Raw genomic sequence first — 143,960 nt, 5'->3', positions numbered from 1 at the left:
CCCCCCCCCCCCCCCCCCCCCCCCCCCCCCCCCCCCCCCCCCCCGTCATGAAAAGAAATCGCCCGCCCCTGGTCCATTGGGAAATTAGTTTTCACTATAATTATATACGTTACAAGTCAATGTACAACAACAAAAAAACTATCATATTAAAACCATAGATATTGCAGTAATTGGTTGAAGGTTATTTATAATGCAAAATCTTTAGGGAGTAGGTTATAAACACGAAATCAGTTGTTTCTTTTAAATTGAGGCAAGAGGCCGACAGGGCGAGAGATTAGAAGAGGTCCTACGGTAGGCAAAGGAGAAGGGTAGAGCAGTTGAAGAAAATACATAGAGAGTGATCAGAGCCATTGCATTGTATACACGTCATAATGAGGATAAATTAATCTTTCACTTCCAATTCAACATTAGATGAGGATGATAATAAAGATGGAATGATGTCAAAATAACTTCTTACCCTTTTTTTCCTTTTTTTAAATTCCGACCGTCCTTGAGTCGAGATGAATTTTTACTATAATCAGGGGCGTCGCTAAGGGGGGGGGGGGGCATATTGCTCCGGTTGTCTCATTTTTGCTCGCTGGAACATTGCCAGCTTAAACCACTGACCTCTCCACCCAGGTGTAAATGGGTACCTGATATGCTTGAGCGCTAGTTACTTTGGCAGCTCTGCTACGACCAGGGTAATATGTGTAAAGCACCATGAGCGTCAGAACCTGACGGATACCGGCGCTATATAAATAACCATATTATTTATTTATTTATTTACCTCCTGGACGGATCATCGCCCATTCCCATTCACTATACGTACTAAAAGACTGTATTGTCTGACCGTTCATGAATATTCATGTTTTTTGCTTACTCGGCAAAATGTTTGCTTTTCCTAAATGGAAAAATGACGGTGGGGGGTTGGATGAAATGGACACCAAAAAGAAGTGTTCTATGATAATTAATGCTTCTTATCCTTCGTGTGCTTGACCCTAATCTTAAAATCGCTGGCAAACTGAGTCCAAAGTTTGACTTGTTTCACATGTGTATTATAGGCAATGACGAGCTTGCAACCTATTTTGATCAAATTACGGTGGGTGAACTTTCAAAAGTCAATGGGACATGAGGGTTCCAATGAAAGAGCTAGTGCCTAACGTACGTCGGGTGGATGTGCTTTTTGTTTAAACAAAAAAAATGAATTTTGAACGACTTTGGGGGTAAAATTCCATAGGCTATTATAACATGTAAGGCTGCTGACTTTGACGATAGGGGGCGTTGTGAAATGAGACTAAACGGAGCTATATGGGTGCGACACCCCCCCCCCCCCCCTGTCATGATATTGTCGGTAAAATTGCACTGCTGTCGGGAAAAATGAAAAAAGGGGAGGGGGAATGAGAGGGAAAGGAAAAAAAGAAAAGGAAAAGAAAGGAAAGAGGAGAGAAGAAAGAAAGAGTTAAAAAGAGAAAGGAGAGGAAAGAAAGAAAAAGAAAGAAGAGGAAAAAAAGGAAAAAAGGAAGAAGAAAAAAGAGAAATATGAAAACAAAAGAAAAGGGGTGTCAATTAGAGGAGAAAGAGAGAGGGGTAAGGGCCTTAGAGAAGAGGAGGGATGTTGGATGGAGTCGCCACGTCGAGGGAGAAAACAAGATACAGATAATTATGTTGATGTATCGGGTCCGCTGTACGTATTCTTGGTCGATCCTCATCAGTGCAGAAGTTCAAAGTCGGTGAGATGTATTATGTCGGTCGGCCGGCAATTTTTCCCCCTTCCCTCCGAACTGTGACTTTTTATCGGACAAAGAAACAGTTTTGCAAGTTCAAACATGATTAAGTGTCGGTATCCAAGGGATCGTCTTCTTTCTCTAATGATTTAATGAAACGGCAAAGCTTTCGCGGTTCGCGCGGGAGGGGGAAAATGAATTTAAACAAGGATTAAGAGTCTGGAACGGAATACCAATCGTCTTCTCTCTCTAATAATCTAATGAAATGTAACATCGGGAGGGGGACTGAAAAATAATTGAGCACCTGGCCCGGGTTATATAGGGTTAAATTTGTAGACATTTGGACATTGGCATTAATATATTTGTCGGTAATTGGTGGCTAGTTTTGTCGGTAATCTGTGGCCTCTACACCCCCCCCCCCCACTGAAAAAGGTCTAGCGACGCCCCTGACTATTATTATGTCTATATAGACAATAATTATCAAATTTTCAAAATTAGGCAAATAATACCCCCAAAAATATGGACGAGATATGACGGTCCTTGTGCACAAACAAAATACAGAGGTCGTAAAGTGTCATAAAATATAGGCTTACCATAAGAAATGTGATAAAGAGGAGCATCAATCAATGATATTGTAGATAGAGATAGATAGAGATCTTGATCACAAGCCTATTTTTATTCCGTTTAATTTTCTTTATTTCGAATGCAAAGTAGGGCAAACGAGCGTATAGGCTTATTAATGTATGTGGTTTAAGAAAAAGCCTAGCAACGAAAAAGAAGACTCTTGTCAAGTAAACGCGGAGATATTTTCAAAACATGAACACCCCCCCCCCCCCGGCCCCCAAACCCTCCGCGGCCCCAATAAATTTGTCTATAGACGTAATATATTCAACAATCAACAAAAATGCAATTTTTCATGCAGTCTATATGGCCAGAGATCGAATGAAATAATGTCATGCAATCGCCCCACCCCCTCCTCCAAAATCTCTCTCTCTCTCTCTCTCTCTCTATCTATCTCTTCCTCTTGCAGTATGCTATCTTTCTCGTCGCTCACAAAGTTCACAGAAAAGGATGTTCCTATCCTATAGGCATCAAGGTACAAGCAAAATAATAACTTATTCTTATATTTTGTACTTTGGTGACGATGGTAAATTTAAACTTAGCCTACATAGCCAATTAAGCAAGCAGCATGCTGAAATGAGAAAAATCATAATATCAGTAAATTGCTCATCTGATGATAGGATATCCCGAAGTAAATCACCCGAGTAAAATTTATTATGATAGCAGTTGCAGTGTCATCAAGCAGGCCTAATTGGGAAAAAAAATCACAGGGTATATTATAACAACATATTGATAACTGAGATTATATTATCTAAAAAAAAAAGAGAAGAGTATGAATTTAAGTACCAAAAATTAGAAGAAAAAAAGAAATAAAGTGAAAGGCGTAAATATTCTAAAAAAGAATGAAACGCCGACAAACAACAATGTTTTTTTGTTGTTGTTGAAGATACCTTAGTGTCCGAAAATAGTAAATTACTTCAGTCTCAACGCGCGATTTTTGATTTCTTGTTTTCATTCTCGAGTCGGAGCCGTAGGAAGTAAAATAAGAAAAGCCGTTGTTTCATGAAAAAGGTATGCAAATATTATTAATTTATTTAGAATTGTTATCAATATTTCTTCTAAGAGTAAGAATCATATCACACATAATTTATGTCACATTTTATTTAATATATGAATAAATGAATGTCGGGAACGGACGTTTCTAAAGTAGATTGTTAACCGCCGCTCCGCGCAGTGTAAGCCAGCCAAACAGCCGTTGACAGCGCCGCTGGTCCGGGTAAATTAAGTGTCCTCTACCGTTGTCTGACGGTACTGAGCTGCCTGTGATACACAGTGACAGTGCAGTGGACTGTAGCTGTACTGGTAACTTCGGCGCTAGTGTAGCAAGGTATCCAAAATATAGCCTACTAAAACAGACCTCAAATTTTAGACCCCAAATTTCGTGTTTATCATTATCTCTAGGCCAGGGTTAGGGTTAGGGTTAGGGTTAGGGTAATGATGACCACAAAATTTGGGGTCTGTTTTAGTAGGCTATATTTTGGATACCTTGCTACACTAGCGCCGTAACTCTACTTCTACTACTACGACGATACTCGGCAGGATCCATAAGTCCATCTAGATCCATCTAGATCTAGTTCTTGGTCTAGAAATAGATGCTGGGTGGAAGCGCTCCCTTGAAGCCCTCTAGCAAGGGTGATCTTTGAGTTTGAAAGTGCATTTCACGCAGTTACTGTCCGAGGGAAAAATGAGTTCTGGTAGAGTTGGGTGCGGGATGGGATAGCCAGCAACTTTTTTGAGTGATACTGTCGTGTGTTGCTGGCAATCATGGGTGCTGTGTAATGGTGTGCATTGTTTGGATCTTGTACATGAGGTGGAGGCTTGCAGCATTTCTTCTCCTCTCCAGGCTCTCCCATTTCAGATGTTGAATCATGGCCGAGACAATGGCCATACGATGATATCTCTGGAGGGTGAATCTTGCTGCTCGCCTTTGTAATGCCACTGTAGATCTACGTGGAGCTGATCAAGGGCAAAGCTGCCCGACTGGCCCAGCCAGCTTGATTCTAAGGTCCGATTCTAAGCAAGGCCTACTTTTTAAATTCAGTTTGTTTCTTTGTCTTTGAATGAACATTGCTGATTGCTCAATATTACATCAACTACTAGATCTCGATAATTTGCTTCATTGACTTTGTAGATCTAAATTTATCTAGTCTTTGTCATACTCATAGACTATGTGTCTGTGAATGATTCTTTTCTGTCTCTCTGATTTTCAGTTTTAGACTGCGGTTATAATATAGATCTACAACAACATGGAAGGTGCTATGTTTGATCAAGTTCTTAGCGTTGTCTTCAAATCACAAGGCCAAGACGATAGGTGAGTAGGCTGTCTGCGTTTCAGGGCTCTACAAAGTACAGACTAGACCTGTCACCTAGACCTACTCTCTTTTTTTTTCTTTTTATAAACTGGGGGTCCAAAATATAATTTGTTGAGTTGTTTAAATGAACTGTGAAACAAGTCCTTGTTTATGATTTGAAAATTGAGTCCAGTCATAAGTGTGATTTTGTTGTTTTTAAGTTGTCACCAGAGCCTTGTAAGTGTCATGCAGTGTTTTGTGAGGTCTATTTGCCAGTCATCTTCACTAGCATTCTACTAGACCGAATTTTCTGTCTCTTTTGTTCGTTAAGCCTCTTATTTGGGTAGGGTCGGCTCTCTCTTTAGAGCCTCTTATTTGGGTAGGGTCGTCTCTCTTTTTAGAGCCTCTTATTTGGGTAGGGTCGGCTCTCTCTTTAGATCCGACTCTACCCAAATAAGAGGCTTAACGAACGAAAGAGACAGAAATTCGGTCTAGCATTCTACCAGCATGAATTTGCCATTCATTTTTGTAAATTTTGTAAATTTGACTAGAATTTACTTAAATGGAATATCTGAGACTGCCTGAAGAGTTGTTTACGTTGGAATGCTCCAGCCAGGCAGAGGGAAAGTTACGAGATTTCCCCCTCTTATGTTGTGATTCAAGTGTTTGTGGCAATTCATGCATATCAGATAGCATTGATAAATCCCTAAGTAAATGTGTATACTACTAATTTTAAGGTTGTTCAATTCATATTTTCCTACAGCTTAAATTGCTCGTATTTTTTAATCTAATAAACCAATTTTTGTACAAATTGATGGTTTAAATCAGCATGGATTTTGATCACCAACTAGGACTGATTTTTTATAATTTGTAATGTTTCATGACATTGACTTTGTTTCCTTATTTTTCAGGACTGTTGGAATCAGGATATTTCTTGAACTGGTTTCTGTTACATCACCTATTCACAGAAAGGTATGCTTATTTGGCATCTCGCCAAAAGCAACACAAGAAAGTGCTATTGCTATGGAATTGTTGATTTTATACATAAAGCATAACTTGTAGATATATAACACTGACTTATGATATTAGGTTAATATCTACTATTTGCATATTTTCTGAATTGAATACCGGTAAGATTTGAAAATATCAAAGGACAAACTGTAAGGTGCCTTGTTTGATCAAGTCCTTAGCATTTACAGTAGGCTTGCAGTTGCACCATGTGAGAGAGGGGGAGGATTGGGGAGTCCTGAAAAGGACTCTTGGTAATCTTAGCATTGGGTGGTATTCTCATAAGTTAAGCCGGGACTAAGTCCAGACTAAACAAGAATTTTAGTTCACACTTCTATGGAATGCTAGGTTTCATCTTCCTCCTTCAATATTCATGACAAAGATAATCTACCAAAGACTTTGTTGAAATTCATTTCATACTCATATTATCTTTTTCTTCCTATTTCATTGCAAAATTAATTTTTTGGACACTTTTCATTGAAGGATTAAAATAATCTGTACAGGGTAAATTAGTTTGCAACAGGCACTCCGTAAAAGTGTGAACTAACTAAGTACGCGCTAACTTAGTACGCGCTACCGGAATACCACCCATTGTCCTTAGCATTGTCCAGGAAAGTAGGTACAGTATCCCATATAGAGTATTAGTGGGGAGCCCTGAGGCTGCAACTATTGTAAGATATTCTGTTCCTTTTCCCTCACCAGGAGCTCCATGTTAGATTGACAGATGACGCAGATCCTTTCTTTCTCTACGATCTTCACCTCGGAGAGGAGGATTTCCAAGTGTAAGAGACAACATTTAAAGCCCCACTGCACCACTGACTCCTACTTGCGCCCTCTATATAGCAAACAATGCCTAATCGGTGACCATTGGTCCCCCCACGGTCCCTTTTTTCTTACGTTAATTGAGAGCTGATTTGATGAGATAACCACCTGTCAGTGACCATGCAGGGAGGTCTAATCCCTCCTGGCCAAACTAGTGTAGTGGGGCTTTAAGGCATTCCAACTTTCCAAGCCAGGGGCTTGTCTCACAGAATCAATGTACAGTTTCTGGACCTCCCCATTGAAATGTGTAGTTTCATAATATGCAATAAAACTTTATATCAAATATTTCAGTGGGGTGTCCATGAACATAGACTTAAGACATTTTTGTGAGATGGGGGCCTTGGTTGTAGAGAAATATTTAATTGGAGATTAACAATTGAGAATAGTAACAACCCTATTCATGTGACTTCATACAGATGGTTTAAACCTCAATCATAGTTTGAAACATTGATTTGTTTCAAGGGTAAAAAAAGGATACAAATTGAGGGGTAGAGGTTACAAAAACATTCAAAATAAGGGCTAACTCAGAATATAACCTATTTGTTTCACCTGTATCTTTCGAAAAACTACTTTTAGTCTTATTGGATCATAAACCCTTGTTTAATCAAGAGTCATTGTTATGTTTTAGACACATATCAAGATAGCTCTTGCAATAAAATGCATCTGATTGTAATAGATAATAAAATATAAAATATGATTGTACTTAATGCTAAATATATTACTAATTGCAGATGTAGTATCGAAAATAATATCGCTAGTGATATTTGTTTGTCTCGCAATGTGGTCAATAAGGAATCTAAAAGATCACGACGTTTCGTGTGCTATCCCCGAATTTTGGATGTGGACGCTACGCCGCCATGACACTTGAGCAGCGTATGCGTCGGTCAATAGGCCTGGTGCATTAGCCGAACCAGCGGCCGAACCAGCGGCCTGGTGATTGGTCGATCACCGTGTGCGTCGACCAATAGGCATTGTGCGTTATTGTTCCAATTATCGATCGAATTATAGACCGCTCCGCCGGTCCTCCCGTAAAGTATAAAAGACCCTTACTTACATTAGTTTTTATCACCTGACGAAGTGTTGCAGATAGCGCACAAAACATAGTGATCTTTTAGATTCCTTATTGACCACATTGCGAGACAAACGAATATCACTAGCGATATTATTTTCGATGATTGTACTTGTTTCCTTTTAAATTCCATCACAGGTTGAAGAATCAGCAAGGGTTGCTGGTGGATTTTAGTGCATTCCCACAAAAGTTCATTGAACTCTTGCAGTTATGTGCACAGAACCAAGGCCAGGCGCATGGCAAGTAAGTGTCTAGAGATTGAAGTTGAAGATGTATTTTCATAGTTCTAGTACCGTATATATATTTAGTGATGATTTCATATCATGCTGCCACAAGTTTGATATGCACATGTCTTTATTTTCAGGAAACATGACCATGTATGCTGTAACTAGTAGGCTTGCAGGGGGTTATTTGTAAAGACTTTTTGACCATCTATACACTTCATTCTATTTACATTTTGACATCATTATGAAACTAGTTGAATTGTTCATTCATCAGCTTAGAATGGAGGAATTACATTTCCTGAAAGCCATAAGATTATTGATAATTCTTTACAAAATTACCATAAAATTATAGAGGCTGAACTAAAGAAATAATGTTGAAGATATTTCATAGCAATATTGTACTCGGATAATTGTGCTGTGCAACAGCTTTTGGGCTGATTTTTCATGATGTAATTTTAAAATTGATGTCTTTGGACCATAAAACTCCCAAAGGTTTATGCTTTAGTTGAACTAGTCAGGGGATTTAAATAGCTGAACTCATGGCCTGGCTCAGCTTAGTGTACAGTAGTTGAGACCAACCCTTTAAAACATCTCACTCATCTGATTTTTCATATCTTTGGACTTTTTAATACCCATAGGTTTGTGCTTCAGCTGAATCAGTCAGGGGATCTAGCCGGCTCGTCTCATGGCCTAGCTCAGCTTGGTGTAGTTGAGACCAACCCTTTCAAGCATCTCACTCATCTCTCACTCAGTCTCAAACCGGGCTCAGATCCAGAAGTCAAGAGATACTTAGCCAAGTGCCTCAAGTTGCTGCAGGTAATACCTCAGATAAGCCATGTTTTAATCTGGCATGGTATCCGTCATTTATTAAGTGGATCTCCTACTTCTGTTTCATCTTCAAACCACTTTGAATAGTCACTGATATATAATATGTACCTGATTTTCCTATGTTTGAAAACTAACATTATCTCTTTCTTGCTCAGAGCACCAAAATGTACTATGATGGGCAAACAAATTATCAATCAACTTGTTTTTGTCTCTAAAATTAAGTGATATCAGTCCAATTGCCTCAACTTGCTACATCTAAAGAGGGGAAATCATGAAGTAATATTGACTGCCTTCTGGGCAATACGACATATATCGCCCGAACCGTAGGTGAGGGTGATATATGACAAGTCGTATTGCCCTGAATTAGGCAGTCAATATTACTATTATTAACCACATCAGACATCTAGAGCAAACAAGAAACTCTGACTATCTTATACTCTTAAATTATGTAGGCTACACAGGGTTTCCTAGCATTAGAAGTTGCAAAAACATTGTCAAACCAGCACTGTTCATCCGGTGTTTGACAGATTTTCGATACACTGCAAACAGTTTGCCTAGGGTGTGATTGTTACGTCACAATGGAGTTCGCGCAAAGTGCGCATTTTCTTATACGCGATGCACGATGTAAATTACAGTAGCTGATGCGCGATTTAAATTACAACTGGCACTATATTATTGCTCACTAGTTTAACACGCCTTTTGCCATTGACTTTTCAGCGCGGACTAAAATATTTGTCCATTGACTTACTGTATAACCTATATTGCCCGCCAAATTATACACAAATCCCATTGACTGTTCTGAGCGGGCTAAAATATTTGCGCATTGGTTTACTGTATAACCTATATTGCCCTCCAAATTACACACAAAATCCGTTGACTTTCTGAGCGGACTAACTTATTGTAATTTTTTGACTTATCCATCAAACCTTGAGGGCAATAACATTTAAAAATTGCCCTGCTCAGATGTCTGATACGGTTAATAATTCCCATTACGTCCGTCAAAGAGTAGACCTAGATCTTTAATAACACTTACAGGTGTACCATGTTCCTGGTTGTTATCCACATATGTCTTCACTGAATATTTCTCTATCAGTCCAGTTATGATCACAATGGATTAAAAAATCTTTTCTGAATTCTTCCACTGTACAGAAGTAGAATGAGCAGTGTTAATATGTTGTTTGATTATTATTTAAATCTCAACAGGAGGATCACAAGCAGCTTAAAGCTCATCTGAGTAGCAAAGAATCTTCCTTGACACATCAGCTGCAACAAACGCAAGAGGTAAATAGTCAATTAAATCCATAATGATGATGAAGCTGTAGACCTATGGTAGTCATGGTGGTAATGATCATTGTGGTGATGCTGATGAAAGTAAAGTTGATAATAGTGACGATGATGATGATGATGATGATGATGGTGACGATGATGATGATGACAATGATGATGGTGACAATGATGATGATGATGATGATGATGATGATGATGATGCTGGAAAGTGGTGGTGCTGATTTTGACGATGATGATAATGAGGATGATGACGATACTGATAATGATGACGATACTTATGATAATGGTTACACTGATGACGATGATGAATCATGTAAAAGTTGCTGATCATAATGATTATCATTATGATAATGAAATAATGAGCTAAAACTTCGCCGGTCTTTGGTACTTTGAGACAAGCAGCCAATGATATCTTGGTTCTGCCTCTTTATTTGTTTAGATACTCCAAACCAGGAGCAGTGAGTTGGAGCGGTTGAGAGGCCAGTGGAGCAGTCAGTCTGACAGCCTGGAGGCCAAGCATCAGCAGGAGCTTGCTGAGGAGAGACAGAAGGCTCTAGAGGTATGTCTCCATCTGGATCCTTCAGGAGACCCTTCATTGGGTCTTACCTGGATCCTCATGTCTCCATCTGGATCCTTCAAGAGACCCTTCATTGGGTCTTACCTGGATCCTCATGTCTCCATCTGGATCCTTCAAGAGACCCTTCATTGGGTCTTACCTGGAGCCTTATGTCTCAATCTGGATCCTTCAGGATCGAGACCATTCATTGGGTCTTACCTGGATCCTCATAAATGATTTTTGTGTGTTGATTGATTGAATTGAATTTATTCAATTACAGTAAACTCACAGCCTGCTTTTTAGCAAGCCCGTGTTACCAACATTAAACTAATCATATATAGACATCAAATTGAATATAAAAATACAGCAAACAAACAAAAAATTAAAAGATAACAAAATGAAGAAACAAAGGATGTAATATTAAACAAAAAGAAGTGGATCTTTTTTTGATTATTATTGACTGTTCAGATGACAGGACTCAAATATTTTTCCTGTAAGAAACGTGAGACAAGGAAAAAAAAGGTTAATTGATTGATTTTCAAATCACATTGCCCAAGTTCAACAATTTACCCCCAAATCCCACACTGCCATTTAATTTACTCCAAAATGAAACAAAATTTATGTTTATAAGCTGGGTGATGTTGGTTTTCACAATTTTATATCCTTATTTAATATTTATTCCTCCTTCCTTTGGTCTTTATTCCAGATGCAAAGGGATATTGAAAAGCAAAGTTCAGCACAGTGTCAGGAACTAGAGGAGAAGCATAGGAAACAGAATGACAAGATGCAGTCTCGCATTGCAGAACTACAGGCAGTTAATAGGGTAATGCACTTTACTTTATATGATGTAGGCAGTAAAATAATTTCCAATATTTTCAACTGGTTTTATCTTAGGTGTAGCTGATCTGATTACAATTGCTTAAAGGGATAGTTGACTTCTGTTGCAGAAGGCACTACACAAATATATTTTTTGTGAGATAATAAAAAACTGGGTGTCCAATTTGAAATAATAATAATAATAATAATTAACCGTTCTTGTATAGCGCATAACACATAGTATTAAAACATGTCCCTAAGCGCTCTAAAGAAAAACACAACAGAATACAAAGACAAGCGTACTGGGTAACAGACAAAATGGATGAATTAAATGTTAAATAAGTGCGTCTTTAAAGCAATCTTAAACTTAACAATGGAGTCAATGTTTTTTAGATGTTCCGGGAGATTGTTCCATGAAGTTGAGGCAGTGTGAGCGAAGCTGCCTTCACCATATGACCTGGTCATCATTGGTGGAATAACAAACAATTTTTTCTTATTAGAACGAAGATTTCTAGAAGGTGTGTACAATGTTAAAAGCTCTATCAAATAAGGAGGCGCAAAATCATAAAAACATTCATAAGCTAACAACAATATTTTGAATAAAATGCGAGAGTGAATGGGTAGCCAGTGTAAGTCTCTTAAAATAAGAGACACAGATTCATGTTTCCTAATACGATAAATAAGACGAGCTGCTGAGTTCTGCACAACCTGCATCTTCTGCACTTGACGAGCCGAAATCCCAGAAAGGAGGCTATTACAAAAATCAAGATGACACGCCACAAAAGCATGAATCAAGCGTTCAGTAGTGTGTCTATCTATCAGATTGCGAATTTTCCCAATTTTGTGTAGTGCAAAAGATGCTGATCTGCATTTCTGTGAAACAAATTTATCCATGGTGAAATTATCATCAAATATCGCACCCAAATTACGACACTTCCTTACAGAGTTAACCTGTGTGCCATCTAAGTCAATGAATGATATATGATCTGTAGAACGAATACGTGAAGATATGTGAAGGAATTCAGTCTTGTTGCTGTTGAGCTTAAGACCGTTGATTTGTGACCATTCAATTGCTTGAACACAGTCAACCATTTGAGAAATAACATCTTGTACATCTGAATGTTTAAATGCAATATACAATTGAGTGTCATCAGTGTAGAACATTTTATGAACCTTATGACTGTCAATTAGTGAATCTAGTGGAGCAGTGTAAAGTGTGAACAACAGGGGACCTAACACTGAACCTTGAGGTACCCCTTGAGAAATACAATAACTAGACGATTGTTCATTTCCTATAACAACAGTGTGATTACGATTTGTCAAATAAGACTCAATCCAGTCGAGTGCCCCACTGCGAATACCAAACTTTTGCGACAATCGTTGCAGCAAGACATCATGCTTTATGGTGTCAAACGCAGACGAGAAATCTAAGAGGACTAGTATGACTTCCTCACCGTTATCAAGTGTCAACAATACATCATTTGTTATTCGCAGTAAGGCAGTTTCAACACTATGGAATGATCTATACCAGATTGAAATTTTGCGTGGAGTTCATGATCATTTAAAGTCACTGAGTAGTCGGCTCTCATGGGGAATTCGACACCGTTCGGGTGTTTACCCAATAACAGGTGTTGTCAATCACCAGGGTTAGTTTTATGACCATTGGACCTTATGTAATGCTTTGAATTGCCCGAAGACTCTCGAGCTCTCCGAGAGATTAGGGGGTAATTCTTGACTGGACTATGGGTTTGCTGTGTGCAAATTTGTACCCCCATTAATGGTATTTCCACCAAGTCTGGTGTCAGCGAATTATGGCCTTCTGCACATGGAAACTGGCGATCCACCCCTTTAAGTACCGTTGCAGCTGTAAAGCTGCCATTCTTTCTAATGTCTTAGCAAAGAACTTCAAGTTTGCAATAGGGCGGTAATTATTAAGTACATCAGAATCACATTTCAAGCCTTTGAGAATTGGTACAATATTTGCAGGTTTGAATTTTTCAGGAAAACAACCACTATTAAATGACTCATTAATAACAAAAGTTATGACAGGTGTAAGTTCGTGAAGACATTTCTTTAGCAGGTGAGTTGGGATTGGGTCCAGATTACACGTCTTTGAAGTAGAGTTAGTGATAACTTGCAACACTTCTTTTTCAGTGACATGCTTAAATTTGTCAAATGAAAAAGTTGTCTGGTGTTCAGGAAGTCGATCAGTGACAGTAGGTAATGATGATGACTGCAGTTCTTCAGTTATCTTGTTGACTTTCTCAGCAAAGAATTGAAGGAACCGCTCAGTAAGAGGAACTGCACTGTCATGATTACTTGGAAGGACCTGTGCAGATCGTGGGCGGGTAGGGTTGATCCACTTTTCTGAACAGTTCACGGTTACTGCAGTCTTTCAGCTGATCTATGTGGTGCCGCTTTTTGGCAGATGATAGTTTATTTTTGTATTGATGTGAGGCACTTCTAAAAATTTGACGGTCGATTTCCAGGCCCCTTGGAGAAAAGGCCTTCCTTTCCAGTGCCCGAAGTTGTTGTTTTGCAGTACGGAGCTCGTCATTGAACCAAGGGGAGTTAGGATGACATCCAACTATACATGAGATCATCGGAGCATGCTTATCGAGAAGAGCAGAAAGGACACGCTCATATTGATGGATAAGGGTGTTCGTGTCATTTGATGGAGAGACACACAACTCAGATTGCAGAATGTCATTGCGAAAATGTTCAATGTTAATATCACGAATTTTCCGCATGTTGATGGCGATTTTCACAGATCCAGGCTTACGTATGTGCAGGGAGCATTTAACAGCTACATGATCAGATGGAAGGTAGCTGGTGAAGCCGAAATTGCTGACGAAACTTTCAGTGTCACGAGAAAGAATGAGGTCAAGTGTGTGACCACCTTGATGTGTAGGAAAGGACACATGTTGCTTCAAGTTAAGGGATGTGATGAGGTCCATAAACTGGCAAAAATTGACAAAATCAAAATCAGTTCAGAGACGGCTGAAATATCCATAAATATAATGATTTCTAGTACTTGTGTACCACCACAAATATTAGATAATTTGAAAAAGCTGTTGAAAAAAAACACATTTTGGTGTCTAAATTTACCTTCATATCAATTTTAGGTTCTGAAAGGACACTAGAAATGTCATAGATGAGAATAAGAGCAATAACCATGCACTTCGAAGGCATTCGTGGTCTGAAAACAGAACTCAACTATCCCTTTAATGAGCATTCACTAAGTATTTCAAAAGAAATGATAGAGTATGACAAGGTGCAGTCTTGCAGAGCAGAATTACAGGCAATATTACAGGGAAGAGTTACCCCAGAATTCCAGCTTGATGTGAAGTTGTTTTTGATAAAAGGAGAAGAAAAAAAAAGAAAGGGGGAGAGAAAGATCATTGAATGGAGGGGGGGGGGGGGCAGACATGCAGATACCATAGATTCCCTAAGATATAATTTTGAAAGATTCAGGATCTCTGATGATATTGTAATTACGTTTGATTATCTTTTTTTTCAGGAGATGCATGAAAGAAGGCAGGCCCAAGAGTCGACCATCAAAGAACTCAGAAGCAAGCTGCACATGTTAGAAGAGGTAGACAAAGGCATTATATACTGTTCATGTAGGTGTAGTGCAGTAGACAAATAAAACATTTTCCATCTCACTAATTGAAAGTGTTAGAAAAATCTGCCTTATGTGTTCCCTCAACGATCCTCTTAATGGGGAAAACATAATTCTATTCCAATTTAGATAACATTTCCATATTTTATGGCCTTCATTCACAGTGTTGATGAAGTCACCAATCACATATGAACAATTTATTTGACTTAGCTGGGTTAAAATACAATCTCTCACTTCATAGCGAAGATGGGTATAGATGGTCCAAGTATGATTTGACATGCTAGGGAATGGAGGAAAGTTGCACACACTGAATAGTAAAGTACTAGTTCAGGTGATGCGCATTGACCAACAAATGCCTGGGTTCCTTCTGTGTTGTATAAACCATAATAATGCATCATGAGGAAATTTAATAGTGCTCTTTCATCATTCCTCAATCTTTTTTCTCAATCTTATTTTTTACCTTGTAAAGCGCATAGAGAAACTTCCGTTTATTATGCGCTTAATAAAGCAATCTTTATTATTATTATAATCTCCCACTCAGGACTACCAGCGAGCTCAGCGGGAGCTCCAGTCCACGAGACGTCACACTGACCGTCTAGAGACCGAGCACACTGACCGAGGACAGACCGTTGGTCAGCTCAGCACACGGCTAGCCGTCCTGGAACAAGAAGTTGGAGACAAGCAGGCTCTCGCTGACAAGTCTGCTCAACTACTAGAGGCTGCCAATGAAAGCAAGGTAATGTGGAATTTAACCAAAATTATTGGATCTATCACCTTAATGGTTAGGAAAAAAATCAGACAGATCTTCCGCTGTTTAACATACATATTGACTATTTGTTGGCACATGGATTAAAGTGTTGAAGTTTGGAACATTTATTCCATGTAGCAAAATCGGCATTTCCAAGGTCAATGGACTGCCTAGGTGGCATTCAAAGACGACCATGTGAAATCAGGCTTGACTGACCACTGCCCACCCTTAAAGCCACCAATGGACTTCAAAGTATTTAATCATGTACAGTTTTCATCTGAAGCGCTTCAACATGGCCCAAGAAGAAGTCCAGGGACATACAATTGGCAAGGTTGCTGAGGGGCTGTATGAAGTTTTGGGCACCTGTATTCGTTTTGCTACATATTACATCCACAGGTAACATCTTTTGCACAAGGATATTTTTGACATCAATTGTTATAATTAGTGATTAAAGAGTTTGTTACGTGCATCACAAGGAAACAGTAAGACTTGGCATAGTCTTTTGTTGCATCCTATCGAGTATAAACCAATACCAAGAGTTAAACTACATCATGTTTTTTTTTTCTTCCCAGGCTCAACTAGAAGAGAATGTTCACCAGAAGCAAGCACTCCTTGTCAAACTAGAAAGCACTGTCAAATCAACGTCTAAAGAGGTTCTAAAGGTATTTATTCAATTTACTGCAATTTAGTTTGTATTTCTTACGGCAAGAAACAAGCTTGAAATGATGATATGCATTTGCAAAACATACCTTTAGCTGTATTACTGGATATAATTGTCATACTTGTATATGTATATTGCTGGTTTATAGGATATAATCCTATTTAAGCAGTTTAGCAGATGAGAGAACATTGACTGAAATCCTTTTTTTTTTCTTTGGGGGGGGGGGGTATTTTGACAATCACTGATGTTTTCTACAGTGTATTCTATATACTTTAGATCCATTTGATTTCTTCTTTGATTTATTGTTGTTACATGGGTATAAATGTCTGTATATTTGTAATACGATGTATGTCCATGTTGGATGTAAAAATATTATTGGATCAATAAAAACTTATCAAATATTTAAAATAAATATTGCTGGTTAATTTTGTTGTGGTTTTCTTTCTTTTCAAGTCAGTTGTAACTTGTGCATTTTAACAACATACCAGGAGACTTGAATATTACTGATATTTCTTTGAAATCGTCAGCAGTTTTTTGTTGTTACTTTGCAGTGTTGTAAATGGTTGATTACCCCCTTTTTCTTTGTAAAACCACAGGGAAATGAGATCATACGGAAACTGCAAGGAGAATTGAAAGCAGCAGTAGCAAAGGTAGGATGTTTCATTGATCACGTTTTGATAAAAAATAGAATTTTTTGTTTTCTCTCAAGAGAAAGTTGAGAAATGTTGGTGATTACACAGGGACAAATATTTTTTTCAAGTCACTATACTTACATGTTACAAAAATTATGTTTGTCATTATTTTGAGGGATCCACATTTTACAAGCTCTGCTTTTCAGTGGATCCCTCCATTTCCACAGGTTTATCTTAACAAAACTTATTAAAAAAACAATTTCATAACTTTAAACCATGTAAAAATGTATATTATTGAATGTTGAGTTGTTTAGGTATCTGATTTCTTGTCAAAATTACTGTTCTGTTGGAACTGAAAAATAATACTGAAATTGAAACTAAAACATTGTTTTGACAGAAATGTTCCAATTATCGTATCATAGTATTATCATGTCATAGTACCAAATTATCGTGTCAAAGTACCAAATTATTGTCAAAGTATACAGAATTTTCAAAAAGTTGACATTTATCTCCATTTTTGTAAACCTTTGATATTTGCAGATGAAGCTGAAGAACACAGTTACAAGCAAGCAAGAGAAGCTGATTGAAGAGAAGAGTCACACACTGCACTCCATGCAGGAAGACAGAGATAACCTGAAGAGGAAATGTGACTCTGTGGATGCTGAGGTAACAATTATCAAGGAATTGGGTCCTCTTCTGAGAGTCAGAGAGGCATTAACTCTTTGTACAGTGCTAGCAATAATTGACTACCTTCTTGCACTCAACAGATATCATGGAAAACAGAAAAGGAGAAATTGGGTTCGCGTTTGTATTCTTCTTTAAGGTTTTCATAATTAGTGATTGTTTGAAAAGAATGTATAAATTGTTCATACAAAGTAACAATTAATTCTTACTCATGTCAGATGTACATTCAATATATGGCCCTTTTTTGCACTATGAAGGTGATTGATATAAAGATTCTTCAAATAAGACACCTTTAAAAATAAATAATTGCCCCCCTTTTAAAACCATGACTGTTTACACGATTTACACAATACTACATCTACCTACGCAAGTATTTAATTTTATTTCATTTAGTCTGTTATTAAGGAAGTGTGAAGTCATTTTGGGCATTTTATCTTTATAATTACAGAATGAAAGATTGAAAGAAACTCTAGAGAGGACCACTACCAAGCTGGAGGAGAGCAAACAGTTGTTGAAGACAAATGAAAATGGTATGAAGAATGCTGCTACGTGTATGTGCTATTCAGATTTAAAGTGGAAGTCCACACTGATATTGAGTTGGTTTTAATAGTTAAGCATACAAATGAGAGAAGCAGGTCTGTAAATTTTTTAGCAAATTTAGATTTAGAAAAAAGTTATTAATTTTGGAAGTTACGATCAATCAAATTGGCAACACTGCGAGGTATCTTGTGAGCTCCTTTCCTATTCGCTCTGTACAAAACATTTCATAAACTTTCGTTTTTTTCTGTAATTGATAACAGGATAGATTTTTTGACATACAGGGGTTGAATAGAAACTTATTTGCAATAATGACATTTAGGATGCATGTTTAATTAAGATTTAGGGGAGCTCCTAAAATATATCACAGAGTTGCCAATTTTTGGCCACCTCTACATTTTGCCTTTCCCAGTTACAGGTAGATGACAGTGCACACTGTCCACTCTACTTTTCACTTAAAGGTAAGCCATTTGACCTCTTTCTTAAATATGTTCGATGGGAGTCTATTCATTAAAATACTTTCATCTTGTGTGTTTCAGTAATCAACTGGTTGAACAAGCAGGTGAATGAGGTCCACCTGTCCCAGCGCCATGGCACGTTTGAGCCCCCATCTCGACCCCAACCAGTCGCCTCTTATAAACCAGCAGGGGTAAGTTCTAAACAGGAAAATCTCTTAATTTTAACAAGGAAGTTCGCTTGTTTATACTTGACATGGTACAGTGTGATTGTTGTAGAAGTGTAAGAATCAGAAATATTTTGAGGAAAGTAATTTTCCAGCAATTTTCAATTTGTGTACCGTATTTGCCGGCGATAAGGCCGCAGTGTTTTTGGAAGAAAAAATATCAAAAAGTCGGGGTGCGGCCTTTACGCTACAACAACAAAATTTTGAATTTCAGTATGTTGACTACCAGAACTAAAACCTTTTATCACCTTTGGGTTAAAACCGAAACCTCTGGTTCTGGTCATTGATATATACAATCCAAATAATTGGTCTTTTGGTGTTATCATCCATTTAATCTGGGATTTAGAAATTATAGCCTTTATTGTGGTTCCTTACTATTTTTCATAGAAATAGTTCTTCATTGCATTGGAAAAATTCATATCATTATCATTCCGTTACATTTGAAGGATGTGTTTTGAATATCTGGCGTTATATATACATGAAATTAAGTGAGAGCCACAAAACTCCTTGCTTGCAATGCAACCAAATATCAATTTTTTTTGTTTTGTAGGTAGTCTATCAGCCAACAGGAGCAAACATAGGAGTGCCCCCTACCACCAGCAGCACCGGTGCTCCACCCCGCCACGCCTTCACCTCCACCCCTTCTACCAACCCCAGTGTACCTCTCAACACACCCCACTCTGGTCTAAGTGCCATCCAACATGCCTCTCATGCTAGGTAAGAAATGGCTTTTACTACATAATAATAATTATTATTATTATTATATTGGACATTTATTTTTGGGAGGGCAATCTTTCCATCATGCAAGGTGCTCAAGGTTGCTCAAGCACTAGCCTGACTCTAGCTAGGCTACCCAATTTAGGTGATCACAGCATTGAGGGAATAATAATGGTAAGATTGAATTATTAAGTGCATAATAAATGAAAGTTTCTCTATGCGCTTTACATAGTAAACAAATAAGCATGTACAAGTATATTTAATTCTAAATTCCTTCCTACTAGTGCTCATTTAACACCTGAATAGAGAGGGGGAAATATAGCTACAATGTACTGTATTCCCAAAACACACTAGTGCCAAGTCTGGGCTTGAACCCACAACCTTTCAAACTCCATTAAAGTGTTAACCACTTGACTAAGACACTGATGAGCATGTACAGATTATGTTGAATGAGTGAATGACAAGTCCAGGACTTGTCGCATGAACAGTTTGCAAGTTCCTCAATCAATTGCAAGATGCAGAAGCCCCAGAATTTTTCCTTGAATTGGGAAAAGTTCCATTTGGATTAATTTGAACTCTTCATTGGACATGGGCTAATGTATGGGCAAGCCTAGGTTCCTTAATTCGGTTTTGTTGATATTATGTAATGAGTCGGAAATGCAGTCCAAGTACTAATCCGGTGGTTTATTCATTGCAGTTTAGAAATATTTTGTGCAGAGTAAGACCTACCAACATTAAAGTCTTTCACATTTGGTTTCATTTACAGCCCTGCACTGGATCCCAAATACCTGCAGAGACAGGAACAAGCTGGCCCGATGAGAATGGCACCTCCACCGAGCTACCCCTTTCATTCTACGGTCCAACACAGGCCCCTCTCCCAGACACACCCCCCTGCCGTCAGAGGGCGTGTCCCTTCCATCCCAGGAGGATCCAAGGGAGGAGGAGGAGGAGGGATGGTGCAGGGCAAGCCCGGGGAGCAGGCCGGGGCTGGGGCTGGGGCTGGGGCTGGGGGTGGCCAGGGACAACCCCCTCTGATGAGCGCCTACTTTCCACGCTCCATGCAAACTGCATCATAGCTGGTGGTTGAGTGATTGTAGTGATCGTTCTGACGTTCTAAATGATTTCCCAGTCTGCCTCTCCTTCAAAATACATGTACCAGATCTATTTAACACAAGAGCTTGGCCTATTGAAAACATTTTCTGTAAAATATGGCTTTGCACTTTTGCATAATACAAAACATTTTATGATAACCGACCTTTTTTTTCTTGCTAGTTTGTAGTCTAATACGAATGTGAACACTATTTTTTTCAAAGGGTCTCAGATAATCTTATTACATCCCAGGAGGCAGTATGGACGTGGGGGGGGGGGGGGGTTATATAATATAAAGGAAGTGTGCCTTTACACTACTAGTTTGAGAGCATAATCTAAGGTATGTACAAAACACAATAGTGAAAGGAAATTAATGTTGTACAAAAGATTTATTTATATACATTAAATACATGTACATGGCAAACTCAAATTCTGTACATTTTATCACTAAGAAATCAAAACAGGTCTTTTTTTACGACATAGATTCATTTATTTGAAGCATTTCAATTTGTTTATTTATTTTATCACTATTTTGAGGGAGGCTTACTTTTAAAAAATGGCGGAAAGAGAATATTGTATCCTCTTTCCTTTGAAATGTTATGTTTCATTGTATGTTCAAATGACTTACATTTCATGATTTAAATCATTTGTAAATATCCATATCATTTTTTTTTAAATCACACACCTGAAATACAGGCCAGTCTGTTCTTAAATTATATTCAATGAATTACATAATTAAAGTATACGATCATGAATGACAAATTCATTTTGAGAATTTTATACGTGTAAATTGTTTATTTGTAAATAAGATGTAAATATTACACCTTTTTATCGTAACCTGTCTATTATTTAGGTATTAAATTGTCAAATTGTACAGATGTTTGAAATAAAGTTTGAATGCGTCACTCAAAATATGAACAAATACTTCTTTGTTTTATCTGTTTAACAGATTGTGCACAATCACGAACACATACATTACGGTACTTGAGGTTTTAAAGTAGATACAAAAAAATACAACAAAGTTAATAAAAAAAAACACTGTCATCAAAGGGAGGGAAAGAGATAGTGGTAAAAGAAATGAAAATAGGAATATACAGAGAAGAGTTTCATAGAAGGGGAAAATATGAGAAAAAGAGAGAGGAAGAGTTAGATAAAATGAAAATGAAATGAAAGGGAGAGTGTGAGTGTAAAGGCTCGTTCAGTAGCCAGTAAACCACCGCAAAAATAGCCACCAGTTTTTTTTTTAAAGCTTATCTGCCATAGTTTACAGGAGGGATTAGAGCGCCCTGCAAGGTCAATGGACAGGTGGCTATCTCATCAACTCAGCTCTCAGTTAACATAAGAAAAAGAGGATCATGGGGGACCAAAGGTCACCGATTAGGCATTGTATGTTATATAGAGGGCGCAAGTAGCTACAAGTAGTGCAGTGGGCCTTTAAATGTGTAAATGAAAGGACTTGTGTGTATTCACTAAAGCACTGTGTTATAAAGTACAGAAATGTGAAGCAGCGTAAAATTACAACGCTTCATGTTTGAATGAACCTTAGGAGAGGAACAGTAAGGAAGACGGTGTGGGAGATGGAGATGGAGTAAAGGAAGTGTGAGGAAAACAAATTAAAAGAAAATTCACAAGAAAAAGAGAAGAGGAGGAGATAAGATGATGTTTGAAGGTTTGCATTGTGGTATGAATAATCGCGGTAGAGGTTTACGGTACACCATGTGTAAAGTCCTAGAAGGACTAAGGAAAGTGGATAGAAAATAGAAGTGAAAATAGAAAGGCGAGAAAGTGGAGGTTGGAAGGAAGAGTATCTTTCGGAAGTGAGTATAGTCCTGAAAAGGACTGTAAACCAGAAACGTCGAAACGTCGAGTCTACTCTCCTGCTGCTGCTCTGCAACTCTACTCAACTCTCCAACTCAATCCAGTCTTCTACTCAAACCTCTCATTCTATCTACAACTTTCTGGTTTACAGTCCTTTTCAGGACTATACTCACTTCCGAAAGATACTCTTCCTTCCAACCTCCACTTTCTCGCCTTTCTATTTTCACTTCTATTTTCTATCCACTTTCCTTAGTCCTTCTAGGAGGAGATAAGTACAATAATACGAAAAGTACAATTATTTTTGTTCCAAAGTCATGCTGCTGTCATGATAAAACTCCCTTTTTTATTTAGAAAAGAGGTAATAATTTGGATCAATGGCAACTCCATAGGATATGCCCCTGATCTTTATCATCTAGATAATGACCCAAAAATTCCTTCGGTGCCAGTTGTCCTTTCCTACACGTTCCGGATTCCCGTTTGTTATGTCCTGTTTATAAATTGCCGTTTGGTCCAATTCCATGTGACCCAAACACCGTCTAACAGCAACTTGTCTGAACCAAGTTTTGATACCAAATGGCAATACACATTTCTTTTTGCTTAATCACACAATACGATAATTATCCAAATGTTGTTGCATCATCTGACAGATGCATATCATGATATGTCATCCAGCGGCTTGTTGATATTAGGATGAACTTTGCTCAATCACTCAATATGAGAATTATCCGAACATGACGGTGTCACTTGACAGATACACTGACGATGCGTATGTCATCCAGGGGCTTGTCCGAACATGACGGTATCACTTGACAGACACGCTGACGATGCGTATGTCATCCAGCGGCTTGTCCGTCTTGTGAACCTTGGCCTCACTGATCTTCTGGATGCACTCCATGCCCTTGATGACACGCCCAAACACGGTGTGCTTCTGGTCCAACCAGGGCTAGAATGAAAGCAAGAAGGGGGAATAAAAGCGTATAAAGAAGTATTGTGAATGCAGTTTGCAAATATGGGGGGTGTTTCACAAAGATCCTAAGTTGGACTTTTTATGGGAAGCCATTAGAATATTTGAAAATATTTTGTAAAAGTTATTTTAAAAAGCGTAAAATATTGATTCAAATCATTCCTATTTGTTATTATCAAGGAGATTTCATGTTCTTGATGTGGAATTTATAAAAAGTCTAAAATATTTGAACTTTTGCTTTTGAATTTAATTCATTTATTAGAGTTAAGTTCGACTTAGGATCTTTGTGAAACATCCCCCAGGCCCTACAGAAGCTTGCTGCATTAACACAGTGCAGAATATAATGGCGCAATACTTGTATTACTGGAGAGAAATTCATACAAATTCAAACTGAGAGAGAAATCATTGAAGTACTGTATATCTGTTAGCTCTTTTTCTCCAATGCCTAAACATTTGAATGTTGCTGCATTCATCAATATAAGACTTTGACACCTTAACCTTTATAGCGATTCTTTAAAATGTTGATATATTTGGATGCCCCCGAGGATGTATTATAAGCACTAGAAAAACTAGCCCCTAAAACACTTCTGCTTTCAAGAAAAATTGAATATAAAAATTTACCAGTGCTCCCAGCAAATTTTGATAAATTTAGAATAGCTTATACGGCCATTCAATGGTAGCTGGGACCATTAAAATCTCAGAATATGCAGTTGTGATATATATAATCTCCAAGCAGGAATAGAAAATCGGTCGATTTTAGTCAAGAAACATTGTTTAAAAGCTAAATTAATATCTTGACCTTGAGAGGGAGCTATACAACATAAAGACCTTATTATTTTCAATTTCGTCACTTTAGACTCGATTTCAACAGCGACAACGGTCCCGAATATTGTAGGATCGCATATGCTTCCAATATGTTCATTTGAACCAAATTCATGACCCCTTACCAAAACTTCGTATTACCTTTAACATTTACGGCGGAGCCAACTCTATAGGCTATATTGAAGAGATGTACAGTAGCACAGGAGCATAAAAAACAGCATTTTCCCCCCATTGATCTTGTAAATTTGCAATAGCAAATATGCAAATCAAATGGTATTAAAGCACTGCTTTAACAAGGGAGCATTTACTCTTCTTTTAATTTGTTGTAATGCACACAATCTTTAGGCAATGTTGTTTGGTGTAATAACTACAACAGTGAAGGGAAAACACAGAAATAATATTACTTACACATGGGACTACAGTGATGAAAAACTGAGAACCGTTGGTGTTGGGTCCTGCATTTGCCATGCTGAGCGTGTAGGGACGATCGTGTCTCAATTTGGGATGAAACTCATCTTCGAATTCCCCTCCCCAAATGGATTCTCCTCCAGTTCCATCACCTGAATGCATACAATAGTATAAATCATCAACATTACAAATAATAATAACTCAAATATCATAGACTACTGCACTACACGGACACCTCAAATGTATAAAATACTACTAACAGTGCTACAAACAAAAGTTTTTAAATGCTGTAATAATATTACCCAAATTTCTGTAAAAAGAAAGTTTGAAGAATGGGAATTTAAACAAAAATCAAACAGAAGATTCTTGTAAAGACCATACCTCAATAACTTCCTAAGATCAAAATTAGATTTGATTGCACCTGTGCACATGTGGGTATTGCAGGGCATATAATTTCTTCATTAGATGCAAGCTTTACCATGTTGGTATCTGTTTCAGGAAGTATTACACTTTTCATAGTTCAAACATATTGATCAATACTCACATACCTGCCAACATTTGAAAATAAGAATTAGGAATTTTTAGCATGGTATGCCTTGGAAAATAAGAAATCGCACTTGCAGCGGCACTGTATTACTGGTAATACGTGGTAAATCTGTACCAAAAAACGAATACAAATTCAATGATCGATCATGCAGCAATTCAACGTACACAATACGTGAACTCTCAAATCGTGGCACATGATAAAACAAGCTTAATTTGACTTTAGCAACAAAAACAAAAAAAATTGAAATTTTGGAAAATCAGAATATTCCGGATTTTCAGGTCGTAGAAATCCAGAAAGAGTTGGCAGGTATGCACTCATATTAATGGGGTGGGGTTTGCTGCTGAAAGTATGGGAGGCGTTCATATGCAAAATAATCAAAATAATAGATTTGTGGGGCATTGATATTTGGGCACCACTCTAACCCCCACCCCCTTTAAAAAAAAATATGTGGGGATACAGTGTACATGATGTAACCCCCCCCCCCCCCCCCCCCGCCACTTCCTTTTTTGAAATTCCCTTGCCCCCTGGTGGGTGGGATTACTAGCCCATGATGGTCTTCCTCTCAGTCTCACCTTGAGGATCTCCGGTCTGGATCATGAACTGCTTAATGACTCTGTGGAAGATGTGACCGTTGTAGTAGCCGTTCCGACTGTGCACGCAGAAGTTCTCTATCGTCTTTGGACATCTGGGATACAAAGTTATATTTTGAGATGAAATTTGTAAGTTGCTTCTGGTATTTGTTCCTCAAATCTAGGTACTCATGAATTTGGAAATATTTGATGAATTGTAATATTCAAGAAAAGGGTGATGTCCATCTAGAAAGCTGTGACAGGGCTCTCTTAAGTTGAAAACAAGTTCTCAACAAAAACTACAAGAAACTAAAGTTGGCTAGGAGCCCCCCCCCCCCCCCCCCCTTATCTCTCTAAACAAATTGAAAGAGTAAATGATAACACCTGGATTAGTGAACTTTTAATCCAAGATAGATTAATGCACTGTAAATCCAAAATACATGTATACGTTGATATCTTTTCCCTCATGGATAAATAATGGAAAGTTTATTTTTTAATGACAAGGAACAAGAACAACAAAAACAAGCTTGAAAAAGAAAAATGCAAGACGTATACATTGTACACAAAAAGCAGAAACAGTGCAGCATAAATACATGCACTGGCAGATCCAGAAATGGGCACTGGCACCCGGAAATAACGTATTGGAGGCTAAGCGTGAGAATATTTGGCTTAAATAAATGGAAATATACGTTAATTTAAAATGTTCCCTCCAAAACATGTAAACGAGATATATAAATTCAAGTACAACACTCACTCTTCTGTGAAGAGTTTCACATGGACATCCCCCATAGTAGTATGAAGGATAGCTGTACTGGATAACCTAGGTGCAGCTCCTCCCTGTATTAGGTGCGTGTGGGGAATGAATAAAAGGGGAAAAGAAAATGTTGGTACCATTGTGGATATGGAAGGCAAACATAGATTACAGATTTGAATGATGCATACATGTACAGTAGTTACCAAAGTGTCGAAATATCATGATTTATGAAAAGTAACGACTGACATACCAATATCAAAGACTCAATCATCAGTTCAGAGCAAAAAGGGCATTACATTATCTTTATGTTATTATATGGGATAATGCTCTTCTAAGCTTTTAGAGCAGAGATAATTTTCGTAAAATTTTGTCACATCACAATAACAAGAAATGGAATTTCCTTCCTAATAGTTGCGTTATATTCTACATAATATACTCTTTTTTTGTCAGTGTCAGAAAGGGCTTGCACTGATCGTAGCGAAGAAGTTTCAGATTTCACAATATGATAAATCAATACACTTACTCTAAATTTGCAAACATTGAGAGTGGGAAAGCATACAGACTTCTTTGGTTTTTCCAAACCCAAATTAACATATTTTTTTTCAAAGAAAATAAAAATGATGCATACCTGTGTGAAAGACATCTGCTCTTCTTTGCTCGGTTTCTCGTTAAAGACATCTCTTTCAGCTTCGTTACTATACATAATGCAAGTATAAAAAGATAATTCATGGTCTGTGTCTGCAAACATTTGTAATGATATACATGTAGATTGTGTCCACCTTTTGCATTCTATGACACATGCTCCAGCTCAAGCAAGAATTGCTCCTCAAATTCTCACTTCAACTCTGGGACTCACATTACCCCTAACCCCATTAATCCTAAAACCCAATCACATCCCTAATAATATATCTTTCACTAAACAATGCTTGGATCAAATTATCACCAGAGCATGGGCTAGATTACAACACTTTCCATGGCAAATATAATATGATACTTATTAAACCAAGGTACATTGTAGTACACCAGGAACCCGTTCCACAAAGCCTTTTTTCAATGACAAATGACAAAAATCAGTGACAAATCTGCTGATAACCAATCAGAAGCAAGGATTTCAGTAGCTTATAACAAAGACAGTCATTTGTCACTGATGACAAGTTTTGTGAAATGGGCCCCTGGTGTAAGTTATCCATTATTACTCCTCTCGCTTGAGCTGAGCTGCCTTAAGGCATGTAAGAATTCAAGGAATTACTTTCTGGCAGGTATCCATTTCTACATCTGGGTAGAGAGGAGTAAATAATGTGGATTGATGTCTATCCAAAGGACATCAATAATGCAGCTTTTCCATGACCCATGGACTATTTGATCCAACTTCTATGGGGTGTTTCACAAAGATCCTAATTCGAACTTAACTCTAAGTCGGACTTAAAAACTATGGAGAGCTATTTGAGGCCTTAAAATGAAATATATTCAAAAACGAAAATTGTATTTTTGACTTTTTATAAATTCCACATCAAGAACATGAAGTCTCCTTGATAATAGAAAATATGAATGATTTGAATCAACATAGACCATGGCACCTTCTACATTATCATGTACATGCACTGGATAATAGCCCAAAGGGTAGTTGCCCAGCTTTGCGCATAGATCTCACCTCTTTGCATCATCTGGTTCCCTTCTTGTGAAGAGGTAGAAGCGGTTCTTCTTGAAGGCACTGCACACTAGGGTGGGGTCAGCTTCGCTCCCCTGCAGGCCGGGGTTATCAGAGGCGGTCATCTCCATGGTCAGAGCTCCCTTGGATTTCTTGGGTTTGCCTTGGTACATGCTGAGGTGCAGGAACCTCACATTCTCTTGCTGGGGGCAAAGGAACACAAAAATATATACAATATCATGAATAATATGAATAAAATGTGTACGAATAAACATTCAAAATTACATTCATTTAATTTCAATCAGATATTCGTATTCATCATAAACAGTGATCTGTCAGTATGATAGGTTCAGTGACCCAAACAGAATTCTACAGTACATCAAGTGCCTCTCCAAGTATCTCGGTCTTGAGCCATGCATTTCAGCATTTCATATCCTGTTGCTTCACATTCTGCGATTAAATCATTCATATTATGTAAACATAAAAAGTTGAATGGCAATATACAAAAACATTCAAATATTAAATCCACCACAACCAAAAGCCAGACTGGAAGATATCACTTTAACAATTGTAGACATTATTACACATCAGCTGATTGTACACAAGTAATCTAATGTCAATTAATCATTTTCAAAGAAGTAAACAATACATGTGCTGCAAAATCAGAAGATAAGCATGGAGCGAAACTAAACCAAGGCATAAAACACAGCCATTGAAATATATCAAGGACTGCAAGATCACTAAAAATTGTACACAAATACCCTTTTCACATCTACCAAATATTGCTTAACCCCGGGAAATAGGTGGGGCTAAGGGGGCTCTTAGCCCCACCAATTCCTTCCTTAGCCCCACCAATTACCCGGGGTAATTTTAGCCGGCTTTCTGTTCACATTACGTTTTGCCAAAGTGGGCTAACCCCACAAATAGTACGGGACTATCTGGCCCTGCAAAATAGCAGGGTTAGCCGGGCAATTGCGGGGTTAGCCGGGCAATTGTGGTGCTAAGCTGCGTAGTGTGAATCCGAACCGGGCTAAGGAGAAGCGGGGCTAAGCAACAGCCAATCACAGACAGCGTGGTCGTGTGGTCGTGAATTTGCATTTATCGCGCGCTTTGCATGCAGTTCACGTTACGCATGCATGCAGTTCACGTTACGCATGCATGCTCTCTGTATTGACGTTTAGTCTTTTACGAGGCAGAGGTCATTATGAAAAAATCTTTATTATAAAATTGATTTAAAAAAATAGTGAAAGAACATGTAGCTCATAATTTTTTATTGCATTTATCATTATCAGTCATATTTACGTAGGTAAATTTATCAAGTGAATTGGATGAAAAATGGGTAATTGATTTGTATCGGTAAAATAATAAAGGGAAAACGCTTTGCGCGGTAGCAAAAGCATTAATATTCATGAGCTATCGAATAGTCCGGGGCTAAGGCGAACGTAGTGTGAATCGCGTGAAATTTCTTAACCCCGGCTAAGCACATAGTCCGGGGTTAAGAAAATAGATGTGAACAGCAAAAAAAATAGTATGGGGTTAAGGATAGTATGGGGTTAAGGATAGTCCGGGGTTAAGAAAAATAGATGTGAAAAGGGTAAAAGAGACATTCCCCTTAAAGTGACTCTGTAACATTGCCTCAGATTCTGAAACAAAATCCTGGATTTAGCTCATGCTGCAATGATAATTATAAACCTTCAGGTGAGTCAGGAACCCCATGACTTTTACAAGCCGATCGCCTGTCTGATTATCAAGATATTTATGATTGGATATTGAAATTTCATTTTCCGTTTTCCTAACGGTTTTCATAACACTACAGTTTATTGGGGGAAATGAGTATGGTAAAATGGTCGCTCAAGATTTTTACTTTTTTGAGGCACTTGATCATTTTGAAGCGCAATTTTTTTTAGGGTTTCAATATTACACCATATCACAGACACTGATGACACGTAGGGTCATGCTTAAACGATGCCTTTTAAAGGAAATTTGGAGATGATATCCACAGGTATTTACAAGTGCAAAAGGACTAAATGAAGACACAAGCCTGTTTACCCGCTCTTGACAATCTCTGTGCAACTCCAACTTGACCACTACTGAAAACATACCGTATGACTAACTAGACAGTGAGGAATGATACATGTAGCTTACTTTACTTGGGAATACCAATTGCCTAGTGAGCTTCGGTTTATGCTTACCTTTCCAATGATGCGTGATATTCTGTTGGTATGTAAGTTGAGAATCTTGATACCCAGCATGGTGGCATATGAAACAAAGTAACCACTCTCATCAAAGACTGTAAGAAAAGGAAACGACAATTCATGTATTGTTATTATAGCCATGTCATTCTAACTATCATTAATAATAATAATAATAATAATAATAATAATATTTAATTTGTATATAGTGCTTAAAACAATGTCTCTAAGTGCTTTACAAATATACTATTACCCCGGTCATTGGATTCAGTGCTTTCCTGCACACACTGTGTGCACAATCTCCACTCCCTGGGGAGCATTCCAGCCAGGCGTTACTTGTCGTTGTCATCAATGTCCTCATCATTATCATCATCACCACCACCACCATTGTAGTTGTTATCATCCCCATCATTACCATCATACCAACAACATGAGCATCATGGGGGAGTGTCGTGGTCGAGTGGTTTAAGGCGCTTGACTGGAGATGCGAAGGTCGAGGGTTCGAATCCCGACACGGCACTAATATCCTTTGGCAAGATATTAACCTGCACTTGCTACTCTCTACCCAGGTGTTAAATGGGTACCCGGTAGGATGCGACCGTCATTGTTGGTCAAACAGCTTGTGAGCGTAAAGTAACGCCCGGCTGGAATGCTCCCCAGGGAGTGGAGATTGTGCACACAGTGTGTGCGGGCAAGCACTGAATCCAATGACCGGGGTAATAGTATATATTTGTAAAGCGCTTAGAGACATTTGTATTAAGCGCTATATAAAAATTAAATATTATTATTATTATTATTATCATCACCACCATCATTATTATCCCCATCATCATTATCATAATAATAATATTCCGCTTATATAGCGCTCAATACAATGTCTCTATTAAGCCCTTTACATATATATTCATCATCATCATCATCATCATCATCATCATTACAAATTCAGCTTTCATTTTTTGGAATGTTTGATTTCTTTACATTAGTATTTGAGTGCTCTCATTCTCAATCAAAGATAACTGTGACATGTCAATTCTGTGATGGGTAAAAGAGCAAATTGGACTCACTGATGTTTGCAAGAGAGAAGGCATCAGACTTCTGTAGATCTCTCTCTACTGCCATACGTCTACCAAACTCCATGTCAGGCAGCTGTTGCTTCATCTGTTGAAGCTCAGTGAATGTCTTCAGAGACTCATCAATCACCTTGGTGAGCTTGCCCGTCAGGAAGCGAAATATGCGAATCTATAAAAATCATTGAAGGGTATAATAGATCGATTATAGTGCAGATGAATTCTTTTGATGTGTTGTTTATCAAAGTGAAACAAAAAAGGGAGTTATTACATGTACGTTGAATACCATTTCTTCATAAGGGATAAACATAAATGCTTACAAAATAAAAGTAAAAGAACTGTATGTTCTTATGGATGCTTATTCTTTCATTTTATGAAACTGCATATGTTAGAGATGATCCATTATCAAAGGAAATAAATACAGATGAGGAAACCTAAACTGATAAAGAGATTCTATAAAAGAAATACTTACCATGATGGCAGGAGATGCACTCTGTGCATGTACAAAAGTTTTATGCATTGGTGTTTGAACTGTCATTGACCAATCATTGCAAAAATTAACCCAATAATGGTCAATGAATACTTACAAATCCAGTGTCTTACTGAGATGAATCTGTGATCACAAGCTCTATGTATAACTTTAATTGAGAAAAAATACCGGTATGGTTTTGAACTCTATTACAAATCATAAGTATGAAACTTTACACAAAATATTTGCTTCTAAATCATAATAACTAATCTAAAAATCTTAGTAGTATAGTGGATATTCACCAGGCTGTGGACCTCATGGTTCGTGGTATGAGTTCCACCACAGCACTACTATCTTTTGGCAAGACATTAATCTACGATTGCCACACAGCACCCAGGTGAGGTAAATGGGTATCGGGTAGGAGGAAATTCCTTGAATGCTTGAGCGCCTTTTTGTGGCAGCTCGGCTAAAGCAGGGGGTAATAATATGATTGTAGGGGCCCCAGGGAGAACAGTATTATTACTGATAGCCTACCCTAGGTAAACAAGACATGTTATTATTATCATTATTATTAATCTATCTATGTTCAGATGGACAGTGCTGAATGGGAGCTCACCTTCCTATCTTTGGCTATTGTTGCTATGAGTTGCCCATCAGGAGAGAAGCTAAGGCTAGTCGGCACTGTTTTGCACTAAAGGGGTAGAAAAATGGTAGAAGAAATGAGAAACAAGTTAAACATTTAGTAAACTGACAAACATTAATCTCAGGAGTAAGGACTTTAATAATGAAATTTACATGGAAATCAAAATTCTTGTACAGCAACGCTTTAAAGACCGTCAATACTACTGGGCCCTGAGCCCTGCACAAGCAAATGTCAGGTCATTGTTATACAACAATAGATTGAGCTTGCCATAGTACTAATGTCCTTGGACAAGATATTAAACTTCATTTGTCACTCTCTTTCTAGGTTAACTATATGGGTACCTGGGCTGGTATTCAATTCAATACTTAGCATAAGTAAGAAATTTACTAAGTAAATGGCTAAGTTAAGTACTTGACTTATCTCGTATTCAAATCGCATGTTAGGCTTATACTTACTTAAGACAAAATCTTAGTACAATACTAACTGATAAGCATTGTGACATCACACAGTCAATCAAAAGTAATGCGCAATTAATCCGTTGCAATAAATGTGCGCTGATATAATTGTGCACAGGTTATGAAACTACGTAAGAACTATATGCCTGCCAATCAAGGCCTCCAAATAATGGGCTTAAATCTGGTAGGGAGCTATCTTAAATGTAGGGTAAAATACTTAGCCAAAAGTTTGAATTGAATACCAAAATAGGCTAAGTATTTTTTATCTAAGCCAAATACTAAGTAAAAAGGTTCAATTTTGTACTTAAGTATTGAATTGAATACCTGCCCTGGTCATCAATTTAATACTTTAATGCCTTATGGCGGCTGTGCTAGAGCCAGTGGAATTTTATGGTACTTGGTACCAAGTACAGAAGAGCTTGTTTTATAGCAGCTGTGCTTTATATTTGGACACGGCTCTACATACCTTGACAAACTCATAAAGGTCTGTATCTGTCTTGAACTCAAAGCTAACACATGATGGGTAGCGATAGTCTTTCTTGGGTCCCATCCAGTACTCTAAGATGCCTTGTTTATCCACGGACAGAGCCACCTCAAACACTGGATTGTACTGCAGGCAAAAAGACAACAATTCAACAAATACATATGTAAACGGGCCAAGTCCAATGTATCTGGTTATTTTGTATCCAATTTTACCAATTAGAATGTTATGTTATGTTATGTTATCATGAACAAAAATCAAAATCAGAAGATATAATTTGACATTCCATTTGGTGAGATCCAAGCTCTATAGAGGCTGTGACACATAGGCAGTAAATGAAAAGTAGACTTTGCATATATGATATGTGAATATTTCTCACCTTGATAAGTATGACTGGTGCAGAATGCTTTTTGTCTAATGTGTGCATGGGTTCATTAGTACCCTTTCCATCAAAGACATGAATTTTACCACTCTCACTGTCAGATCTGAAAGTAAGAAAGGAAAAAAAACATAGCAAATAACAACAAAGACTTGTATGAAGATAGGAGCAAAAGCATTTAAGCTTCAAAGTCATCAATTTGACATATTTCACTATTTTACTTTATATTGTTAGTAAAGGGAAATAAAAAATCAAATTGTTTTAAGTGTTAAATATAATTAACCTCTAGCAAGCCCTTAGATACATCATTCATGTACTATTTCACATCCACTGGAACAAAGCTGTGCTGAACATTAAAATAAATCTTAGATATTGATCTAACTTTCGTTGTTAAATTTTACTTTCAACCAATCATTTACCCACTTGTGCCTTTAAATTTCAAGAGAGTTATGGCCATGGAGTAAAGGTTAAAAAAAGAGGATATTTCATTACCAGAAATTGTTTTAAAAATTGGATAACTATTAAAACGTTGATAGCGGCTTTGAGGCCTTTTTTAACAAGTATCTTCAGGACAAGAAAGAAAACAAAACTTTGATTAGAGTATTTTAATAATAATAGCAAGAGACTTTCTGTTTGTTAGATGCTTACATAGCGAGTGAAGGTATGGCATCCCCTGCCCTGTAGATCCATTGACATCGACCGGGTATGAAGGATAGCTTCATCATGTTGATCATATCTGATGGGGGAAAAGGATGATGAACATACTATGATTTAGGATGATGACTACAGTTTATGCCAAGTACATTACATTGTATATCATAAGCAATTAAACGTTGTGTTTTAATAGCCTTCCACAATAAAATCAACAGCTGACAACATTTGCATCCATTGATAAGTCGATATTTTTTCCCCTCATAAATCTTACAGCTCAAATGATATTTGGTACATTTGTTGTTATTGTTTTAGTTTGTATTGGCGTATATCATTCATTTATGAATATTTATGTATAGTACATTATGTACATTGATTAGTCTCCACTTAAAACACAGAGTATTTCTAAAGCAATAGTTCAATAGTGAAATGAAAACACCATTGTTATGAATTTGAAGAGGAAGTGCTGATTCATACGGGTAAGGAGGAAATCTGCAACTGCATTGCTAACACTGAGCATAGAATAAAAGTTTGCAAGCATGATTAATTTGTTTCTGTTGCATTTACCATGCTAGGCATATAAAGAGACTCTGGACAGTTATTCATGCACTTGATAAACCTCATCTTTATATTACTATTATGAAAAGATTCAAGAATCTTACCAAAGTTTGTAACATCAAAGATCTTGGAAGATTTGTCATCTGCTATTGTACACAGATATGCTCCATCACTGCTCACACATATGTCTTGTATCTTACCTGAAAAACAATGAGAAACATACAGGTTCACTAGCTTTGATGCAAGGCAATCATAGTTTTAGCTCATGACAGGAAATAGCAAAATATAAATATGAAATATGGTGGACAGGATGCATAAAGTAGATAATAAATCTTTGGCCAGGACAAGTGTATTTTGATGACTAGATGACACTATTTTGGTCAAACATTCAGCCAATTAAAAAAAAATCATCCACAATTATCAACAAGAAAAAACTTTTGCATTAGAAAATATCTTGCCATAAAATTATTCAAATATTGCCTGAAGTGAGGTTAAGTACATTAACATGTATAATACATGTATAATTAATACTAGGTGAACTACTATGAGATTTAAAGGACAATGTGACAAACATTGCTCTTTCAATACTCCTTCAATTACTTCCTTAAATTGCTAAATGGCAATATATACTGTATGTGTGTAAATTATCCCAATTGGATACGTATTGAATAAAATACATGTAATATTGTTTATATCGAGTTACCTCCTAACGTTAAATCAAGCCCAACTCTGAATACATTTAAAAGACGATACAAACAATTACGTTTTTGTGAATAGTATTTTATTAGTTTTTATATATGCAATCAGGTTTTAGATGTTAGGTGTTAGTTGTTATGTGTTAGGTGTTAAGTGTTATAGGTTAAAATTGTCGCTAGGGACCAGCCCCACACAAGACTTAAATGTTCTTTCTTGCTGGTTCCTTATTCGTATATATATTTGTATTTTATGTTTGTCTTTCGTAATGTTATTTGTATGTACTTTACTTATCTGTAAATATCAATGTTTTAATCATGTATGTTTTTTTTATATGACGAATGAAATAAAATAAAATGAAAATGAAATGAAAATGAAAATGTAGTCATGACAATCATAATAGAGACATCTTTTGTACCTAAATGTGCTCTGAAATGTTTCACAAATTCAATGTCGCCCTCTTGCTTCTTCCAGAACTTGACATGGCCATCACAGCTTGCAGTGATGATAAACTCTGTCCTGTGTAGAGAAGGTGAAAACATATTAAAATGCATGCTATATACCTAGAAAAATCTCAGTAATGTAATTTGGAAACCAAAGAAAACTGAAAGTATCGGATTGAAATAAGCTTTAAAAGCAATTACATACATGTACAAGTTCAGATTTACATATTCATGAATAATCAAGATATTTAGACAGAAATTTGATAAGTACTCAATATATGTATGTGCCTCCTGAAATTCAGTATCTCTCCAAATAAGTCTGGATTAAGTGTGCAGTTCAAGACTACTGGGAAACTATACTTGATGTTTGGCAGTATTTTTTAATCCTCTCTGATTCAATTTCTTTTCATGTACGGTAAATGAAGAGTGAGATGTATCTGAAATCTACAGTATTCATGATTTTATAGTACACTGACACAAAGGGTAGACATAGAGTTGGGTCATATAAATATAGAAGTGGTTCTGTTGTTCTTACTTTGTTGCAGCAACATGAGTGATAACGTCCCTGTGCATCAAACTCTTTTCATACAGCTCAGCTGAAGGCATGTTATCCAGGTAAACATTCTCAAAATCTAGCACTGTAAATCAATTAACCAAAATTAAAAAATAACTTGTTGAATGCCAAGCCAGGGATTTCTTGGGAAATTTGAGTCTATGGTAAACGCATAGAACTTTCAAAGCAAATTATAACTAACAGGGTTATTGAGAAACACTGATTAATAAAAGTAAAGCATTTCTTTTAAAATTTAAAATAAAAAAAGGAGGGAAGATAGCTGATAATCTCAAAATACATGTAGAAGGTTCATTCATTCGTGTCTCCTTTAGATCAAGATAGTTATGTAAAGTTCCTTAATTAAAAGTAAATTAACTAAATTAAGTTCTTCCATCGCCCGATTGCTGCAATGGCCGATTCATTAACAAGGGCCACGTCGTCATCTGTGCAACCCGTTCCGCCGCACTGCAAGATGTGGTCCATCTTCTGAGTCTCTCCGCAGTCGCAGAGAGTATCTCCTTCATGGGTATAGCCTAACCCTGTAAACGATCATCGGATCGGCCGCCGATACCGATCCAATCAGGGGTGATCGGCGAAAAATTTCCGATCGCCGATCAATTAAAATGATCGGAAAAAAATCGGCAATTTTTTTTTTTTTTTTTTTTTTTATGACGAAAATTTTCAAGTTTTTGGCTGTCAAATGCTCAAAAAAAGTTCATGGCTGGGATTATTTTGTCATTTGGAGTTGTTGTAGACAATGATTGTTGATATTTAGTGCCTTTTCATGACTTTGAAATTAATAATATTGGTCTAAGAGCAGAGGCAAAACATGCGGGCCGCCATCTTGGATTATAATGTAGGTTTTTTTTTTTTTTTTAATGACGAAAATTTTAAAGTTTTTAGCTGTCAAATGCTCAAAAAAAGTTCATGGCTGGGATTATTTTGTCATTTGGAGTTGTTGTAGACAATGATTGTTGATATTTAGTGCCTTTTCATGACTTTGAAATTAATAATATTGGTCTAAGAGCAGAGGCAAAACATGCGGGCCGCTATCTTGGATTATAATGCATAGAGGTCTACCTACATTATAATTCAAGATGGCGGCCTGCATGTTTTGCCTCTGCTCTTAGATCTAGACCAATATTACCTCGGTAGAACTCTTATAACTATACAAAAGCTTGTTTATTTCTTCATTTGACATTTTGTTTTTGACCATTTTTTCGTGCGCGAGTCAGTGCACACTATGTATTACCAAACTTTCAACACGCAAGGAACGGGGAACACTCGCGGACCTCGTATCAAATTCGTTGCAAAAAAAAAATCAAGGGTGATTTTGAAGCAGTGAAGAATATTGGCGCTGCAATGCGCAGAAATATACCTGAAAGAAACTTAAAAAATCATACCTGAATTTTCAGAAAATCGTATTTGTATTAGTGCACCTAGATGTGAATTGTTTATAACTCAGATTTTATGAAGATTTGTCGGGAAAAAATGTCAATTTTTTCCATTTGGTGGTCATTTCTAGGCTAATATTTTAAAAGTTACTTCAGTAATGGTCCCGATGTTTCTCTTATCATACTCGCATGTTATTCCTACATAGATTAAACATAGGATGGTTAAGGGTAAGACCGGATAACATTATAAAAAAGATATATCCTTCCAACCTCCCATATCCAAGTATTGGGCTGATTATTGCCGACCCACCGCAGCAAGGCCATTCAGATTTTCGTACGCGACCGAAGCGCCCTCTAGTGCCCCATGAATATGCCTACTAAGATTACAGTCGCTAACTTAACACACGCCCGCGCCTGCACCCGACTATGTCAGTACGGTATGCGATTGTATTGTGCTGCAGTTTGCCGGGAATCCCGCGACAAAGTGCATATTAGTCTATAGGCCTAGATCTAAGTCTCATTTTTAGGAAAAATACTCTGAAAAAGATAAGAAAATTGACACGAAACAGGTAACTCATGATCTTCATTTTGGGTATCTTCGGGGGTTTTTATTAAGGTATCTCCACGCCGGAGTTACGGGTCAAATTTTGGATAGGCTTCTGAACAAGCGCCCAAAAATGTAGCTCAATACTCGAGCTCGCAACGCGCGATTAGCTAGCGCTCTGGTACCCGCCGAGTCGCGCCGCTAGTAGCCCGACATCTCCCCGCCCGGGCCGCTGGGCAGGCAACCTAGACTCGCCGAGGTGATTGTCTATTGTTTGTTCAGCCTCACTTACCCTTTTTCTTTTTAGGTTTGATGGCCTCTGCAGGCATTGGACCAATCCACTCCTCATCTTCTTCTTCCTCTTCAATTACACGTTTTGTTCCTTTCTCTGATGATTCACCAGATGCCATCATATGATAGAGTTTACTTGCAACTAAAGATGAACCCTGTTCGGTAAACTTGTTTCATTCATCCATGCAGAAAACTTACACAAAATGTATTGAATGGGACCTAACAAAATCTCGTGTACACATTCAGTGCCTGTGTAGACTAGATTTGCTCCAAGGACAAGTATACAAATAATAATGACAATATTAATAGTTAAAATAAATATGAAAGATAAAAAACTATCAAATTAATTTATCTACATATTTGAAATTATAATGCAATATATACATCTAGTAATATTTAAAAATGTATAATTTAAAAATTCAATTTTAATTACTAACGATGTTAATCAAGCCTAGCTTTCTTCAGCTAACAAATAACAACCGTATACCGTATCGTCCTCTGAATACAACTTTATCCCGAGCAACTTTATCTGGAAAATCCATGGAAATCATCTAGCATCCACAAATGTTTACTTTTGTAAGCTAAGGAACGCATTCCGATAACTCATAGGAAGGGTATGCATCTACATTTGTTTCAAAAGTTGCAGCGGTTTATTTGAAAACTGTTGTTTTTAAGTAATGAGTATGAGTGAATATATGAAATATATACCGATGCAATAATAAGTCCTACAGTGTATCTATTGTATGTGCGTCTGACGTCTGGGCCTCAGCTGAGCTCAGCAAAGCTAGTGATTAAGAAATGCCAAACAAAAATTGATTGATTGATTGAACAATATTTTGATTGGTGGTAGAATATGTGTCTATTGTCTTCCCCATGTGAGAATGCAGCTCCCATTTGTCTGTATTATTGACTTGTTTGACTTAAAAATAAAATAATCTGTAGGCCCTATGACTTAATCTGTACTGTACACGAAGCAATATTCCTTACATTTAGCGCTTGCGCAGTTACGTTTAATCGGTCTCCGCCTCATTTGAATTACCCGCCCGCGCCCCGCCCACGAATCAACGTTCTTGTTCCTTCTGATTGGATGTAAAAGACCCGCCATTCGCTTAACGTTACAAATTTGAGTGCGACGAGAGAGCATACTATTTTCCGTTTTTTTCAATACCAAAATTGTGATATTTCAGTCAAACCCTCTATTTTTAATGATTTTTTCACTTAAGTATTTCACTTAAGTATTTCACTTAAGTATAAGTCTTACTTAACTAAGAAAAATTATCAAAAAAGTCATATTCAAGGTACAAACTTGATTCTTTTCCTGAAATGTCCGTTCACGTTTCGTTTGCATGTGTATGGAACGCCATGTGTGCGTCACCTATGTGTAAAGTGCGTCACCTGTTTAAAGCCTGAAATTTCAGTGTTTTTGGTATCCATTTTTGTATGATTGACAGCTAGGGCGTCAGAGCCGAAGTTTGCTTCCTTTGTTCGGTAATAATTCCGAACCATACAGCTGAGTGTCGTATGAAATCGTTCGCCGTGTTTACGTCTGATTGTGACTGCGTATATGTTGTACTTTGAACTGGTTGTGGTCAGCGTTCGTAGTATTTCCATGGTTACGCGTTTGCGCGGCCTGGCTTGGGGGAAACTGCCTGGCCTGGGGGAAATTGCCTGGCCTGGGGGAAACGGCAATATGATTTCGGCGTTTTGTAAAAACACACCAGGAACTAACTAAGCTCCGAAGGGTGCTCATCCGAGATTTGGTGGTCTCTATTCCTACATTAATTTCTTTGTCAAATAATAAGCACTTTGTCAAATAATTAAAGCACTCTGTCAAATAATTAAAGCACTCTGTCAAATAATTAAATGCAAATACAAGTCCGAAATGGAAAGTTGTAATATGACAATAAAATAACATATCAGTAATAGTTTCATAAATGAGAGGCAGGTTAGTATACTTGCTAACAAAACTGACAAATTTGATAAAAATGGTTAAATCTTGAGAGGATTTTGATCGTTTGACAGTATTATATAATTGAGTTTCCCAAATTATTTTCAGTAACAATGTTGCATTTTTTTTTTTTTTGGGGGGGGGGGGGTAAAAAAAATTAGTGGGGTTGGGGGCAGCTTTTTTTTTTTGGTAATTATTTGTTTAATATTTCTTTTTTGTATGTGTAGTATCATATTATTATCAATGTTATGCTTTCAGTCATCGCTTATTATATTCATAAATGTATATATATATCTCTCTCTCTTTCCGTCTCACTCTTTCGTCCCCCCTTCTCTCTCTCTCTCTTTTTCTCTCTTCCTCTCTTCCTCTCTTTCTCTCTCTTTATCATCACTCCAACTCTCCCTCCTCTACACCTCTCTCTTTCTCTGTCTTTTATTTAATAAAAATTTGAATTTGATCAATGACTTTTTAAATGTTTATCGGGGGTCTATGTTTGATTTTTTATTTATGTCATATTTTGTGTTATTTCAATTTAAATTGCAATTGTATGTTTGTGAAATGGATCGCAATTCAGCCATTGGCTGCGATGATTTTTCTAATAAGAACCATTTCTATTCTATTCTACTCTATGTATTCAAATATGTTATTCAGAGATGTCGGAGGGTATCATTAAATGTATAACTTATGTAAGTGCATACATCTTTGATGCGGTCATTCTTTTCCTGTTCAGTCCAATTTCATATTAGATCAGAGTGAGATGTGATGGAAAGGGGGTATGACATTGAGATAAATAATTAGAGAGAAAGAGAGAAGGAGAGAGAAAGAGAGAGAGCGGGGGGGGGGGGGGGGGGCCTTGTGTTGGATGTCAATTTTCAAAGCTCAAAAAAAAAACTATGCTCATTTTAAGAGGAAATTAAAGGAAAACCTAATACTTGACAGTCGGAGAAGTGAATGACATGTGATTGAAATTTGTATTCTTCTGCCGGTTCATACTTTTTCATTTTGTATATATTTATGTTTTCGTACGTTATAGAAATTCTACTAATTCATCATTATTTTCTTCTTCTTCCTCCTCCTCTTTTTCTTCTTCTCCTTCTTCCTTTTCTTCTTGTACTTATTATCATTTCTATCATCAGTTTCATGTTATTATTATTATCTTTAAAAGGTAATTCTTTTATTTTTCTTATCTGTCTGTAAATATGACTATTCTGTAAGGGACCCCACTGGAAATAAGCTCTCGTGGGTTATCCTGTTCAAGCTGACTTGTTGATTTGTTATTATTGTATAATGTTGTATGTTCGAAGCTTGTCGAATAAAACTCAATCAATCAATACATACATATACCTCCACACTCAGGCGCGGATCCAGAATTTCTTAGGGGGGGGGGGATTTGAAATTATGCAAGCCAAATATTGGTACGTAATGGTGACCCAGCAGTGGCGAAATGAGCAAAAACGTGTTATTGTTGATGTTTGTTGTTGGTGTTTTTTTTGTTTTTTGTTTTTTTGAGGGGGGGGGGGGTAGAAACGATCAACGTAACGTAAATTAGCGTGGGGTCTAGGGTCGAAGCCCCGGCGGGGGTCAAGGGGAGGAGCACACAGAAGCTCAGGGAATATAGGCTTTTAATTACGGTCAGATGAGCACATTTTGACTCCTCATTATTTTGTGACAAAGGCAGGTCACTATTCTTTTTTCCTTATTTAGGAATTTGCCATTTCCCAACACTCATAAAAAAATCTAGGAAAATCATGTCATTTTAGTAATATTTGTAAATCACCGGTATCGAATTAGAAATAAACCACGTTTGAATTATATTTTGGGGGCATCTGTCACCCCCTTCCCCAAGCCCAACCCCCCCCCCCCCCAATCTACACCTTAACTATCTTCTTTCTCTTTTTTTCTTTCCCTTTATCTCCTCTTTTTCCTTTCCCTCCTCTTTTTCCTTTCCCTTTCCTTCCTTCTCTCTTATTTTGTGATGGGGGGGGGGGGGGGGGGGGGAGGTAACAGCTGGGAGGCAAGGCCCTTTTGCCGCCCGATCTCCTTTCCCCTTTTTCTTTTCTTCTTCCTCTTCTTTCTTTCCCTTTCTCTCCTCTTTCCCTTCTTTCTCTCTCTCTCTCTCTCTCTTTTTGCGGGAGGGGGGGGGCGGCAAAGTCCGTTCGCCCTGGATCCGCGCCTGTCCGCACTCATTGAGTCATCTCTTTTGCTTTGTACAACTAATACATTTCCTAATTATGAGCAGCACAGCTCATTACGACAATCATGTCTAATGTTTATGAACTTGTTTTCCATTTTAATTGGTAAATTGATATTTAAATGTATTAATACATGTATGTATTTACATACATGTAGGAGCATCAGCTATCATGGCTTCAAGAAATCATGACACCCAGGTTGCGGGACGTGGACCCTGCTCCTGTGCAACCCACAAAATATGATAAAAATAACATATAATTATAGAATGTTGTACTGTAAAACATCATCATAAGAGAAAAGAGGTGGAGAGGAGGAGGGAGGGACAGAAAGTGTGAGAGAGAAACAGAGGGGATGAAGGAGAGACGAAGGGAGAAAGAGGAAGAGGCAGAGAGAGCAAAGAGAGAGAGAGAGAGAGAGAGATACAGACAGAGAGACAGGGGGTGGGAGTGAAATAGAAATAGAGAGGAAAGACCAGAACTGAAGAAGAAAAGGAAAATCTGAAAGTAGCAAGTTCAGATAGAGAAAAGGGATGAGAGAGTGAGAGGAAGGATAAAAGTACATGCAACATCAAAATATGAATGAATGGAAGAACCTGCTGTGCCAATCATCATGACAATTAATATTGCACATAATTAATCTCCTCCATTAGATTATGATTTTCATTTCGCCAATGCTAATTATAACACCAATGACTAGACTGCATTGCTTGAGCTGGCGAGGCACGCGCAGTTGAACTTTCCATGAACTCAAATCATGCCGCAATGCGCATAACTTGGCTCGCTTTCCCACGGTCATTAAACTTGCCGGTATTATCCGAAACCCGAAAAACCTAACCGAGGAATCGTTCGGAAAACCGAGGAGTCGATCGGACGCCCGAACGGAAGAGCAAAGTAGCCGCCCAAGTCAAACTAAGGTCAAGCTGATTTACGCATCAATTTTCTGATTGGATCAGCGCCCGGGGGCGTTACTTGGGATTTTTTTTGCTAGATTGATCACCCAATGGGTGCTCGTAAACTCATTGTACATGGATAAACGATATATTTGCTTCGTGCTGTATCTGTAGATAGTTTTTGATCTTGATCTTTCACTTTCAGTAGGGAGGCCAATGCCCAAATCTAACTTTTTAATTACTAATTTGTTTATACTAAAACTAAGATTAAAAGAAAGCATTTACTTTCACTAAGAAAATCCACCCATCTGCCGACTCCAGAAGTTCCATCAAATAGGAGATATCCAGCTCTTTTTATCCAGCTTCCTTCTACGCCTTTCCGTACGTAAGAGCCTTGAAACAATTATATTTCATGTCGCAAAGTTACGTTCATAATTAGACAGGCCCGAGGGACAAAGTTCATGATGAAGTTTAAAACTTCGCGCGAAAGTGCAATCACTCAACAGCGGCTAGCCTTGAATCTGTCGCACACGTACACACCTTCTTCTTCTTAGTTGATCCCTCCACCGACACAGGCAAGCCCCGATGCAGGCTGAAGTCCAGCCATCAATGTGCGAACGATTACATCTTCTACTACTACGAGCCGAAGACGATGGTTCAAAAATGAAGAATAGAATATATATAATTCATTGAAATTTACCTTAGATGTGTATTCCAATAATTTGATTTCCTCATGAGTATTCCTTATTATCAACGATCGAGAAGTTACGAGGTCCAATTAACATCCATCTTGCAGCGAACACAATCATAGCGCACATCCATGCATGCAACGTACGTGTACTAATATTTCTCTCACTCTCTCTCTCTCTCTCTCTCTCTCCCTTTCGCTATACGTAACATACACACTCACTAACCATGTATCATACAACACACATCTTCAAATCATGGCTTTCATTTCAATTCTCAATTGGAGTATAGACTGCTCACGTAGACTTTTTTTTTACTGAAATATCTTTTTTAACACTTCTCATACATTACTGCACGACACTCGTATCTAGTGCTGTGAGAATAAGGTACTAGGGTCTATAAATAAGACTACGCTTTACACAAGCTGACCGGAGCTCAGATTATGTCGCAATACCCTTTATTTTTGGCGCGAACAATGACGTCACTGTTCACTGTTTTCCTTCTCATTTTGAGATGGATGTAGCTATAGGGCTCAAACCAACGCAAGATTGACAGAAACATCGTACTCTATCTACTTTCGAATGTTCAGTTTGTAAAAATCTGTATTTAAAAAGATATAATCTTTTTTCTTTATATTTTCTAGTTGTTAAAAGTGGCAATTGTGAACATCTGAAATGTTGATCTCTATCAAAAGTTCTTTACTCAAAACGGATCCCATATTTTTAGGGTCTACCTTCTGCCAATGAGAAGGTTTTTAGTGAGCAAACCTCTACGCCCTCTAGGATTTTCTTAGTCGGTGGTGCGAGTGCGTCAAGGTTGTCTGCAACCACAATTATTGGATTAAAAAACGTCAAAATCTGCAAGATTGTCAACAAATGGGGAAAGACTGTTACAGATCCGTGATTATAGGTATGTTGTGAAATGTATAATTGTATTTTCTTTTCTTATTTTCTTCAGTTTTTATTTTTACATCATTTTTTTCCCTTTGCTAATTTTTTGAAGTGGGCGACGAGCGCACAAATCGTAGGTGTAGAAGCCTTACGCCCGGGCATTGGCCTCCCTACTTTCAGTTTCACACTCAGCTGTCACAGTTTCATATTTTTATTTTAAAAATAATTTCAATCAATTTTAATGCCTCGCGCCTATATCTCTCACTTTCCCTTTCTTTTCCTTTCTTCTTGCGCTTAGAAACAACTATTATTAGCGCTTTATAAATGTAATGTATTATTAATATTATTGTCACTTTGCTGTCACTTATTGTCAGACTGGAGTGTTCTGTATTAGTGATGGTTGATCATCTGATCATGCAGGGGACAGGTGGATTCAAGATGAGGGGTGTGCCCCCGTGCCTGTCCCTCTCTGGCACTGGGGGGGGGGGGGGGAGTTGAATGAAAAAATGAGAAAAAAATATTTATCAAAGAGGACTAACCATCATGAATAATATTTGTCCTTATAAAATAACTTATAGAGTAAAGGAGGGGGTAATCGACCATCTCCAGTTTTCGGCCGATCTGTTGGATGCATGGTAAAATCCCTTTAAAATACATCGCATAGAGTAAAGGAGGGGGTTTTCGGCCACTTTAGACAAAATCCTATTTTTTGGACTCTTTACTTCCTATTTATGATCATTTCTTGTTCAAATCAAGAAGCAAATATTATTATTATTTAAACTGAAAAAGAATCCCAGAAAAAAGATCACAAATTGCCATGACAATATTCATTTCAATTTTCACTGTTTTGGAGCCAGTTATCGACCTAGCGATTCAGTTTACGACCGCATGTACAAAGTCAATAGGAAGCGCGCGTGCGCGCCGTGCGTTTCCGCGCTGATCTATAGCACAAGCGGGCGGAGCAGGTATCCCACGCCGGAGCTCCCGGGTGCTCGCCTGGTCGAAGACTAGCACTGCAATGATCGGAAGTTGGAATCTGAATTAGACAGACATATCGTGTGTGCGTTGCGGGGTCCGGCTGCATTGATTTAATACATGCGATGAGATACTTTTGAGCTTGCGACTAACACAAAACCGGGCTCTAAATCTGAAAAATACTTGAAATAAAGCTCATTTTATGGTACCCATATTTCTTACATACACGCGTAACAAACTCGATTTTTCAGATTTGGGTAGCGGGACCGTCGATTACATCGCTAAAATGTGATATTTTAGGATATATTTTCCATTGCAAATGTGGTTCTTCAGTGACTCTGGCATGGTATGGTATGTGTGGGATATGTGATATGCTATTATGCGATGTATTTTAAAGGGTTTTTTACTATGCATCCAACGGATCGGCCAAAAACTGGAGCTGGTCGTTTACCCCCTCCTTTACTCTAATAGCACATCACATATCATGATATAATTGTCAAACACAAATTTTTTTATTACCGAGTATCTGAGATAAACTCTAGAGCACGCCTCGATTGGAAATAATTATTGCAAAATTGGCAATGTTGTTGACCTCTTGATTCTACATCACAAACGAAAGTATACTGGTGGATTTCAATTAGCAGAAGTGTAATAGCATTTTAGGACAAATTTTTTTACTTTTGTATTTTGCAGATACCATAAATGAAAGAGATGTAGCCTAACTAGCAAGTGAAGCAAACTCTTACTGATGACAAAGAAAACATGCCATGGCAGAAAATCCTAAGCGCCGCAGCCTTCGACAAGTTATCAACCAATCCATTGGTTCCAGTGTGAAAGAAAGCCTTAGTGAAGAAGTGCTAGATGAGAAAAGCTCTGTAGCTGAGGTACCACCGACTTCCACTAACAACACTGCTAGCAAGAGCAGCCGATCTTCAGGCAGAAGGCGCTCGCTTGAAGGAAACCAGATCTGCCCTGTGTGCGGGATTACTGTGAGACCCTCGGAAGTAGAGCAACATTTCCGCTCTGAGGTGCAGCAGATAGACAACATTGTCAGGCGTGGACGGGTCCAGAAGGATGCAGCAGTTTCTTACACCTTGTCCAAAGAGCAAGAGAGGGAAGATGGAAATGGAAGGAAGCGGATAATCAAACGCAAGCGTAGGAGGACCAGAAATGAGAGCGACAGTGAGACGTCATCATCCAGTGATGGTGACAGCGAGGGCAGTGTGGCGGTTGATCCTCAACTCTTATTACTAGATGTAAGGGCTAACAGGCATGCACGGGAGAGGAAGAAACAATTGCATGAAATTCCAGAGTGCAACCCTGACACTATGCTCTGTCCTGTATGCTTTGTTCCTCTAATAGGTGAGTAGATACCCCATTGACTGCAAAATGGGCAAGAATCAACAAAGTTGTGGCCATTAAAATATGATTCAATGTTATTTCAACGGTGTCAATCAGGTATCACAGATTTTTTGTAATTTGAATAAAACTAATTTTTGATATCTACAATGTGGTGGTAGAAATGTGAATACATTGTTTTCTTGACTCTTTTATAGTCAGGTTCTGAAATATTTCCTTCTCTTATTCAACTGTAGCTCCTATTAAATTTAGCATTTTGGGGCAACACGTTGAACAATTATTCCACTGACCATAAAACCATTTCAATATTGTCCTGGAAATAACATCGTCCTAATGACAAGCTAACATTTTCAGTGGACTTTTCTTTCAGAGGAATTTTCATTGGAACTATTGTGCACTGCTTTGTATGTTGTGAATCTTTTTAAAACATGGCCATTGTACTCTCTACATATTTCATTGATTGACTTTAACAATGCTCAAACGTGCTTTCCAATGTGGTTTGATTAAACAGGATCAGAAGTGGACAGAAATCGCCACGTGGAGAACTGCCTAACAGGCTGCCCTTCAACGGCACCTGCTACCAACGGAGCGGCAGAAGATGCAGTGGATGTAGACGGTGAAGGGCTGGGCGAGTATGCAGGAGGAGGAGGAGGAGGCAGTGGGGTGGTAGAGGAGGGAGAAGCAGCTGGTGATGATTCATATGATACCTATGAATGGATGGGGGAGACAAGGCTTAGAACTGTCAGCCTGGTGCCAGGGGGTTATCAAGGTTAGTGGTCCCATTATCATTTTTGATTTGGTTTGGGTTTTTTTTTTTTTTTTTTTTTTTTAAACATCGGCCAATACCACTAACTTGATGTTGGATCAGAGCATTTGAAGGGTGAGAGTTTTGGAGGACAAATTGATTTCTGCTGTTGAAATTGCCCCAGAAAGTTAAGTATGGTTTGCCAAGTTTGCACGATCAAATAAGACTGCGTGATGCTTTGACCACCAAGAGTTCTTGATGCAAAATCAAAGGATACAGCTTTTCTATGTCAAAAAGAAAAAAAGTAAAAACACTTAGTTTATTGTAAAATTTACTTTCCAATTTCTTTGAAACATAAAACTAATTATTACGGTATGTGGTTGTGTTGTCGATTGAGCCATTTAATTACAAATTTTAAAAATCTGTAGCCAACTGGCCCTTCGGTATGGAAACAATTACCCCTCCCTTTCCATCTAATTCTTTCAGTACTTTGAATGTAGAATGCATGTGCTGCCATTTTATCTTTTAAATAATTTAGAACATATAATATTTATACATGAACATTTGTAAGATATTCTACGTGTACATTTACTCTTTGTGTATTTTGAATTAGGTCTAGGATATCAGATTACATCATCGCGGAAATCCCAAGATGCGAATGATGAAGACGACATTGATCTTGATGTTGATGGTGACGAAACAGAGCAATTTGGCCCTCAGCAATATGCGGAGGAAGATGTCATGGCAAGGTGCCCCTCTAGATCATCTCAAGACACCGGCGATGTCGGCTACGAGGACCATGTCAACGATAACCTCCTCATCGAAGCATGCTTAGGTGCACAGTGCAATGGTGAAAGCGGGACGGAAACAGAGACTAAACACTCGGTGAAGAAGCATGTGGGTCTTCCGTCTGCTGGCATTCAGATCGTGGTGGAGAGTCTGAAGGCTCGTGTGAAGGAGTTGGAGGAGGAGAGCGGGAACGGGAGAGGGAGGTTAAAATGTCAGATCTGTATGGGTGCCTACAACACGCCCTTAGTTTCCATCCAGTGCTGGCATGTTCACTGTGAGGACTGCTGGTTAAAAACTTTGGTAAGAAAAACATTGCCTGCATTTGCTTTGTAGATTGGTTTCAAGAGGTCCATTGATATGATCATTATGTCACATCGTACTTATCCTGCTTACATGTGTTCCTGATCAACACCCAAAGCAAATCGTGCTTTAGATTCTCAAAGGGCAGTGCTGTGAATTGAAATTCAAAAACTTGTGACATCCATTATTTCTCTTCTTTTTTTGTTCGGGAAAGTTTTTGGTTGGTAGCATTGCCATTGTAATGAAAAAACGTGGGATAGTCTTGTTGGCTTTTATGAAAATACATATAAAGTATGAAAAAAATATTTTGCACAAGAGCACAACCTTTGAATGGAGGTAGCAGTGAGGAGGACCCACCAAAATTGTACCATGTGCACAACAGCAGTAAAGGCACAATTACCAAACTGATGATTGCTTATTTCTCTTTCTCTGTCTTTTACAGGCCTCCAAGAAACTTTGTCCTCAATGTCAGCTGATCACGGCCCCCTCACAGCTCCGCAAATTATACTTATGACCGGAAATAGTGCTTTTCAGGTGGAGAAGAAAGAGACTTTATGAGTTCTGGATTGAAATAAGAGCAAGATAATAGATTGTTTGATCTTCAGTATCACAATAAGTAGTGACTGTACTGGAGATGTATGTGTTTGAGGAAGAGAATCCCTGCAACCTATTTTGAGTCTGTATCCATCAATGGTTCACAGAGCTATGTCTCATGTCCTGCAACTGTTGATTTCTGGAAGTCTTTAGGTAAATTAAAAATCTTGTTTGAAAGTTTGAAATCTCAGTAAAATTAAATTGAAGCTATATATATACATGTATATATCTAGGTTTCAATAGACCTGTTAAGAAACATACACTATTCATGTATTCAAATTTAAGGATGTTTTTTCCCCGAGGATCTAGTGACGAAGTATTACATTAACCTGTTATCAATGAATGAATGACATACTTGGTCTGCCTGCATTACTTGATGGTATGTCGGGTAAGCCTCTGGCACAATTTCAGATTGTCAAGCACAACTTTTGTTTTAATAGTATGCCTGAAATTTGAATACATGTATGTTGGTAAGTGGGTCTACTGCAGAGGTTCTTGGTGGAATTTGCCAGCTGTCATACCATGGTAGGGCAGTCTCTCCGATTGCATTTTTATTTATTTATTTTGTATTTATTTCTGATATTTATACAGGGTGGTGGCACATATCACCAATTTGGTGGTCTTCCAAGAGGCCCCGTTTGGTAAGATTAAAACAAATAACACTCTGCAGCAAAAACAAAATAGATAAATACACAAGCTTATAAACAGGTGAAATACAAATTAATTGGTATCCCCATGAAATAACTGATCATTAAAGATGAAAGACTCCCAAAGCTAGGCTTGGTGGAGGGATGGAGAAACTGTATGTACTACATGCACATGAATGTATCCACATTTACTGGTAAACCATGCAAGACCAAAGCAAGGAACTGTAAACGGAATTCCTCTATTGCTTGAATACTGACCAAGTATCTCTTTTTTTCTTTTTTTCACAAACTTATTCACCCTCTTCATGATTAGCCCAATAATCATTTTCACTTTACATGGTTATGATACCTCATTGGTAATGAAGATTAGAAAAAAAAATATACTGGAAACTTATGAAGACCTTATTAGATACATACATTGTTTGTACATTTATTTCAAAATTATGATCCTTGGATATGAGGAAGGGCTCTTGCTTATGAAGTCAATTAGACTTTAAATGCTTGTAACCAAAAGGTGATACATGTATTTGTTGAAAAAATTCCTTCAATCTTCATTCTTTACTATCACTTTTTTCCCAGTCACTCTTAAGTGATCTTCTTCCTTCATTTTATGTTGGTATCTAGATTAATATACTAAATACAGATTGTTTCTATTCATGTTTTATTATTAAAGTGAAAAAGAATGTGATTCTTCAAAATATTGATTTTGTTGTCTGTTATGTCTGTGTATTTACATTCATGGCTTGATCCTCCATACCCAGCCTACATGCAAACAGGCCATATTCTTAAAAGGATGATATCTGTAATTTCTGTATGTTAGGAAAATGATGTCATTTGTCATAATAACTAAAGATGCAGGGAACTAACTTTTACCATTGGTGCGGTGCTTGCGCATGTCTCTGTTAACTTTATGCAAGTGTACATGTAGCTGGACCAATAACTTCTTCTATTTTTTATTCGTTATGACAATTAACATATGATTGTTTTGCTAACATAGGAATACATGTAACATCATTTTCATAATACCATCCCTGTAGTTAATACCATAATTTGAGGAGAAAAGGTAGTACAACACAAAATTAGCAAGTATTCATTTAAAGATGAAGTTGAGTTCTGGTCATGCGATTGCATTGTGAAAGAAACTGTGTGGAATCGATCAGAAAAGGTTGATCATCTAGCCTATAAGAATTGATGTGTACTGCAAGGTTCTGGAATCATCAAAATGATAAGAAATTTGACACAGTCTTGGTAAAGTTACAAGCACTGTACACAGAAATATGTATATGGGACTACATGAACATGTGGCATAAAAATTTGTCCCGATTTTTTCGCTGTTACACGTCATATTTAGAATATGAAGGCATTTGAAGGGCCATGCTTTTCAGGGAACATGTTTTATCTGATGTTCTTCCATACTTGCATAATAACAATGATAACGCTCACCAATTATTTTTCACCTCTTCCCAGAAGTCAACCTTCTCTTTAAGTGAAAGACATCCTAAACTTTGTTTATTATATGAAGCTCTAAGTGCCTAAATGGACTGCCACTTGGTAACGAAGTTCAATTTAAACTAAATGTATTGAAATGGAAGGGAGTAATTGATTTTATGATGACAGGACTCTTGTTAATTGATACGATTCCGGAATCAATGCTATCTTTACTGGATGAAGAAGTTAACACTTGGTGCTTCATTAATCAGTGGACTAAATTTATCCACTGTCATGGTTCAAACAGCATACTGGAGACATGATTACAAACATTACCGGATATTGTAATAAAAATGTTGATACATTTCAATTTGAGTTATTCAAATTGCATTTGGGGCAGGTAACCCAGTTTTCTTCCGAGAGCATTATTTGGTGGTACATCACTTTATTGATACTTAGGCAATGAAGGAACAGAGACAATATACAAATCTTTAAAATTAGCTTTAAAAAAATAAACATGGTAGCTAAGTAATGTATGTATCATACAGTACTCCGTATCACATCTATCAAACTACACATGTACTTCACATATTGCTGCAGCTCAAGAAAAAACAATACAAAAAAAGGACACCTCAAAGCACTCGAAGTAATTTATTAAGAATTTATTACATCATATCTCAACTCTAGAGTAAGAAATGAAAATTATATTTACCAGTAAAATGAATATTGTATTTATCTAAATATCTACACATACATCTTATAATACACAATATCTATGATAGATTAAGTATTGAAATAATTTAACATATTGACATATTTAGTACAAAACGCACCAAAATCATGTTGCAGTGCATCATTAAAATGAGTCTGTTCGACCTAAATGTACCTGGTTCACGTTTGTTCATTGGCATGTAATATATAACTATGCAGAGCATTATTACACAATGACATTTCAATGGGGGATGACGTAACAAAGGATACTGCCAGATGACATCAACAAATGCTATACCTTCATCTCGATGGCACTGTGAATCGGTGCATTACAGGACTTCATATTGACAGAAAGCTCTGTTTTTATTTATTTTGTTTACTATGTTTCCTTCTCTGCTTGTTTTAAACAGAAATTTAGGGAGTCCTTCCTGGGAAGGAAAGGCGAGACTGAAAACAGTCCGATATTTTCAAGACTGGATGAGATTACAATGGTCGCAACGGGCAGGGAGTCCGCTGGGATGTTGTGTTAAAAGTACTCCCCTTTATCTAAATGGAATTGCAGTATTATTGTAAAACGTATTATAAATGGAAGGAATCTGAGAAGCCATGCAACTCATGTACAAAATAAAGGGGGGGGGGGGATACATTTTATTACAAGTACACCTGTAGTTAAACAAACGAGGAACATTTCATAACTGGTTCTTATTTCATAAATATCACATACAAATAGTTACCAAGAAATATATGATTTATTTAGTGATGGATAAAACTTACATGAACAAATATATGAATGCACATACAACTTATGGCTCTTGAAACAATATTTGGAACATAAGCAACATACATCATCAATATCATGTTAATGTACACTGCTAAAGCCATGATAGAGATGACTAAACAATCACACACTCAAATGAAATTATTTTAAAAACAGTTATGCATTTAACTTAATTTGGGCTAAGGTGTAAATCAATTCAAATGGTCTTGAATGACAGATAATGATGAAAATCAATGCTATTAGAAGTGAAAAATAAAAGAACATATGTGGATAACAAATATAGTCATTTTCTTTAATCCATCGTAAATGCTATTTGAAAACAAGTACCCGATACTGGAGAAAAATGCTTTACACACTTGCAGTCAAAAATAATATTCCAGACGTTTTTTGTCTTTATCAGTGAAAGATAGATTTATGCTTCACTTTCATTTACAATTACACATGTACATAGTACCTTAATATGCAGAAAAACACCTGCATTTGTAAAAGATTACAGGTCTTCACAATGCTTTTTCACAATACCAATGAAAAAGTTATCCATTTCTGGCCCAAAGATACTAATACAGTGCCTTTGTACTATATAAAAATATAATTTTATTGAAATCCCACTGACAAGTATTTCAAAAGTGATTCCTATAAAGAAAAAGGTTATCTGACACTTTATAATCGATTCCTACTCATAAATAGAGGCATAACTATAGCCATAAACTAAGGTTTCATTATTTTTTCCACAATGAAATTTATCAAACTATGAATGAGTGAGGTATTCCTAAAGCTAAAGTGAATGTTTGTGGAGGTACCGTGGTCTAGTGGATATGTCACCGGACTGAATTACATGGTTTGCGGTTCGCCCTGGCACTAATATCTTTTAGCTTGACATGATTTATTGATTAACCTGCATTCACCACTCTCCACCCAGGTGTGATGTTAATGGCAGCTCGCTCACTTCATACTTTTATACATATTACTTTTAGCTGGACACCATCATATCTAGGTTTTATAAACGTATAGCCCAACAATTGTCTTTAATTTAGTAATCCAGTAGCATTTTATTTCTTTATACAAGTCAAAGTCAATGATTTACGACAGCAACTGCAGATATTTTGGATAAACACCGTTTTATGTTTTTTTTTATAAACTTCACCACACTTATAGTCTTACATGTATCTACACTCAGCAAGAAAAGAAAGTGGACACTCTTTAGTGTTCAAAATTTTCTTAAAAACCGTCAATGAAATATAATAATATACATGTGTATGCATCAAATTAAAGGAAAATTCTATTCTACCAATAGCAATTAAGATCAAGTTTTGAACTTTAATGCTTGAATGGGCTCATTCATTTAGCGGTAAGAAGAAATTTAAAAATAGTGCAAGTAGCCATTCAAATGCTAATGATCATGTGCATCTGTAAAATATTCATGTTGAACACTGAAAACAAAGACTAAGAAACAATGAGTATTGAGCTCTGGATGTCAACTGTAGTCTCAGGATTGCTTGGATTCGACAAGCATGGTAAAGATGCCTCTCCTTTCCCATTTTTCTTGAAGCCTATCTGCACTAGTTTGGCCAGGAGGGATTAGACCTCCCTGCATGGTCACTGGCAGGTGGTTATCTCATCAAATCCGCTCTCAATTAACATAAGAAAAAGGGATCATGGGGGACCAACGGGTACCGCTTAGGCATTGTTGGCTATATAGAGGGTGCAAGTAGCACGGTCCCGCTTTTATTTTTTGGGTTGCTTGTCTTTATTTTATTTTTTCGACTCAGCAAGATGAAAATGCTTATTAACATTTCAATGGCCAGATGCCCCTTTTTTGACATTTTCTTTCTGAGACTAATTTATTGTTAAATGGCCATGCTCACTCATGTGTGAATGGTATGATTAACAGCGCAGAGAATTAGTTAATGTTTATTTTGATATATGAACTATAATTATATATTAATTTTTTTTTGATAATCTTAAATATAAACAGTGTCCACTTTCTTTTATCCCTGAGTGTAAACTTAATTAACTACTTAGTACTACATAGTAGTACCTACAGTACATACAGCAAATTTATTTAAACCATTCCACAAATTTTTAACCCCACACCCGAAAGACATTCCATACTAGCAGAAAAATGCTATGATTCAATACTGACTGCCATATTTACATGTACATTTTACACAAAAATCTTATACAAGAATATTGTATTTGAATGATCATCACAGGTTATCTTGAGTTCTGGCAATGAAAACAAATATTTTTGATTTCACTGTATAAAAAAACTTGGTCATGTGCAAAAAGAATATAAATCAAACTTAACTTTGACCCAACATCAAGAGCTAGAACACTTGACCCTGAACATGTGCATAATGTGTGTTTCAGTTTTCAGTAAATTTCATTTCCACACCCATCTACTGCATAATAAACAATTCACAACAAAACTCACATTTGAACTGCGATTCCATTCCCAGAACTCATGGTTATCTTTATATCTTGTATTGGGCTGCACTTTGCCTATTTTCATCTCTATTTTGTTGTTATCATTTATTTCTTTTTTTCATTTTCATTTTTTTTGTTAGGTTGAACTTCTCCTACTTGCCAAGAAAAACTAAATACCTGTTTTAGTCTGCACAAGTTTACCTGCATACATTATCTATTATGAATTACCATTTAAAGAAACATTTATGAAAGATGTGTTATGCATAGCTTTTGAATACAATAATACAATGTCCACTGTATATCATTTTTCTAGCTACGTTTTTTTTGCAAATGATAAATAATATTTCTATATTTTATGCATCACACACCAAAACTATTAAATAACCAAATAAAATCCAGAAGCTTCTTCCAACTCATTTTCTTATTTTTCATTTTTTGATGAAAAGAAGAACCATTTTGTCCACTACATGTACATGTATGGACATTTCATTCAAGTCTATGATTTGTAGAAAATGAATTTCCATTTTATAAATTGAATAATACCAAGTTAGTTACCAATCAGAAAATGGCCATTAGGCATACATGTACATACCCTTATTTATTTCAGATTAAAATCGATTCAAACCTCTACCTAAATATGATCTGATAAACAAATAATAAAAACATAAATCATAGAGACATAAAGGTGATTTAACTTTTAATAAATAGGCGACTTAATCAGATAATCATGGATAAAAGCCACAATCTTTTATGATAAGTCAGTCACATAACCTTTTTTTTTTGTTACAGGGAGTTAAGGTAGAACGACCCAAAATAGGCTTTTGATGATGAGAATATGATGGCCATTAACCATGATGATGATTATGATGATGATGTTAATGATGACAATGATAAACACTAACTGTATACTTCCAATACATGTACATAGAATGTATGTTTCTGCTAATTTTCTGTGACTTCTGTGTGTTTTTTTAAAGAGAAAAACCAAGTGGTATGTTTTGGGACTAGTATATAGCCAATATAGTGGTGTGTGTGCATATTGTGCCATGCCCTATATCTAATGAAAGTGCACATGAAACTGCTATTCCAAGCTCCCGGTATACTGTATCAAAACTGCAATCTCCTCATATTCGTTAGCGGTTGCATAGAGTAATGACATGGTGCAAACATTTAATTCTACATCAGATATGATCGTTCCGTTACAAGTAAAGCTTCTAAACATTACCCATGAACGTCACGTCATCATCAGGGCAATTTCATACAATGCGTCACATACTTTGTCTTTTCTTCCACACATATTTCTTCCAAAAATGAAGAATGTCTTGATCTGACTACTGAGTAATGGTGTTTCCTTGTATCATAGTCATACCAAAACACTTTTCATTCATTGATGAAAAATATCGATAAGTGTCATAAGTACTACATATATGGAACACATTGCAAAGGATTGCCCATCAGAAAAATGATCTTTGATAATTAAGGTGAAACCAAAAATTAGGAAAAAATAAATAAACAACCCTCAAACACACTTCCATATCTGGGATTTTGTATATCAATTTTTTTTAAAACTCATCAACCTGACAGCAATTTTTTTTTTTAATACAAGAAATGGTGTGCAGACTCGTCCATTTCACTAGCAAGATTTCATTTAGTTCTAATTCCTCTCAAACCAGATTTTCCTACCGGTATCTAACCCTTGAGTCTAATTTCTGCTTGATTCTCTTGCCACTCCAAAGTTTCATCGGCACTCTGCACGTCCAATCCCATTCCAAATCTGTCAGTAAAATCATCAAATTGGCCACCATTTCCTTTCCAAATATTTGATCCTGTTGTGAGCAATACACTGTACATGTATATCACTTTATCACGCTGTGTCTTCTCATCCTCAGCCACTTTTTCCAGAAGAAGATTAAAATCTTGCATACACCTCCTGATCCTCTTTCAACCCTTTATGTTATTCCTCTTCAGCAAGTTTGTTCCACAATTGCATCAGTATTCATCATCACACATATTTCCTTGCTCGATCCTGACAAATTGTAAGAATTGTACTTCCTTTGGTAACATCCGCTTCGACATGCACAATGCACTGAAAACCAATAACCCAATCTGATGTTCTAGTAGATGGACTTGGCGCACAGTATTTCTAATGATACCCTGGAGTAGTGGTATTCTTAGAACAGCTTATCTGATAGAAACCTGAAGAAAATAAACAAATTCAGTTAATAAAGAATTGCTAAGAATATGTAGAAACCAGAATATTTAAGTGGATGATTTTGCACACATATCTCAAACAAAACAATTAGTTGTATTTTCTTTTAAGTCAGAAATGGAATAAGAATGATACATTTCTGCAATTTCCAAATATCTTATGCCATTTTGGGTAGGAATCTAAAGAAGAAGTCTTCACCGAATGACAGGCATTTGTCAAGGGACAACAGTTATCAGCATATTATTTCAGACATACATGTACATTCATAATCTCTTCATATATGTACATGTACATGTATTTGTACAATATTCACCTTTTTTCATTTCATTTAAAAGTAAATACATACATGTGTTCAGGTACATGTACATGTATTCCTGACATACTATGTACATACCTGTATATTACTTTATATTCATTTTTCAGCACCGATAAAATGCTGGTTGTTTTAATGGAATTCATTTTTTTTTCTCAAAATTTCATTGGAATATTCAGTGACATGCAAAAAACATTACCCTTACCCTAGTTTTAACTGCTACCATCTGCTGTTCTTTCTGATGCTGTTGTACTTGATGGGCTTTCTGTTGATCCTGTGGTAACGGTTGGATTATTGACTGGTAATGGTCCTATATCATGGTTGAGATTAAGGGAAAAGAGATAACATAAATAAGATATAGTATTTCACATCTACAGTGACATGATATAAAATCCCACTCAAGGATTTCGGGTAGCAAGATTTCCAGTAACCAAGAAACTAATGGCCAGTGAAGTATATCTACACTGAATTTTATGTCTTTCTTCTGCAGGCATTGACTATAAAATAGACATACAAAATTATCATATTGTTCAACTACAAAAGTCTGGATCGGTATGAGGGATACTTTTACTCTCCTACAGTACATACATGTACCGGTACATATGAGGGAAGAACTTGAAAGTTTGATCTGAAATGCATGTATATTTGAGAAATAACATAACAAAATATTGATGATGAGGTGTTTGGCTCACTCACTTACAAATGTATAGTTATCTTACAGATGAAATTGTTTCTAAAATTCAGATAAGGTTCCTTCCATGTTAATGTGCAAATCTGAAAATACTAGGTTACATGGAAAATGTGTAATTGGAGTTCACATGGCAGTTATAGCGTTCAAAGCTGATCTAAACAAACCAATCACAGATTAAATCAATTCCATTTCACCAGGGAACATTATTCTCCAATTTCATGACCTTAATCAACACTGTGTACTAACATTTAACCCATTGCTTACCGGAATAGACCGACTCGTGTACTAGAGCCTATGGGAATGAAAGAATTCAGTAAAGGGCTTTTTAAGGAACAGTAAAAATCTCAATACTGTATTCATTCCTACCTCCTTCTGCAGGTGTACAGGCACTACACTCTCGTTTTAAATTGCTTATCTGGTCCTGGATTGCTGTAATCCTAGTCCCAACTTCATTATCAAACGAGTTGGCACCCGCTATTTCTTGCTGAAGGGTTTCGACATCACTTTGGAGGGTAGAGACGTCAGCAAAGTTATCATTCTTGAACTGCGCAAGGGAGCGTTCTAGGAGCATCTGCATGCTGTTGGTGACATTGACGTTCAGTAGATTGGGGTTGCCATCAACAGGTTTAAGCTGGAAAACAAAAGGCAATCAGAAAATGACAGTGAAATGTTACTTCTTATCATGCATCCATTATAATGGCTCTAAACAATATAAAAATAAATATTACATAAACTAGATGGACCTTCGCCCAGACCACCTCATTCCAGTGACAAATTCTTATCTTGTTTTTAATCATTTGTGTAAGTATATGTGTAAGTGAATATTTCTATTCATTTACATATCGGTGTGTTGGCTCAGTCAGTAGAGCGTCCGCCTCACAACCGGGAGGTCGTGCGTTCAAACCCCGGGCGCGTCATACCAAAAGACGTTAAAAGACGGGAGTTGCTGCTACCTTGTTTGGTGTTCAACAATAAGGGATAGAGCAACGTCGATCTGGTGCTGCTCAGTGGCTGCCGGGCTCACGATCAATTGGGCAAAAAGAATTTTCATTTTTGGTTTAACTTAATAAAATTTGGAGTGGACTTTAAAAAGATTATTATTATTATTATTATTATATCAACATGACTCCAAATCTACTTACCTCTTTGACTTTCTCCTCTAGTCTTCCTATCCTGTCTGTTAATGACTGCAACCATGTAGCGTTGAAATTAGGCAAGTCTTCTATCGGAATGATGTCTGTTACTGGCATTGATGCAATGCTTCTGTTATATTCATCCTTCTGCAATAGAATACCCCCAAGAAAGAATATAAATGAATGTTGAAGTAGTGACAGACACTCGTAGTCTATGAAAGGGGTTATACCTTACCATTTTATTGTTACCATTTCTGTAAAGTCACATGGATTGGAAAAGAAAACCTTTGGGTTACAATTATTTAGTTAATCATTTAGTTAATCACCTTTTTTTATGTTACCATTTCTGTAAAGTCACATGAATCGGAAAAGAAGACCCTTCGGGTTACAGTTATTTAGTTAATCTTGTTCTTTTCCCGGCATCCATGTGACTCTTTTCCAAATGTACTCTTGTTTTGTATTCAATGATTTTCTTTATTTTTGCTGAACAAATAATAATAATAATAATAATAATAATAATCAAATAGAGACTCAAAATACTGAGGGGCAAGGTGAAGTCTTTCTTTGCAAAATAGATGACAGCATAATTTGTCTAGCTCGGAATAGACATTCCTAAAAAATTATCTTTAAAGGGATCGTTTAACCATGATAAATCTGAGATGCACGGCCCTACGTGTTATCAGTGTCTGTGATATGGTGTTACGTTGAAGCGCTAAAAAAAATTGTGCTTCACAATGATCAAGAAGTGCCTCAAAAAAGTAAAAACCTTTGAGTGACCGGTTTTACCATACCGGTACTCGTTTTCCCCAATAGACTGTAGTGTTATGAAAACCGTTTGGCAAACGCAAAATTTGATTTTGATTTTCAATCATAAATATCTTGATAATCAGACAGGCGATCGGCTTGTAAAAGTCATGGGGTTCCTGACTGACCTAAAGGTTTATAATTATCATTGCAGCATGAGCTAAATCCGGATTTACATCGTACACGGCGGAAGTTCATCCGTTCTAAAAGTTTTGTGCTGCTCAAAACTTTTTGCGCGGATGAAATCATAGTGGACGTATGCTCGATGGATGGAGCGTATGAAACACGTATGCAATGAGTACATAACGGATGCATAGCGTATTCCAACGGATGGCAAGATTTTTGTACGTCTTACATCCTCTTTGCATACGTACCGTAAATAACGTTGTATAAACCGCCCTCGTGTATTAACCGCACCCCTCTTTTTCGCAGAGATTTTTTTTTTTTTGTGTGTAAGATCATTACGGTACTGTAAATTAAAAAACAGTAGGGACCTAGGATAGAACCTTGTGGTACACCATGTAATAGAAGAAAAATTGGAGGAATTATTATTATAAACTACATATTGAGATCTATCAGAAAGATTACTTTCAAACCAAGATGACAGACAAATTTGAGTGTTGTTCTAGTTTCCGAGTGGTGAGTCAACACACCGATTACCGAGCTGGGAGACATTGCCAGGCATAGCGCCAGGTGGAGGGGCATAAATTGAAACTTTAAAAAAAAAAAAAAAAAAAAAAAAAAAAAAAAAAAAAAAATTTTGGTGTACCGTGTATTAACCGCACCCCCGACTTTGAAATTTTTTCGGCGGCAAAAAAGTGCGGTTTATACACCGTTATATACGGTAAGTGCAGTGGGACCGGGCCTTAAGACAAAGTTACCGGATCTCTTTAAGGTGTGCACATGTACTTGTAGTATGGGTATGGCAGAGTTGATTTGGCCAGAAGACGATGATGTGATTCAATTGTTTTCATTATTATCAGTCATTCAGAAACTGGGGAAAACACCAAAGTTTTGCATCCTCATGTCATTCTGCACATAAATTGCTTTAACATTTTAACCTATATTTAGAATTCATGTATACTTTGCAATATTTACAGAATGAATATTGGTTGCTGATATTTTGAATACAACATAATATAACAGCTATATATTATGCTTGTGTAGCACATATCCCCTGATATAACATCTCCATGCACTTCCGATAGACTGGATATTAAAAAAAAAAATTATACATCATATTATGGAACCCCAAGCATGCAGAGCAAAATGTATTTTGGGTTATTTGTTACCTTCAGGATTGAGTGTGCTGAATATAACTTACCAGAAGTTCAATATCTACTTTCATTTGAGCCAGGTCAAACTGACTGGCCTGAAGACCCTGTGGAGCAGAGCTGCTATGGCCAGCCACAGTGGGCAGCAAAGGAGGTGAAGTAGCTGTACCGTTTAGTAGCGTCTTTCGAAGCTGAGTCAACGAGGCGACTACTTCCTCATGCTCTCTGGAGAGATTTGTTGCAGTGCTCTGTACTTCATGAACAGCAGCCCATATTCTCGTAATATCCTGTAGGCGCAAAATTAGGTGCAATCAGAAACACATCGTTTGATAAATGTACTGTCTTTTTATTTGTTTCACTTGTCTCTATTTTTGCAAACTCCTTATCTCTTATCTCCATAAGCATAAAAATTCCACATATGTTGAGTTTGCAAAGCTGAATTGAAATTATAATCAGAAGGTGGGAAACCCTTGAATTATTAAAGATCTGAAATAGACCTTGGATATTCCTGGACAGTGTTCCTTACTATATTTCAACAGATAAACCTTACACAATGTACCTCTTAAGAACCAAAGATCTGTATATAAATGAATCCGACCCTGCCTATAAAACAATTTAAAAAACAAATATGTACTCCAGCAGTAAGGTACCCAGCACTTAAAAATATTTTACAATGTATGTTTGGTGTGCATTTGCATGGGAACCCAGCCTGACTCAGGCTCTGGGGGCAGGATCTTGATGTTATCTTTTCTCCCTACTCCTTACCCAATCACCCAAAGAATACTAGGTATTAAAGTATTCTGTTCTTAATATTATACATACAACCTTGTACACAAATTATTTTTTAGGTGAAAGGAACCCTATAAAAGTTATAATTCAGCTTCAATGTGTACCTCTTTGACTACAATAAATTACGGACTGGGTCCAGAGCTCCCCAGTCCTGTTGAAAGTTATATGTAATGACCATAAAAATCTTTTTCCTAAATAAAATAAAAAGATAACATATAATTCAGAATGACACCCCTGATTAAAAAATCTAGAATTAACTTTAATCTGTACCTCTTTGACTTCAATCAATTGTGGATTGGGTCCAGAGCTTGCCGAGCCTGTTGAAGGTTCTGTAGCAGGAGGATGTTTGGTTGTGGCACTTGAAGCAGAGGTGGGTGGAGCTACCTCCGGGCTTGGTGGGGTGGTAGGTGGATTTTGTAAAAGAGTTATTTGGTTCTTTAAGGTATCGACCTCATTCTGAAAGGTAATATGGAGGATAAACAAATTATCCACAAACAATAACAAATACTATAGTAATCTGTAGAAATTGACTGTACTACTTATAGCTACTTGCGCCCTGTATATAGCAAACAATGCCTAAGCGGTGATGGTTCGTCCCCAATGGTCCCCTTTTTCTTATGCTAATGACCATGCAGGGAGGTCTAATCCCTCCTGGCTAAACTAGTGCAGACAAGCTTTAAAGGTCCCTTTTTATTTCTCCACTTTACTCTCGTCTGTTTGCAGGGCTGTAGCCTCTTCCATAAAATAAATATTAATTGCTCAATCCGAACTATCGTTTTAAATGCGAGTCTCGTTTAATACAGCATACTGATTGGTTTAATATCGGTTGTTCGATTTTGGATCTTTCATGTCAACTTTGGTATACAAAAGGACACTGAACATCTACGAACATGCAGTAAGAATGTAGAAACTATTATTCTATCTTGGTATGCTTTTGTCATCATACATGTATGTTTCACAACATCTCAGAGTCCTTTTATGCAGAAAAAGAAGACTTGAGATGGGATTTTATGATCATGATCTTACCGATAATTCTGTTATCCTTTGTTCATATTCTGTTATCTTTTGTTCATTATCTGATACTTTCGCATCCTGAGTCTCATGTTTTCCTTTGAGATCTTCTACTTCACTGCCAAGCTCAGCAACATTCTACAAGATGACGATAGAAAAGAGGAGAGAAGCAAATCAAAAATAGTTGAGTCGACTATCAGACATCATGGCCACATTTTAATTTTAAAGGGTCTATTTATACAGGGTATAAATCTGCATTTTTAAATTCAGTTTTCAGCAGCCTGAAAATGAGATATATTCCAACAAAAAGTCATACATGAATGAGCGTTTAATGAATTAATAATAAAGACAACACATACATGTAGATTGTTCATTACTTTCATTATCATAGCTTTTATAATGTGATTTTTTTTTTAAAAGAACATTTACAGCTTCATCCTCCTCATCTACTTGTAAGCTGCATTCCTCCATGGGGAGGGGTTTTTCAATACTATTGTCCCCTCAACAAGTGAAAATGCTCATTTGCAGAAAGCTATTATCCTCTTTCTCTTTATCTCCCTCTCTCTCTCTCTGCCTCTTACTTTAATACTCACTTCTCTATGAACTCTTGTGCAGCCCCCAAACTCTGGGATAACTTACCATCTGAACTCAGGAAATCACCATCTGTGAATATCTTTAAATCAAAACTGAAAGTACATCTTTTCAATTGACTGTAAATCTAAGCATATCAGGAGCTCTTGTAGCACAGTAGAATATACATGTATACTTAATTTTGGATAAGTTTCTGCGCTCTAAAAATGTATTACTATTATTATTATAACTCACCTGTTGCAGCTCGGCTACTGATGCAGATGATGTTTTGCCCTCAAGGACTGCTATCCTGGCTTTTAAAGAATCCAATTCATCTTGCTTTGTTTGGACAGCACTCAGTGACTTGTTTAATATATTAATCTGTGAGTACATAGGAATATATGATTCAGAGAAATAAGTATACCCACAAAGACCCTATTCATTTGAGGCTGTGCACCATAACGTCTCCATTGTTAAAATACTAACCTGCTTGTACAGCAATCAGTAATTGGTTTCATTTTCTGGAAATAGGTTAAGAACACTGTAAGTATTTATATTTCTCTGAATAAGTTCTATTAATTATATTACATGTATTTTGTACATTATATACCTTTAAAAAAATATACAAATGCAGTGTATTATGAAAATATGAAATATGTTGTTTAGAAATGAAATGTGATGTTATTTTTAATTTGATTGTAACTTTTCATGTAATTTAGCTGAGGCTGCGATATGATAATAAAACAAACTGAACTTAAGGAAAAAAATGTACATAACGTGGACAGAGGTGATTCACAGAAATCATGCACTGCTCAGGCACTGACAAGTGTCTGGGACACGTGGCCTCAAAATTCAACGCCGGCTCCCCATAATCTTAAAGTCTAACAACCTTGACTCATATATACAATACAGACCCTAAGAATGCCAATGTGGACCATGCTCATGTGGCCCAGGCGCCTGTTGAGTGTTGAGTCCAGGCTATCCCCTTGAACATTAGAGATTTCCTGATCTCCTCCTCCTCCTTCTACTGTGAATATGGGATCCCTGCCAGATTTCTATCTCAAAACTCTTCTTTTCGTTCCTTCCACTCAGACAGTATTCAGAATAGCCTACATAATCCAGACCCATTAATATACCCCAGTCACACAGACAAGACAGAATATAAACACTGCTGCATTCTTTCCCTCTCTGCACAGTTGCTAGTTTACCACATGAGCAATTTTCCACAAAACAATAAGCACAAATTGATGATATCATTGCTATGTGCAACACAATGGCTTTGCAAAATTACCCATTTCGGTCTTGATGAGCTCAACGACAAATCTTTATAACACCAGTATAGATAAATCTTGCCCTTGTAACAATTTTTTTAAAACTTAAGCCTTTTTTTATATCTATCCCATGATAAATAAAATGTGACACAGAGAGATCATTTGTGTGGCATATAAGGAGTTAGACAAACAAGATTGACAGTTACATACTATCCCACAAAGCAATCAAGTATAGGTTGGTTTGGAGTTAATTTGGAATCAATTTGGCAGTATGACTGAGGTATCAGAGGGTTAAAAGTTATTCAGGGTTAAAAGTTATTCAGGCTTTAAAGTGATGTTTAAACTTACTTTGATATCAGCAACATCTACTTTTTCTGGGAGATGGCTCAATTTGTCGAGCCCAGATTCAAGGCTAAGAATTGTCTTCTGTTGCGATGATGCACTATCTGCTTTTATCTCAACTAAAGAAATGAAGAAATGAGAAAGAGAGACAAGTGAGAGAAATCAAAAGAAATTAACATAAGATTTTAAAAATTAGATTGGAAAATGACTTTAAAATCGATACTCTTAAAGAACAAGTAGCACTTGTCAGGACAGACATCATATCTAGTGAACTTCAACATATTGTAGAATTTAGTTACGGTAACTTGGTAAGGGGCACTTAAAATCAGGCCTGGGGATCCTAAAAATAATGATAGCTAGACAAGTAGTACAGCGAAAACCAGTTCATGCTAACTGGCCTATTAAACAAGTAAATCTGATGGCTCACAGCTAAAAGGGAGTTCACTCATATTATGGAGTTATGAACATAAAACTGGCATTAAATGAGCCATATCGCTTCAAATCCGGTCTGATCTAAAGCTTTAGTATGGCTAGTAACTTTAATAAAGTGTACCAATCATACTATGATCTATAAGGTTAAAGGTGAAATTCAAAGAAAATAACAAATATGTCAACTAATGGTATGACTAGAAACTGGTAAGCTAACAGATGGCCATCGTACAAGTTTTAGGTCAACTACATATCGGGTGATTTATAAAAATACAAATACAACCACCTGCATAGCAGCTGGGATAGAAGAGAGATTCGCCGGAAAAATAACGATGTTTTAATGACGTCACTATATGGACCAATACTGCCCAAGCAGACGACATCCCATAAAGAATGAACATAATTGCAAAGCTTTTATTTGTCAAATTATAATGAGTTTAGTGTATATAAATGTGATGGCATGTCAAACCATTCAAAAGGGGATATGACCCGATTCCGATAACTAAAATCTTTTGCTTGTAAATACACAGGATACATGTAGGTGTTAATTAACAATCAAAGAAACACGACTTTCGAATTGAAACCCCCCCCCCCCCCCCCCCCCCCCCCCCCCCCCGGAATGATATTAAGGACGGCATTTGTTCCCTCTTGAAACGCCGAACATACCGCGGTGTGTGCAGCTGAATATTCAATGGCGTCTTATTTTGTTTACAAGCGACAGATTCCTTTATTTTTGTATCGCTGCATTTGTCATCAAAATAAAATCATGTGCGGGGTTCGGAGTGAGGCAATAGATTATACATTTAGCCTGACGGTAGTGAAGTAAGAGAAAGAACTCAAGAATAGATGAAAACACAGGCACTAAAAATGTGTGAGATGGCATGGGACATCGTCTGCTTGTGCAAATCGTGTCCATACTGTGATCTCACACATCTCAGCAGCATTCGGAGAGCTCTTCAGGTGCTATGCCGGGGCAGTATTTAAGCGTTTTATAATTTATAATAATCATTACTTCAAATGTTTCCAAGCATTGAATTTTGATAACATTGTCGAATCAAAGTTTTAACTTTGCAATAATGAAATTCAGTTAGTTTTTAAAATCAATGAATATCTACTTTAATGTTTTCCTGGTCCTCCACAATTATTTGTTTTCATACCTTTTTCTAGCGATCTTCTGAGGTTATCTAGATCTTGTTTGAGGTTGAAATGCATCCAGATTAGACCCCCTGTGATGACCATACAACCCATAGTTAAGATGAACATGACAAGAGGCACACACATTGTACAGCATTGGCAGGGCTTCGGTCTGTAGTAAAGGGGGAAAAGATAGAGAGAAAGCAATATTATAAATTACAGAATATAAATCAGGCTGATGACTTGTCTTGTCAGGATGTCTGGTGATATCAAAAAGCAACATTCAAATTGAATCCATCAAAATTGACTTCCATTTAGCTTGTCTATCCATTCACTGCATAAAAACAATTTAGCCAGTTTCTCAATCATTTTCATTTTGCTGGTCCAGTAAATATTGCATGACATCAATTTGAAATGATTTTTAACCAGTTTTCCTTCAAAAATATGTCTAGCGTACATGCTATACCTAAAGTTGTTTCCTTGTATGTACATGTGTACATACCTTGTTCACAAAGAACAATTTCCTGGCAAAATCAAACAAGTCATTGCGTGAAAAAAAATTAAAAAAACACAAAAAACTAAGTGTCTCATAAAAGGTACTAAAGATAAACTTCAAACACAATACAAATTTAACATTTCTAGTTCACCAACAGGCAACTGGGCAATATCATTTTAAACAGCTACATGTATTTGTTTTTAAATGGAAAAAAACAGCACGTAAAGACCTTCCATGAGATGACATTTCCAGGTACTGGTAGGTGGAAGTCATGTAGACCAGCAATTACTTGCATCATTAACTTACTGTGGATACAATGTACCGGTAAGTGAATGCTCTAGAAAGGCCTGCGTTTAATTTACTGGGGTTAAAAAAAAAAAATGAGTATTACATGTACAGCCCTACAAAATATAAAACAGGACCTTTTTTGCTTGCGGGTAAGCCATGTTCAATGCATAAAAACAAATCATTTTAAAGTGACCTCATAGTACATGTAGATGCATGTGATCAATCAAACATACATTGACAAAACTGCTTGATCTTTGCTAGTGCTCAGCTCTCTATCGTATTTGTTTTAAGCTTGGGAATCCTTTTTTTTTCTTCATTTTTCTTCAAAGTAAGGAGTTCCTCAAATATTGATCAACAACTCCAAGTAGGGATCACTTTTGTTTAAAATTCTCACCCACTAGATCTACAAACTAAAGGAGAGCTACATGTACTTGCAAGGGAAATCATAAAGTTCCCAATTTGTATTTGATCAGTATAATAACATTTTAACTCTTACACCTGTAAATGTCTTATCCTCCACCAGATTTTGTGTCAACCTTTTTCTAAAGTTATCTGTATATATCTGATTTTTCTGCTTTTACTATAAAAGCAATTTATACAAGGGTCGGCTTCCACTTTCATCTCATCTTGAGGAGCAATACCAGGGCAGAAAACACCAGATTTTTCATTTAAATTAACTGCCTTTTAAGTAGTAAGAAGTCCATTATCTTTCCACTCACCAGCTTAGGGTTGCCATTACAAGATAATCTTGTTTATATATGTCATTATACAAATTCCAACCCCAGGCCTGCAGGGACAATGCTTTTCATATTTCTATGAAAATGAAATCTGCTTTGTGAAGTTGCAACCTCTATCAGGGGCAGCTCCTGTGTTTCTAATTATCTTTGTTTTTCATACGTACAGTGACGTGCAATTTATCATGTATTTTTCTGCCCTGTTTTAACATTTTAAAATTTTAGTTTTTATTTTGTTCTGTATTTGGATATCTCTCCTACTTACATATACAGACTCCTTACACAGATTGTTTACTACAGTACATGACATTGTATTCTTCTTTTTTCCCTGTTTATGATCATCTACGATCTCATGTCAACTTTGTCCATTAATTCAACTTGAAAGCTTAATTTATTTAATTACCCTAATTATGTCAGGTTACACATCTAAATACTTCCTGTAAGTCTCACTCTCACTTTGTATCTTTTCTTCTCTGCTCTATACCCTCCTACTCTGCCTACCTTTGATTCTCTCTCTCGCTCTATCTGCATTCTAATTGTACAAAACTGATTTTGTGTACAACCTAACCAACTTTTAGCTGTTGTGACTGTATTTTACCATTACTGTAATTGTCTATGATTCTTATTATTTCTTTTTGTAAATTGATCTGTAAGTTTTATAAGTGAAAAACAAATTTCGGAATGGAAAATAAATACTTAATTTCATTCGAATTTCATTTCATTCCCTTTCTGAGATTTTTCTTTACCAATGAAATGTATTTTCTGTCTTTTTCCATCTCTGCCTTAAAGGTCTCTCAAAATAAGTATGGCTGCAAACGGTACCTTTAATCTCTCCATCTCATTCATTTTCTCTGTATTCTACTGTTTGTATGTATGTATGAGAGAATAATAGGTAACTGTAAAACCTACAAGCAACCTTGATACATTACTTACGAAGTACATTTCAATCAAGCACTCATACAACATTACAATTCATGTAATTCTAGAATGGACAGTATCTGCTACATGTACTTTAATAGAATGACAAGACATAAAGTAGGAACTTAGGAGAAACTGTATCATGTATGATTTCATAACAAACATAAGAAAGATTGTGTAATGCATAATTGCCAATTAAAATTTATTGTCCAATTTTTGAAAAGCAATTCGTTCCTTCATCAGGATGTAACAAAATACAGACAATAAAGTTTTATTCATTAATTGGCAATAATGCATTAGGCAATTGTCTTTCTCAAGATTATGAATAGACGCAAATGAGTGGGCATTAACTGATATGTATGATTTCATGATATTCCTAAATCCTAATATTAGATTTTCTCAAATTCCCACTGATCCGTTTTCCTCATATTTTCTTTCTGACATCTACATGTATAAGAACAATTTGATGTGAGAATTGACTTCCCCTTTAATGCTAGCAAATTTACATTTAGAACAGCATCTTCTCTAACCATTTGTTTTAAATAGAGGCAATGGATAAACGGTAAAAATGCGCTTGACATGCAAACAGTATGGTGAACGGTTTAACTTTCATATTAAAAAAATATACACTGTATGAGAACTATGTATGAAACAATAAGCAAACATGTAAACTAACATCACATTACTTTGAGTATTTAAAGAGCAGAAGATTCAGAAATATGATGGTGGGCATTTAACAAAAATGTGGTATTTGGCAAGTTAGGAAATAAAGAAAAAAATAATTGAATGCTGGAAAAAACATACATGTATTGCTACTACACAATACACAGTGTACAGTGTATATGTATCATACATATACACTGTACACTGTGTATTGTATGCCATATGAGACTTGGTTAAAAAGTCAATTAAAGTGGTCAATTAAAATGCTAATAATAAATAGTGGGAGAGAATGTATAAGTATTATGTTTGTGGTTAAAGGCTATTGGTATGACATACAATCTACTGGTAGACCAATAACCTATTTGGATTGGAAAGGAAAAAAAATGAGGAAAGAAAATAATATGAAAAAGTATTTACACATGTATGAACTTCAAATTTAAAAGCTACAATGCTACACACTTCTGCAAGATAGAGATATCATAGAACAAATAAATAATTATAATGAGCCGGAAAACAAGAACAATTTACATCTGAAAATATTTTTTTAAATGTAACATAGTGCAATGAACTTTGAAGAATTTTTTTGCAACTGTACATTTCTGCAAGGTGGAGAAATCAAACAAGAAATTGGGGAAAACAATAACCATCCAAAAATATACATTTGAGTTAGTTGAGAGTCATGACCACCGTTCTGTAATTGGGACATCGTTATGCTGGAAATGTCAATTTCATTTCCCTGTCATTAGCATGTTGTGTCAGACTGCACAGTATGCCTCATAGGACGCACAGTGATCTCTGCAGACACGACTAAATGAATCTAAATTGCATCAACCCTAGCTGCCTCTAAGCTAGGGATCACGTGATGGCCAACATTATATCAGGGTTTGATGGAATTCTGATCAGGCCCAACTGAATTACATTGCCATTTCATATATTTATAGTATGTTGATTTTTATTAGGTTCTCCTGGAAAAGAAATTGACTGAGAAATGTTGAGAGAAAAAAATTAGATTCTGTCATTAAATACAAAATTTAAAGAGGGCCCTTTATGAAACAATATTTTACTCGGGTAAATATTTTGGGTCACATATCAGCTTCACGCCTATTTCTATCCCCCAAAATCAAATACTCTCTAAATGATGGTTTGTTGGTAGAGAACTTGACACACACCATGTCCAGGGTTTATCATGCTTTATTTTCTTAGAACTCTAACCTTTATAACACATAATGCTGGGTTAATTATTTTTTTGCAGGGGGGAGGGTGGTCATTTGAGCTTTATTGATGCATCAATCTCATTTCAGAAGTATTTCAAGACCTACACTGTACATCATGCAATCTACATTATAAGATAATCATAATAGATGCGTCTTCATCTCATGTAAATTTTAATTGACTCTCCAAAATATTTAGACCTTGAGCAATCAAGTAGAACATGTATCTGCCACTGGATCCCATTTTCAGTTGTAATTGTAAAAGAAATATTCATACATTCATCTAATTAACAACAACAAAAATCTTGGACCATAAGACTTTACCCCTATCTAATGATGATGCACATTCATCATAAGTTGTTCCCCCCCCCCAAAAAAAAAATACAAAAATACAAAAAAAAATACAAACAAACAAACAAAACAAACAGAGACCTATCAAACCATTAAAGCATTTACCAAGAAGGGTAGAAGCATTGTACACGTAACCTTAACAGTACCGGTATATATTATGCTCATAAAATAATATGCAGGTATGTGGTAGATGCACATCAATCATATACTTGCATGAATGCCATCACAGCAGTAAATTGGCTTACAAGCAGTTTGGCTGGCCATCAACACCAGCAGTCCAAATTCCTATACAACTACAGTGTGTTATGTAAAGTTCTACAAAAACAAGTTTTGCATGTTATATTTCAAGTATTTTTTTCCTATTATTTAATAACAGATCCCTTTGGAAGAGAAGCTTTTTAATACCGGTACATGTACAATGTATATACATGTAAGTTTTATGCATTTCCTGTTATTTATAACATAATATTTTGGATGTACACTGTATTGTTTTAGAAAATTTATTCTATGTCTTACATTTAAATTATTTTGTTTGTAATTGAAACCTCTCTTCTCTATCTTATTTCATAAGAGAATTACAGACAACTAGGATATTACTCAAAAAAGCTTGCTCAGTGCCTCTCAAAAAACAAGCAATTGCACGAGTTTCAAGCTGATTTCCAGATTTTCAGTTTGATATTAGCCTGTGTATGATATAATCTTGGCTTCAAGGCAGACTTTGCTACTCATACTGAAAGTTCTGGAAACTACAGTACATGGATCAATCTTCCTTCTCTCAGTATTTGAACAACATGGATTACACTGCTTGTAGAGTTCAACAAGTTACATCATGGGAACGTTTCTCGAAACCATTAAAGTCTTTAACTTCTTGGACATTTTATAGAATCATGTGGTATTAAATTGACATGCATTTCAATGGGTTGTTCGCAAATATACTGTACATGTAGACTTATGACAGTTTCAAGAAACTAGCCCTATAGGATACAGAATATCATCTTTATAGAGCCAGAAGGATGTTGCTAAAGTTTCATGTACAAGTTAATGCCAATCTGGCTCCAAATGTAGCATGCAAAGATCAGCTTACTCACACATTATTCTTATATTATACAACACCTATGTGGATCCCTGTCATTTGATTGGAGGATTGTTGGTCACATGATATTCAATAGATTGTATATTGCACGGTCATGCATTTTTGGTTATATGCGCCGTGCATTTTTGGTTATATGCAGACTGCGTACCTCTCTGCCGTGCGCGTGCGCGTATCCCTGCGTGTATCTGACGCGAAGGCAATCTGAATGTAATCGAGAAGGCTTGAATCCAACTTGAATTTATCTTTAATATAAGGAGTAAAGCATAATTTGTTGATTAACGTTCTATTAGATCTTCTTCGATGTTGTATAAAACAAATAATGAATGTTGAATAGAATGTTAATCTTTCAACTCATGAAAATATTCGCACTATTGAACTCATAACCATTCATTATTTGTATACTATTGCATCCAAACATTTCAAGATGTCTGTAATGCAATGTGCATGCTCATGTTTGTAATGCATTTTGAAACAATACAGCTATTTATTTATTCATTAATTTATTCATGTATTTATTTCATTTTTTTAAAGTTAGTTTGTTATTCATTTATGTTTTTTATTGTTTCGTTTTAATTTTCTTTATTTTCTTCATCTTTGGGACTATTATTTGATTCCATTCTTGCAATATTCGAAAAACTGTACACACTTAAAAGGCTTCACACACCATGGCAGTAAACCTGAATAACATTATTTATAACATCTTCTCTTTTTTAATGAAAATCACTGGCACATTAAGTGTACATGTACAATGTACATACATGTACTTGTAACAATTATTTACATTCTACCAATTTCACCCAACCTCCCCATGTAGAAAGATACAGGAAGTAATGAGGATATTGTAACTGATCTTAGCATAGGCTGACTGTCTAACAAGCGTGTCCACACACAATTTTTTTTTATCCCGAAACTCTATAAAGAATCATTGTATAAATTCCAGGGTGTCCACACACACAAGAAAGTTATCCCGAAACTCTAGAGCGAAACGTTATATAGGTGCGCAGTTTGCCAACTGCGGTCATGAAATGGAAGCAGATATGAGAGGTCAGGTCTCCTTTCGTGTGCAGTCACGTTAAGCCCCGCCCAGTTATACCGTTCTAGTTTGACCAGTTATACTAGCTACATGTACGTCCACACACAACTCATTACGTGATTCTTTATCGAGTTCTAGTTCAAAACGATGCCCAGACCCGCGTTTCATTATACAACGTTTTGTTATCGTTAGTAAGCATACACACACACAATTTCATTGTATTACTATCCCGAAACGGTATAGTTATACCGTTTCGGGATAGTTATACAATGAATTTTTTGTGTGCGGACACAGGGTAACATACATGTAAATCATTGAGTAATCTTTAAGTACTGCACAGATTGGGGGCATTCGGGTTGTCATTATATAAATAGGGACTTTTCTATTTGCACATCGACATAGTGGACTGCTACGTGTGACGTCCTTAAGGCCATCACACGTAGCAGTCCACTATGTCGACGTGCACATCGAAAAGTCCCTAATACCAAGTACTAAAGTAAAGGGTAGCTCCAGATCACTTTCAAATCCGATATTGTTCAGAAAATATAAGGAGTCCATCAACAAAGGCATTTTTCATACATTAATCTGGATTAATCTGGTAAGGTTTAATTGGAACACCAAGGATGACTGTACATGTACGTTACTACATGTACCTACTCTCCTTCAAGCTCAAAACTTCACACTTTTAGTACCATATGTTCTTAATCCAGACTTTTTTTAATAGAAAAGAAATTGTTCATTTACATGATACATGTACATGTACCTGTACAGGGTGTACATGCAAGTATAAACTGATCAGATCTATAGGCAAACTCCAGTTCTGCATCTTTAATTCGCCTCGATTTACATGGAAATGTGTACATTTATGTACACTCATGTACATATTTTCAATATGATTCTATGAGCATGACCTACATGTAACCTCATGAACCCAAACATTTTTTGATTAATCTTATTCATGCTTATACATTGTACTTGAGCCAAAGTTAAAGGGATCCGGTAACTTTGTCTCAGATTCTGAAATAAAATTCTGGATTTAGCTCATGATGCAATGATAATTATAAACCTTTAGGTCAGTCAGGAACCCCATGACTTTTACAAGCCGATCGCCTGTCCGATTATCAAGATATTTATGATTGGAATTACAAATTTTGAAAACCGTTCGCCTGACGGTTTTCATAACACTACAGTCTATTTGGGAAAACGAGTATGGTATAACTGGTCACTCAAAGATTTTTTACTTTTTTGAGGCACTTCTTGATCATTTTGAAGCGCGATTTTTTTAGGGCTTCAACGTTACACCATATCACAGACACTGATAACATGTAGGACCGTGTATCTCAGATTTAACATTGTTAAACGATCCCTTTAAGTTAAAATTGCATCAGTGGTTCCTAAATTAATACAGTAATTTATTACAGAGAGTGTAAATGTGAATTTACTGAGAATGTTTCTTGTTTTTAAATGAAACTGTGGCCTATTGCATACAAAATCTACATCTTTACATGAGTTTATTACAAATTGGTTGCACAATAAAAAAAAAATATATATGTTGGGGAAATTGCGAACATTTTTATGATGCTGTGGCCTGTGACCTTTGACCTCTTACATGCAGTCACAGTATCTAATTGTTTTATCCTCAAAAGTTTGATTAAAGTTACTTGAATACATGTTCATGTACATGTAGTTCTCCAGTTATCCTGATAATGAACTATTTTGGGAGAATTTTTTCTACACTTGATCTTTGACCTTGTACTGTACATCCACACTCTAATCAAATTATCCTTGAGGATCAGTATATTATATAAGGTACATACTAATATTTTTTTTTTCTTCTTCTGTGTTTATGATTATGATATACTTATATTTGTACTATGTTATCATGTCAAATTGTTTATGACTGTTATTTTTGATGTATCACTCATAGGCCTTTTTAGGCCGGCCGTCTGATGACGGGTGTGATTTTTTAATAAAGAAATAAACTCAACTAAACTAACTACTACTTGATCAAAGTTTGGTAATTTTGATAAAAATTCCAAACAAACTAGCGTGCGTTTGCAAGTATGAAGTGTTTCTTGCTTGATTTACAACTTTATAAGTCAGTTTTTATTTCTTCCATTACTATCTTTGAAATACTGTGGCATTTGTTTGTGTTAAGTTTGTTTTTGTCCATTTCTTTCCCTTTTCGATATCGGAGCTCGCTTGGTGTTGAGCTACCTGGTGTATACGGTGCACAACGAAAGGACCGGTGTTGCTTGGTTAGAGAGGCAGGTACGAGAGAGAGATGGAGGGAGAGAAAAGAACAGCGGAGCTCATGCCAGTAAGTCTAGAGTACTGGGGTGTAATGTGTAAACAAAATCGGTGTGTGGCAAGTGCTCTGACAGTGATTAATTACACACTAAAGTCTTGTTCAAGGACTTTGCGGTGTGAATTCAGTGCCTTTTCTTTGGAACAGTTCTGGGAATTTGATTGACTTGAGTGGAAATAACACACATGTACATGTACATGAAGAAAAATTGGGACTTTTTTTATCATCCTCAAGGTTATTTGACACTTGTGGCATTGACTTTAGCGAGGTTGACTGTATATCCATCAAGATGGCTGTGTATGTGTAGGGGGTAGGGGGGGGGGGGGGGGGGGGAGAGGGACTTGTGCTATTTCAGAACACACACACAAAAATTATGAGGTCACATTTATTCACAATACAAATGTACAAACCTCCTGATAACAGTTTTCTTTGGTGCCAAAAAGAGTTCCTCATTATCTGAAGAATTTGACTCTGAATCCAAGCGCAGAAGCTCGTGACCCTCCTTCGAGCGCTTGCTCTTCCCGTTCTTCTTTCCGTTAGGCATGGTTAGGAGTGCATCCAACTCTTTGCGTTTTTTCATTCTTTTCGTTCCCCTCGAAGAAGAATTTTTGGGTCCGCCCTGTGGCTCCAGATTTGATACTTTTTCTTGCTGTCACTGGGACACTGAAGGTGTGAACATATCCATCCAGGACCTCCTGAAAAAAAACGATATGATATAAATGAAAGAAATGTTTGAAATACAAAGATTCCTAACAAAACTGTGAAAGGGATATCAGTTGACGTTACATGTACAGCAATCTGTAGGGATTTTTTAGCCTTATTTGTTCCGAAATTTCTAAAGATTTTGAAACTAATGTCTATAGAGCAAATTCACCAAATGTCAAGTGCTTCAGGAATATTCTCTGAATAAAACTACAACAAACCAAAATTGAAAAATAAAAATTGCCTTGATTTCCTGATTTATAAATATCAAGTTTTTTTAAAACCTACCAGTACTTTTTAAAAGCCTGTCCTAAGTAGCCTAGTCCTAAGGCTTATATTTTTATACACAATGATATACATGTACATGTGTACTTAAAAATAAACTTGAGTTCTGGTAAAAAAAAGAAAATGAATTCTCACAGAATCTAACGAAACTTACACTGAATGTTCAAGATTACAAATAAATGTCATGTGCCAAACAATTTTGGAAGAAAATGTATACTGGCTGAGTAATGAGCATAGAAAGATAAGGAAATCAGGGCAGTACTAGCCCCGACACCATGTGTGTTGTCCCATATACATCTTTCTGTGTAAGTGATTGTTACTTTACCAAGACTCTGCCAAATTTATGATGATTTTGATGACTCCAGAACCTTGCATTACACACAATTACTACATGCTATATGATCAACTTTTCTGATCCATTCCACACCTTTTCTTTCACATTGCAATTGCATTACCAGAACTCAAGTTTATCTTTAAGTGCCAAACTGCCAATCTTTCCAATGTCGCATATTTTGCAGCAAAAGTCATGTTCTCAAAAAAAAAATTGTATTCATTCATTTTCAATTACAACCACTTAGATGTACCGGTAAAGTCAGGGAGTTAATCTATGTGTGTGTGAAGTGCTCTTTGGTGTGTGTGTGTGTGTACTGTAGATGATATTCTTTAAATTCTTGATTTTATCAAAAATTTAGAAGTGTCCAAACTCCAAAGTTTGATTAATTTGGTTTACTATGAAAAAATTATTTGTGTTTATACATTTAGGTAGAATGTATGAAATTAACATAAAAAACGATTTACCTGGCATTCTAAGGAGTGGTGGTTGGGATTGAAAACAACAAAACTCTGCATATGACTGTAGCTAGGCTCACACAGAATCAAGTTGTACTTGGGTTCTGTGCGCACTCTATTCTTTGCGAGTGGGCACGCGTGCAATAAGTACCGGTAGTCTACTCAACAAAATGTTTTTGTTTCGATGTTTCTATCTCTTTTAGCATAGAGCAAAAAATAGAGCAGTAAGCTCTCAAATTAACTTTCAAAAGCTCCAAAATCGCGTGTGTGTTAAGTTAGCGACTGTGATCTTAGCAATTCATTACGGTCACTAACTTAACAGACGCGTGCCCGCACCCCACCGTCGTTACAGTATGCAAGTGTATTGTGCAGCAGTTGCTGTGAATCCCGTGAGAAGGTGTATATTATACATTAAATCTTTGTTTTTAGGAAAAATACAAAAAGGGTAAGATAATCAACACAAAATAGGTAAGAAACATAACGACTTTTAAATCATGACCATTATTTAAACAATTGATGAAGATTTAGTCTATTTTCGGTATGTTTTAGTAGGGTATCTCCACGCCGGAGTTAATGTACAGGTCAAAGTGTGGATACACTTCTGAACTAGCGCCAAACTTTCTTCAGACTAGACTCATTCACATCTCCATCAAAATATTGTTCTTAAATAGTGATGGAACGGAGAGAGAAAAAGAGAACAAAAAAAGAAAAAGGAATAGAAGAGAAGGGAAGTGAAGAAAAGAGAAGAGAGAAGAAATAAAATAATTTACAAAGAAGAAGCCAAGAGCTGAGCATTAACAAAACTGAGAACATAAGAAGAACAAGAATAAGATTAAGAACAAGATTATTTGACAAGAAGAACAAGAACAGAAGAAAAAACAGAAGCAGAAGGAAAAGAACAATAACAAGAACAAGAAGTTAGAACAAGGACAAGAAGAACAAGAACAAGTGGAGGAGGAGGAAGAAAAAAGATGAAGAATAAGCAAAGCAAAACAACAGCAGCAAGAGCAACAAAACCACTATTTTTTAATATTTTTTTTGGATCCACACGTCAAATTGCAAACAGCGTTTTCTACAAGTGGGACCATGTTCTTCTTCCCCACACAAATCGGGTTTTCATGAGCAAATCCCTCCAATATCAAAATTGGAATTACCTCAAAGTTGACTACATAAATGATTATAAGGACAACATATGATATAAGCTACGTTATATTTAATACTTACAAATCCGATTGAAGTCGATATATCTTCGTCGGCGAGTGTACATCTGGCAAATTCCGTGACACTCGACTCTTTGCTTTCAGGACAATCAATCAATCCGAGTTAGCTATTCGATCGATCCTTCTGAAATTCGTTTCAATAACCGTACCGACATTGCTATGATATCCGATATTTGTTCTTGGGTGGCGATGACATCATCAGAATCCGGAAATGATAAAGCATTTGTGCGTGTGTGAAGGGGTGTCTTGAACCGAGTCTAATACGTCTAGTCTAGCATGCCAGACAAGTTATTACTAAAGCAAAAGATTTGGTTGTCTGGGGCCATATCCTGAAAACATTGTCATCTTTCATGTAAGGGAAAATTATATTGATTCTCATAACACTTACCATAGCATAAGTGCTTGTGCGATGTCTGCTTTTTATCTTTATGTGAACGCAGCCAGGTTTGTAATTTTGTTCTAATTTTGATTTATGATAATAAAGATCCTCTTACGCTTTAGAGCCTTCGGTGATAAGTGCTTTATAAGCAACATTTTTATTATTATTTATTATTTCTAACAAGAAAGATAACATTGAACTCAAAATATCAACCCTGGATTCTAATAGTTTTGTATTCACTATATCGAGTGCCAATTGATAAATCCCTGCAAATGGCTCGCACACAGCCAAGGTTTTATATAATCTTTTATTTTCTTCATACATTTACCTATGAAATGCCTGGTAAAGTTGTTGGAAGTTCTTCTTCTTCTTCTTATATGGATAATCTGAAGTTGATTTTATACATTCATTTACACACTAATTACTTTATCAGGTGATTGGTTCACTTTAATTATGTTAACGACTAATTACTCAGAGAGATGAAAGACAAATAAAAAACCAATGTTACAGCAAAATTATTCATGGAAGTGTATTAGGAGATGAAAATAGAAAAGGAACAAAAAAGGGGGTGGACCAACAGATGGGGAGATTTATATAAAAGGACATAATATAGAGAGTAAAAAAAAGTATCTGATATCACTGGGAACGTAATAATACATGTATTAACTTTAAAATGAAGACATTTTTATATCTTTATTGGAAAATTCATCAAAGTGATATCATTTGACTATCTCAAAACACATTGAAATAATATTCATCTTCTACAAATGTCCTCCTTTTTAGACACACCCCTGTAAGAAACAACATTCAAACTGAATTAAAAGCAGTCAAACACTCAAGTAATGGAACATGTATTTTATTCTTCATTTTTCAAAGCAGAAGAGACGGACGTTCAGAAAATTGCAAAAATAAGAGTAACTGAAGCACAAACTGAACTGTAAATTCTTCCTTAACTTCATAGATGTTGTTTTACTCTTGATTTGTTTTTAAATAACATTACTCTCTATATCTTGCAAATTGGTCATGAAAAAAACACACTAAATGACACATATTCTCTATAAATTATTTCGATACTGGTAATCCAATGGTGTACTTAAATAACTCTGGTGACCATGTGAATGATTTGATTTTCAAATCAACTATCTGAAGATGCTCATTTGAGTTGGAACAAATAGAGGTATCCCTAAATCCCTTTAGGTAAAATCCTAATAAAAACTGCACGCTGTAGCTTAAGTTAAGAATGAATGCATACAAAATTACGAATGGTCATACTTTTGATGAAGTTACCATCAATGTGGCAGTATTGTGTGTATGTATGTTGTGAAGTGTTATTACAAAATTCTTTTTTTAATTTACTGAGACTTCTTCAATTTACACTAGAGCTCTGGTATCAAAGAAATATAATCTGGAAAACAAAGTTGTTATGATTCTACCTTTTAATTCAACCCATTTACTTGTTTGTTGATATAATAGAGTAATAGTTCCTGAACTTAAATGCTTAATCTGAAGCAGAAAAACAATCCTAATTGCACTATCACTTGCTTCAATTTTGGGTTTCTGTCATCATATGGTCCTTATACATGTACACAGGTGGAATGAATTATGGTAATATTTTTTTCATTGTCATTGTACAAGTCTGAACAAAAATGAAGTGTAGCAGATCAAACATTTAGAGGAAAGTTTCAGGAAAAACTCTCCCCTTTTTTATGATCTAATAGATGGAGATTGTAACAATGGCTTAAAGGCAAATATTCATTTGTCAGGCTGTAGTGTAAGTCACAAATAAAAGACCCCAAATGAAGCTTCAGAAAGAATCTTTTAATCTTCAACATGACATCTACATTCCTTTCTAATTCGTTCCGAAAAACATATCATAAACACACAAAAATGTGGTGCACTATACTCCATACTATAATATCGGCACTAGAAACTTTACAATACACATAGTACACTTTTTTTGGCTTAGTTGTGCATTAGCCAAACTAAGGAGTTCATTCTTTATAAGAAAAAGAAAAACAAGATATATAAAAATCAAATATTGCTTGTTCCAGACTTCATTCTGTAACAAATATCTAATCAGCACAATAGCATTGTTTTGTGAAGAAAGAAAGTAACTTATAAAGAAGATGGATAAAAATGAGAGATTAAATAATAATAAGTGTATAAATATGTGCTCACTTCCACTTCTGTATTATGATTTAATCCAGTGAAACAGTGAACAATTCTTCCAGATTCTTGACTGTACAGGATATACATTCATCGTTTATATCAATACTTGTAAGTCATACAATTCAAACATTCCAACAGGACTGTCAAAATTAGAAAAAATCTCAGTGGGTTTGTTAAGTCTGAGCAATGTAGTTGCATCAGAAGTCAAATCCATGCCAATCAAAGCTTGCAAATTCATTTGGTAACTAAACCACCTTCCCAGGATACATTAATCTTCTGTTTGGCGAGACAGTGTTTGAGTAAGCTTTTCCAGCTTGGCTAACAAATGAGACCACCTTGAACTACCTACCATAAATTACAGTTTCAAAGTCTTAAATTACATTTCAATTTCATAGAATTAACATTTTTTTCATTTGATTCCTCAAGATTAAACATCATTACAGTGTAACATCTTGTTATTTTTGTCCTTTTATGGACATGTAATCTGTTATTCTGGTAGAATAAAGAGTTTTACAAGAATTACTGCCTTTATATAATAATGTGATAATTTCTCCATCACTACAAGTTTCAAGTTTCAATTTTTACACCTTTTTTTTACATCATCAAAAGAGATTTGAAGATGGTTTAGTTTCTAGGTTCCTACAATAAATCAGTTCTGTGTGCACCGACATGTTAAATATCACACAGTGTATACAAGACGGATTCCATATTGTTGCATAACCCTCAGGATTAAGCCCTTACAGGTTTGTGTTGTTTTTTTTGGTTGAATTTCCCTTATTAATTATACAGTCCTAAACAAATGAACATGAAAAAGAATTACAATAATAATATACAATCCTTGAGGGGACACAACACCCAGATATAATAATCCTTCTAACTTCATCATTACTATTCTCTTGTATTACTGGAATCTTTGTGTGGCTGTTTGATACAGAGGCGACTAATCTAGTTGTATAGGTCATCATCCTCGTTGTCTTGATAGAGATTAGGATTGCCTCCCCCAGACCCTGGGGTGCCCTGACCAGCTGGTTGACCACTTTCTTCTGGGAATCTGCACATAAACAAGAGATGAAAATGGACCATTATAATGCTGGATATAAAAGAATACGTTTCAGCTTAATGGTAACAGCCACATATCCCAAATGGTAAAAAAACCTTAACTTCTTCAATTGTAAAAGAAGAAATTCAATTCAGGGCTATTTTCTTGATCTTTATCATCTCACACACATTTTTGTCTTTAATTTGTACTTTAAAGTTATAAGTGTGACCTGTTTTGGATATTTACCAAATTTGGCAAAAGGTAACAATTCTGGATAGAAGCTAAATTTCATCAGATTCAAAGTTTAATTACTCAATCTATTCTATTTTCATGGCATCCATACATGTATGTCTCATTTCAAATCTTACTGTTGTTTTGTATTCACTATTTCTTGATTTGATCTGCTCAACTGACCTGAAATTGGTACCGAATCCTCTGCTCTGCTGCAGTGTCTGTGAGAACATCTCGTACTTGCGGATGTCGTTGTCGCTGACCGACCGACGAGCATACTTCATGGCTTCTACAAAGTGCTCCTTGGTGATCTCTGGGACTGGATCGTCTTCATCCGTCTCCTTCAAAAACAACAGGATACAAAATATGAACAAATCATATCAGAACTGTAAACCCATTGACTCCTGGAACCAAGTGGCTCCAGTATTAAGTCTATGGAAATTAAACAATTCAGTAGTCAACAGGTAAGGCATCGTTCAAATGTGCCAAGGTAAACAACCAGTGCAAAGTTTACCACAGGTTCACTAAACATTTCTGAATCTTATAACATGCAAGACACGTGCAGCTGTTATATTTATTTGCAACCATCGCAAGGCCTTTATGCAAGCATCGTACATGCTATTTGGTGATGTTCACAGCTATAATGAGCCGTAACACATCGCACAACAGTTGCAAGCCACCTGCATGGAGGTTTTAAGTTCACCTCAAAAGGATTCTTTAATGTAAGGGGGAGGGGAGTTGTGAGGAGGGCGCAAGGTGCACACGAGGGATTGTAAGAATGACGTGCGAATCGCTGGAATTAACCTAGGACCAAACTGCAGCTGCCAACACACACTTGCAAAAAGACGCACAGTGAATTGTTACCATGACATTAGTTCTAGTCTTGGGTCCAGGGTTACGGTTAAGAATTCAAACGGAAACAGAAAATGAAAGCAAAGGAATTGTTGCCAGAGGATACGTCACAAGGAAATGCGAAGGATAAGATATTGGTACGGGTTACTTTTCCTGCGAGGTCAAGGTTCGAAGCCAGTAACTTGTTTAGATTGAGAAATTGACCACAGAGTAACTGTTACCAGAGGGCGTGTCGTAAGCTCTAAAAAGAAATGTTGCAAACTTACCATGTCGAGGTCTGGGTTTGCCACACGTTCCCTCTGTTTCCTTATTTCCACCTCAATGCTCTGGCGGATGGCTAGCTTGCAGGCACGCTGGCAGATCTCTGTCAGATCAGCACCACTGAATCCCTGGGTGACCTTGGCAAGATATTCCACGTCAACTCCCTACAGGCACAAGAAATCAAGAGTACAAAAATGTCAATTTAAAACTAACTTTTAGACCTCACAGTGAACCTCACCAGGATAACATTCTGTGAATTGTTGTCATAATAATAATAATAATATTGGATTCTTATATAGCGCACGTATTGACCTTGCAAAGGTCCTCAAGGCGCTCCAACATTACCCGGCTATGCTAGGCTGCCGATTTCGACGCTCACAGCATTTAAGGAATTCCTTCCTACCGGTAGGCATTTAACACCTGGGTAGAGAGTGGCAAATGTAGATCAATTTCTTGCCAAAGGACATTAGTGCCGCGGCGGGACTCGAACCGCGGACCTTGTGATCGACAGTCCGGCGACGTATCCACTCATCAATGGTAAGTTTAGGCCAGCCAATCGTAAAAGCACTGAATATTCTGATCACACCATGGTCCCACTGATTGACTTGGAGCAGATTTTCTTTTAAGTAAAACAAGTCCAGTTCAGGACAAGATGTCACAATCCCTAAAGACAGATGTTATCAGAAAGCATTTTTCTCAGCAGGACTTTTCTCAGCCCCGAAAGATGGTTTGGTTAATGCCATTTCATCATTTCACATCTATTTTCGATAATAACAATTATGTTTGTGAATACTTCAATGCTCTTTCCAATCTTTATTATAATTACCCCTTGGGTGCAGAGTGGCAAATGTAGATTGATGTCTTGCCAAAGGACATTTGTGCCCAAGAGTGTAAAATATACTCTCTTCTTTTCACAAGAGCTCTTCTAGGTTTTGATGTGGTATTAGTGCGATTTACTCACAATGATATTTAAGTATTTGTTTGTTTTTTGTAACCAGCTCTCTTTAGAGCATTTCAGAGCTACATCACTCACTGATCCCAAAATTTGCCAAGAGGCCTAAAAAAAAAAAAATGATGTATTGCCCTTTAGGTGCCAAAACATGGGTCGGTCGGTTGGAAATCTTTTTTTTTTTTTTACTCCCTCTTTGGGCTGATATATAATAATAAATAATAATAGTGGGTTCTTGTATAGCGCTCATGTCAGTCAGATTTGACCCTCCTGGCGCTCCCGATTATTACCCTGGCTTTAGCACGGCTGCCATACAGCGCTCTAGCATTTCAAGGAATAAATTCCTACCAGTTTCCTATCTCAGTTTTGAATCCTTTAATACATTTTTTTTTTTTTTAACGGTAACAAAAAAATAAAGTTAAAAGCCGACCGCAGATTTCAAGATTTTTGGGTCGGTTGCTAAGGGCAATACAACATTTTTTTTTTTAGGCCTGATGCCAAAGCATCTAACTTGGTCTTACCTTATCCACAGGTGATTTCCTGAGGTTTGCATTTAGGATTGAGATCCTGGAGGGCTCATCTGGTAGGGGGATGTAGATAAGCTGATCTAGACGTCCTGGACGTAGGATGGCAGAGTCTACGATGTCTGGCCTGAAAGATGAAAATATGAATAGACCAGTTCGTAGTTAGCACACGGTAAAAATGACCCCAAATATCCACACATCTATTAAACATGGAAAAGTCTCATTTTGAGCGTCAGGAGGTGCTTCATGAATACATTTTGTTTGACCTCTTGAGAAGAATACTTCCACCTGTGTATCATAGAATGTACTGCAAGTTAATGAATGAATAATGATTACATAACTTTCATGTGCACGTTTCTAGTATTCACCTCGTTTGGTTTTTACAAATGACGTTTATTCTGCCCATGCACAGATTGTATCTACAACTGGCCTATAGGACTAGCTGTACTAAAAGATTGAACACAAAGAGTGGTCCTCTGCACTGAAATTGAAATGTTATAGCCCTGAACTGACTCCAAACCAATGTCTATCAACAACATTTTCACCATTTGGGATTATTACAAAAATTATCTTGTCTATTTTTAGTTTAGTTTCAGTCTCATCTGGTATCACTTTTTCTATGGGAAAATTCCACTAACTTAGAGGTGTGTTGATGTGGACTAAAATCTTTCTTATGTATCCAGTGTAGAGTTATACTATGGGGCCCATACAGCAGAGAATACATGAATAGAGAAAGATAGAGTGTGTGAGTGTGTGATTGAGAGAAAGAGAGAGAGAGAGAGAGAGAGAGAGAGAAAGAGAGATGGAAAGAGAAAGAGAGATGGAAAGAGTAAGGGCATTTTGAATCTCACTATAAAAATGAATCTGACTTTCAGGGGATGCCCTTCTTCAAGAAACTGTGCACATGGCCAACAGGGAAATGAAGCGATATACTTCTCAATTGCTTGCAGCGAGGAGCCATTGCCGAGGACGCAGGTTCGAAACTGAGTCACATCTTTTGGATGGTGACGTTTAAAGGTCGGTCCCCAGACGTAAATAATCATATCTGATTGATACACGTCTGTAAAAACCCAATACACACACACAGAGAATGAAAGCGGGATGTACATACCTGTTGGTTGCACCGATGATGAAGACGTTCTTCTTGGAGCCCATACCGTCCATCTCAGTCAGAACCTGGTTGATGACACGGTCTGAGGCACCACCGGCATCACCGACATTACCTCCTCGAGACTTAGCGATGGAATCCAACTCATCAAAGAAGAGCACGCAGGGTGCAGCTTGCCTTGCCTAGTGGGTGTGGAAACAAATCATGGAGTTTTATCATTCAAACCTACATTTCGTTTAGCAAGTGCAACAATAACGTCATTCTTTTTATTCTTGTAAAAGTAATTTAATTGTAAATCGGATCACACCACGGTCCCACTGATTGACTTGGGTAGAGTTTCTTTTAGTAATACAAGTCCAGTTCAAGTTTTAGGAAGACTGGAGGAAAAGATGTCTTAATAATGTCACAATCCCTAAAGACAGATGTTATCAGAAAGCATTTTTCTCAGCAGGATTCGCTCAGCCCCGAAAGATGGTTTGGTTTAATGCCATTTCATCATTACACATCTGTTTTCAATGATAACAATACATCATGTTCACATTGTGAACACTTCAATGCTCATTCAAATCTTTATTATACTTAACCCCTGGGTGCAGAGTGGCAAAATTAAATTGATGTCTTGCCAAATGACATTTCTGCCCAAGGGTGTAAAAATTACTCTCCTGTTTGCAGGAACTCTTCTAAATTTTAATGTAATATGAGTGTGATTTACTCTCATTCAATGAAAATTTAATATTAAACAATTTAAAACCAGATACTTCTCAAATATATTAAGGAGCTTTCATAAATATAGAAGTTTTATATCACAAATAGTTTCTGATTTCTACGATTCATAATCTTAGAATCTGTTTCCGTTGTGTTTGGTTTATGTGATATTAACATTAAGTTTGAACTGAGTTTTAAAGAATTTTCTTTATAAAGTGTAAAACATAACAAATTGCTATGAGATTAGAATGGTATTTTCCAGTTTGTTACACATTCCCTTCTATATATGACGTGTGATATTGATGCAATTATTCACGATGTAAGATCTATTTCCATCGGAGGATATCTTTGTGACTGACCTTGTCAAAGACATCCCTGACATTGGCTTCCGACTCTCCGAACCACATGGTGAGCAGCTCCGGACCCTTGATAGAGATGAAGTTGGCCTGGCACTCGTTGGCGATGGCCTTGGCGAGCAGGGTCTTACCACATCCTGGTGGACCGTAAAAGAGCACGCCACGGCTCGGGGTCATGCCGAACTTGAGGAACTTGTCTGGATGCTCCACAGGGTACTGTACCAGCTCCTGGAGCTCCCTCTTGACGCTCTCCAGACCCCCGATGTCCTCCCATGACACGTTGGGCACCTCCACCACGGTCTCACGCAGAGCACTGGGGCTGCTCTTGCTTAATGCATACTGTAAAGAGATTAAGAGAAATTTACAAAATCTTGAAAAACATGGTGGCCAAATCTTAGAAAAGTCTGTGAATAACATAACTTTGGCAAAATATTAACAGATTTTGTTTAATGACTGGGGTTATGAGCAATCATATCCTTTTGCACTTTTAAAGATAATGACAATGGACTGCCTGTCTGTGATTCAATGGGATCATTCTATGAGGACAACATGAGGGTTAACAATGTTGCCTTTGACCTGAATATGCTATAAGCAAAAACGTATCAAGAACCCATGTGCAGTTTTTAAAGATTATTACATACAACTGCCTGTGAAAGGTACTATGTCCAATTTGCGGGCCAAAAAAATGAAAAGGTTAAATTCCAACGGTATTTGGAAGACAATACCAATTTAGAACTTCCCTAAAAAAAAGAGGGGCTTGAAAATGTCTTTAAGTGGGAAAATAATGACTATTAGTTGTCGAATCGACTTAGGAGCTATAGAGCCAGTAAGTAATAGTCTGTCTTTTTCAGACCATTGTACCGAATGGTCGTACGTTTTATGCTTCGCAAAGGCAATCAGTTTAATTTTGGCCATTACAAGAAGTGGGTTATTGATGTAGACAAAATGCCGTCATGTACCCTTTACAGCTCATTTTATGTATGTTATTACCAAAGATGAAAAAGCCAGTCAGTCACTCAATAGTGTCTGACAGTGAAATCTAGCAAGTAAACGGGTTTCCCCGCATAACTTGAATATTAGGACACTGCTAAGGTTTAAATTTCACAGATTGGACATACATGACATATCTATAATTCCAGCAAAGTTCTACAGAATTTGATGTTGGCTGCAAAAGGGACATAGTATGCATCTTTAAGGAATCAATGAGAAAGTTCTTCATGAGGGCAATGTTAGGGGTAACTGTATCTAGCCTTCGACCTGAATAGAGCATAGAATAGCCCTATTCAGTCTAATGAAGAGATTGTGTTTTATCTACCTCCATGAATATGCCAGTAGCAGAAAGGGAATGTCCACACTGGGATAAATTGGAGGATTGTGTAAATCATAAAAGAAGACTTCAAAACAAAAACCAATTGACTGATTTGTAGATCCAAATTACATAAACCAGACTAGATCAAGTTGAAGCACTTATGCCTTTTGTTAACCCTATATAGCCAACATCATGTCTTGTATATCTCTTGTACATTTTCAAAAGGAATATTGTACATCAAAGGGCAGGAATACAGCTCATTTTTCAGAATACCTACATTTATTCTTTGGAGTTATGACAGGTTATATCTCCCCCAATTGAAAACATCTCATTCAATCAATCGTAACTTCACACTAAGTCACTGATAGATACAATGCATGGTACAATACAATTAACTGTGACAAAGTTTGGAGATATGATAGATTTTTCAAGTTGATTGTAATTCAAGCTTTAATGTTACTTGGCCATCATCAAAAAAAGAATAATTATAAATTCTTATTTTATTTTTCATTGTCTGCGTTTCTTACCCTGAAGTCATCCATGGTAACGGCAAGGGAATCCAGGACCTCAGCATCGATGTTTTCTTCTTCCAGGTCGATGAGATCCATCTTCTTACGGATCTGCTGCAGGGCAGACTCCGAGCACAGAGCAGCCAGGTCAGAGCCCACATGGCCATGGGTCTCGTTTGCAATCTGCAATGGACAGACGGTAAAAGAAGGATAATGATGACCATTTGACCCTTTGGAACAAGTCACAAGAGGCTATTAATGTATTTTGTGCATTTCATGAAAAAAGAAATTTCAATGATATAAGTAACTCTGCCATATGCTCCAAAAGAAAATCCCTTTATTTATAATGTTTGCTATGAGCAATCAAAAATATCTATTGAGAGAAATCATATTTATCACTCTTTGCCCCATTGTAAAATTTATGAATGACTGCATTGGTGGTTTTGAGCCAAGAGTCACATGATACTTGACCTGACATATTTTGAAATGTACTTTTAATATCTACAAGTGTCAAATATTCCAGTACAATAATACATATTTTTTCAGAAACATTGGGGAATACCAAGATATGCTCACTATTTGGTTTTCATGGGTTTTATGATCACATCACAATGGCAATGAATACAGAAACAAGTTTGATATACACTGTATGTATTAACTTTACCTATGTACAGACTTAGCTGTCATAATCCCTGTGGCTATGGCACTCCTTTCTATTGCAAAGGTGTAAAACCTAATTCGAAATCTAATATTTGGTACGTCACGTGTTTATGTTACGTATATATATATATATAACAGCAGTCTCAAAAGGATCAAATACTTACCTGTTCAAGGTCTACGTCGTCAGCGAGTTTCATGTTCTTGGTGTGAATGCGGAGGATTTCAAGACGGCCGGTGGAGTCAGGAATGCCAATGTCTATCTCACGATCAAAGCGACCTGTAGCAAAAAGTAGATGATGTATTTTAGACATAAATCAAAACTGAAGGCTTTAAGCTGCTTCTTGAGAAATCATATCTATTCTAAATGTAAATCACAATGCCTTGTTTCACCCAAATCGAGGTTGGATACCCCGTTTAACAAATATGTAACAATCTGACTCCCCCTTCCCCTTACAGCCAAGTGAGCACACCAATAACCTGACTGTTTGGGGTTGAAGAACAATGTATTGCTGGCACTTACCGAATCTACGGAGAGCTGTGTCAATGCTGTTAGGCCTGTTTGTGGCTGCCATGACGACGACATGTGACCTTTTCTTCAACCCGTCCATGAGGGTCAAGAGCTGTGACACAATTCTTCGTTCAACTTCTCCATGGGTCTAGAAGAATCAAATTCATAACATAATGTATTGATTACTTCGGAAGGCAAAGGTACCATCAACATCGCTATCTCCATACAAACTATTTAAATAATGAAAGTTTTAACTCAACAACATGTAACATAATCCAAGGCACTGACCATAAAACCCAAGACTCATTGAAGGAGGAGCCAGGATATGCCATACAATAATAATGCCATACAATAATAATGCCTCCGCCAACACCTTTGGTAGCAGAGGCATAGGCATAAAATATAGGGAGTTTAACCATCTGAAATAAAACATCTATTTTTTTTATGGCAAAAAAACTCTTGCAAATTGTACATGTGCAGGTTTTATTGAATTACTCCACAGCATCAAAATGTCATGACTCTGCATTACTCATGAACTTTACTATGGTTCATTTCAAGTTAGTTTCTTGCAAGCGATGACTTTTGGTTTAACAGGACTTACTATGGATAGGCCTTCAGCTCCCTAAAATTGACTAACTGTAAAGATATTTCCATGAAAAACATCACATGTCAATCTAGGTGCTGTGGCAGAAAGAAAGGTCCCCTTACATTTATTTCAACATTAAAAATGTGCAACATAAATTTAACATGATGGGAATTACTTAATGTCAGACTGTTAGTCAATAAGATATTCTGCATGAAAACTACATAATGAGCACCAACTGTATCTAGCCTTCGACCTGAATAGAACATGGAATGGCCCTATTCAGTCTAATGAAGAGATTTGTGTTTTATCTACCTCCATGATAATCCCAGTGGATGAAAGGGAATTTCTACACTGGGGTAAGTTGGAGGAACATCCAAACAACTAGATTCACTTTCAATATACATGTATTAACATGTACATGTAAATAAGGTTTTATTCACTAATTTAACCGAAACAAGACATCAAATTTTTCCTCACCCCTCGAGATAGGAAGGCAAGTTGGAGTAGTTTCCGGTGAGAAGATGGGTTCAATGCTTCAGAGATCTTTGCACACTCAGACACATCAATTGGTAATTCAACCAAGTCTTGTGTCAGCAAATTATGATGCAATACACATGGACACTGACTACCACATGGCTTTAATTGTGACAATGTTTAACTGTTCATCAGTCTTTACCTTTTCTCTCTTGGGTGCGATTGAGTCAAGTTCATCAATGAAGATGATTGCAGGAGCGTTCTTTTCTGCTTCCTCGAAGGCTTTGCGTAGGTTGGACTCGGAATCTCCAGCCAGCTTACTCATGATTTCTGGTCCTGTGGTCCAAATTTTTTTTTTTAAATGACAATGACAATAATTATTTGTTAGGGTTGTACAATACACACGGCCTGGTGACATTTGCTCTGCAGACAATTTCATACAGCAGACCCTTCAGATAATTCATGAGGACAATGATAGGGGGTAAATGTATCTAGCCTTCGACCTGAACAGAGCATGGAATGGCCCTATTCAGTCTAATGAAGAGATTGTGTTTTATCTACCTCCATGAATATCCCAGTAGAAGAAAGGGAATGTCCACACTGGGATAATTGGAGGATTGTGTAAATCATAAAAGAAGACTTCAAAAGAAAAACCAATAGACTGAATTGTAGATTCAAATTACATAAATCAGACTAGATCATAACATTTGAAAACAGATTGGTCCACCAATTTTCTATAGTGACAAGTATCCACTTCTTTATTCTTTTACAAATCAACATATTCTTTTTTATCTAAATTTAAAAAAAAAAAAAAATTGTTTCCATGTAATCATTTTGCCAGCAATATTTCTTCACTTAAATTGCCTTGATCAAACAGATTCAGTGAAGCACAGACATAATACATGAATAAACATCAAATCTATTAAATCTATCAGGTATCCTATTTCTATTTCCTACAAGTTTTTAGGTCCTCCTCATCTTAACCCTACGTTAACTGGGGGGGGGGTCAATTTGACCCCCCCCCTGTAGAAATTACGCGACTACTCCCAAACCGCGGCAGATATAAAATTTTCCTTTCATGACTTTTTTCTTCTGAGTCTTACGCATCTTTTAAAACAATTTTTTCGAAAATCGGACGTATAGTTACAAAGTCACATGACCTTTTGTCTTCGCATGTCAGCCCGAAAATCGCTCATTTTTGTGATTTGTGTACAAAACATATGGAAATGTCATTTTTCCTTAAAAGAGATAAACATTGGTTATTTAGTCTTGTTTGAAGTTTACGTGTTTGTTTTGGGGTCAAAATAGTTAATTGTAGTAATAAATGAAATAAAACAACAGAAACAACAAAAACAATAAAATACATAAGTTAAAAAAACAATGAAATACATAAGAAATTATCAAAACAAGAGATAACATAAGGAATAACCTGGCTCTTCCAATTTTTTGTGTTGTATTATTATTCCAAATGGTCTAACAAATATATGTAGTGAAAAAGAATGCTTAAATATGAATAATGTACGATTTATGGGCGAAAATGTGAATTTTATGACCTTATTTGCATAAATTACCATAAATATGCAAATGAGTGAATTTTTCAAAAAATTGAAAATTACCATAGTATTCGATACACTTCACTTGACACGTAATCAAATTTTTGCGGCGATCAGCAGTGAAACGGCCAAGATCTTGGGAGGGGGGGCTCAAATTATTGTCTGAAATAGCCCAGTTAAAATAGGGTTAACCCATCTCTGTACTCACCGTTGATAAGGAAGAAGAATGCACCGGTCTCATTGGCTACAGCTCTGGCGATCAGCGTCTTACCTACACCAGGAGGTCCGTATAAGAGAATGCCACGAGGAGGCTGCAATGGAAGAGATGAATAAAGTGAAAGATTATTATTGGTTGTTTATTCAATGATTATTATTCATTCATTACCAACAAATGGGGTGGATAACTCTCAGAATGCCGCAAAACTTAACTTTATCTTAAAGTTCAACTTAAAGTCGATCTAGTCTTTGTGAAACACTCCCCTTGAATGACGGCACATACCTTGACTCCGATGGCCTTGAAGAGGGCAGGGTGACGAAGGGGCAGTTCAACCATCTCCTTGATGGAGGCCAACTGTTTGCGGCAGCCTCCGATGTCATCATAACCAATCTCGTTCAGATTTTCCTCCTCGTCCTGCAGAACATAAAAAGAAATTACTACATTGATATTTGTCTTCTTTGCACAGGTACATGGCCATCATCATGTGTATTCTTGTACCGCTCTGCGGGCTTGTTGACATTGCCTCAGCAACAAATCAATAAATTTAATTACACAATACTGGCAACCTATCACAATCTACTAATAGCTTAGTAAAAACCGTGCTCATATGTTTAAAGCTAAACTTTAGTACTGGTAATGCGATTGCATTGTGAAAGAAAAGGTGTGAAAGGATCAGAAACAGTTGATCATGTAGCATGTAAGTATTGGTGTGCACTGCAAGGTTCTGGAGTCATCAAAATCATAATAAATTTGACCGAGTCTTGGTAAAGTAACAAACACTCACATAGAAAGCTATATATGGGACAACACACATCGTGTCGGGGATGGTACTACCTTGGTTTCCTTGTCTTTCTATGCTCATTACTCAGCCAGTATACATTTTCTTCCAAAATTGTTTGGCACATGTCATTTATTTGTAAGCTTGAACATTCAGTGTAAGTTTCGTTTGATTCTGTGAGAATTAATTTTTTTTTTTTTACCAGTACTGGAGTTTATCTTTAAATCAAATTATTTTCTTTCCTTATTATTTCTATCTTTGTGGACATTTCCCTTATGAATGCTTCAATATGCAGGCATTTGGCAAGGAATGAAAAGTACAACAGGTCACCTTCCATTTATAAGGAAATGGTGCAGATGTGGAGATGCTACCTGAACATCTTTTTCTTCCTCTCTTTGAAAAGGATTTTTCGACCTGCATCTCATAGAAATTATCATCAATTCAAAAATGGATATTAATTACTTAACTTTCATGGGTGCTTATCCATTACTCCTAGTAGTGGGTTTTACACATACATGTAGCTAAAAATGACCCACAGTAACCGTTTCTGAGTAGATTCTAACTACAACCGGGCTCATTATCTTAAAAGATATCTTAAAGATATTTATGCGCGGGTATATAGTCGTTCGTGAAGTAGGCAACTTGACGAACACTGAGCCAACTGGTATTAATGTCCTGTACGGACGTATGCATAAAGGGACACTACTACGCAAAGGAGCGTAATACCCGTTGGCTCAGTGTGCTGCCCTCTATTTACCCACGCATGAGCGACTTTAAAATCAGTTAGTGAGCATGCACACACCTCTCGCTTGATTGCATCTCCCTCAAAGTGTATGACTGTATCAGGTGAGACAATGCAGTATGGTCCGGGGTCTGTTTCCACCACTTTGAATTCTACCGCCCTCATGCCTCCACGGATTTGAAAGATGTCACCTTTCCTGACGGGGCGGTACGCCTCCTGGAAGTACGGCCTCAGGTATACATCAAAGAGGTTTCTGATGAAAAGATAGAAGAAAGAAAGAATTTGTTCAATATCAATTTGAAGTTAATCCCATCATCTCTTTACCTTGTTTCTCTCACTTTCTCTCTCCCGTTACCCCCCCCCTCCCCTCCTCCTCTCCTCTCCCCCCCCCCCCCCCCCTCTCTCTCTCTCTCTCTCTATCACTCTCTACATTCCTCTCTCTTATTTCCAAATCTCCACCTATCTTCCCATCTTTTTCTTTCTCTGTCTTTCTCAATATCTTTCTCTTGGGTGTTACAGCAGCTCACTGTCAAACTACAGAATGGCAAACTGGTTACCAAGTCAAAGACAAGCGCCCAAGGGGAGAGAAAAACATAAGAGCTGAGAGAACAAAAAGGAAAGAACTATCAAATATAGGAAGATAAACAGAGGGACTCGCAATAAATAATCAGGAAAAAAAGGGAAAGAGAGAAATAAAATGTGTGAACAAGAGGAGAATGAGACTATTTCAGAACGGAAAAGAGAGAACGAAAGTTAGGGATTAGGTGGATAATCATCTTGTATTTCATTTTTAAAACAGTAACATCACAATTATCAGATGTTACTGGGGTAAGAATGAAACAGAATTGCTCTGCCTCTGCATTTTACTGAAACAAGGGAACATGATATCCCATGCCAGTGGTAATCAAAGGCTAAAAGATACACTACAGTGACAGAAAGCTGTTCATGGGCACCAACTATCAGTGTCACCAGTAGCTCTTTCATTATTATAAAAAATTAACGACAACAAATGAGAAAACAAACAATGACACATACTGTTATCAAAATCATTACTGTCAATCAATTCATGATCTAATAGGGAGGCACACAAGTAACACTACCATATTAGGCTCCGCACGATGCAGGAAACCACAGCTTTTAAATAATTTCCTTGGCAATTGGGGTTGAAAAATAGTAGCTGTGCACTTCAAAGGTCCAATGCATACTCACTTGTCTGCATATTATACGATACAGCAATATAATACTTGTAATCATATAAAAAATCTCAGTCAGTAGTTTACCATGTCATACATCATGTATGTGAATGAAACCAAAGGATCCCTTCTCAAAACTTACCCGGAGATGCCTTCGATTGTGTCGTCAATAGGTAGAACGTGGATGCGCTTGCCATACTTCACATCTGGGCAGGCTGTTACACTGCAGAGGGGGAGAACAAAAATACTTTCATCAACAACCTGCTCCAATAACTACATGTAGCCTCACAGATTCCCCCCCCCCCCCCATAAGTTACCAACATGACATCATCTGTTCACAGTACATGTAATGGTTCATCAAACTGACAGCCCTCCTACAGCTTGGACCCAATAACAAGGAAAATTATGCCTGCAGTTACTTCTCTTTTCTTGGTAATTTATAAGACAGCAAATGACAAAACGCCTTGGACCTGATTTAGTGCAACACCCCCCCCCCCCCTTTCCTCCCCCTAGAAAAAAATTATTATACAAAAATGGGTAAAATGCATCAAGAGTATTCAGGTAGTTAAGATCCAGAGTATGAGTTTTACATGTAAATCCTTGATAAAGATCTTGAATTATCGTCCACCCTGCCCAAAACGAATCATGGGGTATTTCCCAAAGTCCAAAGTACAATGAACAACGATATTTGTATAATTTTTTATTAATGCTGGCAATAGATCAGGCAAAACACACATCAGTACTGTCAACTGTGACTAATGAACATAAAAGACCCCACCCCCCATCCCCCTCCCCCCACCCCCCAATTGTTATCAATTCTGGCCAAGTGGTCTGAAATGGATCTTGCAATAATTCAGACCAATTTTGTCACCTGTGACTAATCAAACTAAAATAGCTACTTCCTGTTAGAAAGAAACAGTATTCAATGTCTTTTACAGGAAATAGCAAAATGAATACATGCATACTGGGGGATTTGTATTTCCTATTTAACCCTAATACCATACCAGCCAGAGAATAAACATATATGTCATCATTCATGCTAGAAAGACCAAAGATGCTCAGTGGTATAATGTAACTTAAATAATGCATATTTTTTGTCACAATAAATAGTGTGAAAAGTATGCCAAAAGGTCTGTTGAAATAGTTGGAATTACAATTTATACTTAGGTACTTAAGACTTGAATGAGCCTACTGGATTACTTGTGTAAACAGTGGTTTTCCCCATGAACTACAAGGACAGGTCCAAGCTGTTCTCTGAATTATTCATGCCCCTTGTAAATATGATGTGTTTTTTTTTCTTCTCGTAACTCAAGAATGAAAGGAGGATTAGTTGAATTAGAACCTTTGTTGAATAATTTTTATAAGTATATTTTGATAGGTAACATTCTCAAGAAACATAAATTAGGAAAAATCAATTTATCATATACTAAAAAAATTACAAAAGTTGGTAAAGACATAATTAATTTAGTCGTTAACTGTACATCCAAGCTTTATGAAATAGGTGGTAGAGAAAGAGGGAGATAGAAAGAAACCGAGAAATAAAAATATGGTAGTAGCATCAGAGAAAGAGAAAAAATGACAAAAACAAAGAAGGTATTAGCGGCATTGAAAACCCCAAATAGCTGATAAAAATGATTTCAATTCCATATCCATATGTTTTATATCCTTACCTGACAATGTCTCCTAGACGAACGCGAAGATTACTCCTGACAACTCGGTTGACACGAATCTTGTCATCTGTTACGGTGTCATCTGAGAGTACAATGCAGACGGTGTCTCGCCTTTTCTTGCCTTTGAGCATGACTGTGTCTCCACGGAAGAGCTGAAGCTCATCCATCTTAGCCTGAAGATTTAGACAAATTTATGGTTAATGAATGAGAATAGATCGCTCCTCCAAATTTCCAGACCATTTTAATTTCAGATTCAATGTTTATTAAGGTATGGAAAGTTCTTCTCAGTCACATACAATATCTGTAAGGAATATTTACAAAAGTTCAAATGGATCATGATCTATTATTTATTTTTATTTTATTTTTTATTTTATTTTTTTTTTTGGGGGGGGCAATATCCTTGTCTAGGCTTTAAAATGAACAAACAGTAGATAACATTTTACAGACTCAAAGCAAGAAAATTTCATAGGATAGATAACCCTTTCTTACAAAAAACAAGAGAGAAGAAGAGAGAGAGAGAGAAAGAAAGACAGAGAGAAAGACAGAGAGAAAGAAAGAGAGGGAAAGAAAGAGAGATAGAAAGAGAGGGAAAGAAAGAGAGATAGAAAGAGATAAAGAGAGGGGGAATTAAACATAAATGTACATGTACACCTGTACAGTACGTACTGCAGTACAACTTACAGCGAAGAATGAAAAGAGGAAGAGAAAGAAAAAAATAATGAAGTAATAGAAGAACAAGAAGAAGGAATTGATCTGACAGAGAGACAGAGAAAGAGAGAGAGAGAAGAAGAAAAAAAAGGAGGAAAAATAGATAAAGAGAAAGAAAACAAAGGGATAACCTCTTCACTTGTCATGCACTATTTTCTACAAATTACATTCAAAATAGTATTAAAGATAAAGTTGAGTTCTGGTCATGCGATTGCATTGTGAAAGAAAAGATTTGGAATGGATCAGAAAAAGTTTAACTTTATCATGTAGCATGTAAGTATTGGTGTGTACTGCAAGGTTCTGGAGTGATCAAAATCACAATAAATTTGGCCCAGTCTTGGTAAAGTAACAAGCACTCACAGAAACATGTAAATGGGACTACACATGGTGTCTGGCCCCGACTTACCTTGATTTCCTCATCTTTCTTTGCTCATTACTCAGCCAGTATACATTTTCTTCCAAAATTGTTTGGCAAAAGACAATTATTTGTAATCTTGAACATTCAGTGTAAGTTTCGTTTGATTCTGTGAGAATTTATTTTCTTTTTTTACCAGAACTCAAGTTTATCTTTAAGAACACCTGTGCTTATGCAGCTCAAAAAGTAAATGCACATTACATGTAACAATAACATTAACATGACATTTACCTGTGAGAGTGAGACGACTGAGTTGTCATCATTGATTGCTTCTTCAACCACCAATCTATTTGGTTTAGCCTTCGTCCTCAAGATAGCCGTAGCAATATCATCTCTGCAATGCAAAGAAGACGACAATAAAGGATGGTTCAATGAATGTTAAGTGGTCAATATATTTTTTTTCCACATCATATTAGATCTATGCTATTTCTGCTGATTATAAAGTAACTTGATTCTTTTGTAGTTTCCTCTGCAATTCAAAAACATGATAAGTTGTAAAGAACACCATCATCGTTATCATGAAACTTGCTCACAAATAGTAGCACAATTATTCTGAAACTTGGTCATTCAAATTTTGCATGGTTAAGGTATAAAGTCAATATGGACAATTATTTGTAATATGTCAACTCCCCTTTCATGGCCCCTTTGTCTACAAATAATGCATCCTGCTACAATCATTTTCTTCCACATACATGTACATGTACCGGTACATTCTTTAAAAATATCAAACCATTTCATAATGGTCTGACTACAGTACATGCAAGCCCTTTCTAACTGCAAACACATTCAGAAAATAATTAATTTTGAATATGAAAGAAACAGCTTTATACTGTTCCAGTATATGACTGCAGTTCTGTCGTTTCCAGCTGATTCCAAGCTCAAATTTTGAAGAAGAACCAAGGAAACCGCTGCTGATTTTCCTTCGTCGCGTCTGTAAGCGAATCATCTAGTTTGCTATCCAATTTAACCAAAATTAAATAAACTGTCAAAATGCCCCTCTACCTGGCACTGTACTGGCTGACGCACACCCGTGCCCGGAAGAGCCCCGGCATGGTAGTGTGAGTATAAATGATTCCCAGCTCAATCATACACAGGGTGTCACTGTCAACTCACAACTCGGAAAAATAGGACCAAACTAGCTGCCAATATACAGATTTCTGTTTGGACTCAGAGGAAAATTTGTCTGTCATCTTTAATTTTAAAAACAACAGTGTTACTATTATTTGTGACAAGTTAAAAAGCACAAATCGGCGCCTTTAACTGCAATTCACCATAAAATAGTGTGGGTTTCTGAAGAACGTCGGCAAAAAATAGATAAAATTGAGCAGCCCCATCTCTTGGCGACTGATGTTGTAAATATGATTTATTTGTAGCAAGAAGTTACGAGTGCTGTTCAGTATGACGTAAAATCACTCCCCAAAAAGGGTAAAAAATAGGTATTTATCGTATTAAATTTACGACAATTTTGTTTTCCCTACCGTGTCTTAAAAATATGGGTCTGTAAAAAAGAAGGTATACAAAATCAAAAAGGGTTTTAAAAAGTAGACTCTAGCTCCATTGTAAAACAAAAAAACAAAAAACAAAAAAATGGCTAAGTACTTGAGTATCCGTCTGTACGGCGCGCCTGGGAATGTACTCAAGTGCCTCATTACACGCTTATGCACAAGCCTTACTTAGCACCATTTTCTCTCATCTGAACAATGTTACCAATACCAAGTCCCTTTAAACTCACCGGTGTTGCCTCTAAAGCAGTAAAAAAAAGAATACTGCTTTTTAATTTGAGGTGTCGGCAATTTGTCACTAACGTACCGATTTGAGTGAATTGAATGAATTCTGGTTACTTTTGAATTTAAACAGTGGTGCTTGAGAATTTTGAGAACCAATACGAGGGTATCTTTGAAAGGAAAATTATTGAATTAGTTTATTAGTTACACAAAGTAGTATATGGTCATGGAGGCTTTGTTCTTCAACTTCTTGCATTGTCTAATTAATGTAATTGACACCACCGCCTTTTCTTGTGAAAATGACATTGTTCTTACTGAATTTTTGATGAGATTTTCGGCAGGCTTACTATGTATAATATAAGGATTGAGATCAGATCGGTTCAGATGAGATCAGACATTAGGGAAACACGATTAAACATTCTTGTAAAATACAAATGAAATGTTATGTGCGCAGGCATAGGCGCGGATCAGTATCAGAATCATCTCGCACTGCACTCGTCATCACAATGCAAAACCCATGCACGCACTGTACGATACACAATGACTTCGTGAAATTGAAGAATGCTCAGCTGATTCCGAGTGCATTCTATTTCTACAAACCTTTCATTTCGTTCATTTGTCAACATTTCACACAACATCGCAATCATTTTATAACATGAAATCATAAAACATACAAATATAACAAAACATACCCTGAATTTTCAGCCATACTTCTGATAATTTAAAAAGGAAAATAGCAAGAAAGTTTGTCGTGTGTAAACGGTAAAACTGTAATCGGTAGAAGCGAATTAGTGTCTGTTCAAGACTCTCGACTCAAAATAATACACGTGTATAAACTGAGAGCGAGTAACGGATGAGTGGTTAGCCGATGCTGATTGAAAGATTATTGTAACAAATAAATATGTTTAGTACATTTTATTGATTATATTCATATTAAATATATCTATTTCAATATTAATATGCATTTTAGAAAAAATTATGTTTATTTTCATTATTATTTAATCCTCTTTTCTTCAAAACAAATTAATATTATGGAGTTTTGAAAAATACCCTTTCATTGTTGTACACAAGTACAGTACGTATAGCTTTGTCATGATTATTGCACAATCAACCTACAGGCAATTGCATGGCATCATATCTCTTATTTGTAAATCAGAAGAAGACAAATAATTTGATAATAATGATTTAGTTCCTATAGACACAATATTCCTCTATAAGGTTTATTATTCTACCTGCATAAAAATAATGTTATAAATATAAAACTTGCGTCATGTATATAAGACTAACTCTAAACGAGGGATAGTCTTCAAAAGACAGGCCGTTTATACAAAGTCATGTACAAAGTTGCAGGCATGTCAGGGGTGGGTTCAGTATTTGTAAAAACGGACTGGGGCACAATGATCTTAAAAATTTCTGACGCGAAAAACAAAAATCATCAGATTTCGGGCTTCCTTTTTCGTCAACAAATTTCTGACAATTTTACCATATATTTATAGCAGCAATAGCAAAACAAATAATTTTAAGGGGCGTGGGCGGGTAAGGAAATAATATTGGGGTTCTGTGACGATTAAACTATATATTTATAGCAACAATAGCAAACAAAATCTTTAAAAAATGTAAGGGTCGTGGGCGGATAAGAGAATATTATTGGCGTTGTGTACTTTATTTTATATAATATACAGTGCGACCCAGAAAAAACGAAACCGAGAATTATATGTTTTATCATAACTTAATCACAACTATAATTAACAAATGACACATATTTGTAAAGCTTAGATCCTCCTCTTTCATTTGATGCGACCCATGTGATGCATTTTCACGCATGAGTGATTAAAAGCAATTTGAAGGAAGGAAACCAAAAAGGCATTTGGCGGGCGGTATCTGAATTTCGAAGAAAAATTCACATTTCTAGAAAGTTCAGTTGCTGCTCTTTCATATGACACCTCAATCAGGAAAAATGAGCAAGGAGTAACAAAGTTCTGTTTGTTTAAAGTAATGCTTGCATTTCCATAATTTGATTTTAAAAGTTCGTTTGCACTGGCTGCCTGCCGTAGCAACAAGCAGAATTGACAAAAGACTTAACTCCGTTTTATTGACAATCAGCCATCAGAAGCGGATCTAGAGGGGGGGGTTGGGGGGGTTGCAACCCCCAAAAAAAAAAATCCGGGGACCATTTTTTTAAATTTTATCTTTTTTTTTAAACTTGTAATTTTATTTTATTCTATTTCTATGTATTTATTTCATTTATTATTATTATTATTATTATTATTATTATTATTATTATTATTATTATTATTTCTTTTTGGGGGGAGGGGGGGGGGGTTGGGAGAACAAATGTCACAGAGTCCCTTGCCCCCCCCCCCCCCCATCAGCCAGGCGCGGATCTACGGGGGGGGTTAGGGGGTTTAAACCCCCCCCCTTGGGCGGCCCAAAAAAAAAAAAAAAAAAAAAAGGGAAAAAAAAGAAAAAAAACAAGAAAAAAAGAAAGAAAAAGGAACGCACGCTGGAGAGAAACCCTTTCAAGTGCAAATATTGTGAGAAGATATTCAACTCATCTGGTAACTTAACCAAACACATGATAACTCTGGATATAACTGTGTATTTAACTGTTACTTGATTTAAAAAGACGTTATCATGCACTGCTTTTTATGGTCTCCATTGTGTTAATAAATGCCAGGAAAACATCACTTACGGGGTTCAAATAAACACCCAAAAAAAAATCGGCTCGCCGCTTTGCGGCTCGTGGACGATGCTCCGCATCGTCATTATTGGTCAACCCCCCCCCCCCTTAGCAAAAAGCTAGATCCGCCCCTGGCCATGCATGAAGTCTTTCGTCTATGTCTGATCGTCAACGAAACGGAGTTAAGTCTTTTGTCAATTCCTTTTTTTGCTACGGCAGGCAGCCAGTGAAAACGAATTCATTTACTCAAATCATGGAAATGCAAGCATCACTTTAAACAAACAGAACTTTGTTATATTTCTTGCTCATTTTTCCTGATTGAGGTGTAATATGAAAGAGCAGAAAATGAAATTTCTAGAAAAGTGAATTTTTCTTCGAAATTCAGATACATATTTTCGCTTTGAGATTTCCCTTTGTAGGTGCCCTTTTTCCAGAAAGTGCCCTTTTTTTCTTGCTGCCTCCCCCACTTTGGAAGTCGCTCGGCCGCCCCTAAGTACTGCAACCATAGGCATACGAGGCTGAGGCCTATAGGTCGAATAAATCAACCACAAAATGATTTGTTTAAAATGTTTGAAATGTTATTTCATCATCAAAATGCACTTGCTAAGATATGAAATTAGTAAAATATAATTATATTAAGGCACTTTAATAGGAGGTTATTTCGAGCATGTCGATGTTCGAATATTTTGCTCGACTTAAGAACTCTCAAAATTATCGGAGGAGCTGCACCTGCCCCCACCCCAGCCTCGTAAGTCTATGACCGTTAAACGACATAGCAGTGGCGTTGCATAGCATTAACATAAGCGGCTTCCTATTCAGATTTTCTTCAACTTTTCTTTAACTATATCTAGAGGAATGTAGTATATAAAACAAATTTTTAAAAAACAAGGTAACAGAGAGCCCCGTAGAGAGCCAATATTTCATTTCAATTTCATTTTACACTGCAATATATTAAGGCGCAATGAGGAGCACAGCACAAATTATTTATAAACTATAATTTAAAATTGAGCGCGAAATTATGAGGTCTTGAAACAACACTTGCGAGGGCGCAAAGTGACCAAGCTTTAGAAGAAAAAAAATGCATCTCTAAAAAATTAAATTTCTAATACAATTTACCTTTCGTATGGAGGGATAATCCGGCTTAATAATCGTTCCTTTTCTAAATACCTTTTATCCTTTTTCTCTCTTTCTCTTTTTTGATTTTTCTTGTCGGACCCTCTCTCTTTTGCATTTTGTGTGCCCCTTCATGCCCCAGCCCCATACAATTAGTCATTGTTCTGATGATTGTTTGCCCTATTTATCTAAAATGTGAAATATGTCCAATCCCCTTCGCGTTTGCCAAGAGCCAATCCCCCGTCCCTCTTTCTGGGAAAATCTGTGATTTTCATAAACTTTGTAGGCCTACCTGAAGATTTTTGTTTGCAGTGATCCAGATGTAATGTGCTCGAAATGTTTTTGTCAAGGTTCATCTCTAAGATGAAGACATTTTGGTGGGGGTGGGTCAAGGATGACTATGATGTATAATATACTCAACAATCTCGCTCATCTTCTAGCTCAGGACTATATCACACAAGTCACCCAGTCGACGATCGAGAGCCATTTATTATTTCCGAGAACATAAGCAGAGGCAGCGCTCCCGGGGGGCAGGGGGGGCACAGTGCCCTTACACTTTTTCAAGTACCCCCAAAGTGCCCCTTTTTACATATGAAAAGTGCCCTTTTAACTTGGTAAGAAGTGCCCCTTTTTACATAGAAAAAGTGCCGCTTTTCCCTAGCAAGTGCCCCTATTAATTTTTTTAAAATGCCCCTTCCCCTTTCCACCTCTGATAAGTGCCCCTTTTATTTTGACACGTACCCCTTTTCCTTTGACAAGTTCCCATTTCCCTTTGCAATAAGTGTCCATTTTCCTCTCTCATAAGTGCCTATTTTAATATCTAGTAAGTTCCCCGTTTCAGGTACGAGAAGCGCCCCTTTTCACTTTTGATAAGCGCCCCTTCACCTCTGATAATTGCCCTATTCAAATCTGAGAGGTTCCCCTTTTTCTTTGTAAAAAGTGCCCCTTCCGCTTTTAAAAGCTATACCCCTTTTTAAATCGGATAAGCGCACGTTATATTTTCACATGTGCCCCCTTTCCTTTTTAATAAGTGCCCCCATTTGAAAAAGAGCCCATTTCCCTTCTCATTAATGTCCCTTTTCATCTCTTGTAAATGACTCTATTCAATTCTGAGAGATACTCGTTAAACTTTGACAAGTGCCCCTTCCCCTCCTGATAAGTGCTCTTTTCATCTCTTATAAATGCCCCTTTTATTTTGGCACGTCCCCCTTTCCCTTCCTAATAAATTATCTTTTTCCTTCTTATAGCCTAAGTGCCCCTTCCCCTTGTCACAATTACCCCCTTTTCATCCTTGATAAGTGCCCCGTTTATTTTAACATGTGCCTCAATTTTGTTTAAGAGCCCCCTTTCACCTCCGATAAATTGTTATATAATGGTAGTAAAAGTCTACACCCCCTCAGTAATAGTATATAATACCACTCAGTATGCCCCAATACAGATATAAGACCCACCCTGTGATATACCAGACCTCCTTCTAGGACATTTGTTTAATAACTTATTCCAGCCAAATAAACCCCAAATCGTATACACTCGATAAGAGCCCCCAAACCTCCAAAACAAAAGACTTCCTGTCTTTCTCCCAATAACCAAAGCCCCCTTTGTTTGATAAGACCCTTTCCCAGAACAGATTACACGTGTTATAGCTAAATGACTGTGAGAGGGAACTTGTCTTTGTCCCTTTTACACAATGTAACCTACCCTCATATTACTTGTATCCTCCTGTATAAATATTACATGTTCTGGCTTTCTGAGGGGGGTAGAGTTCAGACCATCACCAAGCCAACACCTATACTTTGGCTACTCTACATCTTGTAAATATACTTGTGAATCTGGACTATGTGACTCATCGTTTTTAGAGTTATAATAAATTAAACTCTTGCATATTATTACACTTCAAAGAAAGTCTCAGCATCTCTTTATTTTATGTACCTCTCAATATTCCAATAACTTAACACACCAATCCCAAACACGACAAAATGCCCAGTATTAAAATCTGATCGGTGCCCTTTCCTTTCAACACATGCAAATTTCCCTTTATCATTAGTGCCCCTTTTTCATTCTCATAAGTGCCTCTTTTCATGTATGGTCAGTGCCCCTTTCTAGATGCGATAAGTGCCCCTTTTCACATCTGATAACTACCCTTTTTACAATGATAATATATTATATGTGCCCCTTTTCCCTTTTTCCTTTATAATAAGGAACCTATCCCTTTTTTACAAATGTCCCTATCAAAATCTGATGGGTGCCTCTTTCTTTAGGTGTAAGAAGTGCCCCATTTTCACCTCTGATGATTAGCCTTTGTACTTTGCCACGTACTCTTTTTCTTTTCTAATAAGTGTCTTAACCTTTTTGATAAGTGTCCCCTAATTTCCTCTCGTCATTGATTAAACGTGCCCCTAATTTCAAGCGACCAAGAGCAATTCCCCCCAAAGCTCGCTCGCTACGCTTGATCGAAGATATAGATGTTATAATCATGTAACTTCAAAGGTCTTTTTAAGTCTTCCGTTATGAGAATGTGCTTATATCCCCATCAGGATTGGGTTTTTCCTCTTTTTAAGTTGTAATTTTTCGCACTGCGACCTTACGAATCTTAACAAATTTTCCTCGCTCGCTTTGCTCGCTCGCAAATGAATTTGCAGACCATCACACTCAACTGCAAAGTATGATGCTTAAGCAATATCTTATATGATGTATATAGAGAACAAATATTGAAATCATCCCCGATAATGTAATCATAATATAGGGGTAGATCTATGTACCAACGTCTAAAAAATTGTATATTATCGCTTTGAGATTTCCCTTTTAAGGTGCCCTTTTTTGTTTGTGCCCCCCCCCCCTCCCACTTTGGAAGTCGCTCCGCCGCCTCTGTGCATGCACAAATCATTGTCAGGTGGACGTTGAATGAATCTACGAATCTATAACATCTCTCATTCGCCCCGCCCATTTGTTATGTCGTGTGATTTGACTCAGCTAGCGGTACGAATGCGATATTTTTTCTCGGTTATCCGGATATATGCCAATCAAAGTGTGCATATGCAATGAATGCAATACAATCACTTCCGGGTACGGTACGGATATCCTATACAAATTGAAAATAAAGATGGCTGGAATAGCGAGTGAGTATTGCAATGAAGGAATGGGTGCTTGGGTGTGAATTGTATGAGTTGAATTCGGGGTTAAAGTGTTTAAGTTAATCGATGAATGTAACTCTTTGCTTTAAATGAGTTGAATCTGTGCTATCTTAATGTGATTTACAAAATAAAGGATTGTTAAAAGTACTGATTGAAATGAATTTGATGAAACTGCACAGTGCAAGTCACAAAATAAATAAACACGGCAAAGTCAAACATACACAGTGCAGTGCAGTCACACTCACAGTCACAGACGTAAATAACCGTCTGGTATGGGGAATTCTTGAATAAAACTGACATGGGTCTAGATCTAGTCTAGGCCTACATTTGCCATAGGAAAGTCTCGTCACAACAACTCGCCTGTATTTATGAAACTTTCGGTCTAGATAATCGGTCGTATCGATTATTTACAAAATGACCTGCTGTCAAAGTGTCGGGGCCAGGCCCGGCCCAGGTGTCCAAAGTTCGCGGAGATTTTGAAAATATTAGAAAATGTGATTTCAATCTATGATTTCTCATATTCTACACAAATTTATTTAGATATATGCGTGCGCTGCAACTAAAAAAGTTGTAAAAACAACAAGACCTTAATTACATTGTGCACGTGGGCACAGGTTTACAGCCAATTTATAAAGAAGTGCGATTCTTTCAAATTATGGTAATTTCATAATTTGCGAGGCAATATACCTTACAATCAGTTGGTACCACTTTGAGGATATCTGCTTTCAAAATGAAGATTTCCAGACCCTTAAATTAATAACTTTTTGGAACTTACGCAAACGACTGCAAAATGTGCCGATCTTTTGTCAATATTTTCAAAATTTCACACTCGATTCCAGAGAAAATTCTGTCTCTGGGTAATTTTATGTTCCTCTTTCCATTGGTGATATCAGATTTTTGAAATTTTACCAATTTGTGGAGAAGGCGAACTTAGGTCACGCGCGAACTATGGTCACACCACCGTACATGTACGTACATGTTGTAACAATCACTCCTGTTTTGAATTTGAGTACTTTTGTAGAACAGGCTATCTAATCTACAAATTGTTGGATAATTTGACCGTTGAAATACCATCAAAAGTACGAACAGTGACAGTACTTGACCCAGATGTTAAGAAAATAAATGTAAATCAAATGGTCACTAAAAAGAGCAAAAATAAAAAAAATCCTGCATGATTTTTCGGCCATGATTTTGGGTGCCTTCATAACAAGCGACTCTGTCTCAAAATTAGTGGCCAGACCTGGTGAAGGATGGGAGGAGGAAATCCGGCTACGGTTCTTAGCCCACCCAAAAACTGACGATAACCAATAGTACATGTAATGTAATAAACTATAAATAAATGAGTAAATAAATGAAATATACATAATACGTCATGACTAGTCTCAATAAAAAGCACTTGTGATTTGATTATTCCCAAATGGTAAAATGTAGGGTTGAATACGAAAAAATTCATGTCGCGTACTCGCAAAAGTATTTATGATTTACTGGCCTGTAAAAATCGAAGTGTCAAACTGTGGACATTATACTTCCAGATTACATAACTTGTATCTACAAAAGTACTCAAAATGTGATAACATGGGTGTTCAATACAAGCCATACAAAATGTATGCCTTTTGTATAGTTTTTTTTGTGTAGCAAAACTTAAATTTTTCAGTCTTGTTATTGTTAGTATTAGACCAAATGTAGACAAGTTGAGCTCTGACTAAGTTTAAGTTTGAGGCTTGAGCCTGTGATTTTTTTCCTGCAGATTGCCAGTTATCCTGCTGACGATTGTTGATCACAACATTTTTTTAAATTTAAACTTAAGATTAATAGCATCATCATTATGCAGCAGGGTATGAACAAATTTAGTATGATTTGTTATTGGTGGTGTCCTGGATATGCTCTTGGGAGATCTAATGGGCAGGCAGTCTTTTGATTGGTCAGGTAACTCTTGTCATGCTTGTGGGCTGTCATTCCCAGATGCTTTAACTGTATAGTCAGAGACAGAGTTGTGTAACTTCTATGAAGCGCCCTTGTCTTCGCATGCTTGTAACAGTGCAATTCTGATGAAACAAAACGTGTAACCAACACAAAATGTGTGTCTCTATCTTATCTATACTTATTCAGAAGAAATATTAAAATATTGAGAAATGTCTTTAAAAAATCTACTAATTTTATGCACAAGCAGTGAAATGTCATCTATCACATAACAAAATCTTGAACTGCGTGTTAAGTGAACAAGTGAGCAGACACAGGAGCCTTCATTTTTGCAATGTAAAAAAAACTTGAAACTACACCACCACATTTTTCTCTAGAAAATGACTTTGTTCTATACAATATGGAATAGGGAAATACATTAAGAAAACTACTGTTGATTTTGATCGAGTGAAACTTAAGGTGTACAGACATAAGGGATCCCCTTTATATGTGTACTGTCTCTAAAATTCACTGCCGTTGTTGAGCTCGATATTCTACACTCGTTACATGTACCGGTATCTCTTATGAAATGAAACCAAGTCTCACATGTGAAAATTGTAGAGCTACATGTATATAGTTAAGACCCTATTTAAAACCCACTTAACCTTAGAAGATGAGGAAGCAGAGGTAGTGTATTATCTGCAGACTCATTTGATAAGTGCATACAGTCTAAATAACTTTACCTGATTAACCCTTGCAATTGAGCCTACCAGAGTACCAGCAACAATTGATATGCATAACATTTTAATAAATTGGTAATTTAAGAAGTTGATGCCTGTACTTATATATGAGAGCTACATGTACAGAGTATAGACTCCTTGTGCACGATGTGCCTTAATTTCTTTTCAGCTGAACAGTGCAATGTATTTATGCACACAGCAGGAATACGATAATCATAATCACATTAAAGTGTCCTGGTACTTTTAAATGTACATTGTTTGTTGGCAGTGGAAGATTGCCAGAAAAGCTTTGATTCAGCCAATGTGTAATCTACACTGTACATGTATAATAAAAGGATCTCAATCTGTCTGTCCATGAACAGACTTCAGCTAAAGTAGGCTTAGAGTGTTGTTTTTTTCCTTCAGATTGCTAATCAGTTGATTTGTTTTGTTTTTCCCTTTTCTTTCATCACTTTTCATTTTTCTTCTCAAACTTGTCATGGATTGCAATTTCAATTGTGGACAAATTGAAGGGTAAGTAGATTTCTATTCAAATAGTAGACATGGTTTATTTTACTCTCTTAGCATTTTGAACATTTTGCAAAATAGATATGGTGGTTTACAAGTATTCATTATTATTATTGTACTAACTGCTGATAAAACTTGCATATGGTTTGCATTAAGTGTTGTTGTTTCCATTATGAGGTAGTTTTTTTAAATATTGTTTATTTATCAATATTTTTATATATATTCAGATGCTTCATTACAAGGCAGCGTATACCGGTACATTTTTGTGCATGAGTGTTATTTCCTGTCCATACAAAGCAAAGATTTTAAATAACTTTTACATCGACTCATTACATGCACATTGTGATGGAGGGAAGGGAGAAGGAAACAAGAGGAATGGAACTTTCATTATTTATTATTGTTTTAGTCTACATTCAGTTGCTTTATTTGTCAATGTAATATAAGAATATATTCTTTGCATATTGAGATACGAGGGATTGTATACCTGTACATGCACGAGCATGTGCCAAACCAAATTTGTAATAATTCATTCTCATTACACTGTAAAATTATTCAAAGGCGAGAAGGGGAGAGGGTAAAGGAGAGCTACAGGAAAGGAATACTTCATTATTTGTTATCATTGTACATCACTCTGTATCTCTTGTATATTCTTGATGGTCATGAATAGATGAACCAATATAATAAGTCCATTTAAATTAGTGATGTTAAATACTCCCATGTTTCAAATAATTGAATAGACATTTGACACTCGATGCCTTGAGGGGCTCTACATGTAGCTTCAGTTCTTCTTCACAAAATTTGTTTAAGAGGAGAGTAAGATCAGTGAAATTGGAAGGTTCATAAATAATAGGATTCACAATCACATATTTTTTTTAATATATCAATCTGAAATATAGTCCATGTTACAAATATTTTCCTGTAATAGAAGTTTGAAATATGCTTTTAATCTACATGTAATGTCGACCATGTTGCTTTTCCTGCATTTAAATTATAATACTCGTATTGTATGTTTCTCATTCACAGCTTGGTGGGGTTGGCCTTCTCGGCATCTATGGGAATTCTTATGATTGTACTTGCATGTGCAATTCCTGGTTTTGGCCAGTAAGTAAACAGTCTCTAAAAATTAGAATGCGAACAATTTTAAATGATTTTGATAGCTATCGTTACATGTACATGTATCAGTATATCACATTACATCCTTTGATTCTAGGGAGTACTGTCTGATATAGAAGTGATTATCATTGGATTATCATATTTTGAAAGGTTTTGAGGTAGTTTTGTAATATGCTTTGCATATTTGCACTCAGGTTTCTTAACCCTATCCTTAGCCCTGTAATATTTTTGGGGTGTTAAATAATCCTGTACTATTTGTGTAACTAGCCCACTTTGGTAAGACTGAGGGTAATTTTCCGGGGGTGATTGTTCAGAGGATGATTATCCTAGAACTGTGAAAAGCATATGAGAAAACCTTGATGATAATGTGAGCAAATGCACTATTAAAGTTCTGGTTAAAATGCATAACGTTCATGAAAATTGTTACGGATGTCATCAAAAGTAGAGGATGTTTGGAGCATCTAGAAGTTGAGTTTTGCAGGATAATGAAAAATTATTTTTAAAATGTTTAGATTTGGACCTCGTATTTATGAACCAATTCATGATATGAGGCCCATACACATCAACAGAAGTCATGAGCCATTTACCTATCAGAAGACTAGACCAGAATTTACCATTTCTATTTAACTTCCGAAAAAGAGAAGAAAAAAACAGAAAAAAAGAAGAAAAAAAGCATGATCGTCAGGTAGATTATATGAATGGTGATAATGGCATGGAATTCCCTGGAATTTACTTCTCCAATAATGGTAATATTCATGAGTATGGCAATTTGTACCACTGTACATTTACTGACAAAATTCTTATGCTTTCTGTTCAAAGTGAACTTTGACTCTTTCCTTTTAACTTCAATCGACCTTTGTAATACTTTCAGGGATTTCTGTTATTATTGGCCAAATTTATGAACAATTCAACTACTTATTCTACACTAACTGTTTCATAGTACCTTTAACTAAACTTGAATTGTGGAGCAATAAACTTGACATGCTTTCCTCTCATTACCTCACTCCCACAGAGTATGGTGGCCCATGTTTGTCCTGGTATTCTATATTCTATGCCCAATCCCTATGTTGATCAGTAAGCGACTAGCCAGCTCGGATAGCATCGGTGCCACCAGCAGTGCGCTACAAGAGCTCTGTGTTTTCTTGACGTCAGGCATCGTGATGTCAGCGTATGGTCTACCCATGGTCCTCATGCACGTTGGAACGGTAGGTGAACTAATATCAGCCATTTTGTTTGGGATAATAGAAGGTTCTTTAGACTTTCTTTTATTATTTGCATAATCAACAGTGATGTCAAAATTTGTCAAGACCTGGTATCTGGAGAACCAATTTTGAGTATATTCTTTTAGCTTTGGGTATCGGGGTCCAAAATAAAAAGAAAAGACATCAGAAACCAAGACTTATCTTGATACATAAGTGACAATTATTGATGTAAAGTGTTTGGGCCAGTTCCAGTATAACCACTACACTCAGTTATGTTTTGTTTACCTAAATCAATCTATGGAGAGCGAGGTCTATCAATTTTGTGTGCTTTTTGCCAAACCAGAATATCCTGGGGAACTGTTGAGTAGCACATCAGTAGGATATAGCCTTGGACTTGGTTCTGACAGGCAATGATGAAAAATATCATATTTCATCAGCTTTGATTGCTCAACGACATCCTACTTCTTTCAATAAAATTCAATACTGGTATACCATGTGTTTTGAGTGGATAGTGTGATCTTGTCTTTGATTTACCAGTCAAAGAAACACAGTTGTACTACAAAAAAAACTGAATATTGTCACCTTTTTTATATCTTTGATACAGTTAACATACCAAGCCCTCCTTCTGGTTCTATTTGGCAACACGTGGAGCTTCATCACTATTCTCATCTTCTTCAGAATATTCCGACAAGACGATGATTTTGAGTTCCAGGTGTGGTGATTTACGCCATCCTTAACCCTATTCTGTGCACCCTCACCCGCACCCCACCTCACCCTCTTTTCACCCACATTTATTTAATTAATCCCTATTAATATCTTTAAAAGGAATGCCATATGTGATATCAATGATGATTTGTGTCTGTGGAGAGCCAGTAGGGCGGTAGCTTACATGCAAATCAAATTCATGTAGACTCAACGCCCTTATTGCTCTTAAGACATGTCAGCAACATGGGCCGGAATACTATAATCTTGCTATTGTTTGGGTTTGTGGTCAATATAACAACAGTCCATCACGGACATAATTAAATGATGCTTTTGTTTATGGTGTATATATATCAACTTTATCAAGAGAGTTAACTCATTGGTTACCATAGGAAGAAATGGCATTCATAGCATTTATCACCTAATTTAAAGCAATTATGGCTTTGTGAGGCAAAAGGTTTACCCTTCCCTTACTCAATGCATTATTACAATGAAGTCAATAGCATCCAATCCAATCCACAGAGTAGCTGATATACATGTAGCTCTTTCATTTCACAATTTGCTCCACAATGAAGTATAAGGAGTGCATTTAAACAACGATTTAATAAAAAAATAATTTAAAAACAGTCAGAAATAGCATTTGATCCTAGTGTAACTGGAGGGTTGACTAATGGCATGCAGGGTGGAGGGAGCATGATGCGATCAATGTTTAATCAATGTAACCTGTTCTGTTCAACTTTATTTAGTTTATGTTATTTATGATTTAACGAATGTACTTGCCTTGATGAAAGCCCAATGATCATATGGTAGCCAGATATTGAATAATCTTCAAGTTCAAGTTCACTGAATTCAATACTTTCATTGAAAATATACAAAGGTAAACAAATATATAAAAGTTAACAAATAATACAATATATAACATGAGAATAACACAAGCGGAGAAGAAATAAAAGAACAAGGGGGAACAAATCCAAACATATACATTACTGAGAGTATTTGGATACAAGATATGTAAAAGTCTGTCTCCAGTGATTGTATACAAAACTATGTACATTATTTAAATTAATGAATTTTTAATCGAAAGGGGGAAAAAGGAAATTATTTACTTTCAGCCTCTTGCTCGTTAGGCCAATGTGGTAGAATGGAATGCTTGCATGGATTGCTAAACTATCGGTGAAAGCTGCACAATAGAACCTGCACACTATGGAGATTCTTTAGCAGTAGCCTGAGCACCGATTTTACTTGCCCCCCAAAAATTAAGGAGTTATGCGCATGCAATGCTGTGCTACCCTAGCGAGAATTTGTGATTTCAACTAGGCATCAGTCATAGTTATTATCGTTGTTATTAATTCCACTTATAATTATTTGTTATGATATTTTATTATTATTATTATTTTGATCATTGTTGTTTATTCGGTGAATCCTTTCTTGACTCATCCCACAATGTAATCTTCATCTTTTGTTGATATTCTCTATTTGAAGGCTTGGTGAAAAATAGCTGGTTCACTAATAATTGTTTCAAAAAGGTTAGTATTGTACAAGAAATACCTATGTGCGTAGTCTAGCAATTTTACCCTAGACCATGAAAGACAATTTCATTTTAAAGAGGCTGAATCTTATTCAGATTGGCAGCATATTTTGTTTTCTTCATTTCTACATGACTTGAAAGAAGTCATGCATTCAAATTATAATATAATAGAAATAGAAATAGAAATAATGCATGGAAAAAACTTTCCAGTATTAATTGGAAAACAATGAGCAATTTACATTGTGATTTAGAATAGTATAAATTCTCTTCATAAAAAAACATAGAATTGTAAATACTGTTATGCATGTACCTATGTATTGAAGGAATTCCATAACACTGTTGCCACTCATCTAATCTTGCTTCCAAGAAGATGGGATGGACTGATATTTCAATATGTATTTTCAACATTAAATATTACATTTAAATCTGTATCCTACTTGAAATCACAATTCAAAGCTAAAGCATGTTTTTAACCTTTTTATAATTCTCACCAAAGCAGTGGCATAAACTTGAATTATTCTATCTTTTTCCCTTCTTCTTTGCTGTGCAATCCAGTCCTTAATATAGATCCATGGGCATTCATTGACTGTTGTAAGAAAGGATTTTCTGTTCGGCGTCCCCAAGCCCTCGAAGCCAAACCTGAATAACCTTATACTGTATTCTCATTAAAACATGGAAAACTGTGTGTACATGTAGGATTGTGCTTCAAGAAGCAATCGTATAAATCTTTGCTCTAATTGGAAATAATACTTCTGCCCTACTTTTACATCATGAAGAAATTGACAAATATTTTACACAAATTGTGCATCATCAAAAATTAAGAGATGGACAGGAATGTCTTGGTTAATTCTTAACATTCTAATCCCTTGATATTGTTTCCTTCAAATTATTACATATATCGAATGAACCTTGCTTCTTTTTGTTAGAGTAGGGCACAGTTCTATATTGCCAAATGGAACAACTCCACTGTAATTGGTGTAATTTTTATGATATAAGACAAACATTAACTGCCATAAATGTTTTGTAGGATTAAATGATGCAGCAAATGACCATGTAGGCACTTAATTTATGACTTTTGTTCATTGGCATGGCAAGATATTTATGTATCATTGTACAAAATGTATATTCACATTAATGTAAATTGTTGCCAGAGTTGTTACAGTCATCCTGTGATGTATATATACAGGAGGGCAAGAAAAAGTATGCTGATAATTTATATATTTATGTGTAAAACATTGCAATCTCCTTACTTTGCTATGATTCTGCTGTTGAATGTACATGTAGATTTGCTATTTGAATGCTTCAGCCAGATAGGTTTAAATGAAACCTATTGTTGAAAAGATATATTACGTGTAACTTAATAAGCATGGCCTGAAAATGAAAAAGGTCGAGAGTAAATTATTCTTAATACGATACTTCTACCCCATTTTGTCCTCTTTTTGTTTGCAAGCAGAGCCTGATACTACATACAGAATTTGCACAATTTTAATCAACAATTGAAGGGTATTCTATATTAAGTGTGTTTCTTACCATGAGCATGTGTTATCAAACACGTCTGAGCCTTTTTTATACATAAACATTAATTATATGTGTTTCAATCAGCCGACAAATTGAAGAAGAAAACAAAATATTCATATTTCATGTATATGTAACTGTGGCCCCCCAAAATGCCAATTGTGAAGGCTTGCCTGTTATAGACCATTAACAATGGTGGTTTACATATCATCTGTTTGAAGCCCAAAAGGTTTCAACACATTGCCTATGAGAACCAGGGCATCGTTTCACAAAACCATCATAAGTTCAAGTTCACTGAAATCCAATTGAACCGCATGTTAATGACTTTACATGCATTTCAATTGGATGTCAGTGGACTTATACTTTAGACAGTTTTGTGAAATGCTGCCCCCGTGGCCTACATGTATGTAATAAAGCCATCGTACATCTACGAGGAGTGTGGTAACGTAAAAGTGTATACTTTCACATTGTTTATGAACTTACTTCAAAATGGATTGAATTAGGATTAAATGAGAATTGGAAAGCTTTGGGATTGTTGAACCGGTTAGAAGCACTGTATTTAGTGATCACGCTTTTGCACTGTCTAAGGTCACTCCACGAACTCACTAGGGTCGCGTATAACACATAAAGGTAACCCTGTGAAGAAATTTATCCTATACAAACAAGACATGTAAAATGTTTTCATATTGTTTTTAAAACGGTGCGGCCAAATGAAAAAAGTTGTGGTCAATCATTAACGCCTACATTATTCTTTGTATTTATCACTTTCACTGACTTCACCACACAAATACAAAGTTCATCAATGGCATTGAATATAGAGGTTACAGAGTAAAGGAGTTTGGATTTCTTCATAGGGTTTTGTGTTCTACTTGACCACTTGTGAGTGCCTGGTTTGACCTTGGATGGTGCAAAAGAGCCTCACAGACTAGATGCAGAAATATGATCACTCAATACTGTGCTTTGCTAAAGCTGATTATGTTGATATTTCTGGTATGCATCTTATAAAGTTCATGCTTATATACTCATTGAAAAGAATAGTGCGCTGTATTCAGAAATGGACTGATATCATATGTATTAAAGAAAGAGGTTACTTGTTATATATAGGCCTAACCCATGTAATTATACTTATTATATATTCTGATATCTTTCCTATGCTTTCTGGAAAGCATATCTAATTATTTTTCATTTGTGTGATTTCTTTTGCAACTTATTGAGCTTTATATATTGTCTGTTTATAGATAGCAGGGTGGTTAAGTCTGTGTAAAAATATAAGAGTTAATGCCCTTCTAGCTCTCAGCAGGAAATATGTTCTGGTGTTAGAAAATCATATATTCTGCTAATCTGTATTTAAAGATGATTTGCTTGCCTAGTGGCAGTAGTTGAATACTAAAAAGTTGCAATTTAAAAAATGATGTTTAATGAATGCAGAACATCAAATTCAGTTGGATGTTTTTCATTCATGTTATAGTGTTTCATACATAAGAGGTAGCTTAAGTTGCTATAAAGCAAAATGCTATTTACATCATATTATTACTCAAACAAAATGTGCAGGACTGGAATGTTATTTTATTAGAATGATTTGTATTTCTAAGTTCATAATTTAGCTAATATTACTGCTTTTGCAATACTGAAGTCTCATTTCGAACACATGTATGGCACATAGAATTTAAAGCTTATCACAACAATTTTTAACCAATCATTGATATTTTCTTGTTCTTTTTGTTTATTTCATTCGGATTTGTACATGCAATGTACTCACATTTGTTATTCTTCAAGAAATCTTATAATTTGTTTTCATTTTTTAGTGGAACATGACCCAAAATGGCGCTTGATCGAAACATTATACATTTTGTGTAATGAAATACTCAGTATTGCACACTTGTAAATAATCTAGTAGAATCTACAACTATGTACAAAATAACAAATCAAAACTGTAAAAATAGAGATTATTGATGTCAGTTATTGTTCATGTCAGTTTTATGTATGTGGTTCTTTGTAATGTCAGCTGTGTAATAGAAGTTCATTAAATTTGTGGTAGATTTATAACACAATTCACCTGTTGCATTGCAAGTTGTGTTTGTTTTATTTCCGATTGGAGTTTCACCAGATGAATTTAACAAGGACTGCATTCTGAAACTAGATGGATTTCTGCAATATATTTACTTGTAATTATGAACTGTTTTTTTTGTTTGTAGCATGTTATTTGGCAAATTATGTCTTTTTTTTTGCAATTTGTGGGGTGAAAAGGTGGAGGGGATCTTGTCCTTATCGAACCCATACCTTTAAAAAATCAGAGAGAGAAAAAAAGAGAGAACGCAATAATTGGATGAGTCCAGGGGAGGAGGCAGAGAGAGAGAGAGAGAGAGAGAGAGAGGGGGGGATCTCAACTAAATTATAATGCAGATAGATAGGGAATGGTTTGAATTATGAGTAAATTAAAATATTAGGAAACAAAAATGGAATAACACTGTCATGCTTTCATAATGATGCACATTGCTAAACAAGAACCAAATTTGAACAATCCAAGACGAGGTTTAGTAGCTAACAACGAAAAAAATATATTTCTCAGTGAGTATCTTTCTTTCATTAAAAAATGGCAAACCAGTTATTGTTCATCAGTTATCCATAAATGAAAAGAGAATAGCGTCCTCATTGTCCGTAATGTACATCGTTAAGACGTATACAGGCCACAGAACAAGACAATTTGTATTTTTCGGTTCTGTGATACAGGCCTGTTTGAACAGTGCATTATTTCGTGTTTAACTTATTATCATTCATTAATTTATGTATTGATAATTCATAGGTAGGCCCTACGTTGAGTTATAAAGAATACTACTTCATAAACACATCCTGGGGGGTGTTTCATCAACATTTGTCGGCGGAAAACTGTCAGCGCTGACTAAATCTGTCAGCGCTGACAAATGGTCAGCGCTGACTAAAAACCGTTTCACGAAGCTCTATAACAAGCTCTGACAAATTGTCAGCGGACTTTTAATCTTCAATCGAGTGGGACGAGAATTCTGACTAATTAGGCCACGCCCACCCTCTTTATTTCGCTTCACCGTCGTCTGCGACAATCATCATACAATGAACCCAACTTCTATGCCGAAATGGTTTTTCGTAGAAATCCCGTAAGTACAAGTCATATTTATTCCCTAATACGAAGAACAAAATTCTTAACTCGACATCTATGTGCTTTTTGATTTTTGAATACTTTTTTCGGCGGTTAAACAAAGACTAATTATGAGAGCTCGTGTGCGAGTGATTGACCAGTTTCATGCGCTAGTGCAGTGGGCACGAGTCAAAGGCGAAAGCTGCGTGTAGCGCCCGGGGGGGTGTTTCATCAACATTTGTCGGCGGAAAACTGTCAGCGCTGACTAAATCTGTCAGCGCTGACAAATGGTCAGCGCTGACTAAAAACCGTTTCACGAAGCTCTATAACAAGCTCTGACAAATTGTCAGCGGACTTTTAATCTTCAATCGAGTGGGACGAGCCTTCTGACTAATTAGGCCACGCCCACCCTCTTTATTTCGCTTCACCGTCGTCTGCGACAATCATCATACAATGAACCCAACTTCTATGCCGAAATGGTTTTTCGTAGAAATCCCGTAAGTACAAGTCATATTTATTCCCTAATACGAAGAACAAAATTCTTAACTCGACATCTATGTGCTTTTTGATTTTTGAATACTTTTTTCGGCGGTTAAACAAAGACTAATTATGAGAGCTCGTGTGCGAGTGATTGACCAGTTTCATGCGCTAGTGCAGTGGGCACGAGTCAAAGGCGAAAGCTGCGTGTAGCGCCCGGGCTAGTGCCGGGCCTTTTTGCAGCAGCCTCTACTGTGCTGTATCCGGAGCTGAGCTGAGTTGGCTGTCGGGTTTACTAACCGAAAATTTCAGTTTTATTGCAACCTAAGTATCGAAACTGCAATAAACTGCAAGAACACAAACAATGTCTAGTACTAGTAGTAGATTTCACTAGGCTATACTCGTAGCCATCTAACTTTAACACACGTTGTCATGCCTGGTTGTTGATGAAAAAGATGATAATTGATAGGCCTAGGCTAGATCTAAGTCTAGATCTAGGTCTAGATCTAGATCTAAGCCTAAAAATAAAATCTAAATCTAAATCTAGGAGATCTACTAGGGGTCTACTACTAGTATCCCCCAAATTATTCAGTCTAGATCTAGCCTCTTGTCAATGGCCCTAGCGTTGTTGGAGTCCGTAATTTCTGGCTCGCTTCGCTCGCCAGATAAACAGAAGTGCTCGCCAGAATTTATGGACTTCGACAGCGCTAGGGCCATCGACAAGAGGCTAGCCTAGCCTAGGACTGTAGTGGATGTGGTACCTTTGTGTTTCTTAAAGATAAACTCCAGTTCTGGTAAAAAGAAAATTAATTCTCACAGAATCAAACGAAACTTGCACTGAATGTTCAAGATTACAAATAAATGACATGTGCCAAACAATTTTGGAAGAAAATGTGTACTGGCTGAGTAATGAGCATAAAAAGACAAGGAAATCAAGGTAGTACTAGCCCCGACACCATGTGTGCTGTCCCATATATAGCTTTCTGTGTACAGTGTGTGTTAATTTACCAAGACTCGGTCAAATTTATTATGATTTTGATGACTCCAGAACCTTGCAGTGCACACCAATACTTACATGCTACATGATCAACTGTTTCTGATCCTTTCCACACCTTTTCTTTCACAATGCAATCGCATTACCAGTACTAAAGTTTATCTTTAATTTCTTTGTTGGCTTTGCCTCTAAAGACTCTATCTCGATCTGAAATTATTTTTGTCGTGAACATGATTAAGTTTTCTGACTCTGTCATAGTCTACTCATACTAGCTAGATCCATGTTTATTTTGCATTTTCTCAATTTGACAGAATAAACAGTTTAACTACAACTTACAAGACATCGATCTAGATCATATGATCTATCTGAGATCAAGAAATTTAGCATAAATTTCAATGGTAGATATATGAAAGGGGGCTTTTTAAGTAAAGAGAAAATACAAATTACAATAGCACAGTTAATTCTGCAAATGCTCATCAATGTTCATATTAATGCTCATTTAAAAAAATTCTAAATCAAATTCTCCCTCTCTTTTTTACAGGTAAATTTACAGAGCGACTTGTTGCAGTACCAAATGCTTGTCTTCTTTGAGTATGTGCTTGAAACAAAATGTCCTGGAGAGAACAGACCACCACAAGAGAAGGTACGGTAAACATATTTACCTTGGATCTTATAACTTGGATCTGTTTAGTTTTCTCAAGTAAAAGGAAATTTTGAAATGAGTGAGGTCAAGTTGGAGGGGGATGCAAAGGGCTGGTTTGAGAAGTATCCTTTTAAGGGGGTGGCTATGTATGCATCAACATCTCTACTAAAAAGTTGCTGTAGTGTTTATTTAAAGTGTAATTTTAACCCTATCTAGCCCCCCCCCCCCCCCCTCTACATTTTTTGCGATCATAATTTGTTAACACCAAAGAATCTTGCACTGAAATTTTGTGACTTTTTTTTTCAAGTCTTGCGCATCTTTAGAAATAATTTTTTTGAAAATCGGACCTAACGTTACCAAGTCACGTGACCTTTTGTCTTTGCATATCAGCCCGAAAATCACTCATTTTCATGATTTAAATACAAAACATATCTCATTTTTTTCAAAAAAAGAGATAAAACATCGGTTATTTGGTTTTGTTTATAGTTTAGGTGTTTGTTTGTTGTTTTTTTTTTTGCGGGGGGGGGGGGGGGGTTCAAATATTCAAATTATATAGTTAGAATAGAAAAAAAAAAAAAAAATACATAAATTAAAAAAAAGAAAGAAATACACTGTATATAAGAAATTATCAAATCAATAGAATGAATAACATAAGGGATAACCTAGCTCTTCCCATTTTTTCAAAATTTTCCAAAATTTAAATAACCATAGTAATATAAATTACACTTCACTTGACATGCATGCAATTTTTTGCAGCGATTGGCCGTTCAACGGCCGAGATCATAGGGGGAGGCCTTCACAGTCCCCCCCCCCCCCCCCCCCCCCCCCCGGGCTATGCAGTTTCAAAATAGCTCGGGCTAGATAGGGTTAACCTCCAATATATCTCTTTTTAGAATTAACATTTGAAGCTTTTGTAGAAGGGGGGGGGGGGAGGGGGAGGGTCCATTACATGAAAAGGAATGGCGAGCAAAAAGCAAAAAAATTGACTTTCAAATTTTGCTGAAAAGTAAATATTAAAGACAACTAAACTCTTAGACATTGCTATTTTATTTGTATTTTCTTACATATTTGGTTAATATTTATTGAAATGTTTATAATTCTCTTCCAGAGATTGAGAAGGAGGGTTTCCTGTGGAGAGATGGGGTGCCTTGAGGTTCCAGTCTTGATGTTCTGCCCCTTACCTCATAGCGGTGGCCTCTTGTGCCCAACAATATAGGAGCAAAGCACAATCGACTGGTAATTCATAGTGAATATTACAATGTTTTTAATAAACGGGGAAAGAAACAGATACATTTATTTATTGACGTGAAACTATTGATATTGTTATTGTTCAAGAATGCATCATTCAGTTCTTTCCTTTGGACAGCCAACACAACAACCTTGCTATGACGTAAATAAAGCATACATAATAATATATAAATTTGAAAGTTTTGTGATGGGTCCACATTAAAAACACACAATTAGAGATAAATATATCAATTATAAATATATATTTTATTATATATTGGATCACTATACCAACAAATTCAGACCCCCTCAGAAAAAAAAAAGAACCACTGGAGGTAAAATGTTGCCTTTTCTGTGAATATACCTATTTGAGAAATGGTAAGTGAGAAATGGTAAGTGTGAAATAATGAAAGCAATCCCAATATTATTGATTTTATGAGGTGGTGGACCCCAGCCAAAATGTCATGACCATCACTAGATGGTGCTGGAGGCACTGCCAGCACAACCAATCCAGGGCTGCTATGGTAGTGAAGCCGAAGCCGGAAATGGAATGTCCTTGGTGAGTTGAACATTCTTTATTATAAATTTCCAGGCTTTCCAACTGCATTCATGTTTTCATTAACCATTCCTGCACTGCCCCCCCCCCCATCAGTTGTGTGACTTGACCAATCGCCACACAGACATTGATAAGTGTGCTAAGAACCTAAATCCATTATTACTTTTTATTTAATCATTTAATGTCTTTTTTTATCATTAAATATGATAATTTATGCAATAGATGTATATATCACTTGATGATCATGCAAAGTAAAGCAGTATGACATGTCAAGTGCTAAACATAGTTCTAATAGAAATTGGACACCAAGTATTGAGAATTCCTCACTGCTTTTTAATATGTTTAACAGCTAGATATCTATCAAAGAAATATTTAAGTTAAAACAAGTTTGTTTTTTCATCACTCACTGGTATGTCGGAAATTTACGATGCATACTGCTCAATTTGGCACACATTGACATGTCTCTACTTCATCACTAAACAAATTTAATGCTTTTCTGCAAATGAGATTCTTTGACATTAATACATTCTACTCTGCTCAAGTCATGATGAAATAATCACATAAGTATCATGTTTGCATTTCACTGTTCGTAAGAATAGATGGGCCTATATTGGAAAAGCATTTTATTTTTATTTATTTTTTATTTTTTATATATATACAACTATGTAGTTACCTGACTTGTTCATTTTATTTCAGTTTTCAAGTAAGGAACTCTGGAAGATTTGCAGAAAGACAATCACTTAGTCTAAATTGATTGGAATGTATTCTTTTAATGAATATATAAGGAGATCCAGAAAAAGACAAGTAATATAAAATCAATGATTAACAATGACAATGATAGGGGAAGTGATAATAGCAGTACTTATACCACTAACACCACTAAAATTACAATCCATAAACAATAACAATTATTTAATATATTAATGTTTTTCATAAGATGATAATAGCATTATAAATATGAATTTCAATTGCAGTTGATTGAATCAAAACAGCATCAAGAGAACCAACATTTTCCAGAGACTCAGCAGCAACAACCAACAACAGCAGCTGCAACAACAGCAGCAACAACAACAGCAGCAACAGCAGCAGCAACAACAACATCAACAGCAGCAGCAACAGCATCAGCGCAGCACCAGCAGCAGCAACCTGGACAACAACAGAGATGGCAGCAGCAACGTCGACAACATGGACAACAAAGAAAATGCACAGTTGATGGACAGCTGGAGCTGTTGGAGATTGAGAGGGAGATATTTGTAATATAAAAATTGAGGTTTAAAAGGAAAAATAGCAAGTAATGATAAGATACAGAAATCAATACTAGAAAATGAACTGTAAATTTTCTTCATCATTTTAACTGCATTTTTCAACCTTTGAGGTTTTTTTTTCTCTCAGTAGTTTAAGTAGATCTCAAGGTATAGATCTATTGATCTAGATTAAGTAGTTTGTTCTTTGAAAATTGATGGAAAATTGACACAACAAATGTCATTCTGATTTTATTTTATTAATAAATTCCGTTCAATTGAGAAGGCCCTTTAACATTAATTTCAGCTGTTGTTGTGTGTTTATTTTAATTTCGTTGTCTCTACCAAAACAAAAAAAAAGGTAATAAAGTTGGGTGAATGTGGAGTCTGAATCTACACGCTTAGTCTTATCGTTAGACCCCATTCATTCACCTTTGTTATCTAAATTAAACTGAATGAAAGAATGGAATACAATTTTAGGTCCCAATTTAAAAAAAAAATCAAACAAACAATTTTGTACATTGCGATGGTATTGGGTCTACTTTTCATAGAACTTCAAGCTCAAGTCAGTTCATTTCAGGAAAAAAAAGGCAATACTTACTTGGTTTTTCTTTCCGCATATGACTTGCGTCACCATTCTATTGTCACACAAAAAAGATCTCAAAGCTACAAAGACTTGCAGATGGGCAGATAGATCCTTGCTCCTCTTTGTGGCATGCTCTAACTCGTCGTTTAACTCATTTATCATGTATAACACTCCTTCCCTAGTAAATCTGTATTTTTATAACATAGCTGCATCGACTCTAGATTTGTACGGTCCCGGAAAACACACTCTCTACCGAGGGCAGCAACCCCTAGGATATTCATGATTGCTGCCATTTTGCCCTTTTTGGTGTCTTTTTGGTTGTTGAGAGTAATTAGTCGGTGTAAATTGACTTTGTCGGGAGGTCCAAGGCAACCGACTAAATTATTGAAATTAGTCGGTGACTTACAGAAATTTGTCGGTGTTTTCCACCGACAAAATTTCATGAAATGGAAATTAGTCGGTGATGATGAATTTGTCGGTGAAAATGATATTAGTCGGTGAAAACCCCCGACTAAATGTTTGATGAAACGCCCCCCTGTACAAACATAAAATAACGACAGACATGAAACAGATGGAAAATTTATAAAAATTGACACAAAAATACACAAATCACCAGAAAATAATAATTATGGAAAATACACAATGTACAAATGGTACATTGTAGGATGTTTTAATCAAAACAGGGAGAAGAAGGGGGAATAGGAAAACGAGATTTAAAAACAAAATCTTGATGATAGAGTATATCATAACAATATTTTGCTGATTGGCAAACGCGCCGAAAAAGTTCCAATGATTCGGTTGATTATATACAGAAATTGGAAGTATGTTGAACAGAAACTCTCTTTATAAAAGAATGATAGTTTCTTGAAATATGTTTTAGTGTATATAATATCAAGCAGTGTATTCACAGAATATCGGGCACAATCAAATTGGGAGCCAGGTAAACAGTAATGATATTTTAATCTTTGATCAACCGATTGTCAATGTGAGGTTTAAAAAAACAGACATTGAGGTGATTGAGCAGTATCACATCAAATCATATAAATCTGGCATATATTTATATATTCTGTAATATTTTTAATTTCAGTTAGTTGGTCTTCGAAAATTCTCCCCATGTAGTACAATACATGGACAACTAGTGCAAAATAAAGGCTTAATATTGTCTTATGAGGTATTACGCATTTACATGTATATCATGCAAGAGTGAGATATCTTCTTTTACTTTATATGGTTAGACCACTTCAGTTGTTAATCAAATATTTCCCCTAAATACTTTATATTGTCTACCCATTGTTTTCCATCTCCTTTTTACATTTTTTATGAAGGACACTTTTTTCTCCAAAAAACAAACTACATTGCTTATTGTCATTACTTCAATCTGTGGTTATACATAATAGCTTATTATCACTTCATTACTGCTATTATCAATTTAATGAGAACATAATTCAGCAAAATGACTATACGTGATTACTTTAATTTTGGATAACATTTTCCATTTTCATAGGTTTGGTATATCAATCAATCACATCGCAAACGGTCATACACAACTCTGGAATGTATGGGAAAAATATAGCACCATCAATTATTTTGGTAAAAAACACAAAGTCAAGGTCGAAGAGAGAAACATCTAACATTATTTAGTCCATCAACCACAATTTCACATGGACTTTCCAATATGATGTCTCTGGAGTGAGCATGAACAGTAGAAAATAGAATTTGTGGAAGAAAAGGTCGAAATGGGCAATGGAAAATCATAAAATCATCAAAATTTATGTTAGGGGTAGGATGTGACAAATCTAAGTCATTATCTTCTCATTGCTCCAGATGGATTATAATCACTCTCGGGCGCGTATAAGGTCATGACTATAGTAAAATAAAGGCGTAATACGTGTATCTAACAGAGGGACTTCATTTGAGGGACTTCATTTGGACGCTGCCTGGCAACTCCGTCTGTGATTTGAATAAGGAGGCGTTCCTCTACTTTCGTACCACCCCGCCCCCTTTCTCTCTCTCTTTCTTTTTCTCTCCCACCCCCTTTTCTCTCTCTCTCTCAAAAAAAAATGAGAAGTTGATCACAAAGTTCTTTTTCTGCGTGAGAGTAGTATTCAATTGAAGAATAAATATATATATATATATTTATATATTCTTTAAAATATGGTTGAAAGCAGAAAAGAATATTTTTTGGACATTCTAATGCTGCAATTGGTTAGCCAACCAGACCAACATGGTGGTCTCGTTGGTTGCCGGTCTCAAGGGCTGTATCCGTCTCCAACTGGTAGCATGCCTTTGATTTTGCTAACTAATTTGTCAACGAAAATGACCTACTTCTCAACACGCGTCCACAAGTCGTATGTGGAGTCTCGCAGTTTGCCTCAGAAGGTCTTTATATCACAATCCCCGGGAACTTTCTAGATATTTTTTTTTAATGACGAAAGTTGAGTTCTTTCTGTGTCGCAATTTAGATGGCATGGAATTCGTCATTTACGGTTGATTTGCCAACAGCCTACCGGCTAGATTTAATTTGTTCCGGAACCGTTAACAGTAGTGATGAGTTTATTATTAATATGAAAACCGCAGACAATTCGCTTCTTTATTGCTTGTTCCCGCCTACCAATGAAACGCGCTTATGCGATTGGTGAATTGAGGGTGTACGTCATCACGGCAGTACCCAGAAGCGTGCCTGCTATGATTATTTCGGAGTCCGAGATCCAGAAGGGCGTTTTGCTCGATGTTAGTGATTTAGTTATCGCCTATCTGGCTCTACACAAACGATTTATCAAATTTGGTCCTTCGTTCTCACATACTCATAGAAACGAGAATACAATTCTTTTTTATTATCTCGAAAAAGGGGGAAAGGAAACAGGAGAATGTAATAGGAAAAATTATGAAGTAGGATGAATATAATAACGAATACAAAAAGGAGGATAATAGTATATTATGATAAAACATATACGGATTTTGTGCACGCTTTACCCCAGAAAATAGACTGAAGTGAGTGACGGAGAGAGAAGGGAAAGAGAGAGAGAGAGCGAGAGAGAGAGAGAGAGAGAGAGAGAGAGAGGGGGGGGGGGGGAATGATAAGTGAAACGGAATAAAAGTTTAAAAAACGAAGTAAGAACAATGTAATTAGTAAGAGAAATTAAGATTAAAATGACTAATTAACGGATTAAGTTTCTGATACACAAATAAAAAAAGAATTTGGAATTAAAGAAAATAATAGAGAATAGAGAGCGAGGAAGAGAAAGAGAAAGAAAGGGAGAAAGGGTGCGATTTGGATTTGTGGAGAATGTAAGACGTCATCACAATATGTACCACGCCCCTTTTGTAAATATAGTGTCTACTCCTGCCAATGTTTGGAATCTAATAACCTCATTTTACACATTGTGGTATTCTGTTTGGCGAATCGTGACTTCACAATTTGACACTGTCATTTAATGATTTAATTCGAGAATTCTACACAAATTACAAAATATTAAATGGGATCTCGAAAGTTCTATGGGTATTTTGCAATTTGATAGAAAATCAGAAAATAGAAAATATTTTGGGGCCGCGAGATTAACCCCGAAGAGGCCGATGGGTAGTCTTGGGCAACCACTATAGTTATCATTTTCTGTGGGCATAAATATACTGTGAGAAATAAAACTGCATAACTTTACGAGTTAGATTTATGGTCGTGATAACAATAAAATGATAGAAAAACATTAAGGTGGACTACTTTGTGGTGTGTTAGATGTTTGTAGAGGCACATAGGAAAGGGAGATATATAGATAGGTATATAGGGAGCGAGAGAGAGAGAGAGAGAGAGAGAGAGAGAAAGAGAGGGGGTGGAGGGGAGTGTACAGGAATGGAAAGAGAGGGACAGAGAGACAGAGATATAAAAAGATACATGTTTAGATATATAAAAAGAAACAGAGGAGGAACGAGAGAGAGAGAAAGAGAGAGAGAGAGAGATAGAGAGAGAAGGAGGGAGATAGTAAAGGAAAGGGATTTATTTTAAGACATTTGTGTTAAAAAAAATAAAAAAATTAGGAGAAAGTAGTGGTGTAAACTTTAATTACAAGTCAGAAGCAAGTCAAAGTGGGAGAGCCAATTTACGCATGCCTGCCGACGCCCTGACTCCAAGAGACTCTCAAGCGCACAGTCGCGGAAGAGAAACGAAATTAATTAAATCGGGAGGAAGCAATCACCTCCCTCTGGTGAGCTTCCAATTCATCAGCAGGCAATGACCTTTTGTGAGGGAAACGGAGCATTTGACACACCAATAACGCAAGGTCTTCTCTTAATCTATCGGATTTTGACAAATATAATTATCGAAGTTTTTTCATTAACGACATTTTCATACTACTTAAGAATGAATGAATCGCTCTCTGTTTGACCCCTTTGATAATTTATGCCATTTTTGCCGAAAGAAACGTTTAGATTTTTTTTTTTTTTTTTTTTTTTTTTTTTGGGGGGGGGGGGGGGGCTTTTTATTCGTGAATCTGATGTGATAAGAAATGATTTTCAGATGATATTTTCCTTTCATTTAATCGTCATGTATAAGATGGGAAAAAGGCAGAAGAGTATATAGATTGTAATCATTCCCTGTAGATGAACAACTTGTCTATTCTGTAGTTTGCGATAGGCCAAAAGTAGAATGAAATTCCTGCCTTTCCGCTGCTGGCGGATTAAAGAAAGATATACAAAGACATCTTCGTTTGCTCCGGGCGAAATAATGACATGAAGCACATATTCCCCAGCAATATTACAACTATTACTATTTCTACTACTACTACTACTACTACTACTACTACTACTACTACTACAACTACTATACTAATAGTACTACTACTAATACTACTATCCTTACTATTTCTATTACTACTACTACTACTACTAATACTACAATACTTACTATTGCTACTACTACTACTACTACTACTACTACTACTACTACTATACTACTACTTCTACAACTACTATTAATAGTACTAATACTACAATACTTACTTTTTCTACTACTACTACTAAAACTATACTGCTACTACTATACTACTCCTTCTACAACTACTTCTAATACTACTACTACTAATACTACTATACTTGCTATTTCCACTATCATAATATAAAAGAGAGAGTGTGAAGGACAGAAATAGAATGATAGAGAGGGAGCGAAAGAGAAAGGGAAGAAGGAAAGAAGGAGAGGAAAGAAGGAGAGGAAAGGAGAGAGAGAAAGAGAGAGAGAGAGAGAGAGCGCGGAAAAGAGAGAATAATTGTCCAATTATCCGTACATTATCCGGTTTATCTTGTGAAGATGTGAACTGTGCGGGAATTAAGTAACTGAAATGGCGCTTGCCGGTGTTCTCTTACAACCTTACATTGTCAAAGTCATGTGCATTACAAATTCATGTGCAATACGAGTACGAGGCCCGGGGGGAGGGGGGGGGGGGTCTTGGAGGGTGAGGGGCTATAGTCCCAGAAAATATTGAAACGACCAGTATTCGGACAACCGTCACCTCATAATCGGGTAACCGCCACCACAACATTATCGGGCAGTCGGGAGATCCCTAAGTACAAAAGTACATGTACATATTCAATATAGTAAATGTTGAATATTCCTATCTCGCTTAAAAAAATCACGGGCTTATTTTAAAACTGAAAATACTGATACTGATAGGTCTATTTGGGCAAGCACGAGAACCCTTCCCCATCTCGGGATATGTTTATGCAGAATTAAGGGTTGAAAATCCACACAAAATTATATGATGAAATGAACTCTTAAAGAGAAGGTTGAGTTCTGGGGAGAGATGAACAATAATTTGTGGGCGTTATCATAGTTATTATGCAAGTGTGGAAAAACATCAGAGAACATGTTCCCTGAAAAGCACGGCTCCTCAAATGCCTTTTTATTCTTAATGACAAGTAACAGCTCAAAAATGAGGCACGATTTTTAAGCCACATGTTTGTGTATTCCTAAGAACATTTTTTTTTTTTTATGGGGGCTTGTGCCTGCAAAACTATAATCGAATCTTAGTTAGCAAGTTGCTTTGAAAATCAAAAGCAAACATCAGAGAAACAGATTGGTGGACATGCGAACGGAAAATCGGACCACGAATCTACGAAAGTAGGTCCATGATCGAACGAACAATAAGAACGTTATGAATCTTTAAATGTTGCAATCATTTTACATATGGAAATTTTCAAATTGGCAAATCGGTAATATCACTATGATGTATAGGGGCGGACAACTCTCCCATTTTGTTCATGTTTGTTACAGTATGTACTAAAAATGACTGAACTTTCAATTCGTTATTTTGATTTGATTTGATTTGATTTATTGGTTTCTGCATCTTTTTACATTTTTTCATCATACATTTTCATGAACATAATATGGTTTGATACAATATTTTAAGTGTATATACTTTTATACAGATAATAAACGAAATCAAACAAATATATTGAATGCATAATTAACATACATTAGATGCAGGAGGGCTACAGTAATAAGCAAAGAACCTGACGTGCCCGCAGCCCTCAACTTAGACACAACAATACAAAATAAAAATATAAAAGAGTGTGACTTGCAGAGAAGAAAATGAAAGGGGAGAGAAGGAGCGTTGGTAATAATACAATAAATCTCATCAAGATGTATGACGAAGTAGGATCTTTTCGTTTTTCAGAAAATCTACATAGCAATGTATAATCAATTATGTTCTTCAAGCATTGCCCAAAGGGAAAAGATAATTAGTATAAAATCGGGAATCAGTGATAATTTAGCATGTTTAATGTACAACCAATAGGATTGTACTCACATACAATTTTAGAATATGGAGATTTTTTATACGTGAAGTAATTACAACTAATCATAACTTTCTCAGTGTTTTCTAAATATTTGGTTAAAACCGTTATCATCATGTTTCTCTGATTCTTAATACAATTTATTAACCTCATTCAACTCATTCAAAAGGTTGGATGGCCCTTCAACCTGATTATTCGACGTGTCAGAATGAAGTGAACACTCCACGTCGTAAACTCATTTACCGATAGAAATTACACGGGCGATTAGATTTTGTTAAGGTAACCTGGTTAAGCGCTGCTAAGCATAAATCTATGTAAAACAAAGTAGTCTTGTCATTTTCGGGATAGCCATCAAGTTATCAAACAACTCTCATTAAGTAGCTCATTTCCTTCCTCATGTTTCCTTCCTTATACTACTTTGTCCTAGTATTGTATCAGAAATTGATTTTTAATTGATACTGTCAAGAGACTAAATTACATGTAAAATGGATGTTGAGAAAAGGTATAAATACGACCCTGTTCGTTCTCAAAAGCATCAGATCACCATTCAAGCTTCATACTTGGTAAGTAAAACTTCAAAGCTTTCAAATTTTCTTCTTTTCCTTAAATTTGTTATCTTGTTATTATATTGTTAGGTAATAAATATAAAGATATTACAAATTGAAAAATTTTGTTCTCTGATATATAACAAAGATTTACATATCTTTCTATAATAATGAAAAAAAAACTGTATAACAGTCAAATTTTACTTCAGCCTTCCTTTCATTTTCTTATACAAAAGAAGAAGAAAAAAATACTTTGCAAGACGCTCTATTGAACACTTAGACTTTTCTTAAAAAGCGATATATATTCAAATAATTGATTATGGCATAAAAGTGTAAACAACTTGATCGAATTTCCATCAATGACATCTCTAAGAAGTCAGGAAGATTGTACGTTATAAAGCTCAACTCTCATCAAAAAAGGAAACAGTTATTTTTGTCGATTTTTAAATATTTTTCAATTTCTTTTCTTTTCAATTTCTTTCAGTCCTTTTCTCAATTCGCTCGGATTCATACCAACCAAAAACCAAAATGGGCAAGGCTCTGTTCGTCGTTCTCGCTGCCGTCCTAATCATCGCCGCCCTCGCCGAGGTCGAGTTCGAAGAGAACCTGAAGGCTGACGTCGAGTTCCTTAAGAGGGACGTCGACATGCAGGAGTACTTCATGGCCGAGAAGAGGGGAAGGAACCTGAAGAAGTACAAGTGTGAGTAGATACATCTCATTCGTATTTGGCAAATCAGTTTTTTGAAAATATCTGTTATCAGGCGTACTATTTATCGGAATTTCAGAGATATATACCAAGATGGTGACGATATGATATGAACGGTTGAAATATAAAGGAAGAACGTATGATTCGACTTCTCCTGCTGTGTTTCCTGAAAGAAGAAGGAAGAGGAGGAGGAAGAGGACGGAGGAGGGGGACGAAGAAGAGAAGGAGAGAAAACAAGTGATTGACCCTACAAAAGGAGAGTAGGAGGAAGTGAGAAGGAAGAGAGAAGATGGAGGACGAGGAAGAAGAGAAGAATAAAAAGATTGACCCTTCGGTCTTTCCTATATACAGGATTCACGTTATATGATTAATTATAGTAGATTGTTATAATGCATAAAGGCTTGTTCAGACATGGTGCGGTAAACCATCGCTCAAAGAAGTCGCCGCGTTTTTTTACGTGTAAAAAAAAATCCACTTAACTGCAATTTCAATACCCCAATGTCTCCTTCATAGAAATCATGATTGGATTACATAAGCCCAACAATGTCATTGTCATGTTCGCATATTTTGTTTATAGGTTGAAGATAAAGTTGAGTTCTAGTCATGCGATTGCATTGTGAAAGAAACTCACTTGTAACTCACTTGATCCAGGATTATTCAGTCTTTAGACTGTTGTTCCTATCCATGGTTTCGTTTGGTTGGGGTTGTCATCATATTTATCTGGGGCATCTTTCCACCATTTCTCAAGCCCAGATTTGAAACGATTGAAAGTGGTACTCTCCACAACATCGCCTGGAAGACCATTCCACACATTGATTATTCTCTGGCTGAATGAGTTTTTCCTTAGTGTCTTCCAGCAATTTAGCTTGTAAAGCTTAAGTGAGTGACCACGTGTGCGACTGCACTTTGTTCTGCTAAAGAAATGTTGTTCTTGAAGATTATCAAACTGGTGCATTATTATGAATACTTGAATCATATCAGATCGTTTCCGTCTGAACTGTAGAGTGGGGATTTTCAGTGCTTTGAGTCTCTCTGAGTAGTTAAGGTGTCTCACACTTTTGACGAGTTTTGTAGCCCTCCTCTGCACCTTTTCCAACTTATCCTTGCCCTTATTCAAAAGATGGTTCCATACTGTTGAGCAGTACTCTAACTTAGGTCGTACCAGGGTTTTATACAGGAGAACCAATGACTTTTCATCGAGATGATGAAAGTTTCTCTTGAGGAGCCCAAGGATAAAATTGGCCTTGGCTGTAATTTTTCGTTGTGGAGTCGATCAGAAAAGGTTGATCATCTAGCATATAAGTATTGGTGTGTACTGCAAGGTTCTAGAATCATCAAAATGGTAAGAAATTCGGCCCAGTCTTGATCAAGTTACAAGCACTGTAACACTGTACACGAACATGTGGCATAAACATCCGTTACATGCCATATTAAGAATATTAAGGCATTTGAAGAGCCATGCTTTTCAGAGAACCTTATTTATCTAATGCATAATACAATGATAACGCTCACAAATTATCTTTCACATCTTCCCAGAACTCAACCTTCTCTTTAAGCACAAAGGTACTGAAATTCTTGGTTGATTTTACAAAAGTTTTTGTGATCGTGTTAAACATTAATTACAGAGTAAGAATGAATGGTTTACCTTCCCTGTTGCGCCTCCATAAAGTTGCCTCAAAAGGGGACAAAACTTCCTTTGTTAAACCCAATTTAGAATATCTAGCCCATGCAGTGTCGGGTTTTAATTTCTCTAGATTCACTGGCCATTACCTTTATATTATTGTTTCATTCTCTGGTCCACAGACTGCTCCATGTTCGATCAGGACTGCTGGTGCTCAAGAAGGACTGACAAGATTGTCTTCTGCAGCGGTGAGTGCGCCCTATACAATAACACTAATCAGAGCCATCTATACACATAGTTTGGCCAACTTGGTTTCACTGGGTCACAGCATGGCGTATATTCTTTTGTTTTGTGCTTGCCCAACAAATCAGTAGTTGCCATATTGTGTCCAACTCGAACCGGGTTGGCCAAACTCTGTGTATAGAATTGGCTCTGACAACCATGTGAGCCATCTTTTCAAAGCCTTTTTGGCAACCTAGCTACAGTCAGTTGGCAAAACATAGCGTATATTATTTTGTTTCGTACTTGCCCACCAAAACTGTATTCACCATGAATTATTGTGGCCCACTATATAGAACCGGGTTGGCCAAACTCTCCTAATCACGGGAACTATTTGATAGACTGACTTTAAATCGTACACATCTTACATCTTAAGATATCCCAAATTTGAAAATCATTTTTATTTTCGCCTATATTATTTTTCATTACGATCGCAAATTTTTGCCATCACATTATGTATAAATCAATTTTAGAATGGGGCAGTCTCCTTATTTGCTGCTTACTATCTCTGAAATTGATATTTCAACTAGATACCCCTAATTTTTCTCCCGTGCAGGAATCGCCGGCGGAGAGAACATGTAAATGTTCACGTGACTGATCACCTGACACCTTACTGGCTATGACCTCGACCACCCAATGACGTCATTAATCGGCGTGAAAACCTCTCATCATATTTAGTTAGATACCATCATTGAGAGGACCCCCAAACCCATCGTAGACCCTTATATTTTTGATGGAAAATGACAGAGATCCCACATAGTGGTTATGATGTCGTAAGACGAAATAAACCGATTTGGATACAATCAAGATCGATTTGATTTTGTTAGTTTTTGTGTATTCCAGGCCATTTTGAGTTGAGAAAGTGAATTTATGAGAAGACAATGATTAAGAACACATACTTAAATTAGAGAATGATTGAGTAAGAAAAAGGAGAGACAGAGAAAGGGACACAGAAAGAGAGAAAAGGGAAACATCAAGTGAAGTAAAGAGCATAATGAGAAAGACAGAGAGAGAGAGAGAGAAAAAAATAGAAACAATGAGAGAGGGAGAGAGAGAAAGAGACAGACATACAGAGAGAGAGACATACACAGATGGGTGAATCAAATGAAAAGCAAGAGAGAGAGAGACTTATAAAAACAGAGAGAGAATAGAAAGGGAGTAGACTGTTTGTTAGTGTTTCTTGGAGGAAAAAGAAAGAAATGGCCGAGAGGGGTAAGAAATAAGAGAGAGAGAGAGAGAGAGAGAGAAAGAGAGAAAGAAAGAGATAGGGGTATACATAATGATTGATCATCATTATCATCCTCGTCAACATCATCATTGTCATCATAAAGCCCAAGCTATTTTTTGTAACGTGATTTAAAGACATGCAATATTATATCATAGCAGAGCAGAGCATTATATTAGAGCAGTTCTGGGCTCCATCTTACAAAGAGTTGCGATTGATCTAAATCAATCGCAAGTCCTCCAATCAACCGCAAGTTTGCAATCTCCTATCTCTTATGTACACAATTGCGATTGAAATCAACTCTTTGTAATACAGGGCCAGACATCATATCAAGATGAACAGTTTGATGTCAATTTATTTTCGTAATTTCTTGATACTGGTAAAACACACAGATAGAGGAGGGTATGGTATATAGTACGGATCTTTAACATGTTTAAGTGGGTGCAGCTCTAACATCGCCATTTCAAGTGGCGTTGCGAATATCCATTGGCGGGGCTTTAAACGCCTACGCGGTGTATGGAAAAAGATAGAATGAAGGAGGGTTTTAACAGGGGAGAGGGGTGGTCGCGTCATATTTTTAACACGCTACTCCCCTTCTTTCTCAACTTCTCTTTCCTTCTCCAACCCCATTTCCCCCTTCCTTAAGGAAGCTCGTGGCTCCCTTGCCTCCGTATATATTCACTAATATCTATAGCTCTTATAGTTACATTACGATTCTCTTATAAACCAGCCTACTACTTCCCTCAAATTTGTATATATTTAAAATATGTCTGATGTCAATCAAGATGTTGTGCAACTATAATTATGTACAGGGGTCAGACAAGGGGAAGGGGAAATACTGATGTGTCCCAATTTCATAAATGATTGGTACGTCATCCCCCCCCCCCCCTTCCCCCGAATCTTTTCTAAACTGGGACAGTGGTACTGGATTAATCTTTTTAAAGGTAAATACCGTCAGGGGACTATGTTCAATTTGAAGGTTGGTTCGACGCTTTTACCTATTCACAAAAAGTGCAAGCTGCAGAGTCTGTAAATCACTTTAAAGACAGTACAACAAATGAAAAAATGATTGATCGCTTAGCTTTGCAGACTCAGACAACTGATTAGTAAAAATCTAAACAGAAAAAGACAGGGAAGTCACGGTCACTGATATAATTTCTCTACAATGTGCCAAATTCATATTTTTCAGAACTTGTTGCGATTCGTCGCGTCTTGAATTTCAATCAAACCGTCAATTCCGTTGGAATTAGTTTCGCTCCACCTCTCTTTCGAGAACAAAAACCCCAACCTTTCTGAATTCAACGTTCTGGTATTCTCAAGAGATTAACAGGTTTTTTTTCATAAAATTTGATGGGAGATGAGGATTGTTTTAAGAGTGAAATATTGTTATAAATAGAGACATCTACATTCTAGTCTCATCACATCGTCTTCCAAGCCTTACACTGACTGGTAAGTACCATATTGCACTCCGATTCCATATTCTATTAATAGTAATATACTTCTGCAGATAAGGAACGATAATATGAACAGATATCTGATATATATTACTATCCTTGCCGAATGGTTTAAACATTTTGCAAGATATGCGAAAGTCGTGGGTTCGATTGTCGAGAACGACATTAAAGTTTATCTGCCGTAGTTTACAGGAGGGATTAGACCGCCCTGCAAGGTCACTGGACAGGTGGTTATCTCATCAACTCAGCTCTCAGTTAACATAAGAAAAAGAGGATCATGGGGGACAAATGGTCACCGATTAGGCATTGTTTTTTATATAGAGGGCGCAAGTAGCTACAAGTAGTGCAGTGGGCCTTTAATTTCTCTCGACAATACATTAATCTTCGTTTTCCACTCTCGATACAGGTGCAGGTAATCAGTTTTAATATTTTAGATGCAGTGTCCTCTCTTACCTATGCCGAGCGAAAGCAGGGGTAATAATTTCAAAAGCTCATTGGAAAGCTCTAAAAAAAATTTTTTTTAATGTTATCGTCATCACAATATTATATAACGCCTTCTATCATCATTAGTTATATTATTATAATTGTTATTATTAATATCATTATTATTATTATTATAACTATTGAAAATACTATCATCGACATCATCATTATCATCATCATCACAGTTATCGCATGTCTAAATCTTCACTTAATTTTTGCACCTTTGATGCCAGCGCATCACGAAATACACATACATACAAAATATGATGAAAGAAGCTTAGCTGTAGGCCTACCTAAAAAAAAAAAAATTGTAATAATTTTTTTTTTAAAAACAACGTTTGTTCAGATTACTTTACAGGTTCTTCGCGTCGACATCACCATCATCAACATGTCCAAGATTCTATTCGTCGTACTCATCGCCGTCGTCATCGTCGCCGCCCTCGCCGAGATGGAATTCGACGATGAAGACACCCAAGCCGACATCGCGTTCATGAAGAGGGACCCCGAAATGCAGGAATACCTCATGGCTGAGAAGAGAGGAAGGAACATGAAGAAATACAAGTGTGAGTATAAACCAAATGTAAATGTAATTAGATTGTAAGGTAGATGATATTTAAACTAATTGTTCGTAAATGTAGACTCACATTTACCGGAAAATATTTTACAGTGGCTGGATCGAAAAAGTGGAAAAACATACTACATATAACCTGCCGTGCCACTGTCAAAAGATCTCTTAAATCCCGTCTGTACTAGTCAGGCCAGGAGGGATTAGACCACCCAGCGTTGTCACTGACAGGTGGTTATCTCATCAACTCAGCTCTCAATTAACATAAGAAAAAGAGGATCATGGGGGACCAACGGGCACCGCTTAGGCATTGTTTTCTATATAGAGGGAGCAAACAGCTACAAGTAGTGCAGTGGGGCTTTGATACACACATTTTACCTCACTTATATAACTGTGATGTACTTATTTTACGAGTCTATGCATTCTGCAATGTGTTCCGATCCAATCTTACCATTGATCTTAAATTGACACAGAGAAAGTTTGAAGTCGACATCAGGTGACGAAATACACCTGGCTTTGACTTCTACAAAACCTGCTGAATATTCTCGTATCGTTAATTCTCTATTGATATTTCTCTAATTTATTACCCACTGCTTTAGACTGTGCCATGTACTCACAGGACTGCTGGTGCACAAGAAAAAGCAATAAGATCGTTTTCTGCAATGGTGAGTTAATCATTTTTTTAATGGATTAATTAAAATTAATGTCTTTATTATTCTAGTGCTATGTATGAGTACTATTAAAATGGGATGACCAAAAGATTAATAACTTTACTTTAAAAAAGAACAGAAAAAAAAAAATCGTCTTTGATTTTATCGATGATCGTTTGCGAGACAAAAAAAAAGGGGTTTTGTCAATGAACCCCGACACTTCGTCACGTGATGGATCAAATTGACCAATCATGGGTCACAACCAAATTCATGATGTCATAAACTGAAATATCCTATGACCCAATAACTGAGGATTAGAAAAAAGGGGGGAAATATTTGTTAGGAAAGCCACAAAGCAGGACAGGAGAGTGGTGGTTTTTATTTTGTCAAATGGTTTAATTTTTTTTAAGGGGCAAAGTTGATTTTCGTTCACTCATCGGTATTTGCCTGTGACATTTCAGCTATGAGCTGGCTGCTCTATCATGTCTATGAAGCAGCTTGGCCAGTTTGCCGAAAATTCTTTTAAAAGAGTGAGGCGTAATTGATCAGTGGTAGAGCAGTGGTCTCGTAACCTGGAGGTCCCGGGTTCGAAACAAATTCGATACGCTCGTGCTCTTTTGTAGGGCAATAATCATTATTACCAAATCCCCAACAAAGGAATTTAAGCCGTTTGTGCCCTGGTTGCTTCCTTATGAGCAAACACATGCTTTCTTAGCAGATAGGTAAAACAAACAAACCAACAAAGATCATCATAATTATTCTGTAAAATCCGTATGGAATAATTGGATTGTTAACATAAAAAATGTAAAGATAAGCTTCTTTTTCTTTTTTAAGCACTTTCGGCGAAAAAATTCGCTCAAAATAGTAATGTTACTCCCGTAGAATAGACCAGTTCACGGTTAGCACATTACTGCAATGACCCCGAATATCCACAGATCTTCGAGCCATGAAGAGGTCCCACTTTGTACATTTTGAAATAATCACTGCTACAGCGATGGAGGTGCTATATAAATATCCTTTGTTTCCCCTTTTCAAAGAATCCTTTTCGAAGAATACTTCCACCTGTGTATCATGGAGTGCACTGAATGTGCATGAATGAATAATGTTACATAACTTTCATGAGCCCGTATCCAGTATTTCGTCTCCGTGTATTTCAAAATTTGTTCTGCAATGACCTTTATCTGCTCATGCTCAGACTGCAACCGTGAACTGGCTTATTCGCAGCTCGCAAAGGAAGGTCACGTGTGTTCACTTATGCATGACATGTGCAGGAATTAGAGGTCATCCATTGTCCTCATAAAACGCCACTCTAAGTTGAAGAATGTTTGTCCATAAATGTTGTAAATAATGTGCATATGATTATTTTGTTAAGGGGAAGTATAAGTTATCATATCGCATTACACAATAATGAACCTATACCAGGTTTGCAAATAGCATACGGAATTGTCTTATACTAAGGGGGGAGGGTCAAACCAACAACTAATAATCATTTTGACACGTGAAATGTGCGTCAGACTATAGTCCAGTAGACGGTGCCATAGACCATGTACATGACCTGGAAAAGTTGATAAGTACAAGGTTTTTTTGTTGATTCGTGTTCTAGATGGGTATTGAAGTACATTCAGCTTGGTTGCCAGCTCGGCAACCTTGAGCAACTTTTTTATAGCCTAATTAGCATAATCATCTAATTATCATATGTGCAATATGTAATAATGTTGCTAATCTCAATCCAGGAAGCCTGAAAACATGGATAATATGACTTTTCAAGGGTTTTCTATGACATCATAGAATGATACTACATATACATGGAATATCTTCTCATGAATTAATGATTAATCTTTCTAAAGCGAGTTTCAATGTTGCATTGCACCATTTTTAGGCTTTATAGATAAACAATGACAATGAAGTCTATATATTGTACATATTATGCTAATTATGCTTTTTAAGACAATTGTATTACTTAAAAATAAAAAATTGGTGTCATAAATGAATTCCTTGTCATAGAAAACCCTTGAAAAGTCGTATTCCCCATGTTTTCAGGCTTCCTGGATTGAGATTAGCAACATCATTACATATTGCACATATGATAATTAGATGATTATGCTAATTAGGCTACAAAAAAGTTGCTCAAGGTTGCCGAGCTGGCAACTAAGCTGAATTTACTTCAATACCCATCTAGAACATGAATCAACAAAAAAACCTTGTACTTATCAACTTTTCCAGGTCTGAAAAATTTCTACAGGACTACTAGTTGACAAGATTCATGGCGCACTGTAAATGTTGTGTTGATTTGTTGTTTATTATATACAGTCAATTTTGTACTACTTATTTGTTACTTTTAAATCTGTTTTGTTCATTTATTTATCGTAAAGGTGCTGGTGCCGGAGACGGTATGTAAAGGGCTTTGATAAGATCGAACTACTCTACTGTGTCACATGATGGACCGAATTGACCAATCACCAGGCCCAATAACAACTGACGTCGTCATGGAATGGAAAATGCTATTACCCTCTCCCAGATTCTTTTCTCATCGTCTTTATAGTCCCGCATATTACTTCGAATCGATGCTTTCGACGTGGCCTGATGAAAAAAAGAACGTGGATATAATGATGATCTAGAAATATGATACGCTAAAATATTCTTACTGAAGATCGTCAAATAAAATCTCATTGAAATCATAAAAATTGGACCTGCAAGAGCAGTTATTGA

The 143,960-nt window shown here is 36.5% G+C and overlaps 7 protein-coding genes across 13 annotated transcripts; 4 read left to right on the top strand and 3 right to left on the bottom strand.

The window, feature by feature from the left end:
- Positions 1–3,257: 3,257 nt before the first annotated feature.
- Positions 3,258–20,878, top strand: LOC579197 (spindle assembly abnormal protein 6 homolog). 2 transcript variants are annotated; one of them, XM_030980163.1, is made up of 18 exons: positions 3,258–3,335; positions 4,535–4,635; positions 5,527–5,587; positions 6,326–6,405; positions 7,653–7,757; positions 8,377–8,554; positions 9,770–9,847; positions 10,293–10,412; positions 11,116–11,232; positions 14,746–14,820; positions 15,389–15,583; positions 16,168–16,257; positions 16,853–16,906; positions 17,429–17,554; positions 18,021–18,102; positions 18,649–18,758; positions 19,342–19,508; positions 20,275–20,878. In XM_030980163.1, the coding sequence occupies exons 2-18, from the start codon at positions 4,571–4,573 to the stop codon at positions 20,582–20,584; spliced, it is 2,013 nt and encodes a 670-aa protein (XP_030836023.1). In that variant the 5' UTR covers positions 3,258–3,335; positions 4,535–4,570; the 3' UTR covers positions 20,585–20,878. The 2 variants fall into 2 exon arrangements, with proteins under 2 accessions (XP_030836023.1, XP_030836025.1); XM_030980165.1 differs by lacking the exon at positions 3,258–3,335 and adding an exon at positions 3,516–3,626.
- Positions 20,879–22,727: 1,849 nt separating this feature from the next.
- On the bottom strand, positions 22,728–39,152 carry LOC583567 (peptidylprolyl isomerase domain and WD repeat-containing protein 1). The gene is made up of 16 exons (XM_030980169.1): positions 38,942–39,152; positions 36,694–36,796; positions 36,134–36,234; positions 35,127–35,222; positions 34,462–34,549; positions 33,814–33,919; positions 33,420–33,563; positions 32,472–32,546; positions 31,384–31,558; positions 30,320–30,417; positions 28,131–28,330; positions 27,108–27,174; positions 26,480–26,562; positions 25,729–25,841; positions 24,610–24,761; positions 22,728–23,358 (listed from the first exon to the last, which is right to left on the bottom strand). The coding sequence occupies exons 1-16, from the start codon at positions 39,060–39,062 to the stop codon at positions 23,218–23,220; spliced, it is 1,863 nt and encodes a 620-aa protein (XP_030836029.1). The 5' UTR covers positions 39,063–39,152; the 3' UTR covers positions 22,728–23,217.
- A 285-nt stretch (positions 39,153–39,437) lies between these two features.
- LOC579084 (E3 ubiquitin-protein ligase Rnf220) lies at positions 39,438–50,482 on the top strand. Its single transcript, XM_011681365.2, has 5 exons — positions 39,438–39,554; positions 47,216–47,884; positions 48,393–48,650; positions 49,240–49,715; positions 50,158–50,482. Exons 2-5 carry the CDS (start codon positions 47,290–47,292, stop codon positions 50,227–50,229), a joined length of 1,401 nt encoding a protein of 466 aa, XP_011679667.2. The 5' UTR covers positions 39,438–39,554; positions 47,216–47,289; the 3' UTR covers positions 50,230–50,482.
- A 4,415-nt stretch (positions 50,483–54,897) lies between these two features.
- LOC579014 (EF-hand calcium-binding domain-containing protein 14) lies at positions 54,898–80,497 on the bottom strand. Of its 3 annotated transcripts, none has more exons than XM_030980161.1 (12): positions 80,366–80,497; positions 77,776–78,060; positions 68,294–68,442; positions 66,714–66,826; positions 65,350–65,475; positions 64,540–64,662; positions 63,784–63,969; positions 62,775–63,011; positions 60,656–60,793; positions 59,880–60,144; positions 59,022–59,132; positions 54,898–58,496 (listed from the first exon to the last, which is right to left on the bottom strand). In XM_030980161.1, exons 2-11 carry the CDS (start codon positions 77,943–77,945, stop codon positions 59,035–59,037), a joined length of 1,605 nt encoding a protein of 534 aa, XP_030836021.1. In that variant the 5' UTR covers positions 77,946–78,060; positions 80,366–80,497; the 3' UTR covers positions 54,898–58,496; positions 59,022–59,034. The 3 variants fall into 3 exon arrangements, with proteins under 3 accessions (XP_030836021.1, XP_030836020.1, XP_030836022.1); XM_030980160.1 differs by having other exon boundaries at positions 59,028–59,132; XM_030980162.1 differs by lacking the exons at positions 77,776–78,060; positions 80,366–80,497 and adding an exon at positions 68,773–68,875 and having other exon boundaries at positions 59,028–59,132.
- Positions 80,498–81,580: 1,083 nt separating this feature from the next.
- LOC575609 (transitional endoplasmic reticulum ATPase) lies at positions 81,581–102,789 on the bottom strand. Its single transcript, XM_030980159.1, has 17 exons — positions 102,673–102,789; positions 100,488–100,590; positions 99,134–99,306; positions 97,606–97,686; positions 96,331–96,523; positions 95,033–95,164; positions 94,742–94,844; positions 93,183–93,316; positions 91,933–92,068; positions 91,577–91,689; positions 90,771–90,935; positions 88,938–89,273; positions 87,877–88,055; positions 86,763–86,892; positions 85,298–85,456; positions 84,363–84,520; positions 81,581–83,960 (listed from the first exon to the last, which is right to left on the bottom strand). The coding sequence occupies exons 1-17, from the start codon at positions 102,687–102,689 to the stop codon at positions 83,855–83,857; spliced, it is 2,418 nt and encodes an 805-aa protein (XP_030836019.1). The 5' UTR covers positions 102,690–102,789; the 3' UTR covers positions 81,581–83,854.
- A 9,002-nt stretch (positions 102,790–111,791) lies between these two features.
- LOC115917940 (leptin receptor gene-related protein-like) lies at positions 111,792–118,399 on the top strand. 2 transcript variants are annotated; one of them, XM_030980158.1, is made up of 6 exons: positions 111,792–112,056; positions 113,074–113,151; positions 114,176–114,368; positions 114,970–115,077; positions 116,550–116,593; positions 117,151–118,399. In XM_030980158.1, the coding sequence occupies exons 1-5, from the start codon at positions 112,022–112,024 to the stop codon at positions 116,556–116,558; spliced, it is 423 nt and encodes a 140-aa protein (XP_030836018.1). In that variant the 5' UTR covers positions 111,792–112,021; the 3' UTR covers positions 116,559–116,593; positions 117,151–118,399. The 2 variants fall into 2 exon arrangements, with proteins under 2 accessions (XP_030836018.1, XP_030836017.1); XM_030980157.1 differs by lacking the exon at positions 116,550–116,593 and having other exon boundaries at positions 111,802–112,056.
- Positions 118,400–120,962: 2,563 nt separating this feature from the next.
- On the top strand, positions 120,963–126,710 carry LOC115921973 (regulatory protein zeste-like). Of its 3 annotated transcripts, none has more exons than XM_030980154.1 (5): positions 120,963–121,241; positions 123,235–123,336; positions 124,445–124,572; positions 125,004–125,122; positions 126,094–126,710. In XM_030980154.1, exons 4-5 carry the CDS (start codon positions 125,042–125,044, stop codon positions 126,379–126,381), a joined length of 369 nt encoding a protein of 122 aa, XP_030836014.1. In that variant the 5' UTR covers positions 120,963–121,241; positions 123,235–123,336; positions 124,445–124,572; positions 125,004–125,041; the 3' UTR covers positions 126,382–126,710. The 3 variants fall into 3 exon arrangements, with proteins under 3 accessions (XP_030836014.1, XP_030836013.1, XP_030836015.1); XM_030980153.1 differs by lacking the exon at positions 120,963–121,241 and adding an exon at positions 121,443–121,719; XM_030980155.1 differs by lacking the exons at positions 120,963–121,241; positions 124,445–124,572 and adding an exon at positions 121,443–121,719.
- Positions 126,711–143,960: the final 17,250 nt, after the last annotated feature.

Source organism: Strongylocentrotus purpuratus, unplaced genomic scaffold (assembly GCF_000002235.5).
Source record: "Strongylocentrotus purpuratus isolate Spur 01 unplaced genomic scaffold, Spur_5.0 spur5_contig_817, whole genome shotgun sequence".
In the NCBI taxonomy this organism is placed as follows: Eukaryota; Metazoa; Echinodermata; class Echinoidea; order Camarodonta; family Strongylocentrotidae; genus Strongylocentrotus; species Strongylocentrotus purpuratus.
Note: the sequence above shows the minus strand (reverse complement) of the source record. Positions and strands in the feature narration are given on the sequence as shown.

What these genes read in the sequence shown, in the direction of transcription:
- LOC579197 (XM_030980163.1), top strand. Translation starts at nt 4,571, where the DNA reads ATGGAAGGTGCTATGTTTGATCAAGTTCTTAGCGTTGTCTTCAAATCA. An exon ending in AGTGCCTCAAGTTGCTGCAG is followed by an intron (nt 8,555 to 9,769) that starts GTAATACCTCAG and finishes AAATCTCAACAG; the next exon opens with GAGGATCACAAGCAGCTTAA. An exon ending in AGCTGCAACAAACGCAAGAG is followed by an intron (nt 9,848 to 10,292) that starts GTAAATAGTCAA and finishes TTATTTGTTTAG; the next exon opens with ATACTCCAAACCAGGAGCAG.
- LOC583567 (XM_030980169.1), bottom strand. Translation starts at nt 39,062, where the DNA reads ATGATGGCATCTGGTGAATCATCAGAGAAAGGAACAAAACGTGTAATT. An exon ending in TATCACGCATCATTGGAAAG is followed by an intron (nt 28,331 to 30,319) that starts GTAAGCATAAAC and finishes CTTTGCCCCCAG; the next exon opens with CAAGAGAATGTGAGGTTCCT. An exon ending in GAACCAGATGATGCAAAGAG is followed by an intron (nt 27,175 to 28,130) that starts GTGAGATCTATG and finishes CATTATGTATAG; the next exon opens with TAACGAAGCTGAAAGAGATG.
- LOC579084 (XM_011681365.2), top strand. Translation starts at nt 47,290, where the DNA reads ATGGCAGAAAATCCTAAGCGCCGCAGCCTTCGACAAGTTATCAACCAA. An exon ending in ATGCTTTGTTCCTCTAATAG is followed by an intron (nt 47,885 to 48,392) that starts GTGAGTAGATAC and finishes TTGATTAAACAG; the next exon opens with GATCAGAAGTGGACAGAAAT. An exon ending in GGTGCCAGGGGGTTATCAAG is followed by an intron (nt 48,651 to 49,239) that starts GTTAGTGGTCCC and finishes ATTTTGAATTAG; the next exon opens with GTCTAGGATATCAGATTACA.
- LOC579014 (XM_030980161.1), bottom strand. Translation starts at nt 77,945, where the DNA reads ATGAAAAAACGCAAAGAGTTGGATGCACTCCTAACCATGCCTAACGGA. An exon ending in AAGAAAACTGTTATCAGGAG is followed by an intron (nt 68,443 to 77,775) that starts GTTTGTACATTT and finishes CCTTTACTACAG; the next exon opens with ACCGAAGCCCTGCCAATGCT. An exon ending in AAAGGATAACAGAATTATCG is followed by an intron (nt 63,970 to 64,539) that starts GTAAGATCATGA and finishes ATTACCTTTCAG; the next exon opens with AATGAGGTCGATACCTTAAA.
- LOC575609 (XM_030980159.1), bottom strand. An exon ending in ACAATCGAAGGCATCTCCGG is followed by an intron (nt 96,524 to 97,605) that starts GTAAGTTTTGAG and finishes TCTTTTCATCAG; the next exon opens with AAACCTCTTTGATGTATACC. An exon ending in GGATTCGGTACCAATTTCAG is followed by an intron (nt 83,961 to 84,362) that starts GTCAGTTGAGCA and finishes GTTTATGTGCAG; the next exon opens with ATTCCCAGAAGAAAGTGGTC.
- LOC115917940 (XM_030980157.1), top strand. Translation starts at nt 112,022, where the DNA reads ATGGATTGCAATTTCAATTGTGGACAAATTGAAGG. An exon ending in GCAATTCCTGGTTTTGGCCA is followed by an intron (nt 113,152 to 114,175) that starts GTAAGTAAACAG and finishes TCACTCCCACAG; the next exon opens with AGTATGGTGGCCCATGTTTG. An exon ending in TCCTCATGCACGTTGGAACG is followed by an intron (nt 114,369 to 114,969) that starts GTAGGTGAACTA and finishes TCTTTGATACAG; the next exon opens with TTAACATACCAAGCCCTCCT.
- LOC115921973 (XM_030980154.1), top strand. Translation starts at nt 125,042, where the DNA reads ATGGTGCTGGAGGCACTGCCAGCACAACCAATCCAGGGCTGCTATGGT. An exon ending in CCGGAAATGGAATGTCCTTG is followed by an intron (nt 125,123 to 126,093) that starts GTGAGTTGAACA and finishes TTTCAATTGCAG; the next exon opens with TTGATTGAATCAAAACAGCA.